General features: G+C 38.8%; 2 protein-coding genes across 2 annotated transcripts; both read left to right on the top strand.

The window, feature by feature from the left end:
* The first annotated feature begins 9,221 nt into the window (after positions 1-9,221).
* LOC131988634 (NACHT, LRR and PYD domains-containing protein 12-like) lies at positions 9,222-32,091 on the top strand. The gene is made up of 13 exons (XM_059353790.1): positions 9,222-9,292; positions 12,978-13,073; positions 13,348-13,425; positions 17,565-17,850; positions 20,364-22,104; positions 22,186-22,359; positions 24,449-24,622; positions 24,800-24,973; positions 27,229-27,402; positions 27,504-27,677; positions 27,841-28,014; positions 28,840-28,886; positions 29,436-32,091. Exons 4-13 carry the CDS (start codon positions 17,577-17,579, stop codon positions 29,984-29,986), a joined length of 3,657 nt encoding a protein of 1,218 aa, XP_059209773.1. The 5' UTR covers positions 9,222-9,292; positions 12,978-13,073; positions 13,348-13,425; positions 17,565-17,576; the 3' UTR covers positions 29,987-32,091.
* A 9,439-nt stretch (positions 32,092-41,530) lies between these two features.
* mboat2a (membrane bound O-acyltransferase domain containing 2a) lies at positions 41,531-104,342 on the top strand. The gene is made up of 13 exons (XM_059353305.1): positions 41,531-41,925; positions 68,451-68,596; positions 76,150-76,227; positions 83,922-84,017; positions 84,986-85,041; positions 88,176-88,230; positions 90,315-90,507; positions 91,979-92,171; positions 94,310-94,413; positions 94,508-94,572; positions 95,700-95,832; positions 97,614-97,765; positions 101,600-104,342. The coding sequence occupies exons 1-13, from the start codon at positions 41,842-41,844 to the stop codon at positions 101,778-101,780; spliced, it is 1,536 nt and encodes a 511-aa protein (XP_059209288.1). The 5' UTR covers positions 41,531-41,841; the 3' UTR covers positions 101,781-104,342.
* Positions 104,343-106,679: the final 2,337 nt, after the last annotated feature.

Below are 106,679 nucleotides of genomic sequence, written 5' to 3'. Positions count from 1 at the left end.
TATAAAAGGTTTTTTTTTTAAAGGATTTTGTCTTTAAATATGAAGTATATTTAGCTATAGTTCTGATGTGTTGGACCTGAATTTAACTTAAATATACTAGTTGTCAATTATATTGATAGTAGTTCTTATATAATAAATATTTTAAGTCAATTTGAGGGGGTTTTATACTTGTTTAAGTCAATGGGGGGGTTCAACCAAAAACAGTTCATCAAACTGGATTTTGCCCTAGGCTTGCTAGTTTCTGCAACTTCTTTCAGTGTGAAACAATTGGTAGCTACTCTACTGTTTGTTTCCAAAGTTACTTCCCCAGCACCATATAAAGATGTAGCTGGAGCCAGCAGCCGGCTAACTTAGCTTAGCATGAGTAACTTATTAACCGCATCTACTTTCATTGATCAGCGCTGCAACAGTAAGCATTAATCAATATAAACATCGTTGAATGAAGCCGAAATTAAACTATGAAGTAAATGAGTAATTTCAGTGCATTTCTGCTGTCAGTTGAGACAGCCGCTGTCCACTCAGCTCCTGAAGACAGAGAGCTGCAGAGTGAAGCTCAGACACACCGGGAGCCTTGGTTGATCAGTCAACATGCGGTAAATAAGTTCAAATCACACATGCAGCGGAACATTTGTGTGATTTAAACAGCTGTCCATTCAGAAAACGCTTCCAGTAAACCGGCTTCCACTCATCTACAGGTTTGTCTCAAACGCCTCGTTTTAATTTAAATTTCAAAAATACATAAATTCACAGTTAATATATTTATATATGTGTAATAATCAGTCATAATATGAGGAAATATTTTGATTCTTTTTGACAATTTATTTCGTTATATACTACCAAAACTTGACAGTTTGATGATAGATTGTGAATGATTACTTGATTATTTCGCTCATTCATTTAAAAAAAGGGATCTTGGGACACCTGTCGAGCAATGTCTGTGTCAGTGAGAGGAAATGGTTTAATATGTAACTTTCATGTTACATTGTGGCTGATAGATGGTGGCAAAATGTGTCTCTGTCTGCATGCTTGATTTTTAGTGCCTCAATATTTTTTGTCATTTCAAACAAATGTATAATTATTAAAACAATAACAATTGTTATAATAATTATAATAGACAAAATTATAATTAGCATGACTATTTCTATAATAATTATTTAAATATTATATTTTAATATAATTTCGACGCTTTGATGCGTGTGCGCATGCGCAAGTTTGCTGGACCGCTCAATGAACGGCTCAGCCTGGAATCCCCGATGCTGTGACGTAATGAGTGATGTGACGTATTATTATTATTATTATTATTATTATTATTAATTGCCATGGACCAATCCGAGATGACGCACACTATAGTTATCACACTGGAGTCTGTTCTGCCTATAGTGAACAGATATTTTGAGCGAATCTCCCAAACACAGTGGAGTTTGTTAGCTGCAGAGACACTGGACTCAGGCACACAAGCTATACTGAGTGACATGATGGCTGAAATTGTACAGTCAGTCTCTGCAGACGTCCTGAAAATGATTTTATCAATGTTTCAGGACAACACTTCTCCAAATGATATCCTAACATATTTGGAGAATGTCCAACCTCTACTGGGAGACTCCCTCTCTGACAGCTTTGCCTCTGCTCTTCAGGTAACACAAGAGCAATGTGAGAGTGCTGAAGAGCTGACAGAGATGGTGGAGAGTGAAGTTGCTACCAAGGTAAACTCTGCTCTATCTGTGGTCAGCAACACCTCTGTTTGGCCATCAAAGCCTGCCATTTTTGTCTCTGGCTCTTTCTCCAACACAGCGTCTCTTCATGACATGGTGATTCATGCTGTCAAATGTCTGAAAAGACTTTTAGGAAAGGTGAGCAGCCAGTGCCTGGGACTATTTAGAAGGGAAAAGGTGTCTGAGCATTTCCTAGAAAGAAGCTCTGAATCTCCCATACCTATGCTTGTAATAGCAGAGGCAGAGAGATGTGATTCAGCTCAGAGCGTAAAATCTAGGATCTCTGTTCCCTCTGCGACTCAGGCGGTGACCGACATCCTCCTCAGATGGTCTGGTAAGACACCAGAGATGGAGCAAGAGGAGGAAAATGTCAGTGCCTCTCTGGATGCTCATTTTGCAGCATCAGACATTGTCAGGACCATAAATAAGGACCTTTACTACACTGACGATGGACCCTCTCCCTGCGGCAGTGAGAAAAGTACCTCAATGAAGCCTCATTTCAATATGGGGTTGATCATTAATAAGGTTAAAGACTTTTTTCAGTCTTCAGAAGTTGAGATCAGCCAAAAAGTTAAAAGCTCTAGCTTTTTGAAGTTTGCTCAACAGCAATTTGAAAAGATGAAGACAGAGCTCAGGGCCACATTCACAGAAGAAGATCAGTACTCCCTTGTCACATTGCCATCGTATCCAGGTTCCCCCCGGCCTCGATCTACACAAGATGCAGGCATTGATCAAACTTGTGATGAATCTTTGCCAGGAGTCCCACAGTCTCCCAGGTGCCAATCAGACCCTTAGACCTACAAGAGACCATTACGTACTGTGACAAAGCAGCAGTCTTCTGAAATAGATTTTGAGACCATCAAAGGTGATGTTGACTGCTTGTTCAACAATCTAATCCTGCAAGAGAATCCATCAGCAGGTGACCGCAAAACTGTGGGAATTGCCAGTAGCGAGGTCAGGAAGTTCTCAAAGTAACTGACTGATAAAATGTACGAGCAGTTGATGACTGGTGTGAGATATCGGATTCCCAGTGTTCAAACAGGAAGATGTCTCTCTGACTCTGTCATCTCTGTGGTCAGAAGGAAAGTGGATTACAGTGGTTACAACTATTCTCCTGATATTCTTTACGCCATCACAGAAGACACAGTGGGAAAGTACTTGCAGCAGGTGCTTCTCTGGTTGGTGAAGTTGTCAGAAGAAGCATGTCACAGCAACCAAGTATCTGGTGCAGTCAATGACATCAATGACTTAGTGACAAGAATGATGACCCCAACCCCAGAAGAAAACCAGAGTAAGGAGGAGGCATCCCCTGAAGCCATCTGTGGTCAGACTACTACACCCTTGGGTTCAAGTGACGCAAAAAGACCTGAGCTTTCCTCACAGAGACGCTTAGGGTTGGCAAAACAGACAAAGGACACGCAAGTTAATCTAGTAAAGTTAAATTAAAGTTATAGTAAAGTAAATCTCCTCACAGCCAAAAACTTAGTTGGTTTGGTGCTCGCTCTCAGCGTTTCCGACGCCATGTTGATAGTCGGGTTTTGATTTTACGCAAAATTAAGTCAACGAATACCTCATCGACGGCAAGGAACTGCATCACTGCTCTGCTCGATAGGATTCTTATGAAAGCCCCTTGGAAAAGCAGAACCTCTGTGGCGATGGCAGATATCAAGACCATTGTCAAACGTCTGTCAGAACAGTTGGAGAACCTGCCATGTTATGTCAAGTTAACACAAGAGGACTTGGAAGAATTCAACAGGGCTGTGATGAAGGACCTTGAAAATGAGTTTGGCTCTCAAGGGGAAATATTGAAAGCTGCAACTGCACCAGACGATACATCTTTTGATGAGGCTGTTTTAAGCAGTCTGGAAATCCGGCTGAATTCCCTCCAAGGTCCAGCCCCTGAATCCATCTGCAGTCAGACTACAACACCCTTGGGTTCAATTCGGACAAATAGCATTAAGTCTTCCTCACAGAGAACGCCAGGGTCGGCACAACAGAAAGGGCCGCAAGAAAATTGTAAATCACCTCGCAGCCAAAAATCTACGTCCAGCCGCAGTGAAAGTCATCGCTCTCAGCATGTCAGGAGCCATGTTGATAGTCAGGTTTTGACTTCATGCAAAGAGAAGTGTTCACCAGCCTCACACCGCTCTCCTGCAGCATCTTGTGCCAGTAAGATGACCCACTCAGGAAAGTCAGATGAGGTACTGTTGTCAACCAATACCTCATCTGAATCAAGGTGCTTCATCACTGCTCTGCTCACAAGGATTCTTATGAAAGCTCCTTGGAAAAGCAGAACCTCAGTGGCCATGACAGAAATCCAGACGGTGGTCAAACGTCTGTCAGAAAAGGTAGAGGAGGAAGAGGACATGCCAAGATGTTCTGTCAGGACAACCCCAGAGGACCTGAAACAATTCAACAAGGCTGTAATGAAGGACCTTGAAAATGAGTTTGGCTCTCGAGAGGAAATATTGAAGGCTGCCACTGCATTGGACGACACATCTTTTGATGAGGTTGTTTTAAGCAGTCTGAAAATCCGGCTGATTTCCCTACAAAGTCCAGCCCCGAAGTCCAGAGTTGCTCGTTTTTTTTCAGCAGTTGGAAAAAATGTAGCAAAGCCTTTCAGGTGGTTCAAGTCTTGCAGCTGCATTGCCTAGATCAGCTATTCTCAACCTTGGGGTCGGGACCCCAATTGGGGTCGCGAGATGATTTCTGGGGGTCGCCAAATTATTTTGGAAGTCAGCTCTGTCTCCACTGTGTTAAAGTGTTCACATGTTAATGTGTTTTAGTCTTTTTGGTCACTTAATGTCTTTTTTTGTGGTCAATTTGTGTATTTTTTGGTAATTTTGTGTCTTTTTTCGATCATTTTGTGTCTTTTTTTGGTCATTTTGTGTCTTTTTTTGATCATTTTGTGTCTTTCTGGGTCATTTTGTGTCTTTTTTGGTCATTTTGAGTCTTTTTTGATCATTTAGTGGTCAATTTGTGTCTTTTTTGGTCGTTTTGTTTCCTTTTTTTGGTGATCTGAACTGTGCGTGTGAGATTGTGTTCAGTGAGCGGGGGTCGCGGACGACATGCATGTTAAATTGGGGGTCGCGAATCAAAAAGGTTGAGAACTACTGGCCTAGATGAACATCCCTGTCCCTTTTTCCATGGCTTTGCTTCTTTTTACACCTTAAAGCATCATGCATTCATCTTGATGGAAACAATTTAATAGGTTCAACATCACACCTTCTATCTCACCTGATTTAGGTCAGATGAGGTAGAGGGTAGTGATTTAACCATTGTTACGATACCTATAAAAATTCTTTCCATCAAGATGAGTGCCATTAAAGACCTTTCTCACAGTGGGCATTTTACATATAATAGCAGCTGGTCCATTTAGGTGTGTTGGTAAGCCACATCTAAATCAAACACAGTTAAACTTGTGTCAAAATGTCCGCTGTGAGAAACGTCATGACATAGGGTTTACTCCGAGTGCTTCGGTTTCTTCCTGGTTTTCGATTCACAGCATTAAAAAAAAAAGGCAGCACAGTGTTTAACACTGTCATTGCACGATGGGTACAGTTTACATGAGGTTTTCTCTGGGTTGCTCCAGTTTCCTCCAGAATTTTGTGTCACAACAAAAAAAAAACCCACAGAGGTGCAGTGTTAAAACTGTGTATGTGCAGTTTTAGGTAAGATAACATCAGCGTCCCTGTTCCCGTTCCTGCTTCTTTCAACACCTTAAAGCTTCCTGCATTCATCTTGATAGAAACACTTCAATGGGTTCAACATCACAGATGAGTGCCATTAAAGACCTTTCTCACAGTGGGCATTTTGACAGAAAATAGCAGCTGTTCTATTTAGGTGTGTTGGTAAGCCACATCTAAATCAAATACAGTGTCACTGATGTCAAAATGTCGCTGTGAGAAACGTCAAGACATAGGGTTTACTCCGAGTCCTTCGGTTTCCTCCCACATTTTTTTTAGGTAACACCATAAAAAACACAGAGGCACAGTGTTAGATCTCTGTCTTCACAGCAATAGTTAGGATTAGCTTTTTGAATTTTGAGATTCAGTTAGTTAGTTAGTTAGTTTTTAGAGTGAGTTTGCTAGTTTTTATCAGTTTTTTTTTAAATGCTTGGTTTTAGTTTTAGTTAGTTAGTTAGTTAGTTAGTTTTTAGAGGGAGTTTGCTAGTTTTTTTTAGGTTTCTTTTTTAATGCTTGGTTTTAGTTTAGTTAGTTAGTTAGTTTTTAGAGGGAGTTTGCAAGTTTTATTAGGTTTCTTTTTTAATGCTTGGTTTTAGTTTAGTTAGTTAGTTAGTTAGTTAGTTAGTTAGTTAGTAACTCTGCCAGAGTGTCTCTTTTGAGTCACTTTTGCCGGTCCCAAGCCCGGAGAAAAGAGGAGGGTTGGAATTGTTACATAAAAAGAAAAACAAGAATCAATTACAACAACATGATCAAATATGCAAATTAGGGGATGAAGTCATTGGCATCACCTTGTCAGCTACATTTAGGCTTCCAACATCATAAAAGTGGTGTTCATATGTGAAGATTATCTAGCTTATTATCTGCAATGATCCGAAACCCAATGCAAAAATCCTATTGGCAAAATCTCAATAGACCCTGTGGCAATTCTAACTTCTTCTCTTATTTTTCTTTGCTCTCTATTATTTTATGAGGTGATCTTTTTGTCTGAATGTGGGACGCTCCGTCCCTCCACCACCTCCACGTCTCTGTCCTGCCAGCCAGCAAAACATCCGTCATCGTCCCCGTGTTTGTTGTGAAACATCATCTTCTTCTTCATCATCATCAGCGAGCTTCTGAAGGTGTCACTGCTGTATCGTCACCTCAACCTTAGCAGAAAGTCTGGCCTAATGTAGAAAATGATCTGTAAAATGACTGGAATAATAAACGATGAAATAATACAAGGCTTTGGTTTGTTTCTTGAAGTATTCTGGGGTTAATGATCAATTTGTTTACATAATAATGCCAAGTTTAAGTCATTCATGATTTGGCTAAATTACCGCAGTTTCTGAGAACTGTTTGATGACCTGCTTTTTAAAAAACAAAAGTTTCACTTGTGTGAAATTGAAGTCATATGATAAATCAACAGCTCCCTCTGATGGGGAATATTCCAGCATGTTTGCATCCAAGTTTCAGAAAGCAGTGCAGTGTGAAAACATACAGGTACATTGTAACATATTTTATAATTAATTTTACAAGACATTTCTGAAATGTCTGAAATGAAAAAGGAGAAATTGCATTTAAAGGTGACACCCTGGGTTAAAAAATAATACTTATATGACACCTAAGCTACTTTATAATTAAAAAAGACATGGAAATCCTACATTTTATAATGTGGGACATTTTTAATCAAGAAAATTATGAAACAAGCCCTCTACATCTTTTACTGTACCATTTCAAATTCTTTCATGCCACCCTTTTTTCAAACCTACCATAACAGGACTGTGTTGAAAAGGAGGACAGAAAACTGAGGAATGGAAATGTTTATGTACCAGATTAAGTATCACGACTCTAAACACTTTTTTCCTCCGAAATCTTTAATTTGCCAGCCTGTTAGGATTTATGTGGTTTCTGAAAGTATAAAGTATTCAATGCACTGTTAATCATTACATAAAAAAAGCATTAACAAATCAGAAAACACATCAAGCTTTTGAACCAAGAAAGTTTTTTTTGTTGCAACAAAAGTAAATAAATCCCATAAATAAAAAAAGTCTCCTCTCTCACACAGTTAAAGTTTCTTTGTAAAATGTACCTTCAAGTCAAACATGTGACTGTTATTGTACCAATACTGTTCGTCTCAGAAAAACACAACTCAACATAAAAAGATATCTGAGTGATTTCTATATGAAGAAGAACCAACTATGTATCATGTCATGGTTTAGTCAGTTATGGTTTATATATCATGGTTGATTCAGTTATTAGAGTTGTGTAATCCCCCTAAGTCCCCTGCAGGTCGACCTTTTGCCTTTCCAGTGTCTTCTTAACCCTAGTGCTCTCTTACTCACTATATTTAACAGCAGAGGAAACCCCCTTAATGATAATTTTTCAACTTGAAATTCAATGAATTTTGCGAGAATGACCCCAACATGAGAAAAAGTTTTTTAAAAAGTGCCTTTGTTCATATTCCCATGAAAGCTGTCCACCAACAGGGTACAAATCTTGTCTTAGGGGTCATTTTTGCACATGTATGCATGCACGCTTGCTAAAAAAATTATGTCTAAATGTATGTAGTACCTTTAGCAATTAAAATAAAAATAAACCCAAACTTTAGTAAAACATTAAACCAATTATGACAGGTGTGTTGTAATAAAAACAAGTGGATTCCACTGATTAAATACAGTTTTTCTACACTGTAAGAGGGAAAATCTCGATATTCACAAACTTTGTGATTAATGACAGGATGTTTCTTCCTGTAAAATAGATTTGGGGTTTAAAATTTCTTGGTTTTTGCTGAGAACCTTTCGCTCACTTTTAGGTTTATTTAAAGTGGCTTTCTAGCCTGCAAGTATAATGAACAGTAACATCAGTCAAATGAGAGTCATGGGATTACCACATCTTTGTTTTAATTTTCAGTCTTTGTCTCAGAGTCTGGGCTGCTGTTAATGACAAATAAATAAGTAAATAAATCAGTCATTTTAACATGCCCATGTGGGCAGAAGTGCACTAACACAACATGGCCACTGGGCGGCATCTGAATCACAAGTTTGACTTCTTTACAAGAATATAACACCTAGGATTAATCCCTCAATCTGGAAAAGGAAAAACTCCCTCAAACGTTTTAAGCGGGAGTTAAAAAAAATAAAAAAAAGGTACAACACAATTAAATAGGATTCCATTCTAATGAATGCATCAATCCCCACTGAAAGACCCCGCGTTTTTAAGGGTCAAGTCTATTTTCGTCCCTTTAGTGAAGCTTCTTTCTTATTTATTTTTATTTTGCATATTCAGCTGTTTAATTCACACAAAATATCTCGCCTCCTCTCTCCTCTATTGTTTACATGAATAATCAGATTTTTTCCCCAACATTAGATGAATTACTTAATTAATCATTAATTAATTACTTTAATAATTCCACAAACATGATTAATATAATCATGGGTGAATATCACATTCATTGTAGCAAGTGGAGTAAACCCTCCTTTCCTTGTTTCCTTGGTCCTTGTAAATGATCGTTGATCAACTTTTTTCTTTCATCATTTAAAAAAAAGAATGCTTGTGAAATAGCAGGACATATTTCGAGGAAGAATCTCTTTTCTTGTCTTTTGTCTCTTTTTCATCCGTGCCAAAAGTTTTGGAAGTGAATATATATTTTTATATTGCTATATCTCATACATTGCCCCTTCATTAACTGTTGACAACATTTATTTTCTATCTTATTATATGTTATGTATTGTCTGCGAGAGTTGTATGTTCTTTCATGTTTATTTCAATAAAGTTAAAAAAATATATAAATAAAAAAGGAATACAAAAGGTTACGCCCTAATTAAAGACTTCCTGGATTATTTTCTCGACACAAGCTCCGAAGCCTCGGCACAGTCCGACCCATAACTACTGCTGAACATTATCTGTATTTAACAGGTTAGTACTTGATCAATATGAACAATTACAACTTTTTGAAGCCTAGCATCATGTTTTTGTAAACTTTAAAGAGACTTTTTAAAGGTGGCACACCGCATTGTAGATGTTATGGTTTTATTTGCCCTGTGCATGGTCTAGCAGACAGTCTAGTCGCCAATTGTTCTTAACTTTGTGTTATTTTGGCTCACACATGTAATAGGTTACTACGGAAGTGTATTGCTCCCACACTAAAAAAATAAATTAAAAAAAGGCTCAGTAGGCCTATTACGTCATTTCATGTTAACGAAACGAAACTAAACGAGAGGAAAGAATAGTTTATGGCTTGTTTATACGGCTCAGTTAAATTGTACTTTAAGCTTGGTTTGAGACATGGTGAGATTCTACAGTTATTGAGCACAGTGGATGATATATGTTTTTATAAGTATGCATACTCTGAGAAGGATTTTGAAATGCAACGCTCCTATGCCCTGTCGGCTGTGGCTTCAGTGCGCAGGGACCGTCTACAAAGTGCATGTTACCATGGAAAGGTGTAGGGTAAAAAAAACCCCAATCCATCCACACAAACATCCATCCCAGCTGGTAATAATACAACTATTGTTTTGGGCAAATATGCTTTTATGTAACTTATGTTAATATTTCAGATCTGTAGCCTACCTGTAGATCTGTACCTGCATTTCTAGACCTCTTGTATTTTGCAACAGTGCCCCCAATTTCCGTGGAAGCATTACAACGAACATGTTTTTTCATTCATTCATTAGATAATTTATTAAATAAAATATGTTAAACCATTTCAGTATTGCACAGACTTTATTTCAAATTCCCACAACAACAGTGAGGACTGGACACCTAAGACCAGACACTCCCTGTTATATGTTTTGGCAATTTTGATCAATGCAGTGCAAGTTTTGTGCTATGATGAATATTAAGAAATAGAGAACTGAAATAGTTGGATCAAACTACATGTGTAAATTATATAGATGTATACAAAAATACATATTTGGGTATGATTAAATTTAAAGAAAACATAGGTGTAACAAACATTTAATCATTTGTTAATATATTGTATTTTGGTGTAATCACCTTTCCAATTGTTTAGTGTTGGGGTGTACTAAACCTTTAAACTGTTAGAATTGATGGTGTAAATAAATCTTCAGAACTTGTTACCGTGTGTTCAGACCGGACGCGTAGCGAATTTTCGCGTGAGTTGATACGCGCGAGAATTGAATTTAATTCGCGTCACTCGCGCGAGTAACGCGACGCGAATTTTCGCCCAAGAGACTATTTAGCGCCAAATAATTCCCTCCATTTCATTCTGTCATCAACCATGAACCATCCCTGTACCTGCTCTGGAAGTCCGAGATACGTCGGAAAACACGCCGTCGTGTCTGGGTGAGTGACATCATCCGGAGGCGCACTCAGCACGGAGAGAGGACCGCAGAGTACTTCCACCTTTTTCCTGTCCCTCCTGCCGACCCACTCCTCCTTCCTGCCTCTTTTCTCCTCTCTCTCGTGTATGTATCTCGGACACTGTCGTCCAGAATCTCAACGCTGATAGTGTCCCGACACAGCGTCACGCAAATATTTCGCCAAAGTTGAATTTATTGAACTCACGCGAATTCGCGTTGTTTCATTCGCGCCGCGACATTCGCGCCGCGTCAATCGCGGCATTCGCGTCGCGCGAAACCCGCGATTCGTGCCGCCGGCAAAAATTCGCGTCTATTCGCGTGTTTGCATTGACTTTGTATGTAATCTTGTCGCGCGAAATATTCGCTACGCGTCCGGTCTGAACGCACCGTTAGAAGGGAGACTTGTAGCTTCATCCTCTCCGGGTACTCCGGCTTCCTCCCACAGTCCAAAAACATGCAGCTTAGGTTTATTAGGTGACTCTAAAATTGCCCGTAGGAGTGAATGAGAGCATGATGGTCTGTCTCTATGTTTCACCCCTGTGACAGTCTGGAGACCTGTCCAGGGTGACCCCGCCTCTCACCCAATGTCAGCTGGGATCGGCTCCAGTCCCCCACGACCTGAGTTATCTTAACTGGTTAAGCAGTTAAGGATAATGAATTAATTAATTATTGAAGCTATTATTAGTGCATGTCTGTATCTGGGCTTTAACAGCTGTTTTAAAGCCTGACTGAGCTGATCCAGCTGTGATCCGCTGCCACCGTCATTAGAAACGGATGCTTCGGAGGAAAGTACTTCTCATGTGTCTTAAAACTTTTCCTCTCCTCACCTGGTTTCCCTGCATGTCTCCATGCATCCCCGGTGGGCGGAACTAAGATGCAATGAAAAGACACAAGTGAGGGAAACAAGGGTGCAATTAAGAGAACTGAGAAAGGCCCCTTGTATTTCTCATGCAGAGAGATTACTAGGACAACGCCCACCAAGTTGTGCTACTATGTTTTAGTTGAGGAACAGGAAAGAATCAAGTGGGTTTCCTGTAGAGTTCAGAAGGAGCTTGCCACACACCAGCTGATCAAAAAAAAGCAATCCAACAGCCAGTTTTAGGCAATCCCTCTGCGACAACATTACATTGTATGTACATACTTCGTATGTGTACAGTAAGTCATCTCATCACTGGATTTCGAAGGCTATTTATTGAACGGAATCACTTGTTTCACCAAAATAATGAGAGCTATGAAAAGAGTAAACGAGAGGGTAGTCAGAACTGGTAAAGAAACAAAAAAAAAAACAGCCTATATACAAGAACTTAAATAAAAAATGAGAGCTAGTTGGGGGATATTGTGTCCAACTAGTAATTACACACACACACACACACACACACACACAGGGAGGGCAGAGAAGCACCCCTGCATTTATATTCAATAAATAGTTTGTTTTATTCCAACAAATGTATGTCTTTTTTCAGATTCATAAGTTTTTATCTGCTTGTCATGAACAATGTGTAAAATTTGTTTATACAACAATATCAGTGGCATTGAATGGTTCCCCAGAGTGATGAGTAATGAATGAATCATAAACACAAGATTTTAATAATTTAAATCCTTAATACCAAGACTGTGTTAATGGTGCGACCCACCAACCCGTCCCCCAGCAGACACCCTCGACATTTTGATGCTGATACTTTGTAGTTTTACTTCAGTATGTTTTGAATGCAGGACTTCTTCTTGTAGTGGAGTAATTCCACAGTGTGGTATTAGTATTTTCACTAAAGTAAGGGAACTGAATACTTTTTACACCACTGGCAGTTGTACACTCGTTTTAGAAATGAGAAACTCCTCACTGGATCACTGAGGATTAAATAACTTGTTTATGGCTGAAACATATTAATCACTGCAATGATTATCTTATCTTTTTGCTCTAGGTGGTAACTTGAGCAGTGTATACAAGTGACACTGAAATAGACACTGAGAGAGATTTGTAATTCTTGTATGAGTATTTTTTTGTGAACTTGAATTGACGGACCATGCGCTGTGTGTCTTAATTGCTGCTGAAGATTATCTGTATTTTACAGATTTGTACTTAGTTGCTAAAGCTCAATAATTAACACATTACACCAACTTTTTGTTATTTCATAACTGTAAGTATACCAATAGGAGTCGGAAGGAAAATTGCGAAGGAGTAATTTCCCCATAAAGATGTTTACTAGCTTTACATTTTAGATAATTTGCCTGATGTTTAGATTAAATAAACCCCATTGAAATAAATCTCTGTTTGACTGCAGCAGAGAGCGCTCACATGGTGTTACTGCTGGTGCTTGGAGCCAGAGGTACTGTGAGAGTCCAATGTCAAAGAGGCAGGTTATCTTCAACATGACAAGGTACTGTACACAACCTTTGAAAGTTAATAGTATATTGATTAACTAATTAACACATACTGTGGGTTTATTTCTTGAATCATACTTAAAATCAGGTTTAAATACAGTTAATGTTGTTACAGTCATTGTGTAGACTGTGTAGAAAACGCTGATGAGCTTGGAATTTATTAGATAGATCATTAATATCAGACACTGATTTAAATTTGAAAACTTCAGTTGTTTTATGTTGGTTGTATTGATGCTTTTGATGTTTAATCCACTCTGCTTTCATTCCAAGATGACTTCAGCAGCCATCCACCATAAAGGAGGAAGATACAAACTCTTCGGAGAAACCATTCAAGCCTCCAGGTGGTAGGTAGGTGATAGTATTCAGTCATTGAAAACATAGATTTTTACTGGACTATTCCTTAAGTAAAGTGTATACATATTAACTTAGGCCAGTCTTGAAATGTATTATGACTAAGGATATTTATTTCTAGAAATATAATTTGTTTCTCTTTATTAGGTAGGTCAACTGAGAACTAACATATTATATAAACCACCAATTAACCAACCATATCATTTACATAATTGGTGGGAATGCTGGAGACGTGTTATTCTGATTTTTCTTTTCTGCCACATTTCTTGACTACTGTCTCCTTCCACATTTTTCATTGTGTTTTATCACAAGTTCTCCCGAATCATGACTCAGCACCTTTAGACATTTCCATTAGTATGTCTCTGTTTCTGATTGGTACTTTGCTCTTCGACCTCTGTCTCCACATACTACTATCTTTATCACCAGTTTTACTCAACCATGTCTCGGCATTTTTCCTACTACCGTATTTTCCGCACTATAAGGCACACCGGAGTATAAGCCGCAGCAGCTAAATTGAATGATGTGTACATATATAAGCCACACTGGACTATAAGCCGCAGGTGTTTTAATGTTTAATTACCATATGTAAGGGTTCGTGCACAGAGGGGATTGTCGGGAAAGAGATGGCTGCTTGAGGAAGCTTCTTTTACATTACATGTCATTTAGCATTTTACAGCCAGATTGACTGTCTTTAACTTAAAAGCTGCATCATATGCATTTCTACGTTTGTTTTCCATAATGAGGGTTTGTGCATGAAAACTTCCTTTGCACAAACTATCTCGCTCTCGTAATGTCGGTCTTGCTCTCGTTCTGTCTCTCGTTCTGTCTCTCGTACCACTCTCGGTTTCACTTTTACTTTTGCGCGCTACCTGTTTCACTCTTTTCCGGCGCCCTGCCAGATTGGCTCGGGGTCCGCTGATTACGGCACGGCGACTCCGACAAACTAAGTAGCTTTCGACACAAATACACACAGACAAGTGAAAAATAGCTTAAAAGTATATGAAGGATCCCGAGCCGATCTGGTACGTACACCTGTCTCCAGCTTTTCCTGCTGGAGCCCGCCGCTCCTCGTGGACTGGTCATAGAGCCCATAGAGTTAAAGTTGGTGGACTGTAACCTGTAAAATCCATAGATTTAGGAGGTAACCTAGTGGCCGTTAGCTGTAAAAATCCATAGATTAGCCGCACTGTTATATAAGCCGCAGAATCGAAAAATGGGGAAAAAGGCGCGGCTTATGGTCCGAAAATTACGGTACTTCAACTTTTTCTTACCCTCTTTTTTTTTAAAGATAATTTTTGGCCATTTTTTGGCTTTATTGATAGAGACAGAGTGAAGAGGGAGACAGAGGGGAAGACAGGCGAGTCAGATACTAACCCTGGCTGCCCGCTTACGAGGACAATGCCTCTATGGTACGGGCTCTACCAGGTGTGCCACCAGGAACGCCACTATCTTACCCTTTTAAGCCACCATCGCAGTGTAGCTTCAGCTCTACAATGATCATAAAATATTCCACATTTTCTATATATTATTATAATATTTAACAAGTCATTACATTCATGTTAATTCCCCCCAGTCACACTTTTCAAACTATTACAATTTAGACTTCTTCTGAAACATTCCTGCCAGAATGGCAGCGTACCGTCAGCTATTCGACATCCAGCATTCCCAGCGCAATTTCTTCAGAATTACAATTGTTATGCCCCAGTCTAGGGGGCCTAGAGCACAACATGAAAAGGCCCCATCTTTTCCATCTCCCAAGTAGCCACAAACAAAGATTAGCTTGAAGGATAGGTAATATTTATTTATAATGAGAACTGAGGAAAATACAAATATATTATTCAACTTAGGGGTGGACTAAAGCCAAAATAACAAACAAAACAATCCTGTCTTAAAAATATGGAATTTACCTGAGAAAACAAAAGTTACAAAATCTTACCTCCCTACCTACTTAAACAAGAAAAAAACAGAAACAAAACCTGGCACCCTTACTGCTCAAACAAGGGATTTATATCCAAAACCACAAGTTAACTCAAACAAAAGTGTGAACCGGTTGGGAGACGAGGAGGATGAGGAAATGCCTGCTGCCACCGACGGCCGCCATCTTGGCTCCCTTTAAACCAGGTGGTTCCGGCTGCAGCCAATCTTGGCCCAGGCGTGGAACCTCTCCACCAATCACACCGCGGCTATGGCACACCCCGATCTGCATAATATTGAGGCGTGGAACCTTTCCACCAATCACAGCACGGCTATGGCATACTCCAATCAGCATATAAAAAAGGAAAACAAAGACACAGGGCACACATACAAACGCAGTTTGCTAAATAATAACTATAATAATGACCACAGTCATAACACAATCTCTTGTTCAAAAGTGTTATCCATAGCATGACAAATAATAGTTACTCAAATAGTTGTAGTCTTCTGTGTCTCTGTGGTCTAATGAAACACAATTTTGAGTTGCATTATGGGAAATTACAAGCCAGTGTTTTTAGTCTGCAACCCATACAAAGAGTTATATGCTTTGTTTTAAAAATTATTTTGTTAATACAATGATAAAGTGACACAATAATAAATAGAAGGTTACGTGTACAACTATGGTTATATGAATCCTGGATGGCCGCCATAGCATAAGCAATGATTGATTATGTTTTTCGCACTTGCGCAGGTCAAGTAGTTATACCAACAAGGATGACCCTGGATAGGTTATATTCTCTGTTGTCATCAGAGGATCTGTTCCTTGAGAATCTTCTCGAAGCCACGGGGGATTCTGAGAGATAAAATGTACTGTCATAGAACCATAGTTTTATTCTTAAGATTTGTTCTATTTCATCCTTCCTGACCGCCAGAGGTGGTGCATAAGCATTAAATGACCCATACCAAAAGCCATGCCTTGTGGTTGAGGTGTGGCAATATTTACATGGTAAAACCTGGCAAACGTGCACCCTCGATGTGGAGATGCTCCTTACAGATTGGCACCTCAGATGTGTGGGTGATAGCATCCATGATCCAGTGAGACAGGCTTTCAAAAGTGCATGACCCTTCTTGGGACGACCAGGACACAAAAAAAGCATATAGGCCTACTTGCAGTACCACCCATGTATGCCCTCAGAGCCCGCAAAGGACATAAGCGCCCAAATGTATCGCCCCCTTCCTCCTCAGGTGGGTCAAACTGTGCCAGCTGTATAGGCCAATCGAGATGCGAGCTTGACAGAACCTTCGGCAGGAATGCAGCATTCGGCCTTAAGGTGACCCCAGAGCCATCAGAGACAAGAACTACCGACTGAAAAGGCATGAAGCTCCTCAACACACTTTGCTGAAGTGATGGTAAGGAGGAAGGCAGTCCTTGCCCACAGCGACTTAAGCTCTGCTTGTACCAGTGGCTCAAGGGGAGGCAAGCATAGAGCACCCAGAACCAAGGGCAGGTCCCATACCTGTGAAGGACATAGTCTCAGAGCCCCCTTCAGAAAGAAAACCAGCCTGTGGCACCCCACCCTGCTGTTATCGACTTGGACATGCTTAGTCGAAATGGCCATCCAGGAGAAACTGCAGGAGCTCCAGAATGACAGGCATAGCACAGTGCACCTTTGTTTCTTGGATCCTATGGTGATCCAAAGGAGGGCACACGAGTCTCAGCCCTTGGAGGGCAAGCACCTTGCGGCTCCGACTAAAGCATGCAGTCACAAGGCTACACTCTAGCTTTAACTACAGCGGGCTAGCTAGGTACTTAGATACATAAGCTGATACTACAACCGTAGTGAACCTGCAACAGCGAGAAGATAACAACAGAACAGATCACGACACAGGAAGATAGGACTTGTCTGAGGTTATTAGGGGGTCACAGGTGACTTGGTTGGGTTTAACTACTTGACCTAAGCAATCGCCAGACAAAGTCATTCAGTGCCTATGCACTGCCTCTGGCAGTCAGGAAGGATGAAATAGAAATTTACTTTATGGATTTACGACATTAAATATCGGGATGACCCCTTTAAAAAATCTTATTTAATGTTGATTACAATAATAAAGGTAAGTCAGTGTGCCCAAACCATTTATTTCTCCATTACCTATTTCTGTGTATCAATTGATCTTAATGAATAAAGCCATATCATTAATTGTTAATAACTTTAATTGCATTTCAGCAAGAAGCAACCATGGCATCATCCACAGATCTTCTTGAAACATTGGAGAATTTGAAAGATGAAGAGTTCAAGAAGTTCAAATGGTTCCTGCAGCAGGCTGATGTTTTGGAAGGCTTTCCAGCGATCCCAAATAGTCAGTTGGGGAATGCAGACAGGATGGACGCCGTGGATGCGATCAGAAAGGCCTATGAACAAAATTCAGGGGAGATGACCATTAAGGTTTTGAAGTTGATCAAAAGGAATGACTTGGTGCAGCATTTATTAAACATTAACCCAACATCCAAAGGCAAGTAGAGGAGAACTCAATAAATACATTACATGGTAGAACAGAGAATACAAATGGATGCTGGATGTGTAAATAAGCACTTGTTAAAGCACATCAAGGGTCAATATAGTGTTGTATGCCATAGTTTTGTTTGCAGTTACTACTGTCCAAAGTGGCCAAAGAAATCTCTTGATTCAGGGTTATGGGATTAGAACACTGACATAAATCACGCACTCGTAATGAGACCCGCACGATCGCAAATCAAACATCCGCGGGCGCATATTGCTATTTCGAGCGCTTTCAAATCACTCGCCAGCTATTTTGTATCCTGCATCTCTGCTCCCTCGAGCAATATAGCAGCCTGCGAGGAGGAAAACACGATTTGCACGTGCGCGGGTCTGCTCTCGCGGGTCTGCTTTCCTCTGCTCGCTCGCGACCATAGACTGTGCTCGCGACACTTTCACCTGCCCGCTCTCGAGTGAGTTTTTTTAGTGGGCGGTTTTTGTCAGTAAGGGGGCGGGCATTCCAATCACCATTGTACCGAATATGATTGGTTGAGCGACTTCGCTGATTAGACAGCAAGGTAAGGCAGCTCCACTAGGACAAATGGGACAAATCTCACAGCCCTGAATGCCTGAATAACATGGGTTGTGATTTGGTGCTATACAGTATATTGCCTTGACTTGAAAGTTTGCAAAATGTCACACAGAGCAATGTACTCCAATATGTTTGTCTGAGCGATGTCTTTTGTTTCCTCCATCGATGACATTAATTAAAACATTATTTAACAACAATCAGAGCATTAAAACGCTCTGATTTTTGTAACTTGTATCTTTTTATTTTGATAAAAATGTTTTGTTCATATTCTAGATGTAATTATTTGTCCCTGAAAATTATGAACGTAATTTATTAAAAAAAAAATTTTTAAATCGTAAACTTGCTCAATACATGCTTGAGCATTCATGCAGGAAAAATATAAGCTATTGCCTACATTGACACACTACAGACTATCCAACAAACACATCTTTTTTTAGCTGTTCATAGTTTTGTCATCTTGTAGCATTTTGACAATGTAAGCACATATTAGTGACCTGTAACAGTTTAGATTAAGATAACATGAAATAGTAGTTGTAATATGTACCCTAGGGTAGTAGTGATATGTTTTGTTATTATTTAATGTATATTTTAGTTTCATAACATTTATTAATAGGTTACTTTGCTACGTGGAAACCCAACCAGCAAAGGTCACCTGCTACCCACAGCGGGGAGGGTGCCCAGGTCAAGGCAATATCGTTGACCCATGCATTGAACCAAAATGATTCCATAATAACTATTCTGACTTACATCAACGAGTAGCACTTCTACAACAAGTAAAAAAATTCCTGTTTGTTTGAAGGAATAGGATGTGAAGAACTTAGAACGCCACCTGCCTGCTACTCTCTCAATGACACTTTCACTGTTAAACACTCAATTACCACTTCTGTGTCAAAACAAACAAAAAAATATTTCCCAACTTAAGCAACCAGTATGAGTTGGGCTCTTAAAACACTGTATCCTTCTTGTCCAGAAAATGTCAGCTTCCTCCGAACTATACATCATAGTTTGTAGTTCAGACTCTCCATTTAACCCTGTTGACATCACTATGACATCAACAGGACTATTATCAGACTTTAGACATACAACAGAAACACAAACTGAAGGCCTTATACACATAGTGTCCCTTAATCTAAATCTATTATTGTAATAAGGTTATTTTTATTCATAAGCATGGTGTATTTGAAAATACAGGTAGATAATGTGGATCTTTATCCTGGTTAAACTGAACCATTGTATTTATTCTCCTTCAATTTTTGTAAATCAATATAGTAGCTGTATATTCATCATTTTAGAGGCCTTAATGTTAATGTTGTCACATTCGGCATTCAGGGCTGTGAGATTTGTCCCGTTTGTCCTAGTGGAGCTACCTTACCTTGCTGTCTAATCAGCGAAGTCGCTCAACCAATCATATTCGGTACAATGGTGATTGACATGCCCACAAAAACCGCCCACTAAAAAACTCACTCGAGAGCGGGCAGGTGAAAGTGTCGCGAGCACAGTCTATGGTCGTGAGCGAGCAGAGGAGAGCAGACCCGCGCACGTGCAAATCGTGTTTTCCTCCTCGTAGGCTGCTATAATGCTCTAGGGAGCAGAGATGCAGGATACAAAATAGCTCGCGAGTGATTTGAAAGCGCTCGAAAAAACAATATGCGCCCGCGGATGTTTGATTTGCGATCGCGCGGGTCTCAAAACGAGTGCACGATTTATGTCAGTGTTCTAATCCCATACAGGGTTAAAGGATTACATTTGTTGCATGAAGGTCATAAGACATTGCGAATGAGTCTTACAATAGTCAGTCAGGGTGATACTTCACCCAACATCAATAGGTGGTACAGGTAACATGGAAATGGAAATTGGTGTTCATGTATTTTGAAATTTTTTGTATATCTCAACTTACGATGGCTTCTAAGTAATGTCTCTATTGTGTATCACTTCAGAGGCTCTCACTGATTCCCAGCGTAAACTCAAATCCAACCTGCAGAAAAAGTTTAAGCATCTGTTTGAGCAAGACACAAAATCTGAAAAGCGGATGTTGATGAATGAGATCTACACTGAGCTCCGCATCACAGAGGAAAAGTCTGGAAAGACATTTGGACAAATTGCAACATCATCCAGCAACACAGTTAATTCTGAACAGCTTATCAACTTCTTTCAAACCTCAGCGGGTCAAGATGGATCAGTTAGAACATTATTGACAAAAGGAGTAGCAGGGGTAGGAAAGACTGTCTTGACGCGGAAGTTTGCCCTGGATTGGGCTGAAGAGAAAATCGACATCAATGCACAGCTCATATTTCCATTCACTTTCCGAGAGATGAATTCGCTCAAGGAGAAAAAATACACCTGGGTGGAACTTCTTCATCACTTCTTTGCTGATACCAAGGGAATAAGCAGTTTTGATAAACTCCAGATTGTGTTCGTTCTTGATGGTCTGAATGAGTGTCAACTTCCTTTGGACTTTGACAACAACGAGGTCCTGACTGATGATACTGACTCTGCTTTAGTGGACGTGCTGCTGACAAACCTCATCATGGGGAAACTGTTCCCTTCTTCCTCCCTCTGGATAACCACAACACCTGAGGCAGCCGGTCAAATCCCTCCAGAGTACATTCATATGGTGACAGAGGTGGAAGGATTCACTGATCCAAAGAAGGACGAGTACTTCAGGAAGAGATTCAGGAATAAGGCGCTGGCCAGCAGAATCATCACCCACATCAAGGCATCACGAAGTCTCCACGTCATGTGCCAAATTCCAGTCCTCTGTTGGATCACTGCAGCAATTCTGGAGGATGTGTTGAAAACCAATGAAAGAGGAGAGCCACCCAATACCTTAACTGAGCTTTATATCCATTTTCTATCAGATCAGTTCAAACTGAAAAATGAAGAAACCAATCGACTTTGGAACACAGAGACCAGCAAGATAATTGTTTCTCTAGGAAAACTGGCTTTTGAGCAGCTGCATAAAGGCAACCTCATTTTCTATGAAGCAGATCTAATGGAGTGTGGCATTGATATCAGAGCTGCCTCTGTGTACTCAGGCATGTTCACGCAGATCTTTAAGGAAGACCGTGCCCTGAACCAGGATAAACGTTTCTGTTTTGTCCATTCAAGCCTCCAGGAGTTTCTGGCTGCTGTTCATGTCATTGTGTCATTCATCAACTCTGATGTCAACCTACTCTCAGAAGAAGAATCAGCTTCCCAACAGTCAGAGCAATCTGAAGTCAAACACCTATTCCAGAGTGCAGTGGATAAGGCTTTACAGAGTCGGAATGGTCATCTGGACTTATTCCTCCGCTTCCTCGTTGGCCTCTCACTGCAGACCAATCAAGCACTTCTTCAAGTCTTATTGACGCAAACAGGAGGTAGCTTACAGAGCAGTCAAGACACAGCCCAGTACATCAAGAAGAAGATCAGGGAAAATCCCAATATAGAGAGAAACATCAACCTGTTTCACTGTCTGAATGAGCTGAATGATCATTCTCTAGTGGAGGAGATCCAACAGTGCCTGAGTTCAGCAAGTCTGTCCACTAACAATCTGTCTCATGCTCAGTGGTCAGCTCTGGTCTTCATCTTATTGTCATCACAGAGCGAGTTGGATGTGTTTGACCTAAAGAAATACTCTGCTTCAGAGGAAGGTCTTCTGAGGATGATGCCAGTGCTTCAAGCCTCCAGTCTATGCCTGTGGGTGCACAACTTATACTTTATATATTCAAAACCGTAAATATTATATTTTAATGACCTTTTTCATTCCTTTTGGGTTAGGTTGAGAGGTTGTAAGCTGTCTGAGGAAGGCTGCAAAGCTTTGGCCTCAGTTCTTGGCTCCCTGACCTGTAATGTGAGAGAACTGGACCTGAGTTACAACAATAAGCTGAGGGGTGGACTCCATGAGCTCACAGTTGGCTTGAAGTATCCACAATGTAAACTGGAGACTCTCAGGTCTGCTTTCTTTGTTCTAAGATTTTTTCACTTCACATCACATCCTGATTACTTGTATAACCATGGGCTACCATTGTAACTGCTGAAGCAATATAATCCCTTCTTATATACATAATGAGTTTTTTTTAAGGTTGCATGCTACCACTCATATTGTTACATAATGTCACATTTTCAGTATTGATAGTGTGGCTCTCCGGTTAGAAAGGTCAATTGTTAGGGGTCAGGCAACCACTTTGGTCTGTATATAAATGCCTGAAATGTCTTGTTTGGAACAGACATTTATTGTTTCTGGATGAAATATTGACGTTCCCTCACGGTGTCATTTTTGTGATTACTTTTGATTCAGATTCAACTATCAAAAACAAATCGATGAACTGCCATTAAAATATGGCTCCAATCCTGACAAGATTAATTGCAATTCACATACACATATTAACATTCAGGTTTCTATTAACGTGGCAAATTTCTCATAAATGTGGTCATTGTGTCTTTATGGGTAATGCTAACTTTGAACTTGCCACCTCAGGTGTAGGAAACATACTGAGGTGGCATACTCTTGGGAATCCAGTGCGAGCCTCCAACAGCTTTCCAAATATTTATTCTTTTTACACAGGCAGCAACCCCCTGGGCCTGAAGAATGAACTCAAATTGACAGTGCCTTAACCCTGTATTCTCTCTGATAGCCAATAGGAGGCAACACATAGTGCATGGCAAAATGTTAGCAGTCAGAAGGGGCTTCATGGGAAGATAGTTCACAAACTTCTGCTATCGTGGTATATCCAATGCTAATGTTAGCTTAGCTGTTTATGTGTGTTGACAAGCTAATACTGTAAGGGCTATGCTTCATATGAAGACGTACACCTGTGTTGCACCCTAGCTCGCTGTAAGCCAAGACAAAAAGGCAGCTTTATTCTCACTTGATTTATTAACTCATTAAACATTCTGACATGAGAATTTGGTCTCAATTGCTGGTTTTAAATTATCTTCAATGCAGCATGATGATGATGTAATTTAGTAAAGCACTATCATGTGATTGAGTGTGTTTTTATCTTAAAACTTTAACCCTTTCACAGTTTGCTTTCAGTTCATGACATTTAACTCAACATTTTGGGAGCTTAATACTGTCTTAAACCATAATAGCTAGGCTAGCTTGCTACATACAAAGCATCATTCTGGCTCCCAATTCCTTTTCCACATGCGCTGGTTGCAAAAAAAAAAACAAATATGGCAACAGCCATTAACACCAAGATGGCAACAACCAAAATTCCAAACTCAAGGCTTCAATTCGCCTACAAACCAATGGTTGACATCCAAAATGGTCTGGTCCAAAATGACCAGAAAAAGACACAATGTAGCCTGGTTTAGTCATTACTGCTAACTGTATGAGATCTTTATTTGTAAACGTTCACCTGCCATTGCATATTGAAATCCCTCAGATAAAATAGCTTTTAATGGGATGCCATGGGTTTGTCTTACCGTTTGATTCTGCCCCCCTATTCCTTTTCTCTCTTCATTTTGGGGCGATGAGCCCATCTCTTGATAAGCACGGTTTGTCACACCTGCAAATTAATTAGTTGCAGTTACACTGCTGGGCTCACTCACCTGAGAACACGTTTAGATTTTCTTGCATCAACAAGTCACACGCTTAAGTTTCCTGAGATACTGTTTCTTTCAATGGCCGTTCTACAACTTTTCTTGGATTCTCCTTTTTCGTTTGATGTAGCTCCAAGTATACTACAATTCAAAGCATTATGAGCAGCCAGGCTGGTTCAGTGACATAGTTGTGCATCCCTTTACATCCCTTTGCAGCTTGCCCTGATATATGTCCTCATTTACCTAAATCTCTAGAATGAAGGTGACAAGTGCAAAGTTAGCATGACCCCTAGAGTGACAATGACCATATGGCAGTTTGAATATACAATAATTTTCCTTTAATAGCACCCCTGTGACGATAATGATAGAAGGGACAAGTGATGCTGTTTCACCTTGTCTCTTCCATTTTCTCACAATATGTGCTTGTTAAACCTCATAATAATAAAGATTTAAGGTAGTATATATTTGTTCATTTTCAAAATGTATGCTTCTTTAGGCTGTGTGGATGTGATCTGGCATCCATGTGTGGTACAGATCTGTCTTCAGTTCTCAGCTACCCATCGTCCAGTCTCAGAGAGCTGGACCTGACTTGCAACCACTTGGGTGATGGAGGAGTGGAGTATCTCTCTGTGGGATTGCAGAGTCCACACTGTGGACTTGAAACTCTCAGGTCAGCAAGCTTTATTATCAACCACACACAAATCAGGTTGAAGCCTGTCCTTTTAAAATGTATCTTAGCACAAGCTGAAATTATTTTTTTCTACTGACACAGACACATTATGTCACAGTCTTTGGTTTAATAAAGATTTTAAAGTTGATGTTTTCTTTATCACTTATTTTCTTTTAGGTTGGTTGACTGTATGCTGACGTGGGAAGACTGTGATGCTGTGGCCTTTTTCCTTAGCTCACAGTCCTCTAGTCTGAGACTTCTGGACCTGAGTATGAACCACTTGGAGGATTCGGGATTGCGGGTATTCATTGCTGGACTGCAGAATCCACACTGTAAACTGGAAACACTCAGGTCAGCTGGTTTCTGTACTATTTCAATAAATACTTAGCCTCAAATACCAGATCCTGGTACTGAAGTTTTTCAGCTTTACCTGCAGGTGACAATAGAGCTATGTAGGTCTTAAGACTTACGCTGCCATTTTGGCAAGAAAACTGTGAGCAAAATGAATGGTGCCAGTGTTAAATTCAAGCTGTCAGAGTGCAATGCATACTTCAAGTGAAACGACATTGAATGCTATATTGCCAGACGTATCCCAGGAGTCTTGAAACACACAAAACAGACAACAGTGCAGACCTGCAGTATCCTGACATCTGTAATTGAATCATCAACCTCCCTTGTCCCACTCCAGAGAGTCCCTGAACACCCACAGAATCCTGTAATGGTAACGACCCTGATTACAATAAAGGTGGGATGGCTTATAAACATCTAAAATGCAAATAAAACAGAGTGTGAACTTTTGCTCATCTTGTTTGACATATATTTTATTTAAAACTCTACAATTAAAATATATATAATGTTCAAACTACAAACCTAATTGTTTATTGTAAATATACGGTCATTCTGAATTCAATGCCTGCAACATGTTCCTGTAAAGTTGGGACAGGGGCATGCTTGGCAGGTTTTTCTTTCAGCAACAGTCAGTAGGCATTTAGGAACTGAGGACACCAACTGCTAAAGCTTGATAGTGAAATTCTTTCCCCATTCTTACTTGATGTACAAATTTAGTTGCTCAACAGTTCGGGGTCTCCATTTTTGCATTTAGCCACACATTTTCAGACAGGTCTCGACTGCAGACAGGCCAGTCTAGTAATTGCACTCTTTTCTTTCAAAGCCTTGTTGTTGTAACACACATGCAGAATGTTTTTTTCTCCGAGACTTCCATGCGTTTCTTCTACATTTTTATTTTCTGGCTGTGCAGTGACTGATTCATTAGTCATCGATCAATCAGTCAACCAAAAAAGGAAGTCGTTTGGCCTAAAGACCTGCAAGTGGCGTTTCCTTCCCGCTTGCCCAGAGCACACCGAGGCTTCTCTCGAGTTGAAGCTTCCCCTCTCTGCCTGTAGTGAACTGTGTTTTCTGAAACTGTGCATCCAAGAACTCTGCTTACTGTGTGCCTGTCTGAGCGTTCTGCATTTGGGTCCACATCCGACCAGTTACAGGGGCATGATCCATTTTTATTATTTTTTTTTAAGTTTTTTTAAAAGGTGCATATTCATTGATAATTGGCAGAAAGGAATTTGTAAAATAATCCAGAGCTGAATCTACATTTGGAATTTCACATTTGTGGTGTATATTACTTTCAGTAAGTTCACAGGGAAAAGCCTCCTCATCGAAGTGTCATTTGAATAAAATTTTAGCACTTCTGACAGAGGCTACAGGGCGGTGGTCATTGAAACTGACACTGGTAGTTTTGTCTTGTTAGAATTAAGTCTATCAGCTTTAATTTTATGGGCTCCTTCAAGTTAGGTCTGGTTGGCTCATTAATCAGTGGTGTCAGGTTTCACACATCTCTTTTAAATAATCAGATCAACCAGTCAACCAGTTTAGATTGAAGTCACCAAAGACCAGTGTCTCTGATTTGTTGTACTGAGCGATTAGTTCAGCTAATTTATTGATTTCACTGAGGATGGTGATGGTGGTCTGTATGCACCCACAACATTGATGTCATTATTTTTAGATAAATTTAAGTTTTATTTACTTCAAATCGAAGTAGTTAATTTTCAGAGCGATGAATTCAAAGGAGGTATACGGACAGATTGTAAAAAAGTGACAGATGTTTGACAACATGTTTGACATATACAGCCTCACCCTATTCTTCTAACTCTGTCTCTTCTGCACACATTTCTGAATCATGCATGTTGTCTTTAAGATAGGTTTCAGTCAGGACAAGGATGTCAGGGTCAGCCTGTGATATAACAATTTTCAGTTGATCTAATTTAAAATTGATTGCACTTCTCATCTTCAACCAAAGGTTGAATAACTCTTCTTTGTAGATTTTTTATTTATTTTAATTTAAGAATTTGGTTTTATTACTAAATGTTTTTCCTGTGATTTCCATTGGGAATAGACAGGTGGTGTTTATGAGGACCATTTGTAATAACAACAGGGATATTGAATACAGGAGCAGAGACAGAGTGTGGAGGATAGGGTGTGTTTTGGATGTCAAAACTTCAAGTGAGTGCAGAAGTGCAGTGTGAGTTTAATGTTCATGGATAACAGACAGTTTTATCTTTATGTTTTCTTTTAAATTCTCTATTTTTCCTCAGGCTAAGTGCCTGTAACCTGTCAGAAAAAAGCTGTGAAACTCTGGCCTCAGTTCTCACCTCCCAGACCTCCAGCTTGAGAGTGCTGGACTTGAGTAAAAACATCCTTCAGGATTCTGGAGTGAACTTTCTTTTGACTGGACTGGAGAGTCCACACTGTAACCTGGAAGCTCTCAGGTCAGAAAAGTGAAATGTCTAACCAAAGATTTATTGGCCATGCATGAGTTTGTGTTTGCAAAGCAACGAAAGAGTCTTTGTCATTATTCATCTTTATCCAGGCTGGGAGAGTGTGGGCTGTCAGAGAGAAGCTGTGAAGCTCTGGCCCCAGCTCTCAGCTCCCAGACTACTCGTTTGAAAGAGCTGGACCTGAATAGCAACGACCTGCTGGATTCAGGAGTGAAGTTTGTCTCTAATGGACTTAAGAGTACTCAATGTAGCCTGGAAACCCTCAGGTTAGAACAGATTTTAAGGCATTCACGCATACAATTTTTCTCAGATGACTAGAATCTTAACCTGCGTGTGACCTCACGACTACAGTCATGATTATTCTCACTGCCTCATAAAACTTCATCGTCAAAACAACAATGAATTAACTATTCATTGATGTTCATACAGGCTGTCAGGCTGTCAGGTCACAGAGGAAGGCTGTGCCTCTCTGGCCTCTGCTCTGAGCTCCAATCCCTCCCATCTGAAAGAGCTGGACCTGAGCTACAACCATCCAGGAGACTCAGGAGTGGCATTACTCTCTGCTGGACTTGAGAATTCACAATGGAGACTGGAAACTCTAAAGTATGGCTCATAGAGGGCTGAGCGCTTACACTCATTTCTTGATTAAAAAAAAAGTGGATTATTAAAGGAAAATGATATTGTTAAAAACTTGATCTTGATCTTTAAACGTTAGATCAGAAACTACTTGACAAAACTTAGGGAAAAACAGGCACAAAGTAAAATTATTTTCCAAACTGTCACTTTTGACGTACAGTCTTATAATAAACAATACGATAACAGTGACTATGAAAATATCCATGCTAATGTTGTAGAAAATCTTTGAAGAAAAACACTTGACGACAATGTAAATTCGAATTACAGCCTTGTGTGGGATTTTAATGAAAGTATCAAAATAGATACAAATGTCAAAAGTGACAGACAAATCCAATGATCAGAACAACTCTAAAGAGAAATCACTTTGTGTCTCTCTTTTTACCTTGTATGTTCCTGCGTCATTTCTGTTTAGCTCTGACTCATGTCCTCTGATATCCTGTTTTGTTACAACTTTGATATGAGAGAACTCCGGGGAAAGTTCAAATTCCTGTTGTCATTTTATCATAACAACCAGACCATCCGATCAGGATATACTGAGCAGACTTGACTAATGAGTTTTCCTTTCCCATGAAAACTGTGGTGTTACTTGCTAAAAATCATGCATTAACTGTTTTATGTAAATTTTCCACAGAAATTCCTTACACTAACAGTTAGGAAACATTTGGCCCTTGTGGTGGCCAACACAATAACACAGAATATAGAATAGAATATTTAAGAAAACACAAGAACAAATAAGAACCAGAGTCCATCAGTGGCGTAAAAACATACTTTTCTTGTTGTTTACTCTTGCAGAGTGGACCATGGCGGAGTGCAGAGGTTAAAAACCGGTCTGCAGAAGTGTAAGTGTTTATTTTATTACTGAGAACAAAGCTGCTTTCTCCCTTTTTTGTTTTAATTTGATTATACTTACGTCACATGTTCTGCATATGGAATGACACAATTTGTTTTATAAAAAGTCATGATGTAACTTCTTGTAAACAGTGTAATTTTGAGTAAAGAGACATTGTGTAAGCCCATTAGGGTTCTTTGTCTCCACCCATCCATTTTATTTGTTTATTCCGGGCCGGGTCGCGGGGCAACAGGGACATCTGGAATACCAGACAACTTACTTCCCAGCAATGTTTTCAAGCTAGTCCTGGGGCAGCCCAAGACAACTCCAGGCACACATTCAATTATGGCACACCTAAAGAATAAAAGACTGAAAAATCCTATTTGGGGTCAGGGACCTTTGGAAGTGACCGCTTGGTGCCTGATGATTTTACATTAGCCTATACAACAAAGACATACTTTATGTATACTGTGGATAAAATGGTAATATGTTGTATATATGTTGTATACATATTGTATATGTTGTAATGCTTTATTGAGTGGTTATCTTTCTTTATTAGATGCCTGTGAACTCACACTGGACCCAAACACAGCACAAAGAGAGCTCAGACTGTCTGAGAACAACACACAGGTGACATATGTGTGGCCGAAACAACGTTATGGGTATCATCCAGACAGATTTCAGCGCCCCAGACAGCTGCTGTGTAGAAATGGTTTGACTGGTCGCTGTTACTGGGAGGTTGAGTGTAAGGGACACTGTTGCATAGCAGTGGCTTACCGAGGAATCAGCAGGAGAGGAAGTGCTGATTACTGCCTGTTTGGAAGAAATGACAAGTCCTGGACGCTGACCTGTGATGGAAATCTTGAATTTTGGCACAATACCACATCAAAATGTATACGCTACGATTCAAATGAACCAACCAGACTAGCAGTGTATCTGGACTGGGCTGCTGGCACTCTGTCCTTCTACACAGTCCGCTCTGACACACTAACACATGTGTACACCTTCTTCCAGCGATTTACAGAACCACTGTTCCCTGGGTTTAGCTTTGAATTTCCCTCACTACCAGGGCATGTCGGGTCAGATGGTGGTACCATCACACTGTGTTAGAAAGATGAGGGAACATCTTAACAACATGACTCTTTACTGAGGTCATCTCCTAAAAGGAGGAAAAATAACAAGATTTAAGATTCCCGATCAAAGTGACCTTTAATGGAGGGTAGACAATTTTGGGGGTAAAAGAAATCCTCGGCCATTTCAGATAAACAGCGTTCCTCTGGTATAAACCTTCTAAACCTAGCTGTCAGCCATCTTTATCTGTGCTATAAATTAAACAGAGGAACCAAACTGTGTAAAGGGAGTTCATATTATTATTCAGGGAGCGGAAATTTGCTGTTGAACAGTCAGAAGAGCTGATTATTTCTTAGCCTTTAGCTAATGTATGATGAAGGTGTGTGGCTTTTAGGGAGACTTTTTTTTAATAACATTTTGTTACATAAGAAACGTAACAATGGAACACTGCTGTATACAGTTACAGACATCTGACTACACTGCCTGTCCAAAAAGAAAAGTCACCGCCTAAATTAACACCTAAACGTGTTTATATTTTCATATAATTTGAGAATAACAATAAGAACAAAGACAAAAGAAAAGTAAGGTACAGTGCAGAACAGCAAGACATCATCTCAATATTTTTTTTTAAACAAGAGTATACTTTGAGTGCTTTAACAAGGCCCAGAATAAATACTCAGAAAATGCTACCCATATAATCCTCGACAGTCCAAAAAAAAGAGAGTGCACATGTTATCATCAGACATCAAGACAACCTGTAACCCTCTCCCCGTCTAGAAATGCCATAAAACATCACCATATTTTATCAAACATAGAAATGTTTTTCAAGGGCACAGTCCTGCAGGCCAGGCTTGTAGACCAGTTTTTGGCTATGGTGTGTTTTGCTTGTAGTAAACAATAGACATAGTCATTTTCTTATCAGCCTTGCTAAGAAGACAATCCATAGGAAAAATTCCAAGAATACACAGTTTGGGGCATATGAGTAACTTGTGACATGGGAGATGACCTCCAATACCTCTATCCAGAAGGCTTGGATAGTTGGACTGTTCCAAACGCAATGCAATAGTGTGCCATTCATTCCACATTTACTACATACATCCAAGGTATTGGGGTTGAATTATTTGACATGATTGGGTTTATATATAATCTTATTGTCCTTACATTGGAGTAGTTTAAAATGGGGATTTTATGGCTCGTGTTTGAGCTTCTAAGTAGGTCGCCTGCCAGTCCTCGACTGAGATTTCGCTATTTAAATCCTCACACCATGCAAGTCTTTTAATGTCTGAAGAGATGTGGGAGCCATCTACGATTGTTTCCTAAAAGTGCCATAACAGGCCCCTCTTGGTGCAGTGTTTTACTATTTCTTTTCTTCTACAGAGGTGAGAGTAGGTTAGGATAAGGATATATGAAGCTTTTATCTGCAGGCTGTATGTCATATTTCTGTCTCAAATCAAAGAGTCTCAAGGAGTGAAATATGAGATGTATTACTTCTTTCAATGCTCACCCAGATCTTTGGTGTCTCTAGTGAGAACCAGCAGGAGGCAGTAGAGAGTTAGGCTGCCCAATAACACCACAGGAGGTTTGGGAGTTTCAGGCCTTCTCTTTCATTGGTGAGATATAAATAAAATTGCAAAATATAGTTCTCATTCTGCAAAGAAATTAAAAGAGGGGTGTTACGGTCCGTGGACTTAGTGCCTTGTTTGTGTTTCTCTCCTTGTCTATGTGAAAATAACTCAGTTTTTGATTGATTTTTGATTTGATTTATGATTTAAACTAGAAATGACGCTCTATATTTGTGTTATTTTGGGGAACAGGGCTATAGTTTTAGTTTCTTTGCCACATTCACATCACACTTAGTTTATTTACTTTGTTAGTTCTTACTAGTTTCTGGGTGGCTGCTTTGCTGTATTTCTGTTTTGTTAGGCAAGTTTAGAGTAGCCAGCCACAGTATTTTCTTTTATTGTTGTCTTTGATAGTTAGTGAGTGGGTAACACTTAGGTAGAAAGAGGTTTTGATTGTTTGTTTTATGATTTGGCGCCACCCGCTGCCCTCTCCTATTGTTCTCTGCCTGTCTTGTGTTTTAGTTGTTGGGCCTAAAGAAGGTTTCCTCTTTGTTTGTGATTTGATTTTGCTGTTAAATAATAAAAGTCTTGCTTTGCCTGAGTACATTGGTGTTGTGTGATCATCCAAAGCAGTGGATCACATCCTGATTCAACATAGCAGCATTTTCTCTGAAAGATCCATGAAATTTGCCAGAATTAAGTATTCCATGACTTTTCAGTGAAATCTGTATAGTCCTACATTTAAATCCAAATTCCTAATGTCCATTGAGATAAAAATGATAAATTGGCTTAGAAATCGTAAAAAAGACACTCAGTATAAACATAGTCTAATAAAAATCAACCACTTTGGGTAAAAGGTGAGGACTTACAGTTAATTTAGTGGCAATATTTGTTTTTTTAATGATAAGAAAGCTAGATACAATGTACATAATAATACATCATGGAGATTGAAACATGCGGGAAGCCCAATTAGACAGTGAAAAGCTGAAGTGGACGCAATGTACACATCAAGGAATGGTACAAGTTTAGGGCAATATTCTTATTTATTTTATTGTGGATAACTAGATGAGATCATTTGTAGCACTCTGTAAATACAGTGCTGGGGAGGAATGAGTTACATTTGGCAGTAGCATGCTGGTCGTTCAAAAAAGTTGGGCGTAGGCTTAAACATAAATAAAACCAAAAGCAATAATTTGCCAATCATTTTCAATGTGTATTCTATTGAAAACTGGACAAAGATACGGGTTTATGTGAACATTAATAAGCTTTTGTTTTGTTTGCAAATATTCACAGCATCCCAACTTTTAAACAACCTGCTCTCTCTCTTTTTTTAAATTACTACTTAAACTACAATACATTTTGGGACTATAAAAGGATTTTTTTTGTCTTTAAATATGAAGTATATTTAGCTATAGTTCTGATGTGTTGGACCTGAATTTAACTTAAATATACTAGTTGTCAATTATATTGATAGTAGTTCTTATATAATAAATATTTTAAGTCAATTTGAGGTTTTTTTTATACTTGTTTAAGTCAATGGGGGGGTTCAACCAAAAACAGTTCATCAAACTGGATTTTGCCCTAGGCTTGCTAGTTTCTGCAACTTCTTTCAGTGTGAAACAATTGGTAGCTACTCTACTGTTTGTTTCCAAAGTTACTTCCCCAGCACGATATAAAGATGTAGCTGGAGCCAGCAGCCGGCTAACTTAGCTTAGCATGAGTAACTTATTAACCGCATCTACTTTCATTGATCAGCGATGCAACAGTAAGCATTAATCAGTATAAACATCGTTGAATGAAGCCGAAATTAAACTATGAAGTAAATGAGCAATTTCAGTGCATTTCTGCTGACAGTTTAGACAGCCGCTGTCCACTCAGCTCCTAAAGACAGAGAGCTGCAGAGTGAAGCTCAGACACACCGGGAGCCTTGGTTGATCAGTCAACATGCGGTAAATAAGTTCAAATCACACATGTAGCGGAACATTTGTGTGATTTAAACAGCTGTCCATTCAGGAAACGCTTCCAATAAACCGGCTTCCACTCATCTACAGGTTTGTCTCAAACGCCTTGTTTTAATTTAAATTTCAAAAATACATAAATTCACAGTTAATATATTTATATATGTGTAAATAATCAGTCATAATATGAGGAAATATTTTGATTCTTTTTGACAATTTATTTCGTTATATACTACCAAAACTTGACAGTTTGATGATAGATTGTGAATGATTACTTGATTATTTCGCTCATTCATTTAAAAAAAGGGATCTGACACCTGTCGAGCAATGTCTGTGTCAGTGAGAGGAAATGGTTTAATATGTAACTTTCATGTTACATTGTGGCTGATAGATGGTGGCAAAATGTGTCTGTCTGCATGCTTGATTTTTAGTGCCTCAATATTTTATATAGTTATTCGTTAGTCAGGTTTTGACTTCATGCAAAGAGAAGTGTTCACCAGCCTCACACCGCTCTCCTGCAGCATCTTGTGCCAGTAAGATGACCCACTCAGGAAAGTCAGATGAGGTACTGTTGTCGACCAATACCTCATCTGAATCAAGGTGCTTCATCACTGCTCTGCTCACAAGGATTCTTATGAAAGCTCCTTGGAAAAGCAGAAGCTCAGTGGCCATGACAGAAATCCAGATGGTGGTCAAACGTCTGTCGGAAAAGGTAGAGGAGGAAGAGGACATGCCAAGATGTTCTGTCAGGACAACCCCAGAGGACCTGAAACAATTCAACAAGGCTGTAATGAAGGACCTTAAAAATGAGTTTGGCTCTCAAGAGGAAATATTGAAGGCTGCCACTGCATTGGACGACACATCTTTTGATGAGGTTGTTTTAAGCAGTCTGAAAATCCGGCTGATTTCCCTACAAAGTCCAGCCCCGAAGTCCAGAGTTGCTCGTTTTTTTTCAGCAGTTGGAAAAAATTTAGCAAAGCCTTTCCGGTGGTTGACGGAGTGCAGCTGCATTGTCGCTTTTCCCATGCCCCTGCTTCTTTTTACACCTTAAAGCATCATGCATTCATCTTGATGGAAACAATTTAATAGGTTCAACATCACACCTTCTATCTCACCTGATTTAGGTCAGATGAGGTAGAGGGTAGTGATTTAACCATTGTTACGATACCTATAAAAATTCTTTCCATCAAGATGAGTGCCATTAAAGACCTTTCTCACAGTGGGCATGTTACATATAATAGCAGCTGGTCCATTTAGGTGTGTTGGTAAGCCACATCTAAATCAAACACAGTTAAACTTGTGTCAAAATGTCTGCTGTGAGAAACGTCATGACATAGGGTTTACTCCGAGTGCTTCGGTTTCTTCCCGGTTTTCAATTCACAGCATAAAAAAAAGGCAGAACAGTGTTTAACATTGTCATTGCACGATGGGTACGGTTTACATGTGGTTTTCTCTGGGTTGCTCCAGTTTCCTCCAGAATTTTGTGTCACAACAAAAAAAAAAAAAAACCCACAGAGGTGCAGTGCTAAAACTGTGTATGTGCAGCCATAGTCAGGTAAGATATCAGCGTCCCTTTTCCTGTTCCTGCTTCTTTCAAGCAAAATGTCCGCTGTGAGAAACGTCATGACATAGGGTTTACTCCGAGTGCTTCGGTTTCTTCCCGGTTTTTGATTCACAAAATTAAAAAAAAAAAAAAATTCTCTGGGTTGCTCCACTTTCCTCCAGAATTTTGTTTCACAACAACAACAAAAAAAACACAGAGGTGCAGTGTTAAAACTGTGTATGTGCTGTGAGAAACGTCAAGACATAGGGTTTAATCCAAGTCCTTGAGGTTTTCCCCACATTTTAAGTAACACCATAAAAAACACAGAGGCACAGTGTTAGATCTCTGTCTTCACAGCAATAGTTAGGATTAGCTTTTTGAATTTTTAATTTTTGTTTTCAAATTCAGTTAGTTTAAATTAGTTTTAGACGAACTGATAGTTTTTATTAGGTCATTTATTTTTTGAAAATACTTGGTTTTAGTTTAGTTTGTAGTGTTAGTTTTAGTCAGTTAGTTAGTTAGTTAGTTAGTTAGTTAGTTAGTTAGTAACTCTGCCAGAGTGTCTCTTTTGAGTCACTTTTGCCGGTCCCAAGCCCGGATAAAAGAGGAGGGTTGGAATTGTTACATAAAAAGAAAAACAAGAATCAATTGCAACTACATGGTCAAATATGCAAATTAGATGATGAAGTCATTTGCATCACCTTGTCAGTTGCATTTAGGCTTCCAACATCATAAAAGTGGTGTTCATATGTGAAGATTATCCAGCTTATTTTCTGCAATGATCCGAAAACCCAATGCAAAAATCCTATTGGCAAAATCTCAATCGATCTTGTGGCAATTCTAACTTCTTCTCGTAATTTTTGTCTAATGCAATTAATTAAGACATGAAGTGCATTTGCCACTCTGAACACCTCAGTAGGTCCCCACTCGTCTTCTCTGCATACATATAAGTTGGCAGACTCATGTGCATTAACTGTATACCACTGTCTCTTAAATTATGAATAGAAACACGAAGATTTCCCCCACATACAGACAACCAGACAAAAAATGATTCAAAGGGTATTATCTAATAAAATCCCAGATTTCTTAAGCCTTCTTCATGAGCACCACACAAGCACGTGGTTTAAATTCAACAAAAAAGGTTTGGAAACATTATTTCGGTCAATTATTTCTCCCCTTTAATAATAGCAATTGAGTTTGTGTGTGCTCCAAGCATCAACATGCCATGTTTGTCCCTTCAGGATAAGGTCTGTGCAACAGGGCAACTGGAAGCTGGTGTTCTGGTGCGCAGACAGCATTATTTGGTGTACCCTTCCCCAGATCTGTGGCCAGATACAATCCCGTCTCGGAGGTCTCAAGACAATTCCTTGGACTTAATGGCTGGGTTTGTGCTCTGACATGCACTATCAACTGTGGGACCTTTATATAGACAGGTGTGTGCCTTTCCAAATCATGTCCAATTATTTACCACAGGTGGACTCCAAACAAGTTGTAGAAACATCTCAAGTGGCAACAGGATGCACCTGAGCTCAGTTTTGAGTGTCACAGCAAAGGATGTGAATACTTATGCACTCCCTTCTGCTCAAACTTGGGCAAACCTGTCCTTGTGTTTTTGTTCTGTCCCTCAGAAGCAGAGGCTGACTCAACCCAGACGAGCTGACCTTCTCTGAGGGCGAGGTGATCATGGTGGATGGAGAGGAGGACCAGGAGTGGTGGGTCAGTATCTCTCATGCTGCAGGTTCCAGTGTTTCAGGTGTTCTGGATACTTGTTCCCAGATTAAAGCACAAAGCGCTCCCAGTCCAGCTCTGCTCCACCACGTGGATGTCAGTGCTCTCTGTAACCATGGTGACCAAAGCAGAAAGCCATGATGTTGTGATTCATCATAAACTGCTTTCAGTTTGTAATTTCTGTAATTATAATAGCTATTTTCAGTTTGTAGACATTTTACACATCATGTATTCCTACTTACACATTTTATGACAAATAATGAGTCATGTGCACATATTCAGTGAGAAAAGGCAGATCAGTCTTGTGATTTTAAGAATAGATATTGAATCTTTCAATAAACCCTGGCCTGATGTTAAGTGGTGTTTTAGTATTAGTGTCTTTGTGCTCTGGATGACTTATTTTGCTGAAAGCAGTCAAATTATTTAATGTTTCAGTGACATTGCTAGGGTTGCAAAATTCACGCTGGAAACTTTCCATGGGAATTTATTGGGATTAATAAAGTTTCTATATGCAAAGAAACGAACTTTTTACCATATCATAAGCAGACATAATTATTTGTCAAATAAATGCCATGTGGCTAGCAAGTTAACTGATTGGGAAAGGAGCTGTGGCTATGTGGGCTGTGTGATTTAGGGTTAGAGAACAACTCCTTTATAAAATAGATGTTTTGCAACAAAGAAGGAGTTAGCCAGGTATGAACTGTGTACTTTGCTCTAAGCTACACTGTAAAAAAAAATGTGAATAAAAAAAGTCTGGCAGCAAAAGTTGCCAAACACTAACCATCATATAACATTAGCCAACCGTAAGTTATTTTACTGATTTTTTTTTTTAAACTGATAATATACAGTCAATATCTGTATTTAAAAATATCTATGTGTAAATAACTAAAGGGTTGTTCTACTTTAATATGACAGCATTTGCTGTCCTGGCCACTATAAAGTGGTTGATGCCTCTGATGGCAACCAAAGCCAAAGAAAGGCAAAAACAGTTTGATCCAGTAACTGTTAATGTGTCCATTACACACAGAACATTTCATGTCTTAATTTATTGAATTTCTTCTAATTATAATGATTATGGCTTCTTTTAATGAAGATCTAAAATTCAGTGTCTCCAAAAAATGTTATATTACAAAAGACCAATTTTTAATGTTTAATATGGAAATGTTGGCCTCTGAAAAGTATGTCCATCTAAATGACTCAATACTTGGTTGGGGCTGTTTGGCTTGAACTACTTGAAATGGACTTTTCTATGATATTCTAATGTACACAGATGCACCTGTACTTTGCTCTAAGCTACACTGTAAAAAATAAATAAATAAAAAAACTCTTACCATCATATAACAGTAGACAACAGTAAGTCATTTTACAGATAATTTATGTTTTTTAAACTGATAATATGCAGTCAATATCTGTATTTAAAAATATCCATCTGTAAATAACTAAAGGGTTGTTCTACTTTAATATGACAGCATTTGCTGTCCTGGCCACTATAAAGTGGTTGATGCCTCTGATGGCAACCAAAGCCAAAGAAAGGCAAAGACAGTTTGATCCAGTAACTGTTAATGTGGAGCTGTGCTCACATTAAAGCATGCAGTCCTTTGTCTCAGACAGTGCACTCATTTGACTGAATTCCTGTTTAATGTGATACTGGCAAATTATCTGTACATATGACTGAAGAGTGTTGCTTATTGCAGTGCTGGTTACAGTTCAATTCACTTGGCATACAATGTTCTTTTAACTATTGAATAAAACCTATTATTGTTTTTTCTTTCTGGGTAATATTTCAGTCTCAAAACAACCTTTGGTAATGACCAGTTTTTTTGTTTTTGTTTTTAAACAACACTGTTTCACTTGTGTGAAATTAAAGGCATATGATGAATCAACAGCTCCATCTGATGGGGAATATTTCAACATGTTTGCATCCAAGTTTCAGAACACAGTGCAGTTTGAAAACATACAGGTACATTGTAACATGTTTGTCAGAAAGAAGGGTGTATACATATTTTATTTATTTTTGCCCAAAATTGCAGTAATTCATATTTAAAACAAAAAATGTCAGAGTCTGAAATGAAAAAGGAGAAATTGCATTTTAAGGTGACACTCTTCGTTAAAAAATTAATTAATTAAATGGCACCTAAGCTACTTTATAATAAAAAAAGAAAGAAAATTATCAAAAAAAACAAAAGCCGTCCACATCTTTTACTGTATCAGATCGAATTCTTTAAATCCCTTAGTGCCACCATTTTTCAAACCTTCCATAACAGGACCTTGTTGAAGTTTTATTAAGTTATTTATTATATTATCGCAGTTTCCGGGGAATATTTCAGTCTTGAAACAACTGTTTATAGTGATGACCTGCTTTTTAATTTCACTGAAAAAAAATCTTACATTACAAAAGTATGATGGCATCTTAGAGGAATAATAGAAACTTTTGTTGTTTGGTGAATTGTGGATATGATATAAAATTCTTCTGTGCATGCTCAAATTTTTTAATCCTTTTTAACAGAAATATTTCCTTTGATTTTATTTAGGACATACAATATATTTAGTTTATGAAATTCTATAGTTTTGTAAGTATTGTTCTGGGGAGAAAAATACCACTGTAAACCATTAGGTGGTGCTGTCAGACAATGAAGAATAAAAGGCTGCTGCAAGTTAAACTTCCTAAATCAGGCAACCGACAATTATCTGATTGATCACAGTTGTTTTATTTTAATAGACAAACTGTAGTGCTCTCTTTGTCCTGTCTCTGCAATAACTTCATGTACCAGTGATAGACATTGCATGGTACATTTCCATCGCAAATCAAGTCAATTTTGCTCAAAAAGCTTTAAACAAGGTTTTGATGTAGTGCAATAATGCTCATGCAGGAAAATGTAACATCCTGCCCTTTATTCTTGTGGTTTTCATTCTGCTTCTTCTGTCTGGCACAACCAAACTGAAACCACATTGTGCATTTGAAATATATTCAGGTATATGTAGTTTCATCTTCACATAGGTTAAGACATATGTTACATCGGTGTCTAATGGTCTATTGTCAACATAATGTCATGGAAAAAATATTAGACCACCCTTGTTTTCTCCTTGCTTTCTTATTCATTTAATGACTGGTACAACTAAAGGTACATTTGTTTGGACAAATATAATGATAACAACAAAAATAGCTCATTAGAGTTTAATTTAAGAGCTGATGTCTTGACATTTTCTATGGTTTTCTTGATAATGATTTTGGTTATTATCAAGAAAACCACGGGAAATGGCTAGATATCAGCTCTTAAATTAAACTCTTATAAGCTATTTTTGTTTTTATCATTATGTTTGTCCAAACAAGTGCACCTTTTTGTTGTACCAGGCATTCAAATGAACAAGAAATTGAAGAAAACAATGGTCTAATATTGTTTTCCATGACTGTACATCTAGTTTATGAACCATCATACAGGCTATATGTCCATATCTAGATTTTGCACAATGCTAAAATGCTTAAGTGGATGTCATTTATAAAGAGCGTTTGATCTCATTCTGTAATGCTGCTAAAAATACCAGTGCATGCAGATAGTGCAGATGCAGCATGCATGCAGGCCTGTTCACTTTGAACAACCATCAGTGGCCTCATTGTAGCCGTTTCCTCAAATGAATCCTGCCAAATGCCCCCTTACATCACACTTTCTCCTTCATGTGTGGAATGCTATAAATGTGAGAGGGGTGGAGAGTGACCGCATGCTACATTGTTCAGTTCAAATCCAATTTGCCTGCAGGACTGTAAATCAAGGACCCCCCTGCACTTAAAGAGTGGGATTGGCTGATGGATTTCCCTTGCTCCATACGATAGGTCAAAATAGATGGTTATAGCGGAGGGCAGGGCTGCCATCTGCCCACCCACAGCATCTCCATTTTTATTGTTGTCAAAGAGGCTTTGCTGTCAAGATAGTTCACGTCCTGCTCTACCATAATGGCAGAAATTGGTGGGTAGCGTACATTTTTAGGCACAAAAGAAGTTAGCAAAAGGGTCTCTCTGATTTTTTTTTTTTTTTTTATTGTAAAAAACCGGAGCGGATATTGGGTTTTTTGACACAACATACCACGCATGCTCACAAGAGGAACAGCTGTTTAGTTCTTTCTGCACCTACAAGGACAATTTGGTTAGAGTTTTTGTTAATACAGTAGACTGCTAATACTTAAACGTCACCACTTATGCCGATTTAAATACAAATTGCGATAAAACTCCTAATGTACGGCACATTCGCCGACTACTAGTTTAACCCTTTGATGCGCAACATATTGACACCCCTTCTAATGCACATTATATATATATTTATACATGTTTTATGTCATATTTTATGTTTGGATATTCCAAGTATTCTTTAAATATCTTGTTTTTGATAACAACTGATCATTATTTCCATTTTGCCTCTCATACTTTAGGAAGAAAAAAAGTTTTTGTATTATTACATAGCTAACTACTTGGCTAAGTAGCTTGCTAAGCTAACTACTTAGCAAAGAAGTTAGCTAAGTAGTGAGCTTAGATAGGTATTTAGCTCACTACTTAGCCAAGAATTTAGCTAAGTAGTTAGCTTAGCAAGCTACTTAGTCAAGAAGTTAGCTAAGTAGTTAGCTTAGCAAGCTACTTAGCTAAAAATGGATATGGGTCATTTTGACCCATGTTGTGCATTAGAAAAGTAGTGACACAAAAAGGGTTTTTTTGTAAAAAAAAAAAAAAATAATAAAGGAAAAAATAAAAATTAGGATGCATGATGATCAAAAACAAACTAATTGAGGAAAACCTGGAATACTGAATGATGAAAATAATTTATTGCAAAGATATAGAACATAAAAATCCTGTCGGATCACTTTAGAAGGGTTAAAGGAAATACGACGTTTCTTTTTCTCCAAGCGGACGTCATACGAAGAGAAAGTGTCCCAGCAGTGAACATCTTGTCGTGGCTCTGTACTCTTTGTTGGATGTGTGCTGTGGATGACAACCGTCCAGCCCGTCGCAGCAGCAGCAGCAGCAGCAGCAGCAGTGTGTTTATCATCGCAGCGGCCGAGGGAGAGAAGTGACCCGGAGGAAGGAGACAGAAAGGATTTTACGGACAGCGACCAAGCATGGCTACCCAAACCACAGCATCATGCACTGGATCCACTCTGTTGCAGCCAATCAGCGAAATTATCAATCTCCCTGTTGACCAGGTATGTTTTTGGACAGAGAAAATATGAATACATGAACCGTGTGAGTTGATGATACATTTTAAACAGCTCGTTCATCTCAGTTGGCTAGCATAAATGACGCTAGCAGCAGGCTGGTGATGCGCAGTGGTATTCTTCCCAAACGTTAGCCTAGCCTTTTCCCTTACATTGCGGATTCAGTGAAAACGAGAGCACAAATCACAGCTGGTGTTTCACTACCACCACCAGCAGCAGCTAGCCTCCTGTCAGGCTACAACACAGCTAATGCCTTTTGTCTCTTCCCATCGATGCCCAGAGCCTAATCCAGTTGTTCTCATACCGGGGTCCACAGACCCTCGGAGAGCCTTTGATCACAACTATAATCTGGATTAACTAGCTACATTTCACCTACTATTCACTTGAAGTTAGCCCTATATTACTGTTTATGTAGGCCGCAATGGTCAATCTGCTATAATGTAACAGATTTCCCATTGCTAAGAAACGCACAACAAAAATGAGTTTGATGTGAAACGGATTCTAATGAAGGAAAAGGTTATGAACGTGTAGCTGATGAAATCAGATGTGGGATTTGGCATAATAGTAATATAATTATTCAGGGGTCGTCCAGTTTACACCAGCCACCAGAAGCACTATTTAAAGGAAGCCATTCAGTTCATGATATTAAAAGGAAAAGCCTTTATTTAGATGTCTCGGAATAACAGCTCATGTAGTTTATGATTATTAGTATATTTTGTTTGCAAACCTAACCCAGGTCAAAAGAAAGTTTAAAAAAGCCATGTGGTTTATGGTTACAGATGGATCTGTAGGTCATTGTTGATAATCTGTAATGACACAGGGCACCACACCTTCTCTCTCAGGCTTTTCATATTTTGAAGCAGCACTGAAATGGTTTGGGCAACCACTGTAGGTGTGATTAGTCTGGAGTGATGAGACGATTTCAGTTAGTGATAGTTTTCTGAATTGGAGTTCATGCGTGCAAATGTTTGCTTTGCAAATACATTCACACTTTCACTTTCACAGGCTCCACACCTACACAATCGCAATGGCATATATGCAAAGTTTCCACATCTCCATGGCAATGACTTACAAGCTCAGCAGAGCCTGTGGTGGTGTGTGGAAGTCATGTCAGCACAGATCAGGGTTTGTTAGACAGACTTCAATGGAAAAATGCCAGTTTAAAGTGCCACTGTGGCTTGTCTGTGGAAAGTATGGACTATTCCATGTTAACCACAGTCATTTCCTACATTTACACTGTGATTTTCATTGTTTGAATATCTTAACTTTCCCTTTGAGTTATTGCCCTGATTCCTACAATGTGTTGGTACAGTTACAAATGTTTCTAAATTGTTTTTGCTGTAAGAACTGTAGGTAATGTTCTCTTGTACTGAAAGTACACTGTGATCCAGAATGAAAGTTATTGAACACCAGGGAATCCACTGTCATGTCCCCTAATTGCCACCACCAGCAGGAGTAACCATTTCTCGTATAGAGCAACACTAGACTTTTTTTTTCTCACAAATACAATGCCTTTTTCTCCTCATGCTGCCATCCTTTTGCTGTGCATCTTCGCCCTGTGTCGGCAGTATCACTTGTTCTTATCTTTGCTCTTTCCTTATCAGCGTGAGGTCACATACAGATGAGCCTATTCCCTTCTCCTGCCAAGCATTACATGCAAGCCTCATGACTCACTCCTCTCTTCCCACTGGACCTTACTGTACACATCTGAGATTATATAGATGTGTTTGCTGGGATGTTTGTACTCTAAACTGTGATAGTAAAAGCTTCTAGTCATTTAAATAAAGCATATATGGCTCACAAACCTTCTCAAACCACTTTTCGTGACATTATTTAATGTTTTTTTCATTCATTTCTGCCATTGAACTGTGTGCTCATGCAAACTTGGCTTCAGCCCACAACGTACAGTGACTAACCTCGTAATTCACTGTACTTGTGGTGGATCAAACAACAAACCGATCTGACCATCTTTATCATTCATCCTAGCTGCATGTGCAGACTTGAATGTTTAATTGTGTCTCTCCACCCTGAAGCTCTCCAGTCTGTGTTAGGAATGTTGTTTAGTGAGGACTCGCGTTTCAAAGTGATCTGTTCTGCATCATAATCACTCATAATGAACTCAGAAAGGAGTTCAAGTGCATTCATACTGAGCCTCCTATACATGGAACAATGAGTATTTACCAGTGGAACCCCAGTGTTAGCAATTAGTCATTACAATAAATAGGTATTAACTATCAAATGATTTAAAATAAGACTTTTTTCTGATTGTCAATTAATTTGCAGGTTATTTACTTGATTAATCAGTTAATTATTTTCTCTATAACATGTCAGGAAACAGTGATCCCATTCTCAAAATCCAAGGTGATGTCTCTGTGTCTTAAAGTTTTAGTTAAATAAGATATAAATGGAGAAAAGCAGGGAATTTCCATATTTGAGAGAGCCATTTCTGCATAAAAGTAGTTGGCCGTTATGTATTCTTTTGATTGACTTATTGATTTTTTCGACCAATTGTTGCAGCTCTATATTATAACAGTGCCAATTAAAAGTGCTTTTTAAAAAGACACACCTCCAAAGCTTATGTGATATTTCTAGTTCAACTGGATCACAGCTAACAACACGAGCATTTGTCAGACAGTCCTTTACCTCAGTGCCATAGCACTGCATTCAGAGGAAGTCAAGTAATTGTCATGCAGGAAATGAGAAGTCACATGTCATGTATTTGTTTATTCAAATATTTGTATTGACTCTTGGAGTTGCTATGCTTAGTCGATTCTCCCTATTTGAATAAATACTGGTGGAGTAAGAGAAAATGCTAACGTACAAATGCGTCACACTATAATCATGGGCAGCACTGCTTTGTTGGACAGGTGTCACAATGTGGTTTGTCAGCTTCCTGCCAACTGGGTGCCCTGACTGTGCCAGAGCCTCTGCCAACAACACAGAAATCAATACAGCCACTCAGATACAGTATGATCTGTGTAGCCCACAGACATTGACACTCATTTTTATGGAGCTGCTATAGAGTGGCACCTCACTGTATGTTGTTAGGACTGTATGTATCCCATGGGAGAGACAGGCCTGTGCACTGGCCTGTGTCAGAGCTATAATGGGAGCTGTGAAATTTGAACCGACACTCTGCCTCTCCTTCTCTCTTCTTCTCGCCCTTTCTTCAGCTCTCTATCACACACAGCCTGTCCCCTCTCAGTGACATGCTGTTACTACTTTGACTAAGTCCTCCTGCATTTTTTGGTGCACCCACACAAACAGTATGCTCACCCACTCTGGTCCAGGGGTTCTGCTATGAGAAATGTGATTTATAGGCTCAAATTACACATCCTGATCCTGAGCTGTGTCTGCTCTAGATTTGGTGGTATTGAGCTGTTTTCATGTGCTCGTCATAAACCGTGTGGAGTGAAGGCCACATAAAGTATGAAGTGCTGCTCTTAGCCTTGAAGACATTGACCTGGCAGTGCTCATCAAGAAAACCCTTGACATTTTACTGCATCTCATCTGGCCTCCTCCTACTCCTCTTAGCTTAAACATCCACTTGTTCAGCTCCTGATGTAGACCTTCTTCTGTCCTTCCACTGGACTCAGAAGAAAAAGCTTTTAAGACAAGTTTAGTTCTCTTGAGGTTCACCACATGGCACATATTCACTTGTATTGCTGTTTTTTTGTGTGCTTTTTTTACTGATCTATCTCAACCCTTTAGGACTTAGCATAGCATTATCGCACCTTCACAAATAAATAAACAAAACATACCTCACAATCGAGACAATAACAGACGGAGTTTGGTGATGTTGGAAAGCTGTGGGATCATGGGAGTTGTTGTCTTCACAGTCAGCGTCTCCTGGTTTGGATTCCTGGTAAAGATTTTTTTTCAGGGACAGACCTGGTAAATAAAACTGGTAAAAACACTGTATGTTAAAGGTCTGTGTTTTTCTGAAGCTGGCTGTCAGCCTCTGTAAAATATATATGTAAAATAAGCAGAGTTGCCTTGCAGATTAGCTACCATAGCATCTTGAGGGGCAGCTTATGACTGAATAACATCTAGTTTCTTGGGTGGGACGTTTGCTGTCAATGTCGATGATGCATGTTAATATCACACTAATATGCTTTTCATTCTGACATCATCTGTGGTGTGCCGCAAGGTTATATTTCAGGTCCACTTTTGTTTCCCGTCCAATACTGTATTAAACAGACCATGGCATTATAAAGCATAATATTGCGTTTCAGACTGAAATTTGGTAAACCAGGTGACGCATACAGCCTCATGCCTTGCAGTCATCAAGCGTTGGCTGGCTCCACACATCATGTTATTTATGACAGAATATCAGTAACAGACCTATTACCTGCCTGAAATGTAAGACTCCATGCTAGGAACCTGGATACTTTATTTTTATAATTCAAAAAAGAAGACAAGGTTAGAAAGTTTTTCTATCTTACTGAAACATCAACCTTCATTTTGTCTGAAGGGACTTTTGCAACTCAGTAGGTTGTAGCATGAGCTGTGAAGTCCTGCCACAGCTGCAGCTGTTTCAATATGCAGCAGCTGGGCTCTTGATGAATCCCTCCACTGGCGTTTTCACACATATACAATGGACCTAACAACTAGCTGTTTGTTTGTGCAGCTCGTCATTGTCTTTTAGTGACTGATACACAACCTTCTATACTACCAAATGAGATAGTATACTGTTTCTTTTGTATTGGTATTGATGTATTGACTGGGGACAGGTGGTTTGACTTGATGGCTTGCATTCAGCCGGCTGACAGCACCACTGATCTTTAGAATGTGTCTTATGAGCATTGCACTGTGTTGAAATTTCCAACAGCACTGTGTTGTGTTTGCAAGACACCTGATAATCTGACATTAGTGACAGGGTTTAGCCTTAAAATGTAGGGTAGGGTTTCTTTGTTTTCAGGGTTCTTTCTTTGACATATGGTAAATATTTAGTATTTGGATCAGTAGAGATATTGAATGATGTAATGTTTTTAGTGTCAGCAATGACCTTAAAAACATCTTGTCAGCTGATCATTGTTGATAAGAGGGAGTGGCACTGTAGTAAACTGGCAATATTTTGACAACTACATCCCTACCTCTTGAAGAAATATATCTGGTGACGGACACATCGCTCCGTCTTGTGTTTCATGATTAAATGACAAAACAAAACAAACTATCAGTTACGGTTTTGATATTTTATCTCAGAGCTGCTCAACTTTAATGCATCCATTGAGGAATATGCAGTCATCATGCTGTTGTTGTAGCTCATGCATCAATTTAATGTCACAACAACGTCTGATGTAAAGATGCAGTCTTATAGGTGCCAGTTTGCAGTATACAGGCGGTGCTGTTGTGGACACAAAAAGCTCACTGGCCAGCTGTACAATCGTTCTTCTGTTTATGTGACATATTGGATTGCAGTTTGTCACAGTCAACGGCCACGTCTTTTATCATGATAACAAGCCCCCTTTTGTTGTTGCTGCTGCATTTTCCGTCAGGCTATTGTACTGTATGCCTCTGAGCCCACACAGTGCTGAGGGTTTGACTCCCAGCTTTCCTTTTATCCACTGACAATTCCCCGCTATCAGCGACACACGTCTAACACTGTAACATACCCAATGGCTTGGTTAAAATTAGTTTAAGTAAAGTTTGAAATAAGCAGGGGAAACAGTTAATGGCGACTGGGCCTTATCGTAAAATCTCTGGATCTTTGTATCTCGTTAGCGCTAATGTTTACATTTAATTCACTGAGTGGTGGCAAGATTTTACGGAGCTTTGTCTGAATAATCCCAATTTGGCTTCCTCTAATGTCCCCTTCTGTTGACTGAGTCCCCAAAGCCCCCGGCTCGGGACCGCTGGTCTTACTTCTAAGCCCTCGGGCCTCGTCATAGTTTCTCCACCTCCCCTTTGTCTTTAATTGGCCCTCTCTGGGGAGTCTTATTCCTCCAATTGATTTCTTTCCCCCTCGGCTCTCTCTAATGGAGTGCTGCTGGCTGCTGCCATTATTATAGTATACAATCATCAAAACAAGCATGTGTGAGTCCTCCTGGGGAATATGGAAAGACTTGGTTGTGTTGTTAACATTACTGGGTGGTTGTCAACAGGCAATGGTTACAAGCAGGCAGATCTTCACCAAGATGGTTTAGACTTTATGATAAGTAGTGTGTTTAATGAGGCTTCTCCCTGTGACATTTAATCCAGAGAAATGGAAGAATTGATCGTGCAGGGAGAGTCTGTGATACTGTAATAAGGCCAGTCCACATGTTTATCCAGCACAAATAGCATTGTGTAATAAAGATAAATATACTGTATTGATTGAACAGGGTTAATTACATAATATTTGTAAATAAGTTTGCCCCAATTACCTTTTTTTCTCCTCAAAGCTCGATAGTATTTTAGTATTCACTATGAATAATACTGTATTAAGTATTCATTATGTTGCTACATCCACTTACTATTACTTTTACTTATCTGTTTTCGAAGTCTTGTGGATTTTTAGCAACTACTGTATTTGTTAGCATACAAAAAAACTACAACACCCATGACAATTTACCAGTGTAGCAGTTGTAACAGCTGGTATAGGGATTATGGGAAATGGTGTTGGTTTCAGCCATGAGAATTACCATTCTTATAAACATATGGAGTGATTGATACAACATAGTGTTTGGATTTTTAGCTATTTATTTTTATATTTAGCCATTTTAATGAGATGTGTTACTTCTGGAAAGGAACCTGGAAGCTCTGCTTTCCCCTCAGCTCTCTGTATCTACCGTGTCCTGTGTTGTTGTAGAATAAAACATGATGATGACAGCCATAGTTGTGGGTAGGGATCGATCATCGATTAATGGTTGTTAAGAATTTGGTTGACCATGTGGAATTTTTAATTAATCTGTGTATTTTTTAATTTTAACCAACTGAAACACGCCGAGCGTTCAGTTCTGCAGCCGTACGTCAATAAGCCAATGAGCTGAGAATTAAGGTGGATAAAGCTACAGTTTGCAAACTGAAAGTTGCAATAACAATTATAAAACACACATAACTACAAGATTATTAATTTGAGCCAAACTATCTTACTGTATCAAACCTTGCTAGCATGAATTACTAGGTTTAATTTGATCCCAAACTTATTTAAACACAAAACACACTTCTTCTCTCTTCGGGGGCTAAAACATAAAACGTTGAACTCCTTGACGTTATCTTTACAGTTTAATCTCACTTGAGTTAGTTTTACGTTCAACAGGAAGTCTCTTTCCGACCTTTCAAAATAAACGCGTCCATTATCAAAACAGGCTTTTGCATAGTACTGTATATATATCTTTTATTTTGCCCATGTATGCATGTTTTTCTACATATCGGAGTATGTATAAAAACATAGCGATTAATCTATTAATATATCGTTAACGTTATAGATGCTCGAGATGGCAGGTTTCTTCCAAACGCCCATCCCTAGTTGTGGGATAATTTCCGAGCAGTAGTAAATGCATGCAATCATTGTATTGCCAAGCCATTATGCTAAAAACATCAATTATACGTCCTTTGAGGCCTGTGTTGTGTTATTAGGATTATGTAAAAAAGTGTTGGTTTCTGTATGTTGTGCAGTGCTTTGTCCCTTGTGGTGGAAGGAAACACATGGCAGGCTGTCAGACTGTAGATATAGATAGGCCGGGGAATCTGTGCATCTGTCATGCCATTCCTCTCTGAAGTGCTCCGCGTTGCCCCGAAAGTGGATGTCCACATGACTCCGCTTAGTAACTCATTAGTTCAGTTGCTAAGGGTGTGGTGTCATGGCTGGATTTGCTTTCAGGGCTCAAAAAGCCTACACTCTCAGCTTAGAGTGGCAGTTTAATGTTTGCATGGCACACTTGAAGAGAAAATGTTTTCAGAGAATGATTTTAATAGCTTCAAATTACAGGCCAAGAAACTAAACACATCTGATGTTGTAGATTGTAGATAAATGCTAACAAGCGAGTGCAGCCTTGATTTGCCTCTGGGTATGATCACAGTTCTTATGGATGTGTTTCTTACTTTGATAGTCAAGCATGTTGCAGTCTGCTATGTGTTAGCTATTAGGTTCATGGAACTAATTTCTCTACAGAACTCTTATGTGAAACAGCTGCTCCTTTCTGATTCACTCACTGTGCTTGGCCAGGAGTCCAATGGGATGAAGGAGATGCATCCAATATAAATGAGAGGACATGAATATTTATTAGTGTGACTTTACACTGTCACTTGTAATTCCATTGAGGTAAGTCAGTAAGGGCGTTCAGCTGATTCACCTTCACAGAAACAGATAGACCCTGACACATTCACAAAGCCTCTGTCACCTTACTTTTCAATGGCTCTACGCTCCAATAAATAGTCAATGTGAGTATTGATCAGCCCTAACTGCAAGTTGCGCTGTCATCTGAAAAGTTCGGCCACTAAATGTGGAATTGATTCACGATGTTTACTCCTCTGGGCCTTCTGCCATTGATTCCTTTGAACCTGGTCACCTGGGCCACAAATGGCTACTTAAGCCTTGTTCAAAGGGGTCTACCACTCAATTATTTTTTTTGCATAAGTTCCTATTATAGTCTAAGTGATCTGTGACCTGTATAGCAACGGAAAAAAATAAAAATCTATTATTTTGGAGCATTCTTTTTTTTTTTTTTTTTAGAATTTTATTTTATTAATTTCTGTGGGTACCAGGAAGGACATAAGAACAAAATAAATAAATAAATAAAACGAATAGCAGTTTCAGAATTTCATCAATATCAGTTTCATAGTATTTCATCAAAATCAAAGTTACTTCAGAATTTATCTGTCTTATAATGTTCAATGCTTCCCTCAATACTAATAATTGGCTGTACCGACCCACCCTTACCAACCCACCACCCCTGCCCCCCCCACCAACCCATCCATATTTTGGAGCATTCTTAAATCAGGCCTATTTAAACAAATGGCCTGATTTAAGTGAGGTTTGAGATGTAATAAATCAGAAGTGTACATATGCTTATTTGGCAGGCACTCTGCTCCCAGTTGTTGTATTGAGTCAATTCAGTCTGTATCAAACGTGCATATCGAACATGATATTTGCAAAATGCCATGCTGATTGTGTTCACTCAATGAGTTTTAAGCAGTTTACATCACCCATGCGTGCAAGCCTTCTACTTCAGTGTTTCTGAGCTATATCTGCCGCTATTTTTAAATATACATGGTGACCACAATGAAGAAACGACCCACTGAAGTTGTTTCAGTATCACTCTTGCACTCCTGTTATGTGTGAAATAGCAAGATAGATCAAAAACTCACTTGACATGATTTGTGACAAGCATATGCATATACCCACTTGCAAAGTGCATTGTGCAATGCGTTAGCCCATGGTGTTGTAAATTCCCCTATAAATCACACTTGCAAACATTTTCCAGTGGCCGTTGCTGTCAGTAGTGACATATCTGAGCAGTACCACCACAGTAGAACAACCACAGAAGCATTCATCCAGCCAGCAAATGTCAGTTACTTAACATGCTTATGTAACATTAACCTAGCATTCACAGGCTTTTGTAACATTACAGAAAAACCTGCCTGTTGTGCTGTGTTTGAGCATTATTGTGAAGTTTTGAGTTCTGGATTTTGAGTGGATTTTTATTTCTTTGTAAAACCTGCACGCTCCACTGTAGATCAACACTTGAAACTAAGTACTTGACTGCAGATTCTTGCCAAAGTCATTTGTAGAGATCTGCTGTTTAAAGGTTGTCTCCTCACTCTTAGCACACCATTGAGGACTTTTGCATATTCTGTGCTGTATCATAGCAACTGACTGCTTTCCTTTTTCAGTGGTTGCCAACACTGGGAATACTCTGAGTTTCTTCTTTGGAATGAATGCCATTTACCCTCTACACATAAACTATTGTTACAAAGTCACTGATCCTAGCTGAGCTAATGAGCAGATAAAACACCTTTTCTAACACTCTGGTCATGCTGACCTTTAGGTGGGATGTTAGTGCCTCCAAGGGTGTGTGGCTTGTTTGTATTGTTGAGGACTGGGGCTTCAGATATTGTACTATTTGTCTAATTATCTTAGTGTGTCTCAGGACAAGCTTTTTCTATAACTGGCAAATGGGCAGTTGTTTGAGACCTACCAATGTGCTGCTGTACTTGGGGTGGAAAAGGCCTCATTCCCAAATCCATCGAGCTCTTGTGGATGTTGGTGAATGAACTATCATGGTTCCCCAGGGGGCTCAGTATTCAATATGATGCTTTATATTTTTGTAGGGAGGTATTTCCTCTGGGCTGGGCAAGATATTGGTATAAAAGATATGTCAATATGTTTTTAAATGTGATCCTTGCTCCAGGTAAGCTGCAACTTTATTTAAGATATTTTTTTATTCAAACGTGCACTTCATGGAGCTTTGATTTTTTTTTTTTAAAAAGGTACTCCTGTTGTTATACTGTATTTATGTTCACTTAAATAAACAGCTTCAATAAAACTACTTGTGACATGTAATATTTGACTTTGACTGAACATTTGCTCTCACTTTGCGTTAAAAATATCAGGATATATATTGTATATCGATATTCAGCCTAAATATATCGGGATATGACTTTTGGTCCATATCGCCCAGCCCTAGGTTTCAACCACAAAATGACAAGAATGAAGTTGAAAGTTGGCAAATTGGCTGCTTCCCCTGCCATTCTTCCACCCATCTTTGGAAGACTATGTAGTTTTTCAATGTTCCTCCCCACTGTGGCTCATGGTGGTGTTATGCTCGGGTGGCAACCTTAGGCCTGGGGGCTGACTGTCCTCAGTGTGGATCTGCAACCCAACCAAGCCATATTGAAATTGTGTATTATGCATACGATGGAGTTATTTTATGTAGAATATAATATTCTATAAACATGATAATGCCATATCAGTTGTTTTTAAGGTGAATAAACAGGGTATATGCAGGTCTTCCAAGGTCCAATAATTTGAATGTAAAGCCTTAAAATGTCTAAAATTCTCTTAAAATCTCATAAAATGTCTTAAATACGATTTAGAAAGATCTTGTGGATTGTATTAAAATGTATTAATGTTACTTTTATTTAAAACAAATGCAGAAACTTCAGTCTCACTTTTAAATGTTTCGATTTTTGAGGCGCTGTAATGGGTCTTAAATTGTATTCATTCATTCATTTGACTTGTTGAAACCTGCAGAGACCCTGATAAAGACAGATAATATGTGAAAGGAATTCCCCCCATTTGTTCGGAACATTGAAATCTTAAAGAATACATGGACTGGCACCATTTTTCCCACCAAAGGCAACCCCTTTTTTGCCCAACCTAGTTTATTATTTGAGATTGAACAGTTTCAGAGCCCTTTTATTGAACCTCTGTCTTTATATGTTCCATGTTGAAGGGCTTCAGCCATGGCCCTGTGTCCAAACAACACGAGGGTGGTGGTTAAAGTATGGTTAGAGACTGTCTCAGATGTTACTGGCAGAGTCCCGGCTGGCAGGGTGAGCCAAGCTTGCAGTAGCCTAGTAATTTTGCCCTTGGTCAAGAATCTGAGACAACACTGTGACTCACTGCCTTTTAGCTGCATTGGCCTCTCATATCACATCCACTGTCACAGCAGGAAAGTCTTCCATATACCTCTTATTAAACCTATGAAGTATCTTGCATTTCTGCCTTATTTCTTTTGGCTTATAAATTTGTTTTTCTGGTCAAATGAAGATGTGACCACAATGAAGACATGCTGCAGAAGGGGCACAGCTTTCACCTCTTAACTAGATAAAACATGACTTCATTAATTTATTCATTCAAATCTTTCTCCACCAAGCAGCATATTCAGGTCTAAATATTTCTGATTAATAACGGCAGAAAAGTATTTGCCATGGCAGATACTTTGGCCTAGGGCTGGATGATAATTCAATATGATAATTTATCATCTTTTAGTGGAATCATATCATATATCAAGATCATGATAACGTGATACACAAATAGGTTGTCTAAATCGATGATAAAAACAAGCACATGCTTATTCAAATTTTCCAGAAAATTAAGATTACTTTATTAGTCTCACAATGGGGAAATTCAACCTCTGCATTCATCTTTTTGACACACCAATGAACACACCATGCTTAGGAGCAGTGGGCAGCACATAATTGCACCCAATCCTGTCAGTCCATGGTATTTGAACCTGCGACCCTCCGGTTACAAGCATGATTCCTAACCTCTAGGCCACGATCTGATAGATTAAAAGATTGTTCATTTTTTGCGTATACATGCACTGGATCCACTTTGTTGCATACTGAGCTAGCTGGGTACAATCCAGGATATGTGAGACCTGCATGAGTAGATGTTTCTACTTGGCTGCTGCTGGGTGTCCTCTTTTACACTCACATGGCCTACTGGAGTACATTGTCATTGTTTTTCTTTGAGAAAAAGAAAACGGCAGTAGTAACTGTTGGCAAGTCTGGTTTTGCTGCAAAGTTGGCTAAAGATTACTAAGAATACTTGCAAAAATGATCTCCCTCCCTGTGTCTCTTTTTGCAAGTAAGTCATATTTTAAGTGAAATGGCCAGACGGTTTTCCCCTCAAAAACTGTTTTACAAAAATGTTTGTAAAGGCAGAAAAATATGACACATATTTATGTTTTACACCGTCCTCCCCCGATATCTTGCTGACAAAGTAGTAGTGATTGAAAACAAAAGTAAACCAATTTTTAACGTAACTTGCAGTAGTCCCGTCACCCTCGTAACTGCTTCACTTCAGGCATTTACGTACATTTATTTACTTTCTTTTATAACGCCTACCAGGAAGTGTTTTGCCCTAAACCTAGGTCAGTGTTTTTGTAGCATAAATTCAAAGAAACTGCAGCCTGTTTTACAACCACAAACCATACGTGTATGTGTGCTATTTTAAGAACTGTGAGGCGCTTTTGACAACCCTCATATGTGTCGTAATGGGTGGTAATGACAAAAGGTCTATTCTGTCGTTTAGGTTGGAGATCTAGTTGGAAATGCTGTGGCAGGTGTTTGCTCAAAGTTACAAGCAAATCAAAAGAACCTATCAGACAAAGCTCCCTGCTCACATTTTTCAGAACTTTGGAACGGATGTAAAGCAATTTAACCTTTTATTTGTCTGCTGCAAAATACCTTGTCATTGCAGAACAGACTGCCCCTTTCATGTGGACCTACAGCAGACTATTTCTAATAAATACTTCTGTTCTCCTCTCTATGTTTGTCTGTCTCTCTGTAATGATGCCAGTAAATCTCTTGTTGAATTATGGAGCTGGCAGGTGTTTGCTAGGAGTTGCACGAATCAAAAGGGGTAAGGGTTGTCAAACAAAGCTTGTTGATAAATGTAAAGGGAGACAGTGAAAAAAAACAACGTACATTTGGGGGTACATAGACTGCAAGGCCCACACAGGACTTCTCTCCATAGAGAATAATGTCTTTTTATGTGTGCAAGATTTTCTTTCCTCCCTTTTGTACATCTGTTGGTCTGCATTTTGCACATGGTAACATACTGTATGTACATATGCCTGAGTGCATCGAGCCAAGGTCACTGTGTAAATGCTTCCAGCTGTGATGGCATTATTTCATCATTACTCTCTCTCACTGGGCACTGGGGTGACTGCTCTGAGCACAGATGACGTTTCTGACCAAAAGCAGTCCTGTAATCTTTGCGTGACTCGAGTTCATGTGTTTGAAGAAAGCAGACACCCGCACGCACATTGTGAGCATGGTTCTGGCCCAGTGCTGCTGGCTACCTTGTGGGGAACGGCTGATTGTTTGGCTATTAATAGCCAGCCTGACCGTAGAGGCAGACTGGGATCTGTGGATCAGCTCAGAGGGGAGAGCAGGCACACTGCAGGCTTTAACACATTCTGGTTGTGTTTCTGTGTGTGTGCATCAGTGCATGTTTCCTTTGTGCTGCTCCTATCTGTGTCTTTTCTCATGATTTCTAGCAACAATACAACCACACATTTAGGCTTTGTGATTATAGTAAATCTATGGCTGTCCTTGCGTAAATCGAACCAACTCCTCGATTTTCTTAACCATGGGTTTATATTCTTAAATCACTCCATGCAGCCACAGTTTTATTCAGCAGACAGGTGAAGAAATTGTACATTTGTCAAACGCATCTTTCTTTTTGTGTGTGTGTGTGTCTGTGTGTGTGTGTGTGTGCATGTTTGTAAGTGGGCAGAGGGGGCAGCACCAGTGGGGCACGAAACAAGTCAAAGCTTTGTTGTATTGATGCTAAGAATGAGAATACTGTTGTTCCCATACTGTCAGCATGATCTAGTTGCACTGTGCGTGCGTGCACACACGCGCGCACACACACACACACACACACACACGCACACACACGCACGCACACACACACACACACACACACACACACACACACACACACACACACACACACACACACACACACACACACACACACACAGGTCAGTCTGTCTCTCAGAGCCATGACCAATTGTACCAGATTTCTCGGCCAAGACTAAAGAAGTCCTGACATTGCCTGTGTCTTTATCTGGCTGCAGATATGTTTGTTTGAGAGTGTGTGTTTGTATACGAGACAACACTGGCAGACATTCGGCTGCTCCCATTTCTCTCCAGCCGTGGATTGGGTTGAATGTAGGGCTGGACGATATGGACCAAAAGTCATATCCTGATATATTTAGGCTGAATATCGATATACGATATATATCCCGCAAAGTGAGGGCAAATGTTCAGTCAAAGTCAAATATGACATGTCACAAGTAGTTTTATTGAAACCATTTATTTAAGTGAACATAAATACTGTATAACAACAGGAGTACCTTATTATTATTATTATTATTATTATTTATTTTTTTTTTTTTTAAATCAAAGCTCCATAAATTGCACATTTAGAATAAAAAAATATCTTAAATAAAAATAGCCTATGAAATAAAATAGGCCAATCTGTTTCTGAAATAAAAATAGTTATATGAGAAAAGAATAACGAACATTACAAAATAACTAAATATGACAAACCCTAGTAAGGGCAGCATTTATATATATGAAGAAAGAAAACATTTTGGAACTTTTTCGATATATGCGATATGGTCTAATTCCATATCACATTTAAAAATATATATCGATATATTTTTTCTATTGATATATTGCCCAGCCCTAGTTAAATGGCAGAGGATGTAGCACCATTGTGAACCTGTTGAAGTTTCATGTTACATTCTTCTTTCCATGTTTTTGATTGAAGGCTAAATGTATTGCTTAATAAACATTTAATAGTTTTTCTTGTATAATATTCTTCACTTCCCCTTCATTTTGCAGTATATTTCTGCCTCTCTCTGTCTTTTTCTCGCTCTCTGCTCTGTCCACACCCTCTCTAACTTCTGCAAACATTCTTATCATCAGCTGTTTTTAATCCTCTGTGGGAATTAGACATCAATGCTCTCTCCAGCCCTCACCTCACATGGAAACTGCTGACAACAGGGTGTTTCTGTAGGTGCCAGAGTGCTCTTTAAGGAGGATCAGGACAGTATAGTGCACCATATATGCGCCACAGACAATTTTTTCGCGTTGAATACAGACTGTGACACGAGTTGAGTTTAACTTTGTGGTTTGAGTCCCTCCCTCCACTCTGGCAGTGAATCTGCATGAGTCATTGTGGACTACAGCTGATGGAAATGGAATGAGACTGTGCAGAACAGGACTGTAACGTCACAAGGGCTGTGCGGTGGGAGGGGTGGGAGGGGTGGGGGAGTAGGAGAGAAGGAGGGGTAGTGACTTAATGACATGGAAAAAAGGGTTTTATGCTAATGACCGTCTAAATTTATCCCCCACTTGTGTGCAGACACACAAACAGATGCAGACACACACGCACAGGCACCCACCAGTCGCCTTTTGAGTAAGACTCAGATAGGGAGCCACATACTGCTCTTTGCAAAAGTACTATTTTAGTCTCTGGGTGCTAAACATGGACCTTGCACAGGGAGAGAAGAGAGGAGTACTATATAATGAAAATAGATATTACCCCTAGTAGTTTGGCTCTGTGTGTGTGTGTGTGTGTGTGTGTGTGTGTGTGTGTGTGTGTGTGTGTGTGCTCATTGAAAAAGTGAAAGTCATTAAGTAAGCAAAGAGCTCTCCCATGGCACCTGCACCCGCAGAGAGCAGGTCAGACTCAACCAGCCAGTTTTATTCAGATGTTTATCCGTCTCAGTGCCCCAGGGGAATCCAGGCCTCCGATCATACACACACTGCTGTGGGTTAGAAAGAGTTACTAGACCGGTTTGTCTTGAAGACACATTTTGGACTATTACAGGTACATCTCAACAAATAAGAATATCATAGAAAAGTTTATTTGTCAGTAATTCAATTCAAAAAGTGGAAATAACACATTAAATAGATCCATTACACACACAATGAAACATTTCATGCCTTAATTTATGTAATTTCTTCTAATTATAATGATTATGGCTTACATTTAGTGAAGAACTAAAATTCAGTGTCTCAGAAAATTTTAATATTACAAAAGACCAATATTAAAAAGTATGTTTAATATAGAAAGGTGCCCTCTGAAAAGTATGTCCATCTATATGACTCAATGCTTGGTTGGGGCTATTTGACTTGAACTACTGGAAATGGACTTTTCCATCATATTCTAATTTATTGAGATACACCTGTATATATGCTGCTACACTTTAATACTCTTTGTATTCACAGCATCTGTTTTGTTCAGATTTTTTTAAACTAGCAGCATGGCTCTATGGCTGGAAATGCTTGTGTTTTGGTCAGTTGTACCACCACTTTGGTCCTGACTAAGGCTTGGCATCATAAATTATGATACTAGCACCAGCCATAGTCCAAATGAAAATGTCTCAACAACTGTTGATTGCCATTGAATTTACTCAGTGAAAAACTACAGTATGTAGACATCTCTACCATTACAAGGTTAAGGTGCTGCACCTTAACCTTGCTTAGCTTTTTAATTATTTTTCCCAGATCTAAAGCTTATAGTTGGCCCCAAGTGTACTTGTTAGCAAGTTTTGGGTGTTGTTTATTATCTGCTCTAGCTTTTCCATTTTTTTGTACACAGGTGTGGTGATAATAACTGTCCAAAATGATGTAAAATTGCATATTTTTTCATTGAAAAACATAACATTTACATGGGGAACGACCCCCACACGCCTGGCTAAATACATAAATCTAAGTCTTCCACTAACCAAGGCAAAACACTGCAGTCATGGTTACCAGGTGATGCATTCTATTCTCCCTGACTTTTCCTCTGGTGCCACTGTTAGGATAGAAATGTTGCTCTTGAAGTAGTGGATGAGTTTCAGTTGAATTTTGCTACGAATATTTTAATACTTTGAAGAATATGTGATTCCTTAAAATTTTATTCAGGGCAATTTTAATTGGTGCAATACTTTGGTTCCTGACCAAATAACTGCAAAACTAATAATATCCCCTTCAGCCTCAGCTGTACTTTGTGTTTAGTGCTAATTTGCAAATGTCATCTTGCTAATTAGTAAATGCTGGCATGCTAATACTCCAGATTAAGATGATGAACACGGTAAACATTAAAACCTGCGAAACACCAGCATCATGGCACGGTGATTGTGAGTTAGCATTCAGCTCGGAGCACAGCAGTGCCTACGTACAGCCTCACAAAGCCTGGCTGTACATTCTTGGTCTTATTTTTATAGAAAAGGAAAGAGGAAGCTATGCCCAGAGGAAACATGACTCGTCATCCATCTGTTCCCTCCTGCGCCATCACTCCTTCCTCCTTTCTGCACAACCTGGTTGCCGCTGCTCTCCAGCGTGACATCTTCAGCTGATAAGTTAGACTTTAACTCGAGCACAGACACGAGGAGAGAAAAGTTATATATAAAGTGCCCTTTAAACTTTTTGTTTAAAGCGCTTCTCCTCCTGCTAATTTCCAGATGCACAGATATAAAGGAAAACAATAGTGTGGTGCGAGTCGAAAAGGGAAATAATTGGAAAAGTGGTGTGAGAATAACACAAGCATGAGCAGTGAGCACACGTACACAGACAGAGACATGCACCCTGTATTTCACTCAACAATGAGCTTCAGGAAGCTGGCTTATCTCTGTCTTCCACTACATCCACAATGACTTCCTCCCCCCCTTCAGCTTCTTTCCCTCTGCCAGTCTGTGTGTCAGTCTATAATGTAGCTTCTTAAAGCTGAGCTGAGCACTGTGCCACCGCTGCCAGGAGAAACTGCTTGACAGCTTATTGCCCTTAAGTGCTAATCGCTCACTGGCGCCTGGCAGCCATCAAAACATCTGCATGTTGTTTGTCTCTCTGATCCATACACACTGTAATGATACGTGATTGATCTGCCCAGACACTATCGTCTGGCATTGAGATAAAGAGGCAACGCTGAAGAGGAAGCGAGGAAAGAGCTCTAGTTGTAGCTAAAGGGTGTGTCCTTGCCGAGCCTGCTTCCAGTGCTTTATTTGAGCTTTTGCAGGAGGTGCTGTGCCAGTGGGGTTTGTTAACACGGGTCACAAGAAATAAATAATAGTCTCTGTCCTCTGCCAAGCAAACGTTGATGGGGCGTGTTAGAAGTGAAAGTGACAGGTTCCAAATCTCAACTGTCCAAGTTTTGTTTACAAGCCTTGGTTTGCTGTTAATTGCGTAGTTCTCTGGTTTGAACCACTGTCACACTTAATTAATAATTCATTCAGCGTTTTTGGTCCTCCCAACCTTTCCCCAATAATAGCACTTTTCCCAGTTTGTTTAGCCTTTTTTCCCTCAGTGACATATTTCATTGGGTTTGCTGCAGTGCATTTATCCCAAAATAGTGGCTTTTCTTTTTTCTTTGAATCTCTTACAAACTGTTCTGCAGCACAGATATTCTGCCTTACATTCTGAAACAAAAAGAGCGCTATACCCCTGGGTAAGGTTGACTTCAGAGTGAATCAATAATAGAAGAGGAGATCCATGTATTATGAATGAAGAAACAACACACCCTGGCACAGGAGCTTGTCTATTGTAAAATGTTTATTCAGTAAATTACTATCTCAACACTAGCGACAGTTTGGAGGAAAAACATTTAGCCTCCTCTTTAAGCAAATCCTGTGCACATCAAGAATGATACCCAGATCTTATTGTTTTTGTCAGGCAGTGCATTATCTAACATTACCACAACTTTGCTGTAAAGTACAGCATACACCCATGAGGCAATAGCAGAATCCCACAGTTCTTTGCTTGTATGTGGAAGGCATCTGTAATATAAGACCAGAATCACAGTCAGGATGCTGTGGTGCCAGTTGACAGTGTAAAATCACATCTGTGAGTGAAATTTAGCAAGTCGACGAGCATGTGGTCTCATTATATAACTGCTGCTCAGGCAAGAGAAACAGTTGTGTTTACTTTGACAGCAGATTTCTCAACTGCTGGCATTCATTTCCACTGTCAATCTACTATTTCAGTCCATTCAAAAAGTGTTGCTGTGAACACTTAGACATCTCAGTAGGTGATGATGGTCCTTGGAACATTTTAATCTCTGTCCTCTGCTTTTAAAGCAATTTACTCTCCTTTTTTTGTTGCTGAGCTGAAGTGACTCTTATCCCTTTTTCGACCAATGCGAACCTAGTTCTTTTGCTGAGCTGGTGCTGGTACTGGTTCGCAGTTGGTTCAACTTGTGAACGTCTCCACTCTCTGTGACTATAATAATTCCGTTCTTATTAACACTGAACGCAAGATGCCTTTGTTGTAAGCTAATGCTAGCTCGCTAATGCTAGCCCGCTAATGACAGCCCGTAAAAATCACATAGCAGTTAAACATAACAAATAAAATGAATGATACACGTTTTACTTAGTCTTGTTGGTCTCGATAATCCCGCCCCAAACCCCTGATGTAAGTGGTTGGTGGTTCAAGACCAGCAAAAAGTTGGTGCCGCTCTGGAACCAGATTTACTGGCCGAGAGCCCGTTCTTTGGTTGTCGAAAAGCGAAGAACTGGTTCAAGATTAGGCACCAGCTCCGAACAGGCCCTGGAGCTGCCTTGGTCAAGGAGGGGAATCTGACACAAAGCATGAGGTGGTGAGGGATACTGCAAGGTGTGAATTTAGTTGTTAATGGGATTTGATCATCATGACATGACACCTCAGTGGTATTGGCATAAAGCATCCAACACTATGGTAATGGAATGGGAATTTAAATGTTAACACGTGGATTGTAATTAAAACAGCCAGTTGGAAGGCAGTGATTCTTCTGTGTGTGCTCTCACATGAACACCCCCCTGAAGTTGGAACAACAACTTAAAAAGTCAGTAAATAATTTGGTAGGCATTTCATGGCTCACCTGATCTGTATCTTTTACTCTTCATTTTCATGGGAAAACACAAGAAACAATTGTCAGGAGAACGACGTATCAGCAACTGTAGAGCATGTGAATGCACCGTGGGCCTTGGAGGAGGTTATGCTCTCCGAGTGCCATTCCAGTTGGATATAAGTTCTGTTCAGCCTGTCTGTATTGACATCAAAGTCGTCATTTTTGAACTGATGTGTGCCGTTTTGGGCAAACATGATCTGCTTCGAAATCATCAATTGCATGCCACACAACAACAGTCATCAAGCTGTTCAGTGGAGGGCAGCTTTACAGGTTTTTCATGATGCCATCTGCTGTTATGAAATTCCAAATTCTTTCATAATCAAAATGTTGACACTTGAAAAGGAACAGTTTCATTTGAAGCTTAAAACCAGATAATCTACATTCGATAAATTGCTTGGTCAGAGCTTTTTGCCACCCAGTCCATTTCCAAGTATTCACCCACAGCTTTACTGAACTGTTGCCTTGAACAATACAGTTCCTCTGTCACACCCTTCCACTCTCCCACATGGAATTCCTTCCTTACAAAGCCATGTGTTGATAACCGGGGAGGGGCTGACTTTCCACTCTCTTACTCTCAGGCTATAGCAAAGACAGACGTTTTAGTTCTTTGAGTTCAAGTTCATGTTCTTAAGCTCTTTTTATAAGCTATTTTCTTCCTTTAACATCATACAGTTTAAGACATGTTTGCCTTTGTTTTTTTGCTGTCTTCACTGTGGAGGCATGCACATGAATATGCACAGGAAAGCCTGATTCATGCTGTAACCATCTCTCTATTTGACATTGCTGGCTATTCTTGCCTCACATTGATAAATCAGTGACTATAATGAGTGTAGGATGTTTGCTGGTTTCCAAATGAGCCAGTCAGTCATTCTGTGTGCAGGCGCACACATGCTGGCAAGTCAGCTTTTCATTCAACCAACTAGCAATGTCCTCTTCACTTAGAGAGCAGCTTGAAGTAATCAAAGCGTGAAATGACATCCAAAGCTGTGGATTGGGTAAATGCTGTTTAAAAAAAAGAAAGAAAAAAAGAGGCTTGCATGAGAAAGGGATAGCCAGAGGAGGTCTATTTGATGTGACACGTTGTCATTACCAGGGCATCATATTTTATTTTTAGCAAGTTGGATTTAAAGGAGGAGGGAGCAGTTTGCAGATGAACCTGAGTCTTATTTTTTTTCCAGATTTGTTACACTAGAGATTGCCCAAAGTAAATCAGCACAACACTCAGTTATTCATATGAGGATGAAATCAATTTAGACTAAAACTAGGCCTGCTCACTGTATTATTCATGGCTGAATGATGGAAATAGCTGCCAGTCTGAATGAACACTAACATTTATTGGAACATAGGTGTAGAGATTTTTCGATACCAATACCTGTAGACTAGAAATTTAAATATACACATACATATATATATATATATATATATATATCCTGTATATAGCGTTTTCCCTAGGATTGTGGAAGGCTTAGGTGTACTTATTTGGTGGTGGGTTTGGGTACATTTTTTTAAACGTTTTTTAATAAATAAATAAAAAAGCAATCACATAATTTTGGACCATTATTGGCTGTTTTTTTACTACATCAACTGGAAAAGCTACTGTACAGCAGATTCATAAACAACACCCAAAAAGCTTAAACAAAACTTGCTAAAGAATTGTTCTTAAAATGCAGCAAAAAGTTATAATGCATATAAACAGGTGTCATTTTTTAAATGATTTCGGTAAAATAATTGAGCAGCAATTAAATTGACCAAGAGTACAATTTTCTCAATCCTTTAAAACTAACTTAAATTCCTCCATAGCAATAGTCATAGTAGCTCTGACAGTTTCAGTTCCCTCTGTGCGGTATTCAAAGAAAAAAGGGCAGCATACATAACATCTTTTTCCTACTTCTCTTCTGACCTTGAGGACCAACATATGGAGAATGTAGCAAGAGCGCAGGGTGTACAACACATGAACAAACAGATAAGAAGGAACCAGAGATTTTGAAATATATATATATATATATATATATATATATATATATAGACGTATAGATAGCTAGATGAAGCCAACCATTGGTATGGATGTGATATGATTTCTATCATTGTTTTATGACCTGGCTCAGGTTAAAACCTTTGTATAACATCAAGTCAACAAGTTTAGGAACAACAAATCGATGTGCAACTCTCAGCAGAGACGAGAAAGAAGCAAGATGGCTCACTCGTTAGCTACTTCCATCAACAATTTTGTGACTTCTCATCTCTGTTGAGAGTTGCACATATCATATGCAGGACCGATCATGTAGCGAGTCACACCGGTATTTGAAGATACCCGACTATACGTTTGTGGGTTTGGCTGTTTGCCTCTGATTCATAATGGCCAACCAGATGAGTGTCACCACAGTAACACAGCCTGCAGTTAAAATGACACACCTTGATAGCAAACATTGTCCAGTGATTACTTTTAGATTTTATTTGCTTTTGGTTCAGCTCTGCAGCCATGACATGCTCACAGCCTTTTGGTTTAAGTTCACCTGGTGCATTATTTGATGATTATTCTCATTTTTCTCTCAATTGGGTTCCTCCCTTGAACAATACCAGCCAGAACAAAGGAGGCTGGCTCCTGTTATTGACACTCCTATGCTCTGTATGTGTCAGCGGTGTATTCATGTATACAACCCCCCTCCAATATTTGCTGCCAAATGCCATCTGATATGATACTCTCACGCTAATGCTGCAGATGATTTGTTGCTACATCTGTTTGTCGTGCAGACTAAAGACCGAAATACTTAAGGCTATATCCCTCTCTCTCTCTCTCTCTCTCTCTCTCTCTCTCTCTCTCTCTCTCTCTCTCTCTCTCTCTCTCTCTCTCTCTCTCTCTCTCTCTCTCTCTCTCTCTCTCATTAATCATGCAGGATCCATAGATAATGGATGGTGCTCATAGTGTCTGTAGCCTTTCACTGCTTACTGGCCAGACGGATCTGTTAACATGACCTATATACATGGACAGGCCATTGTGCCATCAGACATGCATCACTGAACATAACATCAAACAAACACAAATGGCTGTTAGTAACACCTTTTACAGTGTTTAGTGTAATGCTTTCTTCAATTAGTCCTGTGAGATGTGCAGTCACTGACCATATATGACCACAAATGTGAGGTGATGATGTCACTGCACTGGAAATACAGCTCTTGTAGGGCTGGGCGATATAGACCAAAAGGCATATCCGAATATATTTAGGCTGAATATTGATATACGATATATATCCTGATATTTTTATCGCAAAGCCAAATATGACACGTCACAAGTAGTTTTATTGAAACCATATATTTAAGTGAACATAAATTAGGGCTGGGCGATATGGACCAAAAGTCATATCCCGATATATTTAGGCTGAATATCGATATAGGATATAAATCCCGATATTTTTATTACAAAGTGAAAGCCAAATATGACATGTCACAAGTAGTTTTATTGAAACCGTTTATTTAAGTGAACATAAATATAAAGAAATAAATGTGCATATTTAAATAAAAAAAATCTTAAATAAAAGTAGCCTAAGAAATAAAATAGGCCAATCTTTTTCTGAAATAAATATATTTATATGAGAAAAGAATAACGAACATTACAAAAGAACTAAATAGGGCAAACCCTAGTAAGGGCAGCTTTTATATATAAAGAAAGGCATTTTTTAAAAACTATATTGATATATTTTTTATATCGATATATCGCCCAGCCCTAACATAAATACTGTATAACACAAGCACCTTTTTAAAAAAAATTCAAAGCTCCATAAAGTGCAAATTTAAAAAAAATATTGTTTATATCGATATATTGCCCAGCCCTAAGCTCTTGCATTGCAATTGCTCCTATGCGTGTTATGTCTCTGTGTGCATGTGTAAAGGGAGATTAAAGGCAGAGAGGACTGACTTAGAGAGTGGAGAAATAAATCTGGAAGCTTTTACTTTGTGTGTGTGTATGTGTTTGTGTGTGTAGTTTGAGGATGAGCGTGATGAATAGCTTAGCCACACGGGACACATAGATCATTAATAGCAAGACGCATCAAGCATCATCCCTGAGTCATCATGTTTATGTGCAGGAAGAACATATGCAGACATGTGCACAAACACAACACTGTGTACTACCTGCAGTAATGATGTCTACAGAGAGGAAGGTCGTGCTCCTGATAGTGTTTTAATTTAAAAAGCCTTAAGATAATTAAATTAACAGGATAACACGATCCAGGCAAATCAATAGCACATACTATATATTCCAACTTTTCTGTCTTAGTCTATGTGGTAGAGGATGAGTGGAGATAAATTGTCAGTAATCAAACAGAGAGGTTTCCATTGTCCTCCCTCAGTGGATCTAGTCAATCTCACTATTGTCTGGAGTAAAGCCTCTTTAGTGTGCCATTGGAGACATTAGGAGATGAAACGAGCTTTCCGATCACCTGTCAGTCAGTTTATTTTCTAACAGATACATTTATCATGTATCGGTGGAAAAGGTTGATATCTATGCAACCCATTTACTACAGAACATTCACATGTGAGTGAAAACCATAATAAACATAAATGACATCCCTAGTAATAGGGCTGTGAGAATAAATCAGGTTTTATTGATACCAGCGTCATTATCCATTCTGCTTATCGTTCGATTTCTTTATCGATTTTCTTATTGATTCCTGATGCATTTTCTGTGTGGGGGAAAAAGGAGGCTATGCAGTTTTTCAGCACAACTGTTTTTATCTCTGAGTGGGAACACAGTGTAGATAAAATAATAAGAGACTATTTGTACAGTTTTTTATTTTTTTCAAGTAGGACGACGTCAGAACCAAATCAAGGAGTGTAATGTGTAGAGTGTAAATACGTGGCATTCCTGGAATTTAATCCCATGTTGTCTAGAAAGATTTTTCAGCATATTGCTGGTGTCTTTGTGCAAATTTGTAATGATAATTTTATCGACCTTACAAGCAGCACTGCTCAAGAGCCACGTCATTATGTCACTGTCAAAACATCTCCACCCTTCGTGTCTATAATAACAACAATGGCAGACTACATCGTCTCTTTACAAATGTTGCTTCTGGCTTTGCAAGCCTACATTGGCATCCAAGCACGACATGTACTGCACATGATTGTGCTGCTTGTCTTGAATGATACTGACGGCGATTATATTTTTTATTAACACTAAACTTAAGTTGTTAATGTTAGACTTGAAAATGCTAGCCTGCTAACGCTTGCACGTATCAATTACATTGCATTGTATCAATCACATTGGCTGTGCCTCGGTCCAGAAGGGGCATTTGTGCACTGATATATCTTCAAGACATTATCTACCTCATCGATAACTTTTGAAGCATTTTCAGTGGTCATTTATTTATTTATTTATTTATTACATCACACGTCCTTTTCATTGTTTTTGTCCTTGTTTTAGCTCAGTGTTCTAACATATTTTTAAATGTTTTACTCATGTTTGCTTTGTGTTATAATTGCTTTAACTATGCACCTTAAGCAGTGGCACTCTCAATTACGTTGTATAGTTGACTATATAATGACAATAAAGGCTATTTGATTTGATTTGAAGCCACACTTTGGGCCGCTTCTTCCTCTCCATCATGACTCTTTCTTGTTTCCATGTTTATTTGGGAAAAAGATTGGCCTATTTTATTTCATAGACTTTTTATATTTAGAATTTTTTTTTTATTTAAATGTGCACTTTATGGAGCTTTGATTTAAAAAAAAAAAAAAAAAGGTACTCCTGTTGTTATACAGTATTTATGTTCACATAAAATAAATGTTTTCAATAAAACTACTTGTGACATGTCATATTTGACTTTGACTGAACATTTGCTCTCACTTTGTGATAAAAATATCAGGATATATATCGTATATTGATATTCAGCCTAAATATATCGGGATATGACTTTTGGTCCATATCGCCCAGCCCTAATTCACAGTTCCGCTATATTTTCTATATTTGGCACAATTTCCATCAAATAAAGTATTCCTCTTCTGCAGATGTCACAAGTGTGGTTCTGCCTCTCTGATTACATTACATTACTACATTTCTCTTTATTTATTTAGCTATCTATCAGTCCTAATATCGCTCTAATACCAAACTTGGCATCGGCTCAGCTCTAGTTGTCTGTCTTTTCAGATTCATCAAGGTTTAATTCCACCTGTAACGTTGTTTTTATGTCCCTCTGTGCAGGTTAACTTTGTGGCATGTCAGCTGTTCGCCCTGCTGATGGCCGTGTGGTTTAGGATCTACCTCCACCCCAGTAAGACCAGTCCGTTTATCAGACATGTGGTGGCCACACTGTTGGGCTTCTACTTGGCTCTTTTCTGCTTTGGCTGGTGAGTCACTCTTCTGTTTATCCTGTAGCTCCTTCTCTTGTCATCACTGTGCTTTTATACTCTGCTCTTTACTTCCTTCCTTTGTCAGAGTTTCTTCCTACGATATTATTTTAGGGGGATCCTTTTCCTGTCGACCATGGCCCTGTCCCAGTTTAATGGGTCGGGTATTGGTATTGGAAATGTCTTGTAATGTGATACAATGAAAGGAAATGTTATATAATGAAGTGTAATGAATTGTTCACGTCTGCTTCAGTTACTGATTTCCTACATTTCCCACAATAAGAAAGCACTGAGCTGAAACAATAAGTCCATTTATCAGGACATGAGGCTTTTCTCTGTTATACTGTAAATAACAGTAAAGTGAATGTTTTTGAGTTTTTAATTGTTTGTCAGATAAACAGAGCATTTTTAATACGTCAGCTGCAATCAGTTGACATTGTTGACAAAGATCAATCATTGTTCAGTTGCCGACAAATTTAACTGTCAATGAACAGTAGGTTACATCAGCATGTATCTGATAGGTGAGCCATCTTACATCTTAACTGTCTTTGCCAAACAGGGACTGGGAAGCAACAAGTAAACACACAATGTACCAGCAGCAGATTCAACACCATCGTGTCTCAAAACTTCTAAAGTATGGGAATATCTCACTTTTAACCCTGGCTGCAGGATTTGTAAAGCGGTCCTTGCATATTACGGAGCACATCGGTCATGCACAATAAGCCATTAAGTAATTGTGCAATTAATTATCCGATTAATCGACTAATCGTGTCAAAGTAGTCGTTAGTTGCAGCCCTAACGCCAGCTGATTGTATAGGTGTAGTCTTTGGAGTAGTGATAAGTCTTTCTATTTGAGCAAAAGCAGGTCACACCCCCCAGGCAAAACACACCAACAGATTTTGTGATTGCCCTGCATAAATGTTACTGATATATAATGCGGAATCTGAAAGGACTGAATAGTAAATGCCATATATAGACCCAATTTTCTCTTCCAGAGTGAGTTAATGTTGAGAGAACCCCAGCCCTGATGTGTCCCTGACTTACTTGAATTAGCATCATGCTAACAAACTGCATGTGTGAACTCTGCATTACATGTGTGAAGACCATAGAGAGCAGACGAAATGATGCATTTTTGCAGGCCATCCCAGTAGTAGCATCATCATGGGGTCTATTGAGAATTGGCCTATGGGATTTTTGCATTGGATGTTGGATCATTGCAGAAAATAAGCTCTGTGGCAAACACACGTTTCTGATGCTGACAGGTTTTGTAACCTAATCTGCAATCTACAAGAGTTTGCAAGAGCACTGAAAAACACGACTAGAGGCTGTGAGGCGGACCAATAACCGTGTTTCCACTAGGGGGAAAGTGGCCACCGGGAAAGTCTCAGGCCACAACCTCTCAAAAGTCCGCTCAATCTGTGTGTCTCCATTGCAAGTTAGCCCCCAGAGGGATTTAGAGACTCTGGAGGTGACGTATGGTTTTTGCCATTGTTATCTGTGCACAACGTCAGCAGCTGAAAGCAGCATGGCTAATTATGCACAGTCTCTCCTGATCATAAACATAGTGATTGTGAATTAACGGCATGCACAGTTAGCATGCAGATTGTTAAGTGAACCTCTCCAGCAGCAGCAGCAGCAGCAGCAGCAGCAGCACATACACTGTACTGCTACAGAGCTAACTGTAGCTAACTGCCGCTAATGGTGGCTCGTCTTAACAAGCCGGCCTCCGGCTCGTTAGCAGCTCCTTAAGAAGAGTAAGGAGTCGCTGGATTTGTCTCCAGTCGCTTTCTTGAAAAATAGTCGCTAAGGGCGTCTGAAAAGTCGCTAAATTTAGCAACAAAGTCGCTAAGTTGGGAACACTGCTTTACAGGCTTTTACAAATAGCGTATGTTGTTGTCATGTAGTACTACGTCACATCCCGCTTAGCGATCTATCCAATCGGTAACCAGGCTGTTTTCAGGGGAGAAAAACGACCCTGTTCTTCCACAGGGACGAAAAAGGTCCCAACAAAAGCCGGCTCCGGACTGCTCGTATTCAAATTAGGGGCGTTTCGGCAAGTGAGACTCGCCTCATTCCGGGTATTTCCTGGTAGTGGAAACAGCCCTTATGAGACAGTTTCTGTCTGTGTCCGGTTTGATGATGTTTAATGTCCCTTACAACCACTGTAGTCTCATTTAGCCACTTGTTAGCAACCGCCTTTTTAAGGACAGCTTGTGTTAACCACAGACCTTATTTCAGGCTTCTAACCACCAACACATTCAAAATCCTCATTGAGTTTGAGAGGTGAGACCCCATGACGCTAAAATGCAAACTTGCCTCTTGGTATAAGAACTCATTCTTATGGCGCCCTGTGGACTGTATAAATAAGACCAACAGCTAGACATAGTGCCTGATGATCAGATTTGGATGGATTTGAAAAACTGACTGCACATTGTATAAAATGTAATTAAACACCTGAGCAGAAAGTGTGAACGATGATCTGATTTATAAGTTAAGGAATGGATTATTAAATTACAAAACAGAATAATGAAACAGAATTATGACTGTTATTATGAATTATTATGAATAATTATGAATTGGTTAATTTTGTCATTTAATGTGAATTAAATTACCAGCTTAACAGACTGCTTTAAATTTCACTGTTAATTATTCATTAACCAGTAATCACTTACACAATCTGAAACTGACATCTCTAATGAACTTTTATCTACAATTGGTTGATCATCTGAGGCAATAGATGGCACTGAACAACATGAAGAGATAGTAGCTTCATTAGGTTTTGCACTATTTTCCTGGTCATCTTTACAAATGTTTAATTTATCTGCACACTATTTAATTTAATTTCCTGCAAATTTTAAATTTCACAGTAATGTCCAATTTCTCTGCAAATGTTTAAATATTTTAGCAAAATGTAAATTCGGATTTATCATAGGTTAATTATTTACAGGTTTATTATGAGTTTATTTTTAATGTATGTTTGAATGCTGCTACTGGATGTTAAATTTCCCTTGAGATAAATAAAGTATCTATCTATCTGTCCATCCATTCATCCATCCATCTATCTTTTAGTAAGGCAAAAACCATTATTTCCATAATCAGTCAATCTCCCAATATTTTTTTAGATGAATCAATTAGATTGATACAGAGATGGATAGATAGATTAGTTTATTCATCCCCGAAGGGAAATTCGGTTGTCAAAGCAGCCTGGTATTTAAGTTCAATGAAATACAATAAAATAAAATACTGAGGTAGAATAAATAAAAACAACAATGGAAAAAAAAACCCACAGAATAGAACAAGGACACTTAAGAAGTTAAAAAGAACATCAGTTGGTAGATGAGGTACAGTGGCAAGATGATGGTAGTTATACTGATGATATGATGGTTATAATGTTATTGTGACTAGGAAGTATATAATAATGGTACAGTATATAATAATAATAATATAATAATACAATAATAATATATATATATATATATATATATATATATAGGATATGATATGATATATTGTACCGGCATTATATATGCATATAGATACATGACTATACAAGATGTACATACTATAGATCATATACTAAGAGTATAAGAATATGTAAATAAGTAGAATTTGCAAAATATGTAAATATATAAATATGATATATAATATCAATATCAATACAATTATTACACATCTCACATATGATGTGAAGTATATGTTCCAGTATTGGTGTGGAAATTGTTTAATTAATTTTTGTGTGATAGGTAATAGTCGTTTTGATTTTAATGGGTGTTTCATTCCTGGTCCTGCCTTTAAATGATCAGTTACTTACTCTTGTTCTCCTGTCGTCATCCTGTTTGCTCCTTGTCTGCCTCCTTCTCCCCTCTCCTCTCTGCTCCCTCACTCCGTCCTCATTCTCTTCATCCTCGCCAAAGCAAATGGGTCGATTGGACAGTAACAGATATCCAATTATAAAGCTATTGCCCTGTAATAGATAACCCACTGTACCTCTGGCAGAGTGCCTCTCAAAGTGCCTCAGTGTGTGTGTGTGTGTGTGTGTTTGTGTTTGTATTGGACAGCAAACCTCAGAAACATTAGCCAGACATCCAGCTGGTGGGAAGATGCTAACCAGGTGAAATGTTACCTGGTCATTGGGTATTAGGTGATAGGCTTTTATTTCATCACCTCTCAGACAGACAGTTTGTGTACATGATGCAACTGACACCGAGCTGCGGTCGGTTCATGTCATTTGTTGTGGCTGGGAGAGGTGATGTAGTCTCCTCGTGTAAGTGGATATCACCATTTGTTTCCAATTATGTCACATGTTCAGTCTGTCGAAAGAATCTTCATTCTGATTCATAATGATTGGATTATGTTATGCTGCTAACTCACTGTTGTGTAAATGTTTTTATGTGCTGCTTCTCCTAAGACCATGCTGCATACCTGCTTATAATATAGAAAAAATAAGTATAATCCTCTGAACCCCAAGCTATTTCAGGGTGTTTTTTTGCTCCTTTTTTATTTATTTTTTACATTTTACTCACTGTGGCCTTGTACAGGTGCATCTCAATAAATTAGAATATCATAGAAAAGTTTATGTCAGTAATTCAATTCAAAAAGTGGAAATAACACATTATATAGATCCATTACACACTGAATGGAACATTTCATCTCTTAATTTACTTAATTTCTTATAATTATAATGATAATGGCTTACATTTAATGAACACCTAAAATTCAATGTCTCAAAAAATTTGAATATTACTGAAGACAATTTAAAAAAAAAAGTTTAGTATGTAAATGTTGGCCTCTGAAAAGTATGTCCATCTATATGACTCAATACTTGGTTGGGGCTGTTTGACTTGAACTACTGGAAATGGACTTTTCCATCATATTCTAATGTATTGAGATGCACCTGTATTTTACTTTCTTTATACAATAAAAGGAGTCTTTTTTTTTTATAAACATACGTTTTAGGGGTTCAGGTTAAGTAGGGATAAAAGATATATTATCAGCAAGAATGTCAGTAGCTATTGGCTCACCTATACTGCAAGTTGGGTAATTATGGAATTATGATTGCAGGCAAATGATTTCAGTCATGAGTGTCATCAGATTGTCACCACACCTTACAAGTTCAGCAAAATGTATGTTTTAAAAAAAGAAAATAAGGAACTGAAACATGGAATTAGTCAAATGACTGCACTGCCTTCACTGAGCTTGTACGTGCTTTATTGGACATAAAAAACCTTTGCATCAGAAAGAAAGAGGACAAAGTATTCTTCTTCACAGACAATTCTAAACCCTACCAACAAATTCCGTACGTTTTTCATGTAACAAATGTAAAATGAAAGTTTTTACACTGCTCAGGAGGACCTGCTAACTTGATGTCCATCCACTACCGTTCATCCTGAGAGCCTCTTTGTCTGCATGGACCAAACAATCAATAAATGTGTGTCTGTGAAAGCCTGCCAAAGAGCTTTATGTGCTACAGCAATTAAAAGAGTATGAGCTCTTTTAAATATCCATAAGCAGATACATTTAACAAAGGCAGTATGTGTTTCTTCTTGTGCTTGGCGTAGTGCTCTCAGCTAAATATCTTACATTAGACACTTATAATTTCTGATCTTACAATACCAAACCATATAATGATGCAGAGGTTGAAATGAGAGACGGAAGTAATTATTTGATAATCGTATCAAGCAGAGGAAGGTCACAGTAACTTTGAGCCGTGCACGTGTTAATTGTTTATAGGATGGGAAATGACCTTTGTCAGTGCAGCTTGCTTGTGTGAAATGCATGAATGCATCTATGCACACGCTTGCATCTATGCCAAGCGGCAACCTCCTGGTCTGAGCAGTGAGGCAAACCAGTAAGTGCTTTAAGCTTCATTCTACTGAAAATTCCAGCAGGGGGGTGCTGACGAATTTTGCAGAATCATTTGGGTCCATTTATGTCAATACAAAATTTGAAAACTTCTCACTTGATTTATTACCTCAAAAAATTTTTTTAGGACAACACTATGGTCTCAATCGCTAGTAAAAAAAATCTTCAAGACAATTTAATGTTTATAGTTCTAATAATGGCCCCATTAAGAAGAAAATAGAACATAAAGAATCGTATGATTTGGGGCGTGGCTACCTTTGATTGACAGCTCACTAACTAGTCGAGCTGTCATCAGGAGAGAAGAAAAGCAATGCGTATCCACGGCAACGTATCAATAAAGTTTTAAAAAAAAAAGGACGTTTACTGGTTTGGTCTCACAACTCTGACCCTTTCACACTTTATTTTTTCACTTATTGACAGTTTATTTGAACTTTTTGTTCATTAAAAATGTCTTGTTCAGTGTTTGGTTGGACTAACAGACTAACCGGGGTCGCTGTTAGTAGCATTAACATCCCAGGTAATGCTCCAGTTAATGCTAACATGAATTAGCAGCGACTTCTCTCAGTCAGGTTGAGGTGTAGAGAGGCGTGTAGTCAAATCCCTCTCGCTCCTCCACAGTCCAAATATGGTCTGCTCCCCATTTCCAAAAACAAGATGATGACGAGTGTAACGCTGAACTCGATGCTTCCAACGGGCACGCCTCAAACCAACGGGTGACGTCACGGTGACTACGTCCATTATTCATTTACAGCCCATGATCTATGCACCCATATCATATTTAAAGCTTTTGCTGTGTTTTCTTAGAGGGCACCTGGCTGCAGCCCGGGAGGATCAGCCTCGCACAAGCTGCACCGTGTCGGTTTATTTTAGGATGAATTCCCTCTCTGTCAGACGCACAAGCTTGTTTCTGAATGTCACTGGAGAAAACAGTTGAAACATTTCCTCTGTCGTCAGGGACCGAGCTCATTTTAGCTTTTGTAGACATGCAAACAGTGCATGTTTGTGTGATACATCCCAGGCTAACCGGTCAGAACTTAACAATTTCCTTAGATATCTCTTTCCTCTCTTCATCAGACATCACTGCATCCGTAACCCTTTTTATTTGCTTACCAGTTCATTTAATCCACCCAGCCTGTGCTCTCTTGTTCCCTGCCAACCCCTGATGCCCTTGCCCCCTTTGTTGACTCACCGCTAACACAGTGTGGCATCTCTCCTCTCCTGGAGGGCCTGACGTCGGTAGCATCACACGCTGTGCCCTTCAAAGACCCATCTGGTAGCTGCTGCCACTGTTGAACTGTGCGTTTGTGCTTCACAGGAAGGGAGAGAGGTGAACATAAGTCAGAATTTGATCAGCACGCACACGTGCACACACTCGTCCACATTTAATGATGCGAATCGTAAGGATTCTTGCAGCTGGAAGCCAGAGAGTCAATTAAAACCATAGTGAGATGGCTGTCATCACTGTCCTGTGACTGCAGATGATGCATCACTGCTCACACAGGTTTAGCTTGACATGGCTGACGGTGTGACTGTGGTCTTGGAATGGTGTTATTTTCCCGTCCTAATGACTGTATGGGATGACAAAGCAGGATGTTTGTTCAAAGAACTATGTTTTCTATTAAATAACAAACAAAGAAAAATAAAAAGTTGAATATGAAATGAGAAAGTCATTTTTTGCGGTCTCTTTGCAGGTATTCCCTCCATTTCCTGGTGCAGAGTGGTCTGTCCTACAGTGTGATGGTCTTCGCTGGCCTGGAGCACATGCACAAGTAAGTGCACAAATAAAATGCTAAATTTGATTTAACAATTTACAAGGTTATTTGGCCACATGGCCCCAGGAACTGTCAGAATAACTATAAACTAGATAAAAAAGAACTATAAAAAAGGCAAAGTGGAAGCATGACAAATACATTAGTCAAAGCCAGTAAGTCAAAATCTAGTCATGAATCAAAAATAAGATAATAGATAATGTAAATGCCTCAGATCAGTGAGCTATGGACCAATTTGGTATTTGCGTCATTACTTGTCTTGTGTGTGAGGCACAGGAGCTTGGATCACGACAATGATGATGATGATGATGATGATGATGATTGTGCCCCCGGGCTTTCATCTGTGACCATGGCTCATCAAGACACAGACACAGACACACACACACACACACACAGACACACAGACACACACACACACACACACACACACACACACACTGTCTTTCATGTTATTTTTGCCAGAATTCAAGGTTATAAGTGCAGGTGTAAACAGTAGATGCTGCCTCTGGGGAGAGACCTTTAAATAGATGCTAACAAAACATTAATCACGATAGTGACTGCCCTCAGAAAGAAAAGGACCCAAAACCCAATGACAGTGACCTCACACACAGGATATGTTCACCCAGACTACAATATGGTATTTCAGCATGCAGCAGTGTTTCGCATCACATTATTCCTGGAAGTTTAACCCTCTAAAAACTGCATTAATGGGCTCTTAGCCTAATGCTCTGTTCCTTGTGTATCTGGGTTGATATGCTGCTCCTTCTTACTGTAGCTCTCGTAAAACTGTGGCTGCCAAACACTTCTGTGCCAGTCAGAGTAAAAGTTCACCAAGTTCACCCCCCATGTCCCGGATGAAGGTGTAGCCCCAGGGCAAACACGAGAAGAATCACAAAAGCAGGACGCTCTGACATGTTCATGTTTGCAGAGGGCGTTGAACCCTTTTCCTCAGGTTTTTGCATAACAAACGAGTACCTACCACAGCAGCAGGTTGTGATTTAACTGGGGCAACTCTGTGTTTAACCCTTTGCTCTTTGAACTACACCTGAGACTTTCACATATACACTGCAAAAAGGTGTGTCTAAAAACAGGATAAAAACACTAAATCTGAGAGAAATGATCTCGCTGCATGGACAGATAATTTCACTTGACAAGATTTCTTGAATTAAGATTGTTAAATCTAGAAATAAGCATGTTGAACACTTCAAATAATAAATTAACTCTTAAAACAAGATGAATTATCTAACACTTCTAAATCTAAGCTTTTTAAAAAAAATCTTGGTAATTGGTAATTTGGTAATTTGCAGTGTATCAAGACAATATATCCATACGTTTATTCCCATGTACTGGAATCTGACTTACTCCAATTCCTTTTCTATACCGTTTTTTCTCCTTCTTATAATTGTTTTCTAAGCCTAAAGGTAATTTGGTCTAATCTCTCAATAAAAACAGATTTGGTGAGGGCCCCATTATATACTACCTTCTCAGGAATATTGCATGTCCCAACCCTGCAATTTTGTCCCATTTAATCCATCATTGTACTTTATCTCTATCCCCTAGTCAGCCATGCCTCCTCTAAGGTTTTATAGTATTAACTAAATAGGGGTGTAACGATTCTCCAAATGCACAGTTCGGTTCAGACCTTGGTTTTTATTGGGTGTGCACACTTACGCCTCCAACACCTTCCACTGTGAGACCTGCTTGCTGCACATTGGGAAGACATTTTGAACAGCACACCACTCCCAAAACCAGTGCACTGTAGCAGGACGTGTGTTCTCTATTTGTTGTTCCCTCACCCAGATGGGGGGGAGTGTACAGAGAGTGCAGTGTGACAGCTTTATGGAGTTGCTAAAAGCTCTTTTTCTAGACTGTGGGAATGAATGTGAACTCGGCTTAGTGTGGCTCTAAACTGACCACTTTGTTCAGTAGCGAGGCATCATATTTCATCCTTCATTCACTCGTCTTACCACTCCCTCACTCTCTTTGTCAATTTGCCTGTTGGATGTGGTGAGAAGACAGAGAATGTTCGAGACAATTACCTACTTACACAAACACTGCCTGCTGGTTGACAGCAAGGAGAGAGAACTGTGAAATTGTTAGATATGGTGGAACCAAAGGCTGTGACAGTAAAGCAAGTGTGCTCTTTAACTGACAATGGGAAATAACCATGACGCAATTATAATAACTCAGACTGTTGAAGAAATCTGACAAGACATGCTATTAGGCTTGATGTAAATGTGATGGCATGGCGACTTGGTGTTTTCCTCGGTTAGTGGTTTTAAACCTTTAAGCTTGTGACCCTTAAAATGAGAAAATAACCCCTTTCAGACTGCTGTTTTCAAGCGGAGATATTTACACCTCTGTGATGTTTCACTTGCCCCTTTCATAGTGCCGTTTCATGCCGGGACATTTACGGCTCTGTAACGTCTCGCCTGCTCTATAAACGCGCCCGAAGCGGGATGCCAGGATGAAGTGATCCCACCAATTTTCCGCCTCCAAAAATAGTGGGTGGAAAATGGAGGGACTGTTTGAATCTGCCGTCCCAGCAAGGCAGAATATTTGGTGTTGCACGTGACATCTTACACACGCCTTCCCCTTGGTCCAGTCATCAAATCACTGTTCACTGCAGCCGCTTATTGTAAACAAACTGGCATGCTAACTGTACACGTGGTGTCCGACGTCAGAGTCGGAGCAGTGTCTGGTGCTTGTTGTAAACAAATGGAGGTCGCTAGGTGAACACATACTGCTGCAGCACATACACACTGTACTGCTACAGAGCTAACTGTGCAGTTCTTCCACCATCATTGTTTTGAATGCACTTGCCTCAGCTCAGTTACAAGTCACTGCACACTTTGTTCAGCAATGCCGGATTGCAATGTGAATTCATGGACTGGGGCCACCAATATTATGCCATTGTGGAATCTGTATGATGTCCTAAGGCGAAATGACAGCAGAGCTTGTTACAGCACTTACCCGGTATGAAAAGAGCTAAAGTCTATTTTCACCTCTTTGTTACATGTCTGCTGCTCCAAAGCAAACTATGCTCTATTATCCACTGTTGTCTGTTTATTACCGGAAGCAATAGGGGAGGATGGAAGTGTGATGCTGACAGCTGAGAGTTCTCCATGGATGGAGATGTTTACTCAGTAGAGGTGGGTCATTGTTTGCAAAACTCCATCAACCCCCCTAAGCATTGTCAATAGTTGAATAAATTGTCCAGGGCGGTGGACCTTCTCAGGATCTGTTTGTATTTCCACAGGCTAGAGAGCCACATCATTACGTCACTGTATACGTCTCCATTTCCCAGAAACAGTAGCTCCAAATTTTAGCATAATAACCACAATGGCAGGCTACATTGTGTCTATACAAATGTGCACCCACATTGGCATCCAAACACGGCTGGTACAACACATTTGTGCTGCTCCTCTTGAATGCTATATGGACAGCGATTACGTTGTTATTAACCGTGCCGTAGGATGTTCGTTGCTAGATCTTACTAGCTACCAAGCACAGACTAACTGGTATCCATTGCTGTTAAATAAATAAAATAAAATCGTTGGTCTTGTTGGTCAAGATAATCCTGCCCCCAGCTCCTGATGTAAGTGGTTCATGGTTCAAGACCAGCAAATATTTGCTCCGGAACCAGTTTTCCTGTCCGAGAGCTGTTTTTTTGGCTGTCAAAATATGAAGAACTGGTTTGAGATTAGGCACTCTGAACCGGCCATGAAACTGCCATGATAGCAAAAAAATGTCAAGGCATCGACAGCTACATAGGCTTTGCAGATTGTTCAATCGACCATCGGCCAAATCCCATTACCCAGTAGCTCCCAACCTAGTAGCTGAAGAACACTAAAGCAGAGCCAACACTTTGCAGCCCAGGAGCACTAAGCTTTATAAGAGGGTCTATCAACTCATGAAACCACTCTACTACCCAATAGACATCTCCAGCTCCAGCCGACTTGACCTCAGGAGGGCCTGAGTTAAGGATGAAAAGGAGATATTGTATTCTATCTGTAACATAAGCATTTGATTCAATTGGAATTCCTATTAGTTTTAGTGTATAGGCATGACTGTGAACCTGACGGTGATAAGTGTGCAAAATTACTGACTCACAGTCGTATGCTGAACAGATGGAAATTTCCTCTGGATCTGTTTGCGTTTGAGCCAGCATGAAGTGTGCCTCAAGGCTTTTACTATGTGTACACAGCCTTAGAGAGAGGTCTTGGAGGTTTCATTTATTTACTGCCTGCTTTTTTTCGTTTTCAATGCTCCATATACAGTGTGTATCCATACCTGCGGCTGCTGTGTGGCTCCTTGTCTACGCGTTGACCTGTCTGCCGCTGTCCCACAGTGGGAGGCCAGCCTACTTTAGTCCAAGGCTCCATCTGATGCCTCGAGTGGAAATGAGACACCCCCTCCCCTCCCTCTGAGCTGGGAATTACACAAACACAAATCAGAGGAGTATAAAGACAGGATTCCTGGTGGGCTTGCTGCAAATATAGCTGCTGCAGCACATATAGCTTCTATCCTCACTCATAGCTGCAGCTGTGTGCTGCCAGTACAGAAAGCTGATCCTGGTAAAATAAGGTTGGTGCTAAGGATTGAAAATGTTAGTAGGGTCAACAGAAATACTTCAAGCTTTCTTGCACTGCTAAAGTGTTCATTTAACATCATAGAGTCTGGTGTTTTAATGCAAATAAAAATCTTGTCTTGACATTGCAGGAGTGGTCTGCAGCAAGATATTTTCACTTGCTTAAACAAATTATGTCAACTTTGACTCAAGTGTAACAGGACAGCTGTTTGTACAGGTGTTTCTTCGTACAGTGCAGTGGTGGAATGTAACTAAGTTACTCAGGTACTGCACTTAAGTATAATTTTGAGGTACTTGTACTTTCCTTGAGTATTTCCATTTTATGTAACTTTATACTTCTATTCCACTACATTTAGAGGCAAATATTATACTTCTTACTCCACGACATTTAGCTGACAGCTTTAGTTACTTTTCAGGTCGAGATTTAACAAAAAAAACAGGATCAATTTAAAGTGATAAGACATTGAGCCCTACTGGGAGAAAATTAAACGCTGCTTACATGAATGCATCAATAATAATTATAATAATACAATAATATATTTGGAAAATATTTAACAATCTGAGTGAGGCCATTCTGCATAATGAGTAATTTTACTTTTGATAAGTAGTGGAGTCATTTCACAGTGTGGTATTTATACTTTTAAGTAGTGAACAACGAAAAGAAACATATTGATATGCACTTGTATTTTTGTCTCGTAGGTTTCAAGTATATTGCAGTAAATAGTATCTAAAAATGGAATACATTTGTGAATAAGGTGCAAAATTATGTATTTACATGTCTTGGGCATTGAGACCACTTATGGTTTCCAGTATAGAAAGTATATTAGGTGATGCCCTAATGGTTAGTGCGCATCACACAGTACTGCAACATCAGTGGACCTTTAGTGTGTGTGATACCTCCATCTCTCCCGTGTTTCCTGTCCATCTCTCTGACTGCAAGATAACGGCAAAATGGTGAAATATAATCTTGGACAGAAGCAAACTCTGTAAAACCCAGGATTGTTCCAAAACTAAATTACTCACCATGAAACACACTTGAACTAGTATAACTGAATGTATCCATGCAGCACATTTAAATGAGCCCTGTTGCTGTCGGGCTGGTCTGGGAATATGGAGGCTTTTGTAAAGAGCCTTGTAGTCTCCCGTATGAGAAAGATTCTAAAAAATAGTGTGTGTGAGTGTGCGCGCGCCGAAAAATATGCCAAGTGTGGGTTGTATACAAACACAGAACTCTCAGAGCACATAACAGGATTGTATTATAATTATCTCCTCTCCACAGCGCCTTCTCTGAGGGCTCTATGATTAATAGTAGTGTGTAATCTTTGTCTTGAGTTTTTACAGAGGAAAATCTTGAACGATCTAAAAAAAAAAAAAAGTCATATTGCAGAAGTGGTTTATGTTGTGTTATAAATGCTGGGCAGTAAAGATCAGATGATGTCTTGGGCTGCAGATAGTAGGCTCTCAGAATCAAGAGGTCCCGTTGTGTCTTATCGGCGGTGCAGGCTGGCCTCGCTCTGGCTGCTGTGTTGTATTCCTTCACAGAGCAGCACAATCCTCTTATTGTTGGCAGCAGAGGAATGCTAGCTAGCTAGCTTTGACTTGGGCTGACTCTGCAACAGCTTTGTACGACAGGCTTTAGTGCTGTTCTGTCTTTGGTCTTCTGTTGTCCTCTGTCTTCAACCACTGACCCTAACACATTATTGGAGCCTCCTCTGCTCTTTTGTCCGATTTTTGCCCCCCCCCTCCCCTTAGCCTTTCCATCGCTCTCCCTGGTGCAGAGGCCACTGCCTTTTGTACTGTACTGGAAAAAAAAACCCTGTTCAGCCTTAGATACGAGAATAAAGGGATGAACATTAAGGTTAAACATTCATGACATGTGCATCTTGGTGCTCTGCCTGAAAAGCTCCATATCACCGTGAAGATTCAGTTCTTGTGAATAACAATAATGCACCAAGATTTGACGGTTGTTTTGGGCCTTTGAATGCAAGCTTTCTGTAATTTTAGTCAAGTTTATTGGATTTGGAGTTGAAATTTGGAGTTTGCTTTATTAATCTCACAATGGGGAATACAGCCTCCGCATTTAACCCATCCTTTGTTACACATGTGTTCGGAATTTTCACATAACTGCCCGGGCAGCTGCGTGGTGGGGTAAGGTGCCTTGCTCAAGGGCGCTTCAGTCCTGGAATTCAAACCCGGCGACCCTCCAGTTTCAAACCCAACTCCTAACCTCTAGTCCACTGATTGTCCATGGAGCGCATTGACCACAAACACCGATCAAAGTGTTTTAAAAGGAGACATCCAATGAAACACAGGAATGATCAAATAAAAACACAGACATAAATAAGAAAATATTTAAAAAATAATAAAATCTGGAAAGTCCTTATGAAACAAAAATAGCATTGGACAAGAAACTAAATAAAATGCTAACAATAAAAGAACAGTGCAGCATAATATTCTAAAGAAAAGAGTTTGGTCTTTAAATAGATTTAAAGGTATCAATTAAGGGGGGAAGATATAATTGTTGGTGGCAAACTTTTCCACATTTTAAAAGCTCAGTTGCCTTTGGTTTTGAACTGAGTGCCTACACTCACCGGCCACTTTATTAGCAAGCGAGGTGTACCTAATAAAGTGGCGGTGAGGTCTTCTGTTGCTGGAGCCTGTTTGCTTCGAGGGTGGACGTGTTGTGTATACTTTACTGTTGAACCAGTCTGGCCGTTCTCCTCTGACCTCTAGTATCAACAAGGCATCAAGCCCCAGAGAACTGCCGCTCACTGTCTAAATTGGCTGAAAAAGATATTTGCTTTAACGAGCAGTTGAACAGGTGTACATAATGAAGTGCCTGGTGAGTTTAATATTGAGAGCAGTGATTGGTCAGGAGGTGGAATAGGGGATGAGCAGTTCAGAGATGTAATCTGGTGCCATTTCACCCACTGCTTTAAAAACAAATAAAATAATCTTAAAATCTAAATCGCTGTAAACCAGTTATGGTCTTACTTCCTGGTTCCAGTGAGAAGTCTTACTGCTGTATTTTTGCATATTTGTTCCTCATACATTTGCTGTGTAATCATATTTGTCTAATTTTTTGTTTCTTTTTTCTGCACAGGTACTGCTTCATTGTGACGCTCGGCTATCTGATATTATGTCAGATCACACGGGTCTACGTGTTTGACTATGGCATGTACTCTGCAGATTTTACAGGGTAAGCTAAGACCACAGAGCTCTTTATAATCTTTTTGGTTCCTAATTAAAATGCCCAAGACCTCCATTGATCTTAATTTTGAATGGTACACAGAGAGCAAAGTCACCAGTCAGTCAGAGGAATATTGGAACAGAAACGGAAACGAGAGCGTGTCACACTGCTCTGTCCGCAGGAGGACGTCCATAGCGACTCTTGTGGTTGGTTCCCACTCCTCCAGACTGTCTGACAATTCAGGCAGACAGCCTGCACTCCCAGCAGGGTGGGGGTGGCTAGTTGCTAAGCAACCCAATGCAAACCCATACTGCTTCTGCGAGGGCAGAGATTTCACTCTCCCAACTACCTTGTCTGCCGTCCCTCTGTTTTTCTTGAAAATGTCAAATTTTCACTAACATTTGTGTGACCCTTATAGCCAAATGTGCTTTGTTCTATGAAAAAAAAAATATAAAATCTACCTCTGATTTAATGGCCAGTTACCTATGAACAGAAAAAGTTGTATATATGTTCAATAAAAGCAGGTTCAAGCACATGATTTAACAATGTTTTCTACTTGAAAATGGATTTATTTAGTCAAGCGGGAGAGAGCTGAGTAGGACCGGACTGGGCCTAAATAACAGAGAAGAAAAAATAGAAAGAACAGGAAGTTAAACGTCTGCAATTATAGTGAAGGAAACTTCCCATTGTACAGATACTACTGCAGTTACTATTATTACTGGACATTTAAGGCCATGAGTTACATGATACCAACCAATACTTAAATATGGGCGAGCAGTTTAATATAACATCCTCCAAACTTAAAAAAACAAGCTTTCAAAATAGAGGTTAAGCATCTGAGGAAGTTATAAGACAAAAAAATGTGAGAAAAAAACTGAAAAATCACTGATGGGCCTCTTGTATGTGCTACATGTGTGGAGTGTATTTGCAGTACTTCATATTAACATGTCCTTTTTCTTTTTGATGCCCTTTTTTAGGCCCATGATGGTTATAACACAGAAGATTACCAGCTTGGCATTTGAGATACATGATGGTAAGACACGCATCCCTAAAGCATGTGTGTTTCCTGTGTGTGTGTGTGTGTGTGTGTGTGTGTGTTTGTTCATGTGTGTGTGTGTGTGTGTGCGTGCGTGCATGTGTGTGTGCGAGAAAGTGGCAGAAGTGACAGAAGTGAAAATGGTTCAGTTCTCTTCAGAGTTTCCAAACAGATCACATGGCCACGTTTCCGAGCCAGTAGTCAGTTCTGACAATGGACTAGTGAACCAGAAAGAGAGCATAAACACAGTTATGTAACGGAGCAATGACCAAGTATGCACTCTCGCTTCTCCCTCACTTCCGTCTCTGTGTAGCACTCTAATGACTCTAAACACAAGCCGGTTGTAATGCATTGACCATATATTAGCAAAATGCAAACAAATGTGCTAGAGATGTGAATCAGCAGAGTCCCCACGATACGATTTTATCCGATGCTTGAGTCACGATATGATATTATTACGATTTTAAGCATTTTGTGATGTGGTGAGTGTTGCGATACAATATATTATGATTTAACTGTATTTTAACAAGAATTGTTTTGTCCAATAAGAGAAAATTCTCAGTCTATTCATCTCACTTCAGTCTTTTTATTTCTCCACAATGAGAGTCAAACCCACAGACTGACCAACAAAGTATTCAGTCAAACTGAACTGAACTGATACCAGACGTATGGACGACAACAACTGCAGCATTTTATCAAATTTTTCCTCAATTGCTCTCAATTTTTCTGAATGAAACAAAAAAAGGATTACTTTGCAGCGTTATTACAACAACTTCCTGACACACAGGATGCCTATAGATTCCTTAGATCTTATCGTTTCATGTGATGCCAGTATCTTCAGTATATTCCTAAAAGTGAGCCCGCAACAAGTCCGGAAAAAGGCAAAAATACTGACATCCAGAACACTAAATATCAATACTCAACAGCCATGAATTGATATAATATTGCCACGCCAAATATCAGATACTATGCTGTATCGATTTTTTTCCCACCTCTACTATGTGCAGTGTTTATAGTTGGCCAGTGGTGCCGTGCTAATGCTAAAGTCAGCTATGTAAAACATCAAACACCACGTGCTAACGAGCGATAAATAAAGATAGACATTGGCACTGAGGTTTAAAATAAACAAGAGTGATCAAGTATCAGGGAGGCTTAGAGGATGAGAAGATGATGACAGTCACTCATGGCTTTTTAGTTCCCGCTTGGAGACTTAAATCCCCTCAGGATATTCTACACTGAATCAGCAGTCTAATAGCAGTTTGTGTGTTCATGTGTGTGTGTGTTGGTGGGTGCATGTATGTGTAGGCAGTGTCGAGTAGTGTTTTAAATTCTGTTCAGGTCACTGATTCTCCTCGCAACTGTGAGTCTAATGAGAAACTAAGACTGTAATCCCCATCCTCAGAGAACTGTCACACCCTGATACCTGCCTGCTGTGTATCGCACACACACACACACACACACACACACACACTGCATTTTTTCCCCATACAGTAAAATACTTTTGCCAGACTGCTCATACTCCAGCTCTCAACAATACAGTCATTAAAGTAACAATGAAGCTCCTCACAATTCATCTTTTTATTTATCTGATTGGGATCAGAGGCCTTGTCACTCACCCTGAGCTATAGACCCTAACCTGTACTTAATGTTGCCAAAGCTGACCCTAAGTGTCCAGTCTAATGAGTTGCAATGTCACATGTCTGCATAAACAAAGAGCAGACTGATTAAAATATATTTATCCACATTTAGTCCAAAGAAAATGAGAGCAGACCTCTAACCTCCTAAATAACAACAGCAACTTTTATCAGCATGTCTGACCAAGGTGCAGTGGTGGAAAAAGTATTCAGATTTTTTACTTAAGTAAAAGTACTAATACCACACTGTGAAATTACTTCCACTACAAGTAAAAATCCTGAATTCTTACTGAGGTAAAAATACAAAAGTATCAGCATCAAAAACTACTAAAAGTATCAAAAATAAAAGTACTCATTATGCAGAATGGAGCCACTCCGATTGTTTTATATATCCCAAATATATTGTTGGATTATTATTATGGATGCATTTATGTAAGCTGCATTTTAATTTCCTCAAGATAGGGCTCATTTTATCTTCTTCAACAAATGTCTAATCACTTTTAATTGATCATGTTTTTTATGTTAAATCTCGACCAGAAAAGCAACTAAAGCCGTCAGCTAAATGTTGTCAAGTAGAAGTATAAAGTTACCGGTACTTAAAATGGAAACACTCAATTAAAGTACAATTACCTCAAAATTGTACTTAAGTACAGTACTTGAGTAAATGCACTTAGTTACATTCCACCACTGCCAAGGTGTAATTTTTAAATTTGCAAAACTGAAACACTAGCTATTACATATCCTACCCCACTATACTTTCTGTATGTTGATGTTTTTGTGCTTTTATATGGCACTATTGCTGTACTCCACTCTCTACACTAGCAGGCACACACCTTTACTACAACAAGGACAAAACAGACGTCTTCTTAAAGTATTCATCAGTAAGGAGCCAACACATAAGTACAACCAGATGCATCACACTCTTTCACTCATGTCCTCTCAGCAGGAAGTTGGCACTATTTATTATTTCACGACTATCACACGTGGCCTCCATGTGACCCCTATGTGTTGCAATGACAAGAGCTCTGGAGCTGTTTGGTTGCTATACAAGCAAACACAACTCAGCAAATTACTATTGATGTTTTGCACGTAATGCACGCTTGTACTATTAAGCTGTTATCCACACCCCCTGTTTCCAATGACTGACACTTATCATCAGAGCATGATTTTTTGGTCATCTGTCTGTTTTCGCCGTGTGGCTTTGTACTGGTGTATCGTTGTTTTCATTTTTTGTTGTTGTGGTTATCCTTTATATTATTCTTTGTATGCTATTTGTGTGTACATTGTCTAATTTGTAAATATGTTCCTGAGTCTTTGTTGTCTAGAATTGTGTTTTAGTGTTTTGTTTTCATATTGTGGCTCCTAATAAGTAATCCACTGTTCTTTTCTTTGTTTCTTCGTTAATAAAAATAATTTAAAAAAATCAGAGCATGATTTTCAGGTGTATATATGCATAAATTAATTGTAATTTTATCATATCCTTGTGTCCGTCTGCAGGTTTGACCAAGCGAGAGGGGCAGCTGACTCCCAGTCAGAAATACCTTGCTATCAGGTATGTGACTCAGGTATGTTTTTACTGTTTCAGATGATGGAATTAAAAAGTTGACATGGTCTTAAATCAGAGTTAATGAACTGGGTCTGAAAGAAATGATGCTCTTTATTCTAATAAATGCTTCATTACTTCCTGCGTTGGATATCACCACACTGCCCCACTTTTAGGCTCTCTCTGGTGTTGTCAAGCGGTTGTTAGGCACTCGGTATCTAGGAAACCACGCATTCACTACTCTCATGTGAACTGTATTGTAGGAATGCCCTACCCTCCATCTGTCTGCATTACAACTGCAGATTCATTTTCCTGACAGATTGTAGTCAAACTAAGGTGCAGAAACAATGTAAAAAGCAGGATTTGAGTGGGAAGATGAGTTGCTACTGTAAGCTAACAGGGAGTTAATGTATTATAACCTAGCTGAAAAAGCTGAGAGAAGAGACAGAGCAGAGAGCAGGACGGATATCTTGACATAATCATTGCAAAAATGGTCAAACCTAAGAGACCCATGGGCCTCTCGCAGTCTCAGCTGACATTACCGAGACTATAGTGGGTTCAGTTTAACACCACAGTGAAGACTAGTATTATATTAACTAGCTGACCTAAGGATGGCATGATATTTTGTTGGAAAGGGGGCTAGATGTTGCTAGAAAAGTTCTGTTAAATGTTGGGAAAAACTGGCATGACCATGTTCACAGGGGTCCCTTGAACTCTGAACTCAAGATATCTCAATAAAATGGAAAATTGATTCTATGGGTACTCACCAGTCTTCAATTTACAGACATGTATGCTTTAAAGTAATCCTGTCAGGTTGGGTTTATGCATGCATTTTAAGTGTGGTATAACATTTTAATATTATGTATTTGAATCTCTGAACTGATCAAATTTCAGAAGTTTTGATATCAGATCATAGGATGGATTTTTCTATGGTGTTCATCAAGGTCCTGGTGTCTTTATGTTGTATTTTAGAGGGTTAGATACAAGTAAAATTTTGCACCAAATCTATGTACCAAATAGTCCCAACCAAACCCTTGCTGCAACAACTTATGAGACCTAACTAAGCATGAGAAGGGCTCTCATGTGCTTCCATCATAATGTCCTAAGCCTTCAGAAAATCGAAACTTTCAAAATTTGAATGGGCTCATAACCAAAAGACGATATTTAATACAATTTAATGAGTTGCATCTCAGGTTCAAAGCTTTCAGATGATGCACACCACTTACATCTACAGTCATGGAAAAAAATATTAGGCCACTGTTTCTTAAATTTCTGCTAATATCAGCCATTTTCCATGGTTGTCTTGATAATGATTTGTGTTATTATCAAGAAAACCATGGAAAATGTCTAGATATCAGCTCTGAAATTAAACTCTTATGACCTATTTTGTTGTTATCATTATATTTGACAATAGAAATATACCTTTAGTTGTACCAGGTGTTAAATGAACAAGAAATTGAAGAAAACAAGGGTGGTCTAATAATTTTTTCCATGACTGTATATACTGGTAACCTGCTCTTTCCCCCAAAAGACCCCCTTCTCCTTTCTAAAAAAAGACAAAATTGGGTCTATATTGGGATTCTAAGGGTTAAGCATAGCTTGGAAATACAGCAGACATCCATAACACAGACACAGTCAGTGCACTAATTAGCTGAGCTGACCAGTGTACCTAAAAGGTCTTAGGAGGCACCAAACTTTTTGTTTTTATAAACCTGTGTGGGGCTACTGTGAGTCACTCTGGAGGTTGCTACTGGGAAAATGAGGAATTAGCAGTCGAAACAAGAGCTCCTGTTCAGGCAGTCAGATTGCTGCCTCGCCCAGCAGATTAAATTCAGCAAGGAAGGGTAAGAGACCACAAAAGCTTCAGAGTCGGTCAAAGCACTCAGTCGTCCCTCTGGTCCTGGACCGTTCAATAGAACAGACCATTCTGGTTTCTCAGTGGGCAGGAAGCTCTCTACTAATGTCATTTCTTTGTTATCCCATTATACGATATTTTAGATTAAAGGGTTGGGCACTGCATGAAAACATATTCTATTGTCCTGTTTTTTCCCTGAATATATCTGCTCCTGTGTCTTCCCTGTGCAACTTTGTAGGCGGATGCCGAGTTTGCTGGAGTACTTGAGCTACAATTGTAACTTCATGGGCATCCTGGCAGGGCCCACCTGCTCTTACAACGACTACATGGCCTTCATCGAGGGCACATCCTACCAGCCACGCCACCAGGAGAACGCCAACGCCAACGGCAAGGAGAACGGGAAGTACAAGCAGAGCGAACCCTCATCCAAGGTACTGCACAGTTTTTACCACTTATTAAGGGTGTTTCCACTACAGCCCAATACCCGGAATGAGGCGGGTCTCACTCGCCGAAACGCCCCTAATTTGAATATGAGCCGTCCGGATCGGTCCCTGTTGAAGAGCAGGACATTCTTTCTCCCCTGAAAAAAGCCTGGTTGCTGATTGGATAGAACGCTAAGCAGGATGTGACGTAGTACTCGACGTCTTAACAACTTGCGCCATTTGTAAAAGCCGGGGAAGCAGTGTTGCCAACTTAGTGTCTTTGTTGCTATATTTAGCGACTTTTCAGACCCCCTTAGCGACTATTTTTCAAGAAAACAGCTGGCGTCTAATCCAGCAACTTTTTCTAATGTTATTGGAGACTTGTTCTGCCGGCCGCGGCTCCTTAAGAAGAGTAAGAACGAGTCGAACAGCACAGTCCTCCTGCAGCAGTCTCTCCCAGCTGCAGAGCCAGAGGGGATGTTAAGCCCTTAGCGTCCAGTCTGCAATTTGCTAACAGGCTAACAGTTAGCTCTGTAGCAGTACAGTGTGTATGTGCTGCTGCTGCAGGAGGTGTTCACTTAGCGATCTCTGTTTGTTTACAACAAGCACCGGACACTCTGTGCACAGTTAGTGATGCTGTTAATTCACAATCACTTTGTTTATGATCAGTGGAGACTGTGTGCATAATTAATCATGCTGATTTGTTTATGATCAGCTGCTGACGTTGTGCACAACTAGCGACAGCGGCAACAGTTGAGGCTCCCGTGTTTAATCCGTCACGGCGATCGAAAACCATACGTCACCTCTGGAGTCTCTAAATCCCTCTGGGGGCCTTTTTGTAATGGAGACATGCAGAGTGAGTGGACTTTTAAGAGGGCGTGGCCTGAGACTTTCCTGGTGGACACTCTTCTCCCTAAAGGAAACACGGCTATTATCTGAAGTCTACAAAACACTGTGTTAAAATAGACCTACATTTTGTACATTATAAATGTTTTAAACTCTCGAAGAGAATAGTTCAATAAGCGGTTATGATATTACAAAATAGGACTTTATGCAATTCTCTTTTAAGTGCACATTTGGGTAATGTCTGAAAAAGGCCTGTGCAGTAGTGTGTTGTTTTAAGGGGTGCATCAGGGTAATTAGAATGTGTTTGATGCGGTTAGAAAAACAGAAACTGAGACATTATTGCTAATTGAATGACGCATATGTCTAAACCTCAAGGTTATTTGTGTTTTCTCACTGCATAATGCAATAATAATTTAATCACACTCCGAGATTTGAGAGTGTATTCATCTGAGGAGAGAAAGGAACAGAGGGGAACACAGAAATTGCTGTTAGAATGAATATGAATCACTCAAGGACTTTTAACTTTTTGTAGAACAAGTGTCACGTCTCCTAATGTGATTGTTGAATATCGGTGTAACAGGTTTTAACCAGACTGCTTCTTTGAACCTCGCTCTGTTCTCGTACCTCTACCCAGAATGACGTCATCTCCAAGCTGTGTACGTGTGCCATCTCGCTGGCCATCTATCTGTCGCTGTGCAAGCTGCTCCCAGTGGAGCACTCCATAGACGACGACTTTGTCAGCTCCACACCCTTCCATCTGCAGGTCATCTACCTTTACGTGGCCATGCTGGCTCTGAGGCCCAAATACTACTTTGTCTGGACACTTGGTGAGTTTTATTCATATATTAATTTTTTTCTGTAGTACATATTTCTTCACTGTTGCACTCGGTGATTTATCAAATTTTATTTTTATTTACAATTATAATGGAAAAAAAGATAAAACAATTGTGGTGCCATATTCTGTTTAACAATAATGTTCTATTTTTTAACGATTATAAGCACCACTAACTTTACAGCGGTGCACTTTTGCCCAGTTTCACTTAGTTACTGCAATATGTTAAATATAGCTTTAGTAGGTAGTGGCAGTGCACTACAAGACATTTGATCTAACCTATTTTGGTCTCATTTATGTTTAATAACTTTAAAAAACAAACATTTTTAAATAATTTTTTCTATTTCGTAGCTTGTCTGCAACTGTTTTTAGCTTTGGTCATTTTAAATAGCATTTTTACTCTGTTTATTTTTCTTGTCTGTAATCTGTATTTTGAATTTGTATTTCTGGACTTTTTGTAAATGTACTCGTCGTCATTGATGTGAGGGAAACCTCAGTGCTCTAAGAGTTTAAATATAGTTTTATAAATATTTATATTTGGTAGTTTTCAGCAGGTTGTGGTGATAATTGAAAGGACAGCGTAGTTTATCTTATTTGTATTTATTATTTTTAATACTATAATATTATTATCAGATGATTTATTTAAATTAATATATATTAATATATAATATATATTTGCAATTATTTTTTTTATAGTTTTTTCAGTTGAATTATATTTTAAAGTTCAAATAAATTTAAGAATTTAAAAGTTAAAAACTAAGTAAATTAATTTAAAAAATGCATTATTTACAATCAATTCGTAATCGTGTTAATAACTGTGACCTCAATATTTACCAAAATATGATAATTGTGATATAATTGTGATTATGATTCTTGACATAAAAGAGCAGCCCTATTGTCAGCCCTATATATATATATATATATATATATATATATATATATATATATATATATATATATACACTACAGGACAAAAGTTTGGAAGCAACTTAAATTTTCTGTTTACAATGTTTTTCTTAAAAACCAGTATGGATTCTTTGGATTTTGGATGTGTTTACTGCATGATCAGATTTACCTTTATTGAATTGAACCTTTTTCCTCAATTGACCTTTAGGTATACATTGATGTTAGCAGACCATTGCTGAAAAAATGTTACCAAAAGAAAAGAAGGGCTTAGTTTTAGGGTTGAGGAGATTTGGAAGAGTCACAACTTCAGGGCAAAAGTTAAAAAAAAAACAAATCACAGTTTGCATTATTCACTTTAGCTTTTTGGCTTTTGAGAGTTTGGATACTAAAATCCCAATAATTTATTGAGATATTAGTATCCAAACTCTCTCAAACTTCATATCTCTGACAAACTACCACAGAAATGGCTAAAACTGAAGCAGCTGAGTAAAGAAACAAGAGTACAGATTTATACATTAAGGAAAGAAGGATACACAAAGTCTAAGCAATAAAAACACAAAGTCCTGATAATTATAGTAAAAATGTGTTCTAATAAGTTACTCTTTATGTAATAATCACATTTATTTTGTTGCAAAGTATAGCAATGAAACTATGATCTTTTTTTGTACAAATTTGATCTTGCTTCTAAACTTTTGGCCTGTAGTGTACATATATTTGGGTTTTAGTTTATTTGCTAATGAATCAGACTGGCAGCAGGACAGTGATTTGCACCTAAAAGTACCTTTGGACTTTGTGTGTCTCCGTCTTCTGCTGTCAGTAATGAACTTTAACTGCTTCATCTTCTATAATTGCTTGATTCTCAATACAGGACTAAAATTGGTGAGACTTTTATTCAGAGTACAGAGTTAATGTGTGTTATTTAAGTGGTATGAACTCACTGATCTGTTCTTGGTTCAGAGAAGTTGGTTATTTTTAAAGTAGTCTGTACAGTGTGTTTAGTCCCCGACTCTTATTTAACTGCCTTTCTTGACGTACCAGTGCCATCTAGTGTCCAGCTGTAAACTTCAGCTCTTCATTCTTCCTAATGACAAATCCATGTGGTGCCGGATCTCCATCTGTTTCTGTCATTGCTTCACTAACTAATGTATTCTATGGATTCGGGGCTGTTTTCAGCCTTGTGTTGTTGCTCTCGCACGTTCAGAAACATTTGTACCTTTTCTCCTGCAGCTGATGCTATCAACAACGCTGCTGGATTTGGCTTCAATGGATACAACAAAGATGGCTCCCCACGGTGGGACCTGATATCAAATCTCAGAATTTTGGACATTGAGGTTAGGTTTTTTTTTTTCCACTACAGTTATTGTACCAACATAAAGTCCTTTTTCAATTAAAGCTTAAAGTGTTTTGTTTTGGGTCCAATTTCAGTTTGCCACCAGTTTCAAGATGTTCCTAGACAACTGGAATATCCAGACAGCTCTTTGGCTCAAAAGGTAAAAACATTCACACTGTCACACTGCACCCTGCACAGATTTTGTGATAGTAAGCCCTGGCTGTAGAGGGTTACTAAGGCTTATGATACAAATCTGTACAGTCATTGAAAAAATAAGACCATCCTTTTTCTTCAATGTACAACTAAAGGTACATTTGTTTGGACAAATATAATGATAGCAACAAAAATAGCTCAGGAGAGTTTAATTTAAGAGCTGATATCTAGACATTTTCCATGGTTTTCTTCATAATAATAACCAAAATCATGATCAAGAAAACCCTGTTAACTGTCTAGATATCAGCTCTTAAATTAAACTCTTATGAGCTATTTTACATGTTATCATTTGTCCAAACAAATGTACCTTAAGTTGTACCAGGCATTAAAATGAACAAAAAATTGAAGAAAACAATGGTCTAATCATTTTTTCCATGACTGTATATCTCATGCCTAGCATTTTGAATTATAGATTTGCTTTAATTGCAAAAATGCCACACAATCATTTTGCTAAGGTTTACAAGCTTAATCATAAAATGCAAACAAATCACACATTTTTCCAAGTCGCAATGTGGGAAACCAAATAAGATGTGTTGAATTTTTTTGCTCGGAGCTTTTACACGGTGAAACAATTTTTTAAGCTCTATATTAGTGATTTTGTCCCAGACAAACTCAACCCAACATTTACTTTCATCCACCAAGTTTCTATGAGTTGACTTGTTGTACTTTTTTCAACTTATTCTGACCCCATCATGAATAAATAGTAGCATTATATTGCATTCCATAACCAGATGACAACTATCCATTTGTATACAACAAATATAACAGTAAAAAATATGTTTTTACTTCTTTCTATTTCCTACTTTCAAACCTGAAATATTAAGGGTTTAAATATTTCAGTTGCCTGGATAATTAGTTTTTTTTAAACTGACATCAAGGTCTCACACATGCTTTCCTTTATTGTTTTTGTTTTTTATAATGTTTTTAAATATTTTTCTGTGTTTTGTTTTTAAGCATGTTCGAAATAAAGATACTTAATTCATTCATTCATTCATTCATATTGATTTTGTATATTCATTATTTCTTGACTTGTTTTAATCAAACACCGGATGTGTGTGTTGCTCTTCTCCCCAGGGTGTGTTATGAGCGCTGTCTCATCAACCCCACGGCTGCCACCTTCCTGCTGTCAGCCATGTGGCACGGGGTTTACCCTGGCTACTACCTGACCTTCCTCACTGGCATAGCCATGACCATGGCTGCACGTGCAGTGAGTACACACACTGTGTCTGTCTATACAGTAGAGGTGTGAATCAGCAGAGGCCCCATGATACGATTTTAATCCCGATACTTGAGTCACGATTATTGCAATTTTAAGCATTTTGCGATATGGTGAATAATGTGATACAATATATTGCGATTTAACTGTTTAACTGCATTTGTGTCCAAAAAATTAAATTCAATCAAGAATTGTTTTGTCCAATAAGAGAAAATTCTCAGTCTGTTCATCTCACTTCAGTCTTTTTATTTCTCCACAATGAGAGTCAAACCCAAAGACTGACCAACAAAGTATTCAGTCAAACTGAACTGAACTGATATCAAACATGTATGGACGACAACAGCTGCAGCATTTTATCAAACTTTCCACAACTTTAAGCTTCACTGCTCTCAATTTTTTTTGATTGAAACATTAAAAAAAGCCTAACTTGCAGCGTTATTTCGACAACTTCCCGACACATTATCCTGGCGCACATGGTGCCTATAGATTCCTTATATCTTCTAGTTTCATATGATGAGGACGGCTGTGGCCCAGGTGGTAGAGTGGTCGCCTAATGATCGGAAAGGTCTTTGGTTCGATCCTTGACCATGGCAGCATGCATGTCCAAGTATCCCTGAGCAAGATACTGAACCCCAAATTGCTCCTGATGCTGCGTTCATCGGTGTGTGAATGAATTCCCAATGGTGGCAGGTGGCACCAGTGTGCCCTGGTAGCCACCAGTATAAATGTGTGTGTGAACGGGTGAATGGGCGTAGTGTGTAGTGTAAAGCGCTTTGGATAAAAGCGCTATATAAGTGCATTCCATTTACTCCATTTATCATATGATACCAGTATACAGTATATATTCCTAAAATTTCCACATTTCCATCTGGAAAACGGCAAAAATACTGCTGGCCCGTTGAAATAATTAATACTTGGTGGCCATGAATCGATATAATATCGCCACGCAAAATATTGAGATACAATTCTGTATCTGTATTTTTTTTTTCTACTATACAGCTCCTTTTGCTGGACTCTTTCCTCTCCAGATTGAGCCCAATACATCATTCTGTAGTGGTGCATTTATGCTCTTGCAGCTTATCAATCAGTGCATCTAAACATTTGTCTAAAAGCTCTTTAGTCTTACCACTGCTACTTAGCAGAACCACAAACACACAACAAAATCCCTTTATGGAGAGTAAGGGGATAATGATAAAGTAGTTTACCACTTATACCTCATGTTCAAGTGTGAGGCCATTACCACTAATCTGTGCTAAGCCAAACCTCTTCACTCTAGTCTTGTGAAAGAAGGAGACAGGAGGATATTTATGTGGAGACATTGGAGTGATGCTACAAGCTGGATAATCTACTCAGGAAGGGGTTGATTAAGTGAAACGCCTGCACAGTAAATTTACCGTGCAGGTGAGTTCCTGCAGGGACTTTCTTCTTTTTTATCTAAAGGAGGACAAGATCACTGACCCATTTATACTATAAAACTACAGGCCACTGCCCACACAGACATGCTCAGAGATGGATTTCTCTGAAGAGTTATGAGATGGAAAAAGACGGACAGCGAGAGAGAGAGGGGGGGAATAAAAGAGAAGGATGAGCAGATGATAAGCAGAGCTAAGCAGTAATGCCTGCTGCCATTAAATATTTCAGGAACTAGGTCATTTGGTTCAATTTAAGTCCAGTCTAATAAAGTAAAAGGATTCAATTTAAAGTTTAAGATTAATTCATGTGAAACGTATGTTTGGGAGTTCAACTCATGCAATGTTTTTCTTCTTTTGCAGATAAGGCACAACATCAGACCATATTTCATGGTTTCTGACTCATACAAGCGCATCTATGATGTCATCACGTGGGCGTGGACTCAGGTGGCCATCAGCTACACAGTGGCACCGTTCGTCCTACTCGCTGTGGGACCCTCGCTCAAATTCTACAGGTTTGTGTGTTTGAATTTATAGTTTGCATGTTAATTATATTTGGTATTTTATTTGGACACACATGAGACTGCAGTTAAGATCGAGGTAATAAAAAAGAGAGGGAAACAAACGAAAAGGAAAATAAATGACTGAAAAAAAAAGAAACTATGGTTGCATAATTTAGAAAAATACAACAAAAACACACATAATGGCCCTCATTTATCAAACAAAGTGAATAATATCTCTCCATAATAATAATATCAGGATTTATATATCACAATGTATAAATGAAATATTCCGAGTTTTGATTGCCCACTGCTACTCTGCTGACAGCACCACTGATTTCCTTCCTTTTCACTTTTTATGCTGCCAAACAAAACCAGTTTGTTGTGTTGCAGCTGTTGGACGTCAGCGTTTCACTTTCTGCCTCTGAGAAATTCCTCTTCTTTTTTAATTAAAACTTACTTTAAAACATTGTTTACCTCCTTCAACCAATAAGCTGTGAAAACTTTTAAGTCTGTGCTCCAAATGTAAAATATTAACTGAACTTTTGAGTTTATAACTATAAATACTTTTATTTTATAAACCCGTGTCGCTGCATATTTCTGTAAAATGTCTATTTCGCCCCTTTGTGTTATTTGTGACGGTGCACTTTGCTAATAAAGGTGACTGAAAAAAAAGAAAAGGAAAAAAAATCCTCTTTTGGCCGTATTGCGCCCTTCGTTACTGTAAACTCTTGAGGCGAGCCATCTGAATCGGCTATATATTATATATACATTATATATATTAGGGCGTGGTATTTATATTATGCTTGTTTCAAGCCGCCACATTTATCAACAGCTGATCATTTTTACGTTGTGATTGGAGAGATACGAACATTTGATAAATCAAACATGAACCCTGTCGTAGCTGAATGTCAGCTAAATGTTGTGGAGTAAAAAACAATATTTGCCTCTAAATGTAGTGGATTAGAAGTAAAGAGTTACATAAAATGTAAATACTCAAGTAAAGTACAAGTACCCCAAAATTGTACTTGAGTACAGTACTCGAGTAAATGTACTTATGTATTATGTATTATTACTTATGTATGTTACTTTCCACCACTGCTATTGAAACAACATTTCTTTTGGTTATACAATTGACTCTCTGGAATCCATTAAACGAAATATTAGAGTGCAACAGAGAATACTGTTGTTGTCAGGTAATTAGCGACAAAGAAGCAGAGTGATTTGTGAGCACCGCTGCTGTGATACATAAAGCGTGTGAATGAAGTTACTGGACACAGTGTAGAAATTAATACTTCGCTTTCATGAGGCCGGTTCCCTCTCGTCAGGCTGTAACAGTTAACGAGACAGCTTAATGAGCGCAGTACAGGGAGGATTGATGCGAAGGAAATAAAACGAGCGGCCTTAGCATTGAAATAAAGGAAGGCTCGACAATGCTCGGTGTCATTCAGATAAGGACTGCTGTTAAATCTGCATGTGGCTGCAAGACGGGTGGTATTAAACAGACTCATTAAGGGATAAAGTAGGTTTCTTTCCATATTTAGAGCTATTTTGTCTCATTTCTGTGTCAGCAAAAATGAGCTGTTTAAACAAAAAATGTTTCAGACTAAACTGTTTATTTTCTTCTCATATATGACACATAATTAGCCGCTCATCCTTAATTATGACTAATTATGATAATTATAGCATTGTCAATCAAAAGTATGAAAAATTAAGAATTTATAGCACCTCTCAAGACTATGTGAGGCTGTTTAGCATAGTTTCTAGCCTATGAGTTTACTTCCAAGCAGTGGTGGAATGTAACTAAGTACATTTACTTAAGTACTGTACTTAATTACAATTTTGAGATATGTGTACTTTACTTGAGTATTTACATTTTATGTTTAGTTCAGAGAAGTTTATTGTCAAATGCACAGTAAGAAAACATGTTTCCCTGTACAATGAAATTCTTACATTGCTGTCCACAATGAATGCCAAACAGTAAAAAATATGAATATAGAATAGATGAGATTAAACAAAAGATATTGCGCCATGACTGTTCATTTAAACATCTACTCCACTACATTTGAGGTAAATATTGTACTTTTCACTCCACTACATTTAGCTGACAGCTTTAGTTACTTCTCAGGTTGAGATTTAACATAAAAAACATGGTAAGTGATTAGACATTGAGCCCTACCCGGGGAAAATTAACGTTCTGCTGACATAAATGCATCAATAATAATAATACAGTAATATATTTAACAATGTGAGTGGGGCCAATCTGCATAATGATTAAAGTTGCTTTTGATACTTTAAATACATTTTGAATGCAGGACTTTTACTTGTAGTGGAGTCATTTCACAGTGTGGTATTAGTACTTTTAATTAAGTAAAGGATCTGAATACTCCCACCACTGTGTTTAACACACCAGTGACCAAGGAAAAGAAACCTATTGATATGCAATGTATTTTTGTCTCGTAGGTTTCAAGTGTAGTGCAGTAAATAGTATCTACAAATGGGATACATTTGTGAATAAGGTGCAAAACTATGTATTTACATGTCTTGGGCATTAAGACAGATAGCTAACCAGGTTAAAAACATTTTAGATTTTTTTTCCTTTATTAAAACCCACAACAGTATATTCAAATGATTAAAAATAAATAAATAAAAATATCTACAAAATTAAATTCTGCTTACATAAATGCATCAATACAAATAATATATATAACAAAAATATATTTAACAATCTGAGTGGGTTCATTCTGCATAACGAGTATTTTTACTTTTGATACTTTAAGTACATTTTGATGCTGATACTTTTGTACTTTTTCTTCAGTAAGTTTTGAATGCAGGACTTTTACTTGTAGTGGAGTAATTTCACAGTGTGGTATTAGTACTTTTAATTGTGTATTATACAACAGTTAACAATGATGTATGCACTTGTATTTTTGTCTCGTAGGTTTCAAGTGCATTGCAGTTAAAAGTACTTAAAAATGGTTTAAAAAAATTCTATTACATTAATAACAATTTTTTTATTATTAAACCCCACAACAGTCAATCATTCAAATTACATACTGAATTTAAAAAAATCTACAAAATTAAATGCTGCTTACGTAAATGCATCAATACAAATAATTGAATTTATATATATATGATACTTTTGTACTTATACTTCAGTAAGTTCTGAATGCAGGACTTTTACTGTAGTGGAGTAATTTCACAGTGTGATATTAGTACTTTTACTTAAGTAAGAGATCTGAGTAATTCTTCCACCACTGCTTCCAAGTCACGCAACCCACTGAATCTGCTCTGTAGTGTTTCTCCTACTGACTCTGCTCAGCCAGTAGACTTAACATTATGATGACATCACATCACACAAATCCATACATTAAATATTCATGGTAGGATGAGTCATAATTGACCTATTTTGCAGTTATAGGTGTCCTGTCAACAGTTTTTTAAGGCCTGTCCATATTTTATGGTTTCATTCTCCAGCTACTACTACAGCTGTCTCTGCCCTGAATGCATCTGAGAAATCAATTTAAAAAAACAACAACAAACATCTCAATACTGTGGAACAACAGTGCTATATATTTATTTAATGTGCAATAACTCCCATTATGTCCCTGTAAATATTCCAAACCTGCTGCTCCCCCTTCTTTTTCTTGTTCCTTTTTATAAGATGTCTTTTTTTTTTTTACTATGTTTAAATTATTGTTTCCTGTTGCACTAAAAATGAGAGCTGCTCTTTTTAATTTCGCTGTACTTCTGTGCAATGACAAATACAACTATTACATTCTATTCTCTTCTTCTACTCCTCATAATAAAATGTGTTGAGATAACTCTGCCTCTGGGTTGTCTCTGCAGGTCCTGGTACTTCTGCCTACACCTCCTCTGCCTCCTGGTGGTTCTGGTCCTACCTGTGAAATCGAGACGCCGGCAGGCCAAAGAGCAGCAGGACGGCCTCCAGAAGGACAGCCTACAGGACAACCAGACAGACCACAACAGCACAGACAACAACTGCAACCAGAAGGACAAGGCCACATGAGGCTGAGGACGGCAAAGCGCGGTCCCCTTCAGCAGCAGAAACACTGATCGAACTAGAAACCACTGAGAGCTGGAGTGTGGCGAGTCTGTTTACCCGACAAAGAACCAAATATCGAACGCTCTGAGAATCCTAACAGACAGAAAAACACAAGTCAATGTTCTGTCAAAACTTCCAGTAGCAAGGATGACAGCAATCACAGTTTCTGACACACGGATAAGAGACCAGGATGTAACAATGGCTCACGGTGTAAACTAATGAGTGATAGCGGTTACTTTACATTACATTAGTGGAAACGAAGACTTCCAAGCTGCCTTAAACCCTCTATGTACTCGGCTGGTGAACCCAGTTGGATGGCACGCTGCGAGAACATAAATGCAGTTTCACCATGGCGGTGTCAGGTTATACAAACAGATTAGACGTGCAGTATGTGGAGGGTTTTTGTCATTGTCTGGATGCAAGCCTCTATTAGGTGGAAAACTGAAAATGTGTTCATGTAAAAGAAACATAACCTTTATCATCAGCTGCCAATTTCAAACAGGCCTTAGGATCCTCAAAACATTGTTTGATTTCTATGTCTTTTTTAAAAATCTTTATTGGAGAAGAATTCACATTGTACGTGTTTTGTATTTAGATGTTTGTGACAACACTATTTCAAAATCCATTCTCAATGCTTTTTTTTTTTTCTGGGATGAATTGACTGTCAAAAAGAGTCCCAAAGAGGAATTCAGATCTCGTCCATCTCCAGCAGTGGAATGTCTAAAAAAAAGAAAAAGGCACTCAACAATTACTAAATGGATTTCTGTTTCTTTTTATATTTTTCATATCTGCTGCTTTTCTGACAAACATGACTCATCAGATAAATGTGTGCTTTCAAAGGGAGTTAATTTACCCTGTTGTGATTTCCATTTTGTTTTTTTCTGACCTGGTTTCAGGGGTGTGATTTTTTTTTTTTTTTTTTTTAATTTTATTATTTTCATGTGTTTATATTTTTTCACACAACAGGTTTCCTCTGTGTTCAAATGTCTTGCTTCTGTAATACAAATATCCCAAAAATATTTAATTACTGCAAATCCTAAATAATAAAAAGGAATAATTGGGAAAACAGTGGACTATTAAAATCACCATTGAACACTGCAGTTTAATTAATCATATTAAATCTTACAAATATCAAATAAATCTAGTACGTTTATCACATTCACTGAAGAATTGTCAAAAGGTTTTGTAGCCATAATAATAATAATGTGAAATAAAAAGTTTCCGAAATTGATGCACAGTGCATAAAAGCACATTCAGGCTGCAAACTATGGACGTGTGCAATTTGCATTTGTCTGCGAGGAAATCTGGGTATTTATGTATGTGACATAATAATATTGTACAAAACTCAAAGACACAGACCAGCTGTTGTGGTAAATGGTCTTATTTCATATTGTGTGCACTTATGTTAGAATAGAGGATGTTTCAGGGTGCATTTACTGTAGGGAGAAGGAGACACTGGTTCCTCACATTGTTCTGGCTCACCTTAAGCCTTTCAAATCATCCAGTTTACTCTTTATGACACGCAGCAGCTCAAACAGCCGCCCCTGTGATACATTTCTGTATCATTAGACACTTTTATGGGTTTATTCAAGGAACTGTGGTGCAGAGGAGGCAACCTGAAAGGCCCATCACTGTTGTTTAGACACATTTTTACGTATCTATTAGAGCAAGAAATAGTCTGGGGGTTTCAAGCCCACAATATCATAGACACTTTGAAGTCGTGCATTTTTCTTTTCTTCTAATTGTCAGTAATTTCAGTTGGTTTGGTGCATTCGCGTTATGTAAAAATAATAACAAAGCAGCAGAGGTGAGCTTTTTCATTTCTTTAAGGATTTCTAACATTTGCATATTCCTGCCATAACTGTGTGTGTACCAGTATTCATGTCGATGTGGTCTCATGTGAACTATCTTTGTAGCCTGGGCCCTGTGTAGGCGAGTGTGGCCCACCGAAGGGAAAGGGATGTCATACTACAAACAGCGATTATTGCACTGCATGGCCACCCAAACCAGCAGATCAATGCAAACGGCTCCATATGTCCAAAGTGCCAAATCATGAAAGGCGCGGTTTTTGTTTTTGTTTTGTGTGTGTGTGTGTGTGAGCATGTGTGGCTGCATTTGTGTGGGTGTGTGGGTGTGCAAATGTATCCATGTAGTATGTGTGTGTGTGTGTGTGTGTGTGTGTGTGTGTGTGTGTGTGTGTGTGTGTGTGTGTGTGCGTGCGCCTGTGTAACATAACGGTTATTTTTGTGTCAGAAGGAAATTTATTGAAAGATTTGTATAACAGTACATTAAAATTCTGATTTATGTGGCAAAATAAAGAGAAATTATTTTTAAACACTAAAACTGAAAACATATGTCTAATTTCTTCGTCCAGTTACGGATATTAATATATAAAGTTATCACAATTTAAAGCCACCAAAACTTTTGTTAATTGTGTTTTGAAGTTATCTGGCTCGCCCCAAAAAATGGACAGCCACACTGTAGAAACTTTGGTTTGCACCTCATTGTAATAAACTGATCATTATACCTGTGGAAGTCAATTTCTGCGAGTAAAAGAAAAAGAAGAAAACTTGGCCTTTTGATGAAAAAAATAGAATATTAGAGTCATTATAATCAGAACCTTTTTGAAAATAGTGGTTTGGTGTGACTCAGTATCACAAGATAATAACTCACTTCCTCAGAAGATACTAAGTCATTAGTCTGAGATTTAAAGGCATTTTGAGAAGGTATATATTTTTTTATTTTTTGAGACTAGCCTTTCTTGTGAGATACTGTCATTACTTTGAGAAATGTTTTCACCATTTTGAGATACAAAGTCATTATGTTGAGATGATAATCCACTATTTTATACAGGAGCTTGATGCAGTCACATGAGAAAATCATTTATTTATTAACAATATTATCTCAGAATTCTGAGAAAAGTTTTCAGGGGGAATCTGCTCTGTTTTTCTGACTCATTTTGATAATTATCAGGGAGGAAAAAATCTGAAAGATTTATAAGAGAAAATTATTTAGAAAAACAGTGAATATTCAGTAAAAAGAATATATATTTACAAAAAAATAGATTTTCTGCTTTTTTTGCTGAAATAATGACATAATTATCAGAAAAGATTATTCAGAAATAAGTCAAAGAAAATAACTTAAAAAACCTGATTTTTCCGTAGTCAGTTTTCAGATTTTTTCCTAAATCCTTTTCTCTCCAGAACTCTGCAATAATATCTCATTTATTCAGAAGGAGAAGTGGATGTGTTACACTTCTGTGAGTAATTTTAAGAAAATGTCTCATTATAATGCCTATCAGGATCATTTCCACCCCATCACATTGGTGGAAATGTGCTTCCATACTGATGCATTCAAGTGTAAGCAGCATTTTAATGTAGCTTGTTGAACTGGAAGCTCATTTTACTTAATTGAAGTTTGGTTGGGTTTCATGAAAAAAATGAATAGCGTTCAGTGGCGGTTCTAGACCAGTTCTACTGTCGGGGCCAAGCAGGGGCCAGTGTTTAATCTGAGGGGCACATTAAAAATGGCAAAAATAATATTTAGGCATTCAAAACCTTTGTTTTAGCTCATTTAAAAATCTAATTTAAATATATTTGGAAGATACAAATACATTGATTGAAACAGTGAGACTTACCAACAATAATTATTTTTGCACGTCAACGACATTTCTCATTTTTGTGCACAATTCCTTTTTTTTTATTTTGAAAGTGCAGTATAGTGAGAATGATCTTGTTTTATATACACAAGCTTTTATTGCACAATTAAACTATTATACAATGGACACATTCTGGGTTCCTTTTGTGCACAATGAGATATTGTTTGAACAAAAAATAGATAAGAATTGTTCCATCATTCATGGTTATAAATTGATCATTTTATTATTAATTTGACACAGGGGCCACAGGCTTCTTCACAGGGGCAGTGGCCCCTGTAGGCCCCTGTGTAGAACCGCCACTGATAGTGTTTTATATGCTCTTTGTTTTAAAACTAGTAAAAACTGCAATATATCCTGCTATAATTGGATTGCATTCATGTGTAAGCAGAATTTTAATGTACAGGTGCATCTCAATAAATTAGAATATAGAAAAGTTATTTATGTCAGTAATTCAACTAAAAAAGTGGAAATAACACAATATATAGATCCATTACACACAGAACGAAACATTTCATGTATTAATTTATTTAATTTCTTGTCATTATAATGACTAGTGCAGTGCCTGTAGGAAGTATGTATTCGTACATTACATGCAGACCACTACAATGTCTGCAACTCCATAAAACACTTACTTTTCATAAGATAAACACACCATCCAGCACATACACATTGAACATTGATTTTCGCTGGAAACTATTCGAATATTATTGGAAAATCGAACCTTGTAGTGCACTTTAAAACTCCTAAAGATAGGTAGGCTGAATAGACTTACAGATGAGATGAGTCAGGCGTGGAAACCCAGAGTGAATTGTGTTACTGACCAGGTGTAGGCCTATCACACAATGGGCCGGAGCTCCACTAAAAGGCGTCTGATCAGAAACAATGCAATGCCGCAACACGTCCTACGTAAATAATGATGTTTTGGTCAGCGAGATAAACACTTCTTGCTGTTATAGATATTGGCTTACATTTAATGAAGACCTACAATTCAGTGTCTCAAAATGTTTTAAATATTACAGAAGACCAATTTTAATCAGTATGTTTAATATGGAAATGTTGGCCTCTGAAAAGTATGTCCATCTATATGACTCAATACTTGGTTGCGGCTGTTGACTTGGTATTGGTATTGGACTTTTCCATCATATTCTAATGTATTGGGATGCACCTGTAGCTTGTTGAACTGCTCATTTTACTTGAAGTTTGGT

Source organism: Centropristis striata, chromosome 16, assembly GCF_030273125.1.
Source record: "Centropristis striata isolate RG_2023a ecotype Rhode Island chromosome 16, C.striata_1.0, whole genome shotgun sequence".
Lineage (NCBI taxonomy): Eukaryota > Metazoa > Chordata > Actinopteri > Perciformes > Serranidae > Centropristis > Centropristis striata.
Note: the sequence above shows the minus strand (reverse complement) of the source record. Positions and strands in the feature narration are given on the sequence as shown.

Bases quoted from the DNA above. Each gene is read 5' to 3' on its own strand.
- mboat2a (XM_059353305.1), top strand. From the start codon at position 41,842: ATGGCTACCCAAACCACAGCATCATGCACTGGATCCACTCTGTTGCAG. The intron at 85,042-88,175 runs GTAAGACACGCA...GTCCGTCTGCAG, and splicing joins GGCATTTGAGATACATGATG to GTTTGACCAAGCGAGAGGGG. The intron at 88,231-90,314 runs GTATGTGACTCA...GCAACTTTGTAG, and splicing joins CAGAAATACCTTGCTATCAG to GCGGATGCCGAGTTTGCTGG.
- LOC131988634 (XM_059353790.1), top strand. From the start codon at position 17,577: ATGGCATCATCCACAGATCTTCTTGAAACATTGGAGAATTTGAAAGAT. The intron at 27,403-27,503 runs GTCAGAAAAGTG...ATCTTTATCCAG, and splicing joins TGTAACCTGGAAGCTCTCAG to GCTGGGAGAGTGTGGGCTGT. The intron at 27,678-27,840 runs GTTAGAACAGAT...ATGTTCATACAG, and splicing joins TGTAGCCTGGAAACCCTCAG to GCTGTCAGGCTGTCAGGTCA.